Raw genomic sequence first — 144,179 nt, 5'->3', positions numbered from 1 at the left:
CACCAATGAAATGTAGCAGAATACATTCTGTAGAATTTGACCTAAATGTATGAAGAAAAGTTATTTATTTGCAAACTTTTGTAACAGATCTAAGAAAAAAATTCAAAGTCTTTTTTCCTGTATATAATAAAAGCCCCAGTGGTGATTAAATACCAAAAAAAGCTCTATAGTTCTAAAAACAAATTTATTCATTGGCTACAGTGTTCCATGAATGAGTAATTGCCATTCAAAGTGTGACAGTGCAGAACGCTGTAAAATGGCTTAAGGCCCATACACACGGTCTGACTTTTTGCCAACAAACTTCAAAATGAGCACGTTTTCCAAAAAATCCAACCGTGTTCGCTCTGCAAACGGACAAACTTTTCGGCAACAAAAGTCCTACGGTGCAAAGTCCTATCGTGTGTACAGAAATCCATCAGACTTTTGTCCGAAGTGCAAATACGCATGCCCAGAACCAATGTTAAAATCAACCAACAATAGCAGAAGTTGACCAAAGGGTGGCGGTAAAGAGCAGAAAAACCACGTGATGTTGGGAAAGTTTTTAGGAAAGTTTGCAGAAAAGTTTTGCCGTGTGTATGCCAGTGTTTCTCAACCTTTTTCCAGTCGGGGTGCCTTTAAAAAGTATTTTCAGTCTTGAGGCACCCCAGTCCAAGGCTTGGTTCACATTATGGTGTGTCGCAGAACACGCGCAAAATCGCGCTCATTCCTGACACACAGACAAATGCTCTGCTCTTTAGGGGTACCATTTTGGTACCCCCACACATTGGAAACGTGGGGTGCTTTTTCTGCAGTGCATTTTTGTGGGTACTTAAGCCCATTAAAATGAATGGGCTGCCCTACATGCAGCTACACAGATGTGAACCAAGGGCTTGTTCACATGTTATAGGGGCGGTACTACCCCATGGTTGAGATGTTTTTACCACCCCCAACTTCTCCACCTTTAGCTGCAGAGGCAGCAGCTGGGGGTGTTCACATGCTGTGGCTGCAACTGGAGGTATACCGAGGGTGAATGGGGCTGCACTGCAACTACCCCACAACTGTGTGCATTGCATGGTTGCGGTGTAGTGATGCTGCATTTACTGGCTTAAAACAGTTAAAAAGGCAACATAATGCCTCTTTACCCTTTCAAATGCCTCTGAAAAGCGATCTGTGTATGGATTGCTTTTCAGAGGAGCAGCAGTCCTTGCTGCTATCAAACAAGCCCTACAAGAGCCATTCTGATGGTACAGGAAAGTAACATACACACATACATACAGACACATGCTTACACACGCATACACACACACATACATACATATGCACACACACACATATACAGACAGTCACATGTGCACACACACAGACACATGTAAAAAGCCATTTTAAAATTAATCTAGCTTCTAGCTCAGTACCTTTCCACATTCCTCATTCAGCCAGGTACTGCACTCTAGGGGGAAGCAGAGAGCACAGCACACTCCTCTGCACTTTACTTTCACTTTTGAAGCTGACAAAGCTTCTCACAGTTCGGCAGGAGAGCAGGCTCATCTGACAGCCTTCTCTCCACTGACCCCACGGCACACCTGAGAACCACTGGCGGCACACTGGTTGAGAAAGGCTGGTGTATGCTATGGGTGTGCCCGGCCAACTCCCTTCGGACAAAAATCCAAGGAAAAGTTTGTTTGAAGTCCGACTGTGTGTACGAGGCTTTAGTACAGACTTGAAATGTTAAATTAAAATTTGGTTGTAGATTTTTATGCCATTACCATGACCCACCGGCAAAAAATAAATAAAAAAACTGTACCTGTTGTAGAAACAATAGTTCACATTTTGCTTTTTTTCCTTTTGACCTGACTTTGATGCTAACACTCACACTGACAATAAATATACAAAAAATGTTTCTCCTAAAATACCGTAATCCTGACACTTATGCCACGTACACACGATCGGAATTTCCGATAAAAAAAGTCAGACGGAATTTTTTCATTGGATGTTCTGGCCGTTTGTGTGCCCCATCGGTGTTTTATCTTCGGAAATTCTGACGGACTTAGAAAGAGAAAGGAAATTACGTTCATGTGTATGGAACTCCGACTATTTTTCTCGGTACGTCACCACGTTTTTGACGGTCGGAATTTGGTGTGACAGTGCGTATGCAAGACAGCTTGAACGGAATTCCGTTGGAAAAATCAGTAAAAAAATTCAAGTTAGGCTTACCGGTAACTTGTTTTCCAGAAGTCTTTCAGGACTTGAGATATCGTGATCCTCCCACTCCATCAGGAAACACCTTCTTTAAACCTTTTAAAAGGGAGGCCCCTCCTTGCACTCCTCAGTTGTTATAGAGAAAACCTCCGGCTCCGGCTGGAACACATAAACATATACGTTAGTCACAGCACAGTACATTACACACAGTAGGGCGGGTCGTTGCTGTCCTGAAAGATTTCTGGAAAACAAGTTACCGGTAAGCCTAACTTGAATTTTCCCGAGGCGTCTTTCAGGACAGCACCTTGAGAGGACAACAGAGACTTACTACCTTAGGGCGGGACGACAGCTTGTAGGACCTTTCTGCCGAAAGCCTGATCACTGGCCGAGGCAAGGTCCAACCTATAGTGTCGCACGAACGTGTGAAAACTTGACCACGTCGCTGCCCTGCAGATTTGCTCCGGCGTGGCACCAGCTCTTTCTGCCCAGGAAGTTGCGAGAGCTCTGGTTGAATGGGCCCGAATTCCCTCTGGCGGAATCAGGCCTGCCTGTAAATAAGCCTCCCTGATAGCCAGCTTCAGCCACCTAGCTAGTGTCCCCCTAGATGCCTGCTGACCCTTCTTGTTACCCCCAAAAAGGACAAACAAAGAATCCGAACGCCTAAACGGACTTGTTATTTCTAAATAACATAAAAAAAAACGTCTGACATCTAGCATATGAAAAAATAATTATTTTTCCCCCGAAGGGTTGGAACAGAAAGTGGGAAGTACAATGTCCTGTACACGATTAGTGTTAGAAGCCACCTTAGGCAGAAACTTTGGGTCAGTTTTAAGCACTACCCTATCTGAAAATAAACATAAATAAGGCTCCTTCACTGACAGGGCCTGCAACTCGCTGATCCTACGTGCTGAGGTTATAGCGATTAAAAATAAAGTTTTGAAGGTAAGGTTCCTAACTGAGGCTTCCCTTAAGGGTTCAAAAGGCTTACTTGCCAAAGATCTCAGAACCACTGAGAGCCTCCACTTCGGGAAACCCTTTACCCTTGGTGGTCTAGATCTCAATAAAGATCTAAAAAACCTAACCACCAACGGTTCTGTGGCTACAGATCTTTCCAAAAAAACTGTAAGTGCGGATACCTGTACCTTAAGGGTGCTGACAGCTAAACCCTTATCAGCCCCCTCCTGCAAAAATTCCAGGATAGACTTCAACTCGCTAGGGTCCTGACCCGATGAACTACACCAAGAGGAAAAACCTTCCAAACGTTGGTGTAAATGGCTCGGGTTACTTTCTTTCTGCTATTGAGCAAGGTGGAAACCAAGCGGTCAGAAAACCCCTTTCTTTTCAGGATTTCCCCTTCAGAAGCCACGCGGCCAAGGAAAGCCGCGCCACGTCTGGATGAGAAATCGGACCCTGAACTAGAAGATCCTGCCTGAGGGGCAGGTGCCAACAGGGCTTGGTTGACAAGGCTAGGAGCGTTGCGAACCATGCTCTCCTGGGCCAAAACGGGGCGATGAGAATGACCGGAACTCTTTCTCTCTGGACCTTCCTCAGAACTAAGGGAATTAACTGAAACGGGGGGAAGGCAAAGCAGAGGCGAAAATCCCAGGGATGCGACAGAGCATCCACCCCTAGGGACCCATCCTCCCGACTCAGAGAAAAGAATTTCCCTACCTGGGAGTTCTCCCTCGAGGCAAACAAGTCCACCTCTGGGCGACCCAATCTGCTGGAGATTTCTGAAAAGATCTCCGCATTCAGGGACCACTCTGACTCCCGAATCTGGTGTCTGCTTAAAAAGTCCGCCACCGTATTCAAGGACCCCTTTAGGTGTAGGGCCGTCAAGGAGAGCAAATTGTTCTCTACCCAAGCGAGAATCTCTGTAGCAAGGGACAGGAGTGAACTGCTTCTCGTACCCCCCTGCCTGTTTAAGTATGCTACCGTTGTAGCATTGTCCGTCAGAACTTGAACGTGATGACCCCGGATAAAGGGAGCAAACTCCACTAGGGCCAGGGCCACTGTCCTCAACTCCCTCCAATTTGAGGAATGTAGGGCCTCCTCCTTTGACCACCTTCCCTGAGAAAACTTTTCCCCTAAGTGGGCTCCCCACCCCCAGGCGCTGGCATCTGTGGTGAGCCTCAATCCTACTGTGAAGGACCATTCCAGACCCTCTGTAAGCACTTGCTGGTTCTTCCACCAGTAAAGGGATCTCTTTACCCGGGCAGGAACTTTTACCCGGACATCCAGCGAACTGGACTTGTGATCCCACACTCTTAAAAGGAAAGCCTGCAGGGGCCTGAAATGCAATCTCGCCCATTGGACCGCCGGCATGGCTGAGGTCAAAACTCCTAGAGCTGCCATCACCTGTCTGACTGTCAAAGACTGATGTGACTGTAGCAAATGGACAGTGTCCAGGACCTTGGCCGCTTTCTCTGGAGGGAGAAAAATTCTCTGGCACCGAGAATCCACCCGGTATCCCAGGAACCAAATTTCCTGAGAAGGAACTAGGGCTGATTTCTGAAGGTTTAAAATCCAGCCTAGGGATTCCAAGTGGATTCGTGCCCGAGAAAGATCCTCCAGCAACTTCTCCCTTGAGGGGGCAAAGAAGAGGAGGTCGTCCAGGTAGGGGATGACTGCTATTCCCTGTAAACGCAAAGGGGCTAAGGCCCCTTTGCGAGGTGATGACGACAGCCCGAAGGGGAGGGCCCTGTACTGGAAGTGCTGAACAAAACCCCCCATCTCTACCGCTAGTCTGAGAAACTTCTGGGACTGAAAGGAGATAGGTACGTGAAGGTACGCATCTCTCAGGTCTATCGACGCCATGAAACACTCTGGCGTCAGAAGATTCCTGATAGAGAAAATCGAGTCCATTTTGAATTTTCTGTACCTGACACACTTGTTTAACGGTTTTAAGTTCAAGATCAGCCTGAACTTCCCCGTGGGTTTCCTTACTAGGAAGACATGGGAATAGAATCCTCTGCCCTGCTCTGCTAGGGGAACCTGGACCAACACTCCTTGTTGTTGAAGTTCCGCCAGAGAGGACCTTAATGCTACAAACTTTACTGGATCCCTTGGGGCCTGAGTAACCAGAAATCTCCTTGGCGGGGCCTCGGAGAACTCTATAGCGTACCCCTGGGCTAGAGTGGTCAGTATATACTGGTTGCTTGACACCACTGACCACTGCGGAAGGAAATTTTGCAACCTTCCGCCTACCCTCAGGGTCGGGTCATTGTGGCTTACTGGCGGGCGCAGGAGGATTGAAAAGGACTCCCTTTCCCTTACCCTTCTGCGCCGACCAATTCCTGTTTCCTTGCGGTTTCTTCCCCTTATCCTGCTGCTTGAAAGCCCGAAAAAAACGTTTGGGAGGGGGGGGTTCTTATTCTTGACCGGGAAGGCCTTCTTCTTGTCTGCTGTCCTGTCCAGGATACTCTCCAGTTCAGGACTGAAAAGAAGATCACCCGAAAACGGGATTCCACACAGCTTGCTTTTTGAAGCCGTATCTCCTGGCCATGTTTTTAGCCATAAAGCCCTCCTGGCTGAGTTGGTTAAAGCAGCAGATCTAGCGGACATTTTAATCGCCTCAGCAGAGGCGTCTGCCATGTAAGCTACAGCTGCAGCAACGGTAGAGAATGAATCTAAAATGTCCTGTTTTGGGGAATCTGCCTCAATATGAGTTTTAAGCTTGTCTACCCAAAACTCTAAATTGCGAGCCACGCAAGTGGTAGCCATGGCAGGCTTTAGGTTGATCATAATAGACTGCCAGGCTTTTTTAAGGAGAAGGTCCATGCGCTTGTCTATGGGATCCCTAAGGGTACTCATATCCTCGAAAGATAAATCTGTGGACCTAGACACCTGGGAAAAGGATGCGTCGAGTTTAGGAACCTTGTTCCAGACAGCAGATGGATCTTCTCCAAAGGGAAACCGCCTTTTGTGGGATTTAGAAAAAAAGGGCTTTTTCTCTGGATCCTGCCATTCCCGTAGAATAGCTTCGGAAATGACCAAATGAACTGGGAACGTGCGCCCTTTAGGCTCACAGAGACCGGCGTACATCCGGTCATGTAGACTCAGGTCTTTTTTCTCTTCACTCAGACCTAGAGTAGCATAGATGGCCCTGAGGAGACCATCCACCTCCTCCAGGGATAACTTAAATTTTGAGGAGGACCCCATCTCTTCCTCATTCTCTGAGTCCTCACTAGAGAGGGCCTGAGGCTGGCTATCCCTAAGTCCCTCGCTGTCTGAAGGTGCAGAAGCCCACCCAGGTGGCAACGTCTCCTGGGAGGACTGCGAGGTGGAGGGCTGAGTGATGGTGACCGGAGCTAGTGACTCCCTTACAGACTGAAAGGTGGCTAAAAGCTCGTTTTTAACTGAGGAGATCAGTTCCTCTCTAACTGAGGCTGACTCCTTCTGCACTAAGGCTGCAATACATGATTTACACCAGGGTTTCTTCCAACTTTCCCCCATTTTTTCCTTGCAAGAAGGACATCTTCTTTTCTCAGGTTTCACCTACAGAAGAAACAGGGAGAGAAGAAACAAAAAAATAGGGAATCCAGAATGAGACCCGGTCTCAAACAGACAGGACCCCCCCTCACCTAGGTGCACTAGGAAGGAAAAGGTGAACAACCCGTGTCCTGACAGGCCCCCATGCCACTGGGGGGAAATAAAAAATAAGGAGACCGAGAGAGAACCCATAGTAAAAAAGAGGTACCCTCACCCCTAGGGAAAAACAGACTTACATTACTGCTTCCCGCCGAGGTCCTGCTGGTGCCCGTGCCTGTCTCCACCGCTGATGCCTCTGCAGTCTCCATCGCAGAAGGTCAGCGTTCACTCTGTGGCATTCACGGCGCTTCCCGGACTCCATTAGCGCCGCTGCGCCGGACCAGGAAGCGGAAGTAGCCCAGCGTCCGCCCTACTCCTCCCTCCTGGCGCGCCGGAAATGACGTGCCTCTCCGGCGACCAGGCTACGCCAAGATGGCGGCACCCCGCTTTACACGAGACGCCTCCCGGTCGTTGAAGAATGGCTCCACTGAGCACCGGGAGCGTGGGGAGCCCGATTGCCATCACCGCCGCGCGGGTGGTACGGGAGAGTGGACAGTCTCCTGAAAAGAAGAAAAGGTAGGAAAGGAGTCCGTCTTTCAGGAACACCTGAGGTATCAGACCCTTCCCAAAAAAAAAAAAAAAGGTGTCCCCTCCGGAGGAGGAAACACAAAAACTGAGGAGTGCAAGGAGGGGCCTCCCTTTTAAAAGGTTTAAAGAAGGTATTTCCTGATGGAGTGGGAGGATCACGATATCTCAAGGTGCTGTCCTGAAAGACGCCTCGGGAAATTCCGATCGTGTGTACAAGGCATTAGTCTGGCCATAAATGTCTTTTTACGGGCTGATCGTAAAAAAAAGGGTGGATTCCTTAATTACACAAACAAGGTGGATAGAGGAATCCTCCCCGCTGTGCTCTTGTTTTCTGAGATTCGAACTCCTCCACTGTCAGAATAAACTGATCAGCAGCTGCAGACAATTGGCTCCAGCTGCTAACAGAGAAAACGTTTCAAACAATCCCATTGGACAGAAGTCTTGACTTCTGTCAAGTGAAAAGAGGAAAGGTACTGCAGTAGGTTTTCACAATAGTGATCACTGTGATTGGCTAATCACAGTAATTACATGATTGAAAGCTGGCACCCATGACTCCAATTTTTTTTTTTTTACTTTTTTATTTTATTTACACAGACTTCACCTCTAGCAAGGAGAAAATATATTTTCCTCTTCACAAAGAAGAAACCGTACTGCAGTAGGTTTTCATAACAGTGATTACTGTAATTGATTGGTACCCATGTCTCCCATTCGTTACTACGAGACCAGGAGCTGTCGGTGACAGCTTGGTCTAAGTGCTGGGCATACATTACGTTTCTAGCACACACACAGTTACATATATATGTGGTGACCGTTCCCAGGAAGAAAGCCCACTTTCTTGATGCCGAATATGTGTGAAGTGGTTGTAAAAGGAGTTAAATTTTAGAACCAACATTCACTCCCTAGCACAAAATGTCGTACATGAACTAGTTATACATAGTTACATAGTTAGTCAGGTTGAAAAAAGACACAAGTCCATCCAGTTCAACCACAAAAAATAAAAAAACAAATTAAAAAACACAGTAAAATCCTATACACCCAACTCCATACCCACAGTTGATCCAGAGGAAGGCAAAACAACCCCAGCAGAGCATGATCCAATTTGCTACAGCAGGGGAAAAATTCCTTCCTGATCCCCCGAGAGGCAATCGGATTTACCCTGGATCAACTTTACCTACAAATCTTAGTACTCAGTTATATTCTGTACATTTAGGAAAGAATCCAGGCCTTTCTTAAAGCAATCTACTGAGCTGGCCAGAACCACCTCTGGAGGGAGTCTGTTCCACATTTTCACAGCTCTTACTGTGTAAAAACCTTTCCGTATTTGGAGGTGAAATCTCTTTTCCTCTAGACATAAAGAGTGCCCCCTTGTCCTCAGTGTTGACCGTAAAGTGAATAACTCAACACCAAGTTCACTGTATGGACCTATTATATATTTGTACATGTTGATCATATCCCCCCTTCCTCCAGCCTGCTGATGGACATTTTAGGATGCCAACAGCTAGCTGTTGCAGTTGTGCTACTGAATTAATGAACTGCTATAACTAGCTCTGGAGTAAAAAAAAAGTAAAGCCAAAATTTGACTAAAAACTAATAAAGGATTTGAGTGGAAGAGGAGTGGATAAATATCATTCACCCTCCTCAAATCACAGAACTCCTTGCATTCTGAAGTCTTTTTCTGAATAGAGAAGGTGCCCGTACTACAACAACAGGAAATACAGGTCTCAATGCCAGATTTTTGGGCTTTTGGCTCTGACAGGAGACTGTGGGTTGAATAAAAAAAAAGTAATTGAACAAACACTTTAGCACCTCAAGTTGAAACACTTTAATTAGAGGTAATTTATTTTTACTGTGCAAACGTACAGAAATAGTTTTTGGCTATACTTCAGCTTTACTTCTAGTCAGAGTAATGAACTACATGTTTGCAACTTGTCATTGACGTACTACGTAATGAAGCAAACAAGAGGATGACTGCATTGGAGTTGCATTTTAAAAGTGTACAGTAAAACCTTGGTTTGTGAGCAGAATTAGTTCCAGAAACATGCTTGTAATCCAAAGCACTTGTATATCAAAGCATTTTTTTACAGGGTATAAAAGAGACGAGAGGCACCTCTAAGGCTCCATTCACACCTAGGCAGACAAATTCGCGGCGTTTTGTCGCCGCAAATCGCGGTACAAATAGCGGCGTTTTGTACTGCGATTTGCGGCGACAAAACGTCAGTATTGTTCGCCTAGATGTGCCCCAGATTGACCTCCTCTATGGAGATGGTTCCCATCTCCTAGCCGAACGCCGAAAGCCGCCTGAAAAAAAGGTCTGGGACCTTTTTTCAGGCGGCAGGCGTCCGGCGTTCAGCGTGGAGATGTGAACCATCTCCATAGAGGGACATGTGTTTTCATCCCTCTGGCGGCAGCGGCGTAGCACTACAGGCGTAAAAACGCCTAGGTGTGAATGGGGGCTTAGTGTAATAAGTTGCTAAATGTTGTACCTTCATTAACCACTTAAGGATTGCCTCCTGCACATATACGTCAGCAGAATGGCACGGCTGGGCACAAGCACGTACATGTACGTCCTCTTTAAGTGCCCAGTTGTGGGTCGCGGGCACGTGCCCGCGACCCGGTCCGAAGCTCCGTGACCGCGGCACCCGCGGACCCGATCGCCGCTGAAGTCCTCGATTGGTCCCCGGAGCTGAAGAACGTGGAGAGCTGTGTGTAAACACAGCTTCCCAGTTCTTCACTGTGGCGCCGTAATCGATCGTGTGTTCCCTTTTATAGGGAAACAAAATTAATGACGTCACACCTACAGCCACACCCCCCTACAGTTAGAAACACAAATGAGGTCACACTTAACCCCTTCAGCGCCCCCTTGTGGTTAACTCCCAAACTGCAATTGTAATTTTCACAGTAAACAATGCATTTTTAATGCATTTTTTGCTGTGAAAATGACAATGGCCCCAAAAATGTGTCAAAATTGTCCGAAGTGTCCGCCATAATGTCGCAGTCACGAAAATAATGGCTGATCGCCGCCATTAGTAGTAAAAAAAAAAAAAAATTATAAAAATGCAATAAAACTATCCCCTATTTTGTAAACGCTATAAATTTTGCGCAAACCAATCGATAAACGCTTATTGCGATTTTTTTACCAAAAATAGGTAGAAGACTACGTATCGGTCTAAACTGAGAAAAAAAAATGTTTTTATATATTTGTGGGGAATATTTATTATAGCAAAAAGTAAAAAAATATAGAATTGTTTTCAAAATTGTCGCTCTATTTTTGTTTATAGCGCAAAAAATAAAAACCGCAGAGTTGATCAAATACCACCAAAAGAAAGCTCTATTTGTGGGAAAAAAAGGACGCCAATTTTGTTTGGGAGCCACGTCGCGGGTCCTTTAGCTGCCTAAAGGTCCGGGTCTTAAGTGGTTAAATGTAACCATATTACACTTAGAGTCTCCTCTCTTCTTTTTTATACTCAGTTGTGACATGACGCTATTCTTATATCAAAACATCGCTTTTATATCAAGGCAAAAATAATTAAAACATTTTGCTTGTCTTGCAAAATGCTCTCAAACCAATTTACTCTCACACCAAGGTTTTACTGTATATCTATATCATGCCACCATTTTTTTTGTTTTAGGTAAAGAGGAGAAGGATTAGAACTCCTGTAGGGTTTTTATTGCTATCCAGAGCTCTGTTAAAGAGATTTACATTTACTTCCTGTTATGTTGACAACGTTTTCACCATACAAGAAGTAAGGGGCAATCTGTAACAGGGACACCAACAGACATAAAAATTGGACAATGTTTCTACATTTCTCCTACTCTACCGAAGAAGAACATTTTTACTTCTGTCTGTATTGCATTTAGGATAACATATGTCTACCAATTTTTTTCATCATCACTCAGTCTTTTCCTTAACACCTTTATTTGTCTATGTCTTTATGTCACTACCATGCCCATCAATTATAGCCTGTCTGTCCATGCCAATGTGTACATAAACAGTGCAAATACGTCTGCCCATCAGTGGCTATCTATATATGCCCATCTGTTTAAACCTGTAAATAAACAGAGAACAGACAGTTGTGCATGCACTACCTCGGGGCAGCTTCTTGCTCTGTTAACATGTATGCTCACCTCAGCAACTCCTTTAATTTACAAGGGTGGGGTGATGTGAAATATGGGTGTTGGCTTTCCAGAGGGGTATCATTAGCAATCAAGCAGATTTCCTCCTAACAATGGCCAATCCACAAATATTAGGCAACTGCTAGATGAGCCTAAAAATCTCATCTTTAATATCAATGCAAATCACTTTGTCCATCAGTGTCTGCTTTGTGTTGGTTCCTTTGTGGCACTTTATTCATGTTTTTAGCTTTTATGTTAACTGTCCATGTCCTGTGTCAATATGGGTTTATTCATTAATGTCTTAGCATCATTACCTATCAGCTCACAACTATATTCTATGAATCAGCAATGAATCAGTACTAATTAGACTTCATTCACATTTAGCCAGGCTGCGAATCCCAGTGGAAAAAATCTACCTAAAGTGAGGGAAATTTTTTTTTAATCCCTGCAGGTTTTGTACGTTTTCCCACTGACAAAGAAATGACCAGTCTATAATTTTAATGGCAGGTTCATTTTAACATTGAGAGACCGAATAACAAAAATTTCCAGAAAAACTAATTTCAAAAAAGTTATAAATTGATTTACATTTTAATGACTGAAATAAGTATTTGACCTCCTCGCAAAACATGACTTAGTATTTGGTGGCAAACCCTTGTTGGCCATGTGTTTTGGGTAATTGCCATGCTGGAATACCCATCCATTTTCAAAGCCCTGGCTGAGGGAAGGAGGTTCTCACCCAAGATTTAACGATACATGGCCCTGTCCATTGTCCCTTTGATGCAGTGAAGTTGGCCTGTCCTCTTAGTAGAAAAACACAACCAAAGCATAATGTTTTCACCTCCATGTTTGATGGCGGGAATGGTGTTCTTGGGGTCAGCTTTCCACCTCCTCCTCCAAACACGGTGAGTTGAGTTGATGCCAAAGACCAAAATGCTGCTAAAGGACCTTGCCCCTTTTGCGATTCGGAACTGTGTCGCTTTAACAGACAATTGCGCGGTCGTGCGACGTGGCTCCCAAACAAAATTGGCGTCCTTTTTTTCCCCACAAATAGAGCTTTCTTTTGGTGGTATTTGATCACCTCTGCGGTTTTTATTTTTTGCGCTATAAACAAAAATAGAGCGACAATTTTGAAAAAAATGCAATATTTTTTACTTTTTGCTATAATAAATATGCCCCAAAAATATATAAAAAAAAAAATTTTTCCTCAGTTTAGGCCGATACGTATTCTTCTACCTATTTTTGGTTAAGTCATGTTGTAACCTTAAGCGTTTATCGGTTGGTTTGCGCAAAATGTATAGCGTTTACAAAATAGGGGATAGTTTTATTGCATTTTTATAAAAAAAAATTTTTACTACTTATGGCGGCGATCAGCGATTTTTTTCATGACTGCGACATTATGGCGGACACTTTGGACAATTTTGACACATTTTTGGGACCATTGTCATTTTCACAGCAAAAAATGCATTTAAATTGCATTGTTTATTGTGAAAATGACAGTTGCAGTTTGGGAGTTAACCACAGGGGGCGCTGAAGGAGTTTCGTTTCACCTAGTGTGTGTTTACAACTGTAGGGGGGTGTGGCTGTAGGTCTGACGTCATCGATCATGTCTCCCTATCACTTGATCGATGCAGCCGCCACAGTGAAGAACGGGGAAGCCGTGTTTACACACGGCTCTCCCTGTTTTTCAGCTCCGGGGACCGATCGCCGCACTCCAGCGGCGATCGGGTCTGCGGGACCCGCGGTCCCGGTCCCGGAGCTTCGGACCGGGTCGCGGGAGCGCGCCGCGACCCACGGCTGGGTACTAGTACAGGACGTACCTGTACGTACATGTGCCCAGCCGTGCCATTCTGCCGACGTATATGTGCAGGAGGCGGTCCTTAAGTGGTTAAAGGCACAATGTATTTGAGAATATAGTTTTCAATTATTTATTGAGTATAATATGTAAAAATATATAAAAAAAACACATGACATCGCTAAAGAAGCTTAGTAAGAGGGTTATAGTTTGTACTACACTGTAATGATGGTGACAATATTGTAGATATGTTCAAGCATGTCACGTGTTCTTTATATATACATTTTTCACATATTATACTCAATAAATAATTTAAAACTTTAAAAAAATATTCTTAAATACATTGTGCCTTTAAAGTCCACCACAAGGGGATATTTTCTTTTCTCCTCAACTATTGGATGTGACACTAAGTAATGACTACAAGACTTTCACCCAGTTCTCCTCTGAATCATTCAGATGTTCATTAGCAAACTTCAGACAGGCCTATAAATGGTCAAGGTCCCCCTGCTTTTTTGAGCAGGGGGACCTTGAAGGCGCTGCAGGATTTCAGTCCTTCATGGCGTAGTGTGTTACCAATTGTTTTCTTGGTGATTATGGTCCCAGCTAACTTGAGATCATTGACAAGATTTTCCCGTGTAGTTCTGGGCTGATTCCTCACCATTCTCATGATCATTGAAACTTCACGAGGTGAGATCTTGCATTAAGCCCCAGACCAAGGAAGATTGACAGTTGTTTTGTGTTTCTTCTATTTGCGAATAATCGCACCAACTGTTGTCACCCTCTCACTAAGCTGCTTGGCGATGTTGTGTAGGTCTAAAGCCATTGGACAGCTCTTTGGTCTTGGTCATGAGAGATTGGAATCTGACTGATTCCTTCTGTGGACAGGGGTCTTTTATACAGGTAACAAGCTAAGATTAGGAGCACTCTCCCTTTAGGAGAGTGCTCCTAATCTCAGCTCGTTGCCTGTATAGAAGACACCAGGGAGCCAGAAATCTTGCTGACTGATAGGGGATCAAATAGTTATTTCACTCATTAAAGTGCAAATCAATTTATAACTTTTTTGAAATGCGCTTTTCTGGATATTTTTGTTGTTATTCTGTCTCTCACTGTTAAAATAATAAACCTTCTATTAAAATTATAGACTGATCATTTCTTTGTCAGTGGGCAAATGTACAAAATCAGCAGGGGCTGAAATACTTTTTTCCATCACTGTACTCCTGCTGCTGAGATTGATAGCTGTGTGGAGATTCAGGTACCTATGCCTAACTTTGCGGCGGTGTAGCTTAAGGCATTTAAGCTATGCCGCCGTAAGTTAGCTAGGCAAGTACATGATTCACAATGTACTTGCCTGCAATGTTACGGCGGCGTATCCTAAATCGGCGGGCGTAAGGGCGCCTAATTCAAATGTGTTTGAGGGGGGCGTGTTGTATGCTAATGGGGCTTGACCTTACGTTTTTTACGAATTGCGCATGCGCTGGGCGCCTACATTTTCCAGTGTGCATTGCGGCTAAGTACGCCGCACGGGCCTATTGATTTTGACGTGGATGTAAACAACGTAAATCCCAATTCATGGACGACTTACGCAAACAACGTAAAAAATTTGAATTTTGACGCGGGAACGGCGGCCATACTTGACATTACTATTCCAATAGGGCCTAGCTCTAACTTTACGCGGCCTATCACTTACGTAAACGGCGTAAAAGTACTGCGTCGGCCGGGCGTACGTTCGTGAATCGGCGTATCTACTCATTTACATATTCTACGCCGACCGCAATGGAAACGCCACCTAGTGGCCATCCAAAATATTGCAATCTAAGATAGGACGGCGCAAGCCGTCGTATCTTAGATATGTTTAAGCGTATCTCTGTTTCAGCATACGCTTAAACATAAGTCGGCGTAGATTCTGAGTTAGGTCGGCTTATCAACTGATAAGCCGGCCTAACTCTTACTGAATCTACTTAAAAGTGCGTCCAGCTAGGATCACCACCTGTTCACACTGGCTGTGAGCAGACACAAATAGCTGCGGTTACTGACAGTCTGTCATGGCAGTGTACAGGCTCGGTGGCCATTCACATATGGGCATTTCCAAATCACCCCAAATGCAATGCAATTTTACCGTGATTGTCGCACGCCAAAATGCACAGAGTGCAAAATTGCTCCAGAGGAGTGCCAACATTTGGTTCCCGAGCTTCTTTAGAGCTTCCATTGTTATTCAAGAGAAAGGGCTGCTCTATGCGTGACATGCGTTTCCACGTGAAAACATAAGTTCCCGCTACGCATAGTGTTAATGAGGCCTCAATCCCAGCAGTAGGAATCAGTGAATTCTTGCCACTAGGATTCACAGAGTGGCAAAACTGCCATGCAGGTGGAGCCAAACTGTTCATCAATGACAATCAGTCACTGTTAGAATTCTTGATATGCAGTGGACTTACACAGAGAGATTGGCTCGGTCTGCAACCCCATCTGTGCCCCCCCCCCCCCCCCGGCCCCCACGCACCTGTCCTGTCTCTAAATCAGCCCAACTTTGTCACTAAATCTGTCTATCAGCCCCTAGCAGTCTTTCTGTCTGTCTTCCTATGTGAATGCCAATCACTAAAGTTTTTTTTTAATTCAACCAACACTTAAGCATTTGCAACATGTGAATGAAAAAGCGAGAAGAGGAAAAGAAAATGATGGAGCAGTTACAGGTGCTCCTTGGGATTTCTTTGCAGTCCTTGGGGGACAGGCATCAATTTTGCTGTATAGCAAGCTAATGCTAAACAGGAGCAGTGAGGCAGATATATTTGGGCATCTTCATTCTTAAATTATTCATCAGCTGCTCTAAAGTAGCTCTGCGACAGAATAAAACATGCCCCTGACCAATTCTTAATTGTGAATCTGTTTTTCTAAGTGATAAGTCCATCTTCAGTAATAAATCTGTTGCAGACCTTTGTGCAAATACACATAAAAACTGTTGCATACATAGGGGCAGATCCACAAAGATCTGAGCCGGGCGCAGCATATCTAAGATACGCTACGCCGCCGTAACTTATCTTTTTTAAATTGAATCCACAACGAATCCGCGCCATAAGTTACGGCGGCGTAGCGTATCTCTCGTGGCGTAAGGGCGCAGAATTCAAATGGATCTAATGGGGGCGTGTTTTATGTTAATACGTCGTGACCCGACGTAAACAACGTTTTTTTGGAACTGCGCATGCGCCGTCCCTGGGGGTATCCCTGTGCACATGCTCGAAATTAAACCGGAACCCGCCAATGCTTACGACGGTGACGTCATTCTACGCAAATTCCTATTCGCGAACGAATTACGCAAACGACGTAAAAAATTCAAAATTGTACGCGAGAACGACGGCCATACTTAACATTGAGTATGCCTCAGTATAGCAGCTTTAACTATACGCCGGAAAAAGCCGAACGCAAACGACGCAAAAAAAAGTACGTTCGTGGATCGCCGTAAATAGCTAATTTGCATACTTGACGCAGATTTCGACGGGAACGCCACCTAGCGGCCGCCGAAAAATGGCATCTTAGATCCGACGGCGTACGAAGACGTACGCCTGTCGGATCTAGCCGAGATGCCGTCGTATCTTGTTTTGAGGATTCAAAACAAAGATACGACGCGGGAATTTTGAAATTACGCCGGCGTATCAATGGATACACCGGCATAATTTCTTTGTGGATCTGCCCCATAGACTTTACTAACTGACAGCCATCCTAATTTGCTTGATTAAGGCTACTTAAGTCTACTTTCACACTGGGGCGGCAGAGCGTTAGCGCTAAAGTGCCACTCATTTTAGCTGTGCTTTTCGGCAGCTAGTGGGCGCTTTTAACCCCCGCTAGTGGCTGGAGAAAGGGGGTTTAAAGTGCCCATGTTGCGGCGCATCTGAAACGCTTTTCAGGCGCTTTGGAATCGCTGCCCATTCATTTCAATGGGCAGGCCGTTTTGGGAGCACTTTATACAGCATTCCCAAACCGCCCAAAGATGCTGCTTGCAGGACTTTTCCTAACGTTCCGCAAGCGCACCACCCCAGTGTGAAAAATCACACTTAAATGAATGGGAGGCAGTTTTTAGGTGTTATTTAGAGGCTATTTCTAGCTCTAAAATTCGAAAAGCTGAAAACCGCCTCAGTGTGAAAACAGCCTAATATTCCCTCATTGTGCATATATTCCCTCATTGTGCATAATGCATATACAGTTTGTAAAATATTTTAAGATGTATGTATAAGCTAAAACAACGTTTTTAATAGAGTAGGAACGGGGCAGAACCCCATGTCAGGTGTGTTATTGCTGTCTGTGACTCCACTAGGTAGATTAAAGGGGTGGTTCACCCTAAAAACTACTTTTTTTTATTACACTGGCCCCCCACATTACAATACGATTAAGGCTATTATTATTTTTTTGATGCTGTACATACCTTTGTACAGCATATTCACCCGTGGCTTCCGGCTTGCGAGTCCCGCGGGAGTGGGTGTTCCTAACATGTACAAAGGTATGTACAGCATCAAAAAAATAATAATAGCCTTAATCGTATTGTAATGTGGGGGGCCAGTGTAATAAAAAAAAGTAGTTTTTAGGGTGAACCACCCCTTTAACTCCCCTCTCTGTCTTGTTGACAATCGTTATAAAGACCAACAATTATTAGGAATCCAAAATGTTGCAGTTGTCACCTGAACAGGTAGTGATTGGAAATCTTTTAATAGGGACACATGACAAGTGTCTCACTATGTGGAGATTTCTTCTAAGGCCTTGTTCACATGGGATGCATCAATGCCTACCCCATGTAAGGGCTGTGTTTACCCATACAAGCATGCATAGGTTTTCCGTGCATCCCTGTGCAGGCAGTTACATTAATGTCTATTGAGACAAAGTGGCTGCACTGACACGGCTGCGGCTCACCATATTACATCAATATGGGTGTGTACTCCCAAACAGTGTGAGTGTGGGAACATGCACACACACGTATGTCATAATGGCAAACAACAGCTGTGTCCCAATTAACATCAATGGGACTGCTAGCAAGGGGATGCACAGAACATCTGTGAGTAAACATTGATGAACAAGGCCTACCTGAGACAGGTATCAAAACATAAAAATGATAGGGCAAAGAGGAAAGGATAGCCAAAAAGCAAAATGCACACTGTTGTTTGTGGGCCCTACTATGGGTACAAACAACAAAATATATACACATACTATATGTTGTATCACCACAAACACGAGAAGTAGGAACATTTCTTACACGGTTTTTTTTGGTGGTGGTTCATGGTAACGGCAATAAACGTAAAAGAAAAATTGTAAAAAAAAAGATTTTTTTATTTTACTATTTTGGGACAGTTTTCTTTTAATAAAGGAAAAAGCAGGAGATACCCATTGCCCTATATCTTCAAATGGAGGCCCAATTTGTTCTGACAAAAAAACAAAAAAAAACAATGTATACTCCAGTTTTACTAACACAAAGTTAGAAAACTGGGCTCAGGCATTAAGATTTGTCTTACCTTGAGGAATAAAGGGTTAACGAAAGAAAATAAAGTAATGAGGGTCATTAGGGGTTGATTTACTAAAACTTGAGAGTGCAAAATCTGGTGAAGCTGTGCATGGTAGCCAATCAGCTTCTTACTTCAGCTTGTTCAATTAAAAGGAGAAGTATAGCCAAAGCTATTTTGGATCACAGGGGTGCAGTTCATTTTGCACTCCTGTGAACCGGTTTCGGCCGACGTCACAGAGCCAGTCCAGGCTCTGAAAAGATCCCAACCACATGGTCACCGGGTTCTCAAAGACGTTTTCACAGGCATACTATAGACACTCAGCAGGTACAATATTTAAAGGAATTTTTCATTTCGTTTTTTTTTAAATTTAAGCATCATTAACCTCTTGCCGACCGCGCTATAGCAAAAATACTGCTACAGCGCGGTCGAGTTACTGTGACAGGACGTCCCTGGGACGTCCTCGTGCACTTCCGCGTTTGCGCGTCCCCTGGGGCGCGCTCGCGGAAGTGTCCATGCTCGCCGGGTCTAGAAGACCCGGCGCATCACGGATCACGGTAAATTGCCGCTGATAGCGGCCGTTTACCACGTGATCGCTCCGTCAAATGACGGAGCGATCACTTGTAAACAAACCGGCGTCATTTGATGACGCCGGTTCCTCCCTCCCCTCTCTGTACCATTCGGTACAGTGCGAGAGGAGAGGGGGGGGAGCGCGGGGTGTCAGCAGTGCTGTGGCTGAACAACTGCAGTCACAGATCCATCCCAGCTCAGCTATCCCTGCGCAATACTCTGCAAATACCCCATGCTCTTGCAATACCCCATGCTCTGGCAATACCCCATGCTCTGGCAATACCCCATGCTCTGGCAATACCCCATGCTCTGGCAATACCCCATACTCTGGCAATACCCCATACTCTACAATACCTCGATACTCTGCAATACCCTGCGCAATACTCTGCAATACCCCAATACTCTGCAATACCCCAATACCCTGCGCGATACTCCGCAATACCCCAATACTCCGCAATACCCCAATACTCCGCAATACCCCAATACTCTGCATATATAATGTTTTGGGGTTCTATGTAATTGTAAGAATTGGTCTGGGTGTTCCAGAACGCCTGATGGCGCTCCCTGCATGTTGGGCCTCTCTATGTGGCCACGCCGTGTAAAAGTCGCACACATGGGGTATCGCCATACTCAGGAGGAATAGCAGAATGTGTTTTGGGGGTGTAATTCGTGGTAAGCATATGCTGTGTGTGAGAAATAACCTGCGAATATGACAGAAACAAGTTTTTTTTTTTTTTTTTTTTACAGAATTTTCTGTCGTTTTTCTTTTATAGCGCAAAAAATAAAAAAACCCAGAGGTGATCAAATACCACCAAAAGAAAGCTCTATTTGTGTGAAAAAAAGGACAAAAATTTCAAATGGGTACAATGTTGTATGACTGAGTTATTGTCATTTAAATTGTGAGAGCACCGAAAGCTGAAAATTGGTCTGGTTAGGAAGGGGGTTTAAGTGCCCAGTGGTCAAGAGGTTAAAATCACTGCTCCTGAATCTTTAGGTGCAAACTACAGAGCACACGGCCAGTACACACCAAGTAGCTTTAGGTGCAAACTACAGAGGACACAGGCAATAAACCACATACAAATACTGCAGCTAGCACAATCACCTGCCTGCCAGTAAATTAGGAAGAACTGATCTAGCTAAACTATACAGTGTATAAATATATGTACAACACCTGGGATGTATATATATATCCTCTACACACTGTAACATTAACTGACTAGCTTGCCTGCCTGCTCTATCTACCTGCAAAAAATGACACTCTCTCCGTCCTCTCTTAACCACCGCAACACACTACACAAGGCCGACCTGCAAGCGGCCTTTTATAGTGTGGGGCGTGTACTAAACCCCCTGATCCATAATTGGCCAAAGCCACCCTGGCTTTTGGCCAATTATGTCTCGCTGTTTTTTGCAAGCTGTGATTGGCCAAGCACGCGGGTCATAGTGCATGCTTGGCCAATCATCAGCCAGCGATGTCGCAGTGAATTATGGTCTGTGAAACGTAACTCGGCGCGAACGACCCGTTTTGTTTGTATTTTGACGAACGATTGAACATACGATGTTCGAGTCGAACATGAGTTCGACTTGAATACGAAGCTCATCCCTAGTCAGGATCCACCCAGAAGCCTGGACCTGCACCTGGCTTAAGCCTGGTACACATGGACAATAAGTATAAAACAGATAAAAATAAAACCTATGACGCTCACATCCAAAGTTAAAAATGAAATGAAAAGATGAAGGAACACTATCATCATTTGGAAATTACTAAGAATATAACAGAATATGTAAAAGGGAAATCAAGGCCACAAAATCTTGAAATGAAAGACAGGTTGCAAAAGAGAGAAAGATACACCTCCAAAAAAATAAAAAAAATATTCAAATATATTAATAGTAACAATGTAAGGTCTCAGCATGTAGGCCCTTTGCAGGATAATTTAGAGTTGGTGACTGGAGACAAAGAGCTTCTTCAGCTCTACAGTATGCATACAAAGGAAATTGGGGATGCTGAAAGTTCATAATGAGGATAGTATTGACATACGTAGTCTAAAATGAACAGCAATGGCTCAAATTTGATATGTATATAGAGAAAAAAACATGGACTTTTTAGGCACGAATCATTACAATCAAATACATTTTATTTAGGTAGAAAATGTCATGAACATTAATAAAAAAACATAAAACAGATAATATGTAACTTTAGGCTACTGCTATAAATATATGACCCAGACCAATTCTACACACAAACAACCAGCCATTAGGTTGTGGAACTGTAACAATCCAAATCAGAATTGGTCAGCATAGTTTGTATAGGCTCGACATGTTTTGCAATGGCTCGCGTCCTCAGGAGCTTTGATTGATTTGATTGTTTCAAAAATCTTATGCCGCGTACACACGATCATTTTTCAGCATGAAAAAAAGCTTTGTTTTTCAAAAACGTCATTTAAAATGATCGTGTGTGGGCTTCACATAATTTTTCAGGTTCTGAAAAACAACAAAAAAAAATTCGAACATGCTGCATTTTTTAACGTTGTTTTTCGGGTTGTAAAAAATGATCGTGTGTGGGCTAAAACGACGAAAAATACCCGCGCATGCTCAGAAGCAAGTTATAAAACGGGAGCGCTCGTTCTGGTAAAACTACCGTTCATAATGAAGTAAGCACATTCATCACGCTGTAACAGACAAAAAAGCGCAAATCGTCTTTTACTAACACGGAATCAGCTAAAGCAGCCCAAAAGCGAATGGAACTTTCCCTTTAAAGTGTCGTCGTACGTGTTGTACGTCACCACGCTTTGCTATATCATTTTTTTAAAACTATGGTGTGTAGGCAACATCGTTTTAATGATGAAGTTGGCAAAACGTCGTTTTTTAGACATGCTGAAAAACAATGTTTTTTTCATGCTGAAAAATTATCGTGTGTAAGCGGCATTACAAGGCTTCTAAAGAAAAGGGGCTGGAGGACTTCTGGTACAAGAGAAGATATTGGATGTAGCTACCATATGTTGGAATCACAGTTGAGTTGACTGAGCATAAATGGCAGGTGCATCCATCTAACAGATCCCTCCAGACTCAAAAGAGCAGATGCGCCACAACAAAAAATTTGCTACAGGTCCAGTACCCGTTCGCTTGGCCAGATAAAGGCATTTCTTACCTTGGGATTCACCTCACCAGATCGGTTAAACACCTCTTCTCGACTAATTTTAAGCCTCTCCTTGCCAAATTACACTCTGATACTCAATCCATCCTCAAGCATGAACTGTCGTGGTTCGGCAGACTTGCAGCATTCAAAATGCTTAATCTGCCACAAATCCTCTACTTATTCAGGACTCTCCCCATACCCAAGTTCTTCTTTAAATCTCTCCAAACCTTGCTCAATAAATGCATATGGAAGGGGTCCAAACCCAGATGCGCTCACTCTACCCTTATAAAACATAAATCAGCAGGGGGCTCAGGGACATGGGCGTCCGCTCCATAGGGCAAGGGAGGGCGTTCCCCCCCCCCCCTAGAATCAGTAGTAAGACACTGTGACACACATTTAGATTTAGCTGCGGCCGCCTCTCGAACCTGCGCCGCCGATTGTCACTGTCTCTCTCATGTCCGCGGCATATCAAGTCAGTCTGTGACTGTGTTTGTTTACCTTTCGCTCCGCTCCCCGCCCCTTGTTTTCCGGCCAGCCAATCGCTCACTCCCCCTAACATTGCAGTCCAGCCTGGTGCTCGTCCTGGTGGCGTGACGTCACTCACGCCGGGAGGGAATCACGTCGGTGATACTGATGGCTGGGAGGAGCGTAGAGAGCTGTACCAAGAGGAGCCCGCGCGCTGTTGAGGCAAGTCTAACACACAGACAGTCTGTAAAGGTTTTTGTTACCAATCCCCTTATAGCGCTAATTGTTTGCTAATTTTCAGAAGGGACGTCAGTAAAAGCAGGCTGGCTTTGCAGACAGTGCAGTAATGCAACACACATTAGCACACTTTGTATATGTTTGCCATGACATTTTATTAATGGCTCCCCAATGCACTAAAGGGACACACCTGCTGCATGGTAATACACTTTAATTTTTACTATATGAAATTGTGATTGTTATTATTCGATTAGTGAGCCATTTTACAAGTGTGTGTGACACACACACTTGTAAAATGGCTCACTAATCGAATAATAACAATCACAATTTTTTTATAGTTAAAATCAAAGTGTATTACCATGCAGCAGGTGTGTCCCTTTAGTGCATTGGGGAGCCAATAAAAAAATGTCAGTGCTTTTGCTTTGTAAACTTGATATGAATAATTTTCAATAAAAATTATTGGAAAATAAAAAAATGTCATTGCAAACATTAATATGTGCAAAGTGTGCCAATGTGTGTTGCATTACTGCACTGCAAAGCCAGCCTGCTTTTACAGACTTCCCTTCTGAAAATACTAGTTTCTTGGCTGCAAAGCCACCAGAGACAGCCAGACAACTAGCACTTTAAGCAACAAAAACCTTCACATTTTTCTTTGTATATATATATATATACCCTTAAAATGCCAGGAGGGTGCACTGGTCAGTGATCATAGTAACTCATGTATTAATGTCAGTGCAGGACATTTACCCCCCTCCCCCCCGCCGCCATGCTGCATATTAAAAAAATCTTTAGACTGCATTCCGTATGGCATCATGCCATACGGAATGATGCAGTCCAGGGGCGGACTGAAAAATCATGGGGCCCCCGGGCAATAGAAGACTATGGGGCCCCTGGGCTGTAAGATGGCCACCACTCCAGGAGGCAGTGCAGAGGCGGGGCAGCTAAAATCTCGTGATTTACACATCAGAAGCATGTTGGTTTCAGACATATCAGGGACAGATGTAAAAAAAACATAGATTTTTACATACTGTCCCTGGTTTTACTGAGCCTGGCAACCCTGATGGGGCCCCCTAGTGACATGGGGCCCTCGGGCAGTGCCCGAGTGACTCAATGGTCAGTCCGCCCCTGATGCAGTCTGAAGATTATTAACTGTGATGACTGTCTGTGATTTTTTAAATATGCAGCATGGTGGGGGTGGGGGGGGGGGAATGTCCTGCACTGGTTATGGTTACTCATGTATTAATGTCCTGCACAGTGCAGGGTGCAGTGTAATGTAAAGGGGTCCAGGGATGCAGGGTGCTGTGTAATGTTAAGTGGTGCAGGTGCTGTGCAATGTAAAGGGGTCCAGAGGTGCAGGGTGCTGTGTAATGTAAAGGGGTCGAGAGATGCAGGGTGCTGTGTAATGTAAGGGGTCCAGTGGTGCAGGGTGCTGTGTAATGTAAGGGGTCCCGAGGTGCAGTTTGCTGTGTAATGTAAGGGGTCCAGAGGCGCAGGGTGCTGTGTAATGTAAAGGGGTTCAGAGGCGCAGGGTGCTGTATAACGTAAAGGAGTCCAGAGGCACAGGGTGCTGTGTAATGTGAGGGATCACAGTAGTGATAAAGAGATATTGAAAGATGCAGGGGGCACAGTGGGGTGTTTTTACATTTTAACGTTGGGGGCGCTTTTAACCCCCGCTAGCGGTCGAAGAAAGGGTTAAATGCGACTGTGTATCGCCAGTGCCGAAGCGCCCCCCCCCCTGAAAAAAATTCAGCGGACACCCATGCTCAGGGACTATTGATTTTAGAGGTTACTAAACGGCTTCACTGTTGGATCAACTTACAGAATGGTTTCAGCCGTGCCCCACAAAACTGTGGAGCATTGTTGAAACTCTATCACTAATACGTCCGAATCTAAAGTAACCAGTAATTCCCACAAAACTAAAGGCATATCTCTGTTTTATAATATACTGCAACAAAAACTCCACTTTGACAAATCATCCCCCCACGCACATTGGGAAAAAGATCTGGGCCAAAATTACACCAACCACCAATGGCATCGAGCATTGCAATCTATATATAAAGCTACTAAATGCTCCGCGCTCTGGGAACTTACCCAGAAACTGTCCCTCAGATGGTACCTCACTCCAGCGAAACTGGCTTTGTTTGGTCTGAATGTTAACGACACGTGTTGGAGGTGTAATTCAGCCAAAGGTGACTTATTCCACATAATGTGGAAATGCAACTCTCTCAAATTCTATCAGACCTCTCAAACCAGCACATACCCCCCACACCTGACCTAGCGATCCTCAACCTTTCTATAGACTCGATACCTCCTCACGCCAGACATGTGGTTACTCACATCTTATTAGCAGCTAGATTGACTAAATCAAGACTGTGGAAAACAGATAGAGTTCCCTCCATAGATAACACACTAGATTTGGTAAACCTCCATTACGGATATGAAATGACTATGGCGTCTAGCTTGGTTACTTTGGGAAAAATGGTCTGGAGCTGTGAAGTTTCTTTGACATGGTTAATTCTCAGTTAAATAGTCGTGATTTAGCGGCAAGTTAAACCCTATGGCCCGGATTCACATACATCGGCGCATATTTATGCTGGCGTAGCGTATTGAATATACGCTACGCCGACGCAGCGCAGAGAGGCAAGCACAGTATTCACAAAGCACTTGCCTCCCAAATTGCGCTGGGTTTCCTCGGCGTAAGCCGTCGTAGGTGGAAGTGGGCGTGAGCCATGCTAATGAGGCTTCTGGAAGAATGGTCAAATATTCACATAGACACACTCCTAAACCTTGTGGACAGCCTTGTACAGAAGAGTTGATGCTGTTATAGATTCAAAAGGTGGACCAACACAATATTGGACCCAACGGCCCATGACTGGGATGCCAAAAAAGTTCATGTGGGTGTAAGACCTTGTACAGACAAGCAGACATGTCCGATGAAAACGGTCCGTTTTCTCACTGCAGCACATTTTTACTGCTGGTGGTTCTGCAGCCACCTGCATATATGTGAACCGAGTCTTAATAATGGCATGCAATTCCAAGTTGCAGTTTCTAAAGATAGCAAAATACTTTCTTGTATTAAAATAGGTATGATCTCCAGAGAGAGGCATCATTTTTACTAGGGTTGTCCCGATACCACTGTAAGACCGAGTACAAGTACCGATACTTTTTTTCAAGTACTCGCCGATACCGAATACTGATACTTTTTTTTAATCTCATGTGACAGCGGCACATGTGTCAGTAGGTTTTTTTTTTTTGTTTTTTTCTTTAACAATTTCTTGTTTATTTATAATGCTTTCTTTTTTTAAGGGGAGGGGGGGGGGGGTGGACCGTGTCAGTGTGTTTTTTCTTTTCTTTTTTTATTTTCTACAATTTTTTTTATTCTTTTGTTTTTTTATTCTTTATTTTTTTTATTTATTTTTTCAGCCCTGTTAGGGGGCTTTGGTGAGATATCAGGGGTCTTAACAGACCTCTGACATCTTCCCTTTGAGACAGGGAAAGGGACTAGGGACACAGATTCCCCAGTCCCTTTTCTCAGCAGCATCAGCTGCACTGAAAATGAATGGAGTGAAGACAGCGTCTTCTCTTCATTCATAAACTGAAACATTGTAATCACAGGTTACGATGTTTCAGTTATGTGAATGGACATGTGAATGTGAATGGACTCTGTCCATTCGGAGCAGTAAGGAGCCAGATTTACCGGCTCCTAACCCTGCTCTCCATCCTGACAATTCCAGGGGGTGGAGGAGGAGCACGGAAGGGGAGAGAAACACAGAGGGATACACGGAGGGAGGGAGACAGACTGCAGCAAAACGGAGGGGGGCTGGAGGAGGACACGGGACAGTCAGCGGAGATCGTGTGTGGGGGAGTTACAAGCACCGATCACCGCTGATTTTAAAGCAGCGCGGGGGGAAGGGTGTAGAGAGAAGCGGAGAAATTACTTTTAAATCTATACAGCGGTGATCGGTGCTTGTAATTTCCTGACGCACTGATCACCGCCGACAGTACAAGTATCGGGTGAAGCATCGGGAGCATTTGCCCGAGTACTCGGGCAAATGCTTGGTATTGGTACCGATACTAGTATCGGTATCGGGACAACCCTAATTTTTACAAATCATTAGTAAGACCTCATCTTATGCAGTTCAGTTTTGGGCTCTAGTTCACAAAAAGGGAACTGGAGAAAGTGCGGAGAAGGGGTATGGAGAAGTTTAGCTATGAGGAAAGATTAGAGGAACGGAATTTATTCTCTCCTGAGAGGAGGAGATAAAGGGGGATGTTATCAACAGGGCTTTTTTTTAGGGGGAACTTGGGGGAACTCAGTTCCACCACCTCTGGCGCAGACCCTTTGGTGCCTGCCTACCACAATCACTTGTAAACACAGAAGTCTGGTTTCTGTGTTTACAAGAGACAGCTCTGCACTCTGTGTGTAACCCCCCTGAACTCTACACTCTGTATGTAATGCAATCCTGGTATTTAATGCCCCTTTAAGACCCTTCTACTGTTTTTGAAATCTGAACGGGGTCGTGGTTGAGTTCCTGCACCTATTTTCGGAGAAAAAAAGCTCTGGTTATCAACATTTCTAGCTTTCGATTATTTTGCACAGGTGATTTGATCAGTTTCACTGCCTTAGTAATTACCACAGCTGTTTCATCTGAGGGAAATCCTGAAAACATCAGCTGTTGGGGCGCCTTGAGAAACACTGGTCTATATAATCAACTTGTGTTATTCACTTTCAGGTCATTAAAGAGGACAAAGGGGAACTTTAACCTTCATACGGAAAGGCTTTTCAACAATAATCTGTGAAAACACAGAATAGACTCCATTCAGAAATAGTTTGGGCCAACTTAATTGATTGCAATAACACTAAAGTTTGTTGTTTCGGGAAATATATATGCTTTCAGATGATCAGTAGAATGCTGAAACAAATTGGACTATGCTTCATAAGGTTTTTTCCTCCTTCCTCTGAATCAACTGTAGGTATATGGTTCTGTATACAGAGGTTTTACATGTATTTATCAATTGGTTGAGCTAGATTGCATAAACTGTGCTGTGGCTTCCCTCCCCAATATGTAGAAGGTCCAATCACCCCCTCCCCAAATGGGGCACATAGTTCCGATCAGGGATTTTTTTCAAGGGGAACTTGGTGGAACTCTGGCCCAGATGGTTGGGGGGGCTGCTCACCACAATCACTTGTAAACACAGAAGTCTGGTTTCGGTGTTTACAAGTGACAGCTCTGCACTCTGTGTGTAACCCCCTGAACTCTGCACTTTGTATGTAATGCAATCCTGGTATGTAATGCCACTTTAAGGCCCTCCTACTGTTCGTGAAATTTGACTGACCACACCCACTATTTGATGTGATTTGAAGGGTGTGTATGGGGAGGGGTTTTGGGTGGTCGTGGTTGAGTTCCAGCACCTATTGTTTGAGAGAAAATGCCCTGGTTCCGATCAACATGCATTCACATGTTGATTTGTATGCAGGCCCTAGACAAAAAGGGTTCATTGGTTGTTTTGTTGTCTGCCAAAAAGCTCAGTTACTCCATGAATTATTTACCCTGGATCAGTGTCAGGAGGAGGTTGCCAAGCAACCTCTAGGTGGGATCCCAACTTAAAGGACCTCACATCTAGGGTGACCACATTTCTGAACTACCAATTAGGGACACCCTCCCTTCCCAAAAATCAGCTTGTGCTGTAATGAATCACAACACAGTGATTGGACACAAGAGGCGGGATTTATGATTTCTCCAATCACAAGCAGGGGGCTGGGATTGTGCTCCTCCAGACATTCCCGGCCAGGACAAGTACTGTCAGTGAGTAAAGCGGTGATGTGGCGGCCTTTTTTGGGGGCATCAGATTGGCCTGGGTGGTGGCTGTGTGAGTTTAATTCCGGGACACTGTATTGTCCTGGAATGAATGTTCCCAGGACAGACCTGCAAAATGCGGGACTGTCCCGGGCAATCCGGGACACGTGGTCACCCTACTCACATCCCACTACACAAACACAATTTTTGGCTACACCAAAACATTGCTTTAAGGCTTCCCATTCAAATGGCAGCACTAAAGGGCACCACAACACACTACCGTTCAGTGTGGTTTGCTGCAACATCAGTACATTGTCTTTGGGATGTCATTCAAAATGGCACTTTGGAAGACCTTAGTAAACAAAATGCTACCATTTTATAAAATGACCAATCTGAGCAGCAGATGTCCTAAAGAGTTTGGCAGCCCTGGCTGTCCTTTCCCTCCACCAATGCCTAGGTGTACTGGGTAATTGTTTCTGCCATGTGAACATCTCTATTAACCATTGTGGTGTTTGTCAGGATGCATGTGAATCTTAGCTATATGGAGTAGAGTTTAGCGAATGGATTCAATATGAATCTAGTCGAGTCCTACTTCATTTGTATGGTATATGAAGACTACTTATTTTACTGTTCCAGGTATCTGACTATTTCTGATGGTACTTTAGTAACGGGGACACGTTTCTCCGAATTCATTCTTCCAAACTTTTTGTCTGTGTATACCCTGAGCAGGGTGCAGGAGCCTAGTACACACAATCAAAAAATTGGAAGAAAAATACAGCTTTCTAAGCAATCGTACAATAATCTATTGAGAGCTGATCATGACAGTTCATCCGAAATTATCCAACGGGACAAGGATTTTTCTCATAGGATACCAGATTGTATGATTTTCGGTTAATCTGTACAGTTTTCGCCCGAAAAGAAATCGAAAGAGCAAGCCTGCGCATGCTTGGAAATGAAAGAATACATTAAAATACAATACATTACATCACGTCCGAAGTTGTATTCTGTTGTACGAGAATTTTCGTAAGTTTAGTAACCTCTTCAATTCGATGTGAAACTAGTATGCAGAAAAAAACAGACGATCATTCGTCTGATATTCTCATTGTGTGTATGGAGCTTAAAGTGGTTGTAAAGGTTTTTTTTTTTTTTTTTTTTTAAATAACAAACATGTCGTACTTACCTTCACTATGCAGTTAGTTTTGCACAGAATGGCCCCGATCCTGCTGTTCTGGGGTCCCACAGCGGCTCTCGCGGCTCCTCCCCTGGGAAGCTCTCTCCCGAGGGCGTAGGCTTGTGTGCGTGCTCCCGTGTCATACAGTCAGCGTACATAGATGCCGACTGTATGACTCGGCCCCGCCCCCGGTGGCCGCATCATTGGATTTCATTGACAGCAGCGGGAGCCAATGGTGCTGCTATCAATCTATCCAATCAACGCCGAGGCTCTGTAGAGAAGAGGATGCCGGAGGATGTGCAGAGCAGGTGAACGGGCTCATGTAATTAAAACAGGGGGGCTTGGGGGCCCGTGACAGCGAGGTGTTTTTTGACCTTAATGCATAGGGTGCATTAAAGCAGAGGTCCACCTAAAATAAAAATATTAAAAGCCAGCAGCTGCAAATACTGCAGCTACTGACTTATAATAAATGGACACTTACCTGTCCAGGGTGCCCGCGATGTCGGCAGTAGAAGACAAGCTATCTATGCCCGGAAGTGGGTGCAAATACCTGTATCTGCACCCCCCTGAAAGGTGCCAAATGTGACACCAGAGGGGGGAGGGTTCCGAAAAGCAGAAGTTCACTTTTTGTGTGGACCTCCGCTTTAAGGTGAAAAAACACGAACATTTACAACCCCTTTAAGTTGTTTAGTTTTGTACTTTTTGCACCAAGGTCTGCTGAGCCGTTTAGGTTTGGTGTATTGTACCTTTCTGCAAATTGCAATAAAAATAATTTGTTAAAAAAAACAAAGAAAGAAATGCCACTGCAGCATGCAAATTTACTTTGTTAACACATGTTTCCGCAACGCACTGCAGCTTAAGGGCCGATTCAGAACACAAAAACGCACTACAGATCTATTCCGGATGCGTTTCTGCATGCGTGTTTGTAACGTGTTTTTGATGCGTTCGGTGCATTTTTTATGCGTTTCCGGGTGCACTCCAGGTGCTTTTTCACTATACTAGGTACCCGTGCGTTTTTGATGCGTTTTACTGCATTCCAGTAGAGACCAGTGCAAGAAAAATGCAGCATGTTCTACTTTTTTTTCTGGAACTGAAAAGCCCTGGAACTGACTGCACTGGTGTGAACTATGCCATTGGAAACCATTTAACCTACTTTCAATGAGTTTTTGATGCAGAACAAAAAACGCACTCGATTGCATGTGGTGTGAGCTTGCCCTTCAGGTATGAAACCAGCCTAAATGTTACCTGGCAGCATTTCAGCCACACTGCAATTGATTTGTGAAGGGGAATGAGGTTAAATCACCAGGGGAACTGGATTTTGACCTCATGCCCACTGGGCATTTAGCCCCAATGCACTAGATGGTGGTATTTAGCTGCAGGTGGAGGGCACAAGTGCACCTTCCAACTTATACTGTCAGCCAAACTCTATGAGGCCGCGTACACACGGTCGGTCCATAGGATGAGAATGGTCCGAAGGACCGTTCTCATCGGTTAACTGATGAAGCTGCCTGATGGTCTGATGTGCCTACACACCATCGGTTAAATAACCGATCGGGTCAGAACGCGGTGACGTAAAACACAACGAGGTGCTGAAAAAAACTAAGTTCAATGCTTCCAAGCATGCTTCGACTTGATTCTGAGCTTGCATGGATTTTTAACCGATGCTTTTGCGTACTAACCGTCAGTTTTGACCTATCGGTTAGGCGTCCATCGGTTAAATTTTAAAGCAAGTTCTACATTTTTTGACCGAAGGATAACTGACTGATGGGGCCCACACACGATCGGTTTGGTCCGATGAAAAGGTCCTTCAGTCCGTTTTCATCGGTTTTGACCGACCGTGTGTACGCGGCCTGAGAGGCTGACAGCTGCTGGAGCTGGATGGTGCACCTAGCAGTGCCTATGTTTAGGGTAGTATGCACCCAGGAATGAATGCCTGGAATACAGACTGCTTGCGTTCTGAACGTTCGTCCTTGCGAGCGTACTGCACTAAACATAAGTACCACAAATCAGCATTACAGACAGGCAAGTAGCGTTTTCAGAAAGAGGTTGGCAAAGTTATGGCCCGTACACACAATCCGAAAATCGGATGACAGATACTCCGACTTTTTTTGCTTAATAGTCGCAAGTAGAAATTGAATAGGTTACTGAAGTCCTGAAAATTCTCATACAACAGAAAAAAAAATCGGAAGTGATGTCATGTGTTGTAATGTATTTGTATTGTATTTTCAGATGACAACTGTACTGACTAAATGAAAATCGTACCATCTGGTATCGTACGAGGAACATTTTCGTGCTTACCAGATCTAATAATATCGGATGAATTGTCACGATCGGCTCTCAAGCTCTGTACATACGATCCGATCATTATATGATCGCGTCGAAAGCGATATTTTCCATCCGATTTTTCGGATCGTGTGTATGGGCCATAAGTGTCTGTATTTTTTATAATGTATACAACATATGTTACAACTAATGCTGCGTACAGACGGTCGTTTTCTGCGATGTAAAAAAACGAGGTTTTCTGTGAAGTAAAAAACGACGTTTTTGAAACTTCAATTTTCAAAGACGAAGTTGCCTACACACCATTGTTTTTTCACAGTGCTCTAGCAAAGCGAGGTTACGTTCCACCACGTTTTTCCATTGAAGCTCGCTTCATAACTAGCTTCTGGGCATGCGCGGGTGTAAACACGTCGTTTTTTGCTACACACTGTCAATTTCTGTGAAGTAAAAAACGACGTTTTGAAAAACGACACATAAAATTGAAGCATGCTTCAATTTTTTTTGGTCGTTTTTCAGAAGACATAAAACAACGTTTTCTCCCACACACGGTCAATTAAATTGACGTTTTTAAAAACGTCGCTTTTTTACATCGCAGAAAACGACCGTCTGTATGCGGCATAAGAGTTCATATATATAAACCTGACAAAATATCAAACATTCCTGTAAAATATTACATTGAGGAAATCATCAAAACAGGATATATCTCACTAAACTAAACTAGATTTCGTAATTTTTTTTTTTTTGCATTCCTAGCTTTGTTATAAAAATTTGCCCTTTTTGTGATTGATCTAAACAGCAGCGCTGGGGATTTTAATTTTACAAAGTGCAAAAAACAGTGAATAGGCTATAATCTAATGAGGCTAACAGGGCAGGGCTGATCCAGGGGAGTAGAGAGGTGTGACCCAGTGCTAAATCCTTCCCTTTCCTTGATAACACATGAGAGCTGGAAGCACCTGTTCTTTACTGTACTACACCTCTCCCTCTTTCCTTACTTCTCCAGCAGACAGGTGTTGGCAGGTGGGAGAAAACCATGCCTAAACCAACCATTTCTTCACCATACAATGGGCCAAGGTGCCTTCTCACCTGTGTGCTTCTGGCTCTAAACTTCAACCTTCTCCAGGGACAGCAGCTTCATGCTTGCAAAGAGGTAAGATTTTCAAAGAAAATACTTAAGATTAAATTTTGGGTACTTTTGGTTTTCTTTATGGATTACGTCTGTTCCGTAGAATCCTGGTCTAAGACAGATGGGAAAGAGTTAATTAACAAGCCTTGTTCAGAAAGCCTTAGATAAATAAGGGATGCAGAGGGTTGTGCAAGCCCATGGATACCTGACAGCTGTTACAGGTCACATTGTCTTGAGTGTTTTGCAGGCTGTTCTCTGATGATTAATATGTTCATGAGCTACCTAGTGTGGATCCGGTTACTGCTTTCCATGCAGCTCTTTGCAAGCTGAATTTTGATTTAAAAATTGCACATTGAAGTAACCTGCAACAAAATGACAATAAATGTGTGACAAAATAAATAAATAAATTATATAAATAATAATAATAATAATAATAATAATAATAATAATAATAATAATAATAATAATAATAAAAATAAAAAAAAAAAAAAATAGTATCTTGATCAATAGCCAGCAATCCGCACTTATCCTTTTAATTTTATCTAAGGTCAGACTCTGATTGGCTGTTACAGGTTCTTGTGTTTTGCACCTCACCATTGTTTTCACACTACTTTTAATACATGCGTCTACTAAAAACATATAAGTAACAAAAACAAAGTGTGTATCAACAGGTAAAAACAATCAATATAAGGTGCTTTAAAGTGGAGGTTCACCCGAAAAGTTAATTTTTAAAGCGGGAGTTCACCCATTTATTTATTGTTTGATCTTTTCCCCTTAGATGGATGCTCGTTTTGTCTAGGGGAATCGGCTAATTGTTTTAAAATATGAGCCGTACTTACCGTTTTCGAGATGCATCTTCTCCGTCGGCTTCCGGGTATGGGTCTTCGGGAGCGGGCGTTCTTTCTTGATTGACAGTCTTCCGAGAGGCTTCCGACGGTCGCATCCATCGCGTCACTATTAGCCGAAAGAAGCCGAATGTCGGTGCGGCTCTATACTGCGCCTGCGCACCGACGTTCGGCTTCTTTCGGAAAATCGTGACGCGATGGATGCGACCGTCGGAAGCCTCTCGGAAGACTGTCAATCAACATAGGAACGCCTAGTCCCGCAGCCCATACCCGGAAGCGACGGAGAAGATGCATCTCGTAAACGGTAAGTACGGCTCATATTTTAAAACATCTAGCCGATTCCCCTAGACAAAACGAGCATCCATCTAAGGGGAAAAAGTAATATATACGGGTGAACCTCCGCTTTAACATTAGATTGAGGCTCATTTTGTCAGGGGAATCGGGTAGTTTTTTTAAAATCGAAGCAGTACCTACCGTTTTAGAGAGCGATCTTCTCCGCCGCTTCCGGGTATGGGCTGCGGGACTGGGCGTTCCTATTTGATTGACAGTCTTCCGACAGGCTTCCGACGGTCGCATACATCGCGTCACGATTTTCCGAAAGTAGCCGACCGTCGGTGTGCAGGCGCCGTATAGAGCTGCACAGACGTTCGGCTTCTTTCGCTACTCGTGACGCGATGTATGCGACCGTCGGAAGACTGTCAATCAAATAGGAACGCCCAGTCCCGAAGACCATACTCGGAAGCGGCGGAGAAGATCGCTCTCTAAAACGGTAAAAACTGCTTAGATTTTAAAAAAACTACCCGATTCCCCTTGACAAAATGAGCATTAATCTAAGGTTAAAAAAAAAATCGGGTGAACTCCCGCTTTAAGCTATATGTTGATTTATTGGTATGATGCTGTATAATTTTATATTAATTGTGGGTTGTACCTAACGCCGCTCTATGATTGGACAGTTTGAACCTGGAAATCTATCTAGCTGTCTAAGGGCCAGTTCACACCAGACGCAGTTCCGTGTGCTTTTTTTTTTGCACAAAATGCATGCACAGTGTTTTCCATGTATTCCAATGGCTCTAGTTCACTGTACTACACCTCTCCCTCTTTCCTTACTTCTCCAGCAGACAGGTGTTGGCAGGTGGGAGAAAACCATGCTTAAAGCGGGGGTTCACCCTTAGAGGGCACTTTTCCCCCTTCGCTTCTGCTCGTTATTACTAGGGGAATCGGCAATTTATTTAAAAATATGTGCAGTACTTACCCGTTTACGAGACGCATCCTCTCCGTCGCTTCCGGGTATGGGCTTCGGGAATGGGCGGTCCTTCTTGATTGACAGGTTTCCGAGAGGCTTCCGACGGTCGCATCCATCGCGTCACGATTTTCCGAAAGAAGCCGAACGTCGGTGCGCAGGCGCAGTATAGAGCCGCACCGACGTTCGGCTTCTTTCGGCTACGAGTGACGCGATGGATGCGACCGTCGGAAGCCTCTCGGAAGGCTGTCACTCAAGAAGGAACGCCGGCTCCCGAAGACCCATACCCGGAAGCGACGGAAGAAGATGCAGCTCGAAAACGGGTAAGTACTGCACCTATTTTAATATAAATAGCCGATTCCCCTAGACCGAACGAGCAGGAAGCTAAGGGGAGATTTTTTTTTTTTTTTTAAATGGGTGAACTCCCGCTTTAAGCCCTGGTTCACACTGGGTACGATTTGGAACTATTTGAGATGCGATTTGACATGTCAAATCGCATCTCAAATCGGCGGCAATTGTCGGCAATGGCACTGTCCTAATCAGTGCGACGCCGCATCTGCGATTTCAAAAAGTAGTTCCTGTACTACTTTTTGCGATTTCGGGCCGCGATTTACATTAAATTGCGGCCGAAATCGCGGCAAATCGCGGCAAAATCGCAGCCGCGAAATCGCGGTAAAATCACGCATTTTACCGCGATTTTGAATTCGCAGCAGTGTGAACCTAGGCTCAACCAACCATTTCTTCACCATACAATGGGCCAAGGTGCCTTCTCACCTGGGTGCTTCTGGCTTCATGCAGTCAGTTTCTGCACTGGAACTGACCGAAAACTGACTGCATTGTGTGAACTAAGGATGAGCTCTGGCGTGTTCGCATAGTACACGTGCAGAGCCCGCCAGGAAGTGTGCACGGCGCTGCTCTAATCACAGCCAGGGAGACATTGTCCCGATGCTCGGCTGCAGGGATCGTGAAATGTCCCCCCATGGCTGTGATTAGCGCAGCGCCGTGCACACTTCCTGGTGGGCTCTGCACGTGTACTATGCGAATACGCCAAAGCTCATCCTTAGTGTGAACTAGAGCCGTTGGAATACATGGAAAACACGGTGCATGCATTTTTAGTGCAGAAAAAATGCACACAAAACTGTACGGAACTGCGTCTGGTGTGAACTGGCCCTAATAGTCTCCTGAAAAGGCACGCTTGGTGAGATTTGAATCCTGTCTACAACAGGTGGAGCAAAATCCTGTTTTGTGATGCAAACTGAACTTTTTGTTATTACCGGTATTTCTATGGAGCTGTCAATTTATGCAACGTGTATGTGTGTGTATATCTACATTATTTTTTTTTTTTTTTTTTTTATAATAATAAGTGTGTGTGTTGTATATTCACATTCGTTCCTGCCCTCAAGGAGCATAACTTCTGTTCATACATATTCCCTACTAGGACCAATTTACCTACCAGCATGTTTTTGGAATGTGGGTGGAAACGCACACAGGAATAACATGCAAACTATATGTACAGGTAGAAATATTGCAGAATTTGCTGAATAATCAGCAGTAGAAAAAAATAGCAAGCTCTTTATTTTGTGCTCTGAATGTTGCAGAGAATTGTTCAACATGGTTGTACCCAGGCTGGAATTTGTATTGCATTAAAGAGGCACTACAGTTTTACCTTTCCGGCATCTTCTGTTGGGTCACAGTCTCTGGAGGGTCTTTATTGGCTGGCATGCATAGGAGTCAGTCATCCCAGCACACAGGGGCCGTACTGGAGACGTAAGCTGAGCTGCGCATTAGCAGGTCAGTTTAGGTGCTGGAGAACACTACAAACAGGGATGTAGTTGTATTTGTTTGCAGAAGAGACCTTGTATGTCTCTTCTACAATAAAGAGCCTCCTGCTTGCTGTGATAGCAGAACTTTTAGTTCTGCCTTAATCTACATGCACAAGAAATAAGCTACATTTTATCTGTAAACGGCCTTATGCCCAAGCATTGTATTCTTAGTTTTCACATTGAGGTGCTTTTCAGGCATTTTAGTGCTAAAAACAGTGACTGTAAAGCGCCTCTCATGCCTCCCCAGTGTAAGAGCCTGAGTGCTTTCACACTGGGGCGGTGCGCTTGCAGGATGGGGGGGAAAAAAAGTCCTGCAATCAGCATCTTTGGGGCGGTTTGCTCTGCCCATTGAAAGGAATTGGCAAGACTGCCAAAGTGCTAGCGTAGCGCCGCAACACTGACGCTTTTAACTAGGGGTGCAACCGGATCAAAATATCACGGTCGGATCGTTCCTTGGATCAGGAGTCCTGGATCGGATAATTTTTTTCGGATCGGCAAAAAAAAAAAAAAAAATTCTCCCCCACTGTGATATCCACATCCCCCCCCCCCCCCCCCCACTGTAATATCCACATCTCTCCCCAACTGTAATATCCACATCTCCCCCCCCCACTGTAATATCCACATCCCCCCCACTGTAATAATCACATCCTCAGGCAAGACAACCCCCCCTCAGGTAGTACAGAGTCACTTTCTTCAGCTGCTAGTGTGGGTTAAAAGCTAAAATGATGGCAACGCGCTGCTAAAACTATCAGCGCCTTACCGCTAAAGCACCCCCGCCCCAGTGTGAAAGTAGCCTTAAAGTAAACCTGTCACAAGAGGAATATAAGGAATTCCTGCAGAAAATGCTAGTTGCCTGGTTGTTTTGCTGACCCACTGGCTTCAGTATTTTGTGAGTTAGATGAAACAAGTATGCAGATCAGGGGAAGTCAGAGAGTTCTGTTTAAGAAACTGGGCCAGCATATTTGCAAGACAACTAGTATTTTATGTACTTGGCTCAGTAATAAGTTTCCATGTTTCTTGCATGACCGGTTACATTGTAAATATCTAGTTTTTATATCGCAGTAAATAAATTAATGGTGCCCTGCCAGATAAACATATTGAGGCTAATTTTTGTTGACTTGTTTTTGGGGCTGTTCCCCTCATCAGTGCCTTATCACTTTGGAGGTCCCTGACTGGCATGCATTGCCCCCTGACATTTGTACTAAAATGGATGACCTTTCTCATTTATAATAAAATGTATCCAACTTTTTATCTCTTAGGCCCCTTTCACATTGGGGGCGTTTTTTCACGCAGTACACTGCTAAAAATAGCGCTGCTATACCGCATGAAAAATCATGCCCTGTAGTGTTCAATGTGAAAGCCCGAAGGCTTTCACATTGAAGCGGTGCGCTAGCAGGAGCGCTCCAAAAGTCCTGCTAGCCGCATCTTTACCGCGGTATAGGAGCGGTGTGTTCACCGCTCCTATACCGCGCCTTCCCATTGAAATCAATCGGAAAGCGCGGTAATACCGCCCGCAACGCGGGTGGTATTAACCCTTTTCGGCCGCTAGCGGGGGTTAAAACCTCCCCGCTAGCGCCCGAATATCGCGTAAATACGACGGTATAGCCGCGCTACAAATAGCGCGGCTATACCGTCACCGCGGCTGCACGCCTCAATGTGAAAGCAGCCTAAGACATAGCTGCCATCTGTGTCTGGTTGAAGTTTTAGGCCTTGTTCACACAGACGTACTTAACACCTTCTCACCCGGCCTATAGAAGAATGATGAACGAAAAGTGGCTTTGCCATCCTGACTTGAAGTCATATGACATCCTGTCAGAATTTGCAGAACTTGGTAAGAACTTGGTAAGGAAAAAGGTGGTTGAAGGGGTGGAAGGGTAAACAAGTAGATGGGTTCAAGTGCATAATCTCAATTAGGAAACAATCCTGCTTCCAACAAACAGTTCTCGTCGCCACTCTAGCCAGAGTGGGCATTGCTCGCCCCGATAGGTCCCTTTCGCTGGCCCAGCAGCCGGAATGGCGCACGGAATAAAGTACAGTCTCTGCCACAGACCTTCCTTTTATGAGAGGACACTATCGATCCCGAATCCCTTAACACAGGATTCAGCCCCCGGATCTCTCCAGCTTCACTTTTGTAGAACTCAGATCTGACAGGCGATCACCATCAAGCCTCTCAGTACATGGTGCATCCTTCGATTAAGTTTCCAGGCCTTCTCCCAAGATACCAGCCTCTTGCATGGTCCTCTCCAGGATAGGTCCTCCCCTGGCTTCCTTCATCAAGTGGCTTCCTCCCACAGGACAGACAGCACAGGATCACCTTGAAAGGGCAGACCCAGTCTGACTACTGGGCCTACTTAGATAGATCACAACCTCAGACCAACGTGGTCCCGGAGCCAGGATTATAGGAGCACGCACCCCCGGCTAGGCGGGCCACGAGGTGGTGGGACGACAGACCGATGATGGTGCAGCGGCGTCTGTTCCTTAAGTACCCCTCCCCAGCATGCACAGTGGGATGATCACCCCCACTGATTGGCTGCCGAGGGGGACACCCAATACATCCTGACTCTGCTGCTGCTCCCCTTTGGCCTGGAGTGGTAATAACACCCCCAGGCGAACATTGGTGGTTACGCCCAGCACAGCCATGGCTGGAACAGAGGTTAAATTTGGTCAAAATTACACATGTCTGAGTCAACTAACACTCAGACCCCCTCTAAATTTAAAGCAGCGCCTGCCCAACAGAAGCAGACCGCTACATGTATTAAAAAAAAAAAAAAACCCCAATCAATTCCCCAGAGCAGTACAATGTTACTACTATATTGCTCTGGTCACAGAAAACTCCTTTTTTTTTTTTTTCTTATTTTGTACACTGTCACTGGTCAGTGTCCCTGATCACCACCATGGTTATATGACACTGTATTGCACTGGTGACTGTATGTAAAAAAAAAAAAAAAAAAAAAAATCTAATTGTGAAAATGTTTTGTTTTTTATTTATTTTTTTATTTCTTCCTGCCAATTGTACTGTCCCAGTATTTTAGGGCCTCAAGAAATCGGGATTGATCAAATTTCAGATATATACCATAGTTTGTGGACTGTATAACTTTCTTACAGACTAAATAATATACACTGATTTGGGTTATTTTCACCAAAGAAATGTAGCAGAATACATTTTGGGCTAAATTAATAAAGAACATTTATTTGCAAAATAAAACAGAAACAAAGAGAAAACACTTTTTTATTTTTTTAATGTCTTTGGCCGGATTCATAAAGAATTGCGCTCTATTTGCGGAGGCGCAGGGCAACGATTTTGCCCTGCGCCCCCGCAAATATTTTGCGTGCCCTTGATTCACGGAGCAGTAGCTCCGTAAATTGCGAGGGCGCGCCGGCAAAATTGCCCGGCGCAAGCGCGCGCAATGGAAATGAAAAATTGGCGGGAATCATTTTAATTAGGGCGCCTCCCGCGCCGAGCGTATGCCTCCGTCGGGAAACTTTCCCGACGTGCATTGCGGCAAATGACGTCGCAAGGACGTCATTTGTTTCAAAGTGAACGTGAATGGCGTCCAGCGCCATTCACGATTCACTTACGCAAATGACGTAAAATTCGAACGTCACGACGCGGGAACGCCGGTATAGTTTAGCATTGGCTGCCCCTGCTATTAGAAGGGGCAGACTTACGCTAAACACGCCGTACGGAAACAACGTAACTTGCGTACGCAGGGGCGCGCAACATTGTGAATCGGCGTAAGTATGCAATTTGCATACTATACGCTGACCACAATGGGAACGCCCCCTAGCGGTCACGCAAGAATGCAGCCTAAAATCTGCGTGGCATAAGAGCCTTATGCCACGCAGATTTTAGGCTGCAGTCGGCGTAACGAGTTCTCTGAATCAGGAGAACTCGTTACGCCGGCGCAAGTCAGCAATTGCGCTGCGTACTATGGTTACGCAGGCGCAATTGCTTACTGAATCTGGGCCTTTATTTATTTTTTTTGTTAACAAAAAAATATATAAACAAAAAAAAAAATACACTGGCTATTAAATACCACCAAAAAAAGCTCTAGTTGTGTGAACAAAATGATAACAATTTTGTTTGGGTACAGTGTTGCATGACTGCACAATTGTCATTCAAAGTTTGACAGCGCTGAAAATTGTCCTGGGCAGGGAAGGGGTAAAAGTGCCCATTTACTGAAGTGGTTAGGTGTGCACCCATGTGAGGGCTGTGTTTGTCCGCACAGGATGTATTGGTATTTCATGCATCCCTGTGCAGACAGTCCCATTCATGACAGTGGCTGCATGGACACAGCCGCTGCATCCCAACTGACATGAAAGGGACTGTATGCACACTGCCTTCCACGTGTGTATGCTTAAGGATGCCCATGTGAACGAGGCCTAGGGGCCCGTTCAGATATCGGAATGAGTGTTCACACTTGCTGTTGTGAAAGTGTGATCTATACATGTTTCACTCCAATGGGCTGCCCTATGCGCGTTTGACACCCAAAAGAAGCTTCTGCTCCTTTTTGGGAAACAAGCTAAGCGTGATTTTTTATTTTTTTTTAAACCCACTTTGCCACACAACAGTTGCGGTAGAATCTCACAGCGTTTGGAGTGCAAGCATAATATCACACAAATTGGCGTTTTGCATTTTGCAGCGATTTGGAATCACGGGCAGAAACGCGGCAATTCTGCCTGCGATTCCAAATTGCCTAATGTCAATAGGGCCTAACAGAAATACAAGGAGTATTGGAAATATAAAAACATTGATGTCTTTAAAAACAAAGACTGTAGCTGGATATATATCACTCATTTAATTTTTTTTTGGAAGTGTGATTGCCCCAGATACTCTGGGCAGTACTAGGGTTGTTGGTTTGAATGCCAACCACGGCACTACATGCTTGTTTGCATGTTCTTTCTGTGCCTGTGTGGGTTTCCTCCAGGCACTCTGTTCTCCTCCCACTTTAGAAAAAAACATGCTGGTAGGTTAACTGGCTCCTGTCTAAATTGGCCATAATATGTGTATGTGAGTTAGGGACCTTAGATAGTTTGTTAGTGCCTTGAGGGCAAATTTTGAGTGCTATATAAGTACCTGTAATACATATTTATAAATGAAGTGGACATAGACCTCTCTGCTATATGGGCGGCCAAGCATAAACTAACTCCGCTGCCTGTTTACACCCAACTACCCATCAATCCACTCTGCCAAAATGGACGAGGACATGTCTCCCTCAGGGTTTTTTTTTTTTTTTAAGACCTGACTTGATCGATCCCAGAGGTAGGCGTGTGAAAATGGTAAGTTTTCACCTGCCTGTCCATAGGGATGAATGGACCTTATGATCAGGTCCACCTGAAAAACTGACAGGTGGGCCTTTTTGAATGGCCATGTGAAAGGGGCCTAATGGCCCGTACACACAATCCGAATATCGGACGAAAACGGTCGTCCGAGGAAGAATCGTACGATTTTCAGATTGTGTGTACACAGGGCAGCCATTAGGAATTATGGGGCCCCTTACACAGCTTCAGGCATGGGCCCCCTGGAGCAGAGAACTGGGGGGGGGGGGGGTGCTGCCGCCTGAAATTTAAAAGCGGGGGGGCGGCCTTTACAAAAAAATAAAATAAAGAAAAATATATATAAAAAAAAAAGGGGAGGGGGTAGCCTTCCGGGGCCCTGGGGACCTCTTGGCCTTTTAACAAAAAGAAAAAAAAGAAACCTCTTAGCCCTTTAATAAAAAAAATATATATATATATATAAAACTTTTTTTTTTTTATAAAAAAAAAAAAAAAGGGTGGGGGGTTTCCATCTGGGCCCCTTACAGTGTGCTGCTGTACGCCCCTGATGGCGGCCCTGTGTGTATACTACTTTTGGGAGCTCGAGCACAAAACTACAAAACTACTTTTAGATCGGACAAGCACAAAATTTTCTTTGTACGATACCAGACATAACGATTTCGTTTAGTCAGTATATTTGTCATCCAAAAATACAATGCAAATGCATTTTTTTTTTCTCATGTCGTACGTGAATTTTCGTGACTTTATTACTCCTATTCAATTTCTACTTGCGACTATTAAGCGAAAAAAGTCGTACAATATTCGGATCGTGTGTACGGGCCATAAGGGGAATTGAATGGAAACCAATTAGTAGTTACTACCTGTGTGGTAATTGGCCTACCATTCAGAACGTATATAAAGTAGATACAACAGGCTTCATAATATTAGATTATAACTAAAGGTAAAAGAAAAATCTCAAATTTTGAGTTGTCACCGGAACAGGAATAAAGGGGAGATCTTCCAATGGGAGCGCTAGTTCTGGTGACACTGCTTCTTGTTGTAGCCGTGAACAGGCAGCGAAAATAAATCTCCCCAATGGGGCACATACGACATGGGGGGAAAAAAAGGGTTATAACCTTCCCCTACTCTAAATAAAATTTAACAAAAAGTTTCTGTTTTAGTTAAAGCGGATGTTCCGCCCAAAAAAAATATTAAAAGCCAGCAGCTACAAATACTGCAGCTGCTGACTTTTAATATTAGGACACTTACCTGTCCTGGAGTCCAGCGGTGTCCGCAGCAGATGACGAGCGATCGCTCGTCACCCTGCTGCTCCCCCCTCCATCCACGCTGAGGGAACCAGGAAGTGAAGCGCTGCGGCTTCACTGCCCGGTTCCCTACGGCGCATGCGCGAGTCGCGCCGCGCCCGCCGATTGGCTCCCGCTGTGTGCTGGGAGCCGAGTGTTCCCAGCACACAACGGGGGGGCGACGGGATGTGACGCAATGCCCGTCTTTTGTCCGTGAATGCCGGGCCGGAAGTGGGTGCAAATACCTGTCTTTAGACAGGTATCTGCACCCCCCTCCCCCCTGAAAGGTGTCAAATGTGACACCGGAGGGGGGCGGGTTCCGATCAGCGGGACTTCACTTTAGGGTGGAGAACCGCTTTAAATTAGTTAGATAATATAATGGAAGTGACGTTCCGTCAGCTAAGCATATGTTCCACCGCTACCAGGCTTGCTAATCTGACAGATCAGAAGAAGGCGATAGCGGACATCTTGCTACACCCAGCTACGTCTTGAATTTCAGAGTCATTTTAGCAAAGTGTAGAGCGTATATAAATGAAGTGTATTGACATCTGTGATGCAGTTTGGATGTTTAATTTTGAAAGCCTAAAGGTTTAGTGCAGAGCAGTGCGGGGTGTACCAACATGGCCTCTACCACCTTCCTACTGTTGGCGTCCAGCACATCAAAACATCATTACAGACGTCAACATACTTTTGGGGGGGGGGCAACTAACAATCCCTCCCAGCTCGCCGGCAGGCACTTACCCTATCTAGGTGGCGGGCATCAGGCAGGGGCTCTTGTGTCCTCTCCCCCATCACAGCTTCAGTGTTTCTCCTCCCCTATCAGCCAATAGCCATTTGCTTTTGTAACACACCTGGGTGGGCTTGGTTCGCAGTGCTCTGCGCCCCGAGCCATCCCTATTTTGAAGCTTATATTTACATTTTTTCCTGGAATTCTACTGTACTAAATAGATTGGAATCATAGTATTATGTGGAAAATTACTTTGTGTCCAAGTCAGAATACATTAAGATAGAATAAGGTTTGTAGAACAAAGAACAAAGCCCAAATATTGCAAAGTTTCAGGATGTTCAGTTTGTCAAATTAAAGATGTCATAGTGTTTAGTAAGGGCGGATACTGGCCCAGGGCCATGTACTGCACAAATACACAGGTATATTTCCACATGTAAACATTGCACACTATCCCAGTGTTTGGAAGTACTAGGCATTCAGGCACCCTATGAATGGCACCCTAGGGAGTTTAAAGGAATGCAAGGCCTTGCAACCTAAGCTACGAAATGTGGATTTTATGTGATCCACAATCAATAAAACTGAATTGCCCCATAAGACCCCTTTCACACTAAGGCGGTCTTCCGGCTTTTTAGCACTAGAAATAGCCCATGTAAAGCACCTGAAAGCCGCCCCCCATTCATTTTAGTGTGACTTTTCACACTGGGGCGGTGCAGGGGAAAAGTCCTGCAAGCAGAGTCTTTGAAATGAATGGGCAGCACTTCCAAAGTGCCTGAAAAGCGACTTTGGAGGCACCGCAACACAGGCCCATGACGTCACCACAGGGCTTCCTCCTTCTCCGTTTTTAAATGGCACTAAAGCGCCACTAAAATGAGTGGCACTTTACCGCTAAGGGCCGGCGCTCATCGTGTGAAAGGGGTCTAAAAGATGCCAAAAAATAACAAAAACAGTACTTGCTGCAATATTAACGTTCAATCTAGAGATTTCTCCCACAGTGCATTTTTCTACTGCTGGATGTTTTCAGACTAATGGCCAGCATCAACTCGCTTTCTCTGAGGCAAAGTTGTCTTGAACCCACCCCTTGACCGTAAAAAAGGAGAATCCGCACAGTGACAAGCTCATCTGTCACTCTGCTTTTTCTTCTTATCGCCATGCTTCTTGTCAGTACATGCCTCCTTGTACTGGTTCTTTCTTTCAAAATCCAACTCTGCAATACATGGATTGCAAGCGGCTGATTTCAGGTCAAAATCACACACCTACAATACTTTTACAGAAAAAAATACATTTATGCCTCGTTTCCACTGAGCGGATCGGTTCCGTACGGTTCGGTTCGGTACGCTATTTTGGGTGTTCCCATTAGAAAGTGTGCCATAAAACCTAACCGTACCGGACCATTCTGGGTCCTGCTTCAGATGTGGGGCCATAGAAAATGGAACTGTTCCATTAGGGCGGAGATGCAATACATTCCACTGATTGGTGGACTTGCTAGGCATTTTTTCTAAATCCTGTATGGTCCCGACGGTCCGATTTGCAGTGGAAACGCTCACGAGACTAGACCGGTCCTTTCTAAACCATTCCAAATCTACTGACCCGAACCGTTCCGTTCAGTGGAAACAAGGCATTAGTGACACGTTAGTGATTAGAGCTAAATTCACTTGTGCTTTTTTTATTTGACTAGAATTCCAGCCTAATACTAACTATGCCTAAAATGTTCACCTTGTCTACCCTGTGTGTAAAAAAAAAAAAAAAAAAGTGTATACTTACCTATTTTTGTTTTGTTTTGTTCTGGTCACATGATACCCTGTGTCAGTGAAGGGTGGCTGCATGGATAAGGGGGGAGCCCTTGGCAAGAGCTGTGAACTGTGACATCACCCATAGCCCCTCCAAAAACACAGCCATTGTTGACTCTCTGTTTGCTCCCCTGCAGCCACCGCTCGCTTACATAGGGGAGCCGGAGTTTCAGGATCATGTGACTGGACCAAAATGGACGAAAGATAGGTAAATACAGGGCTTTTGTTCTCAAACAATAGGTGCTGGAACTCAACCATGAGCCCCCCAAAACCCCTCCACCCACCCACACACACCCTCCAAATTACATCAAATAGTATGTGTGATCAGTCAAATTTCACAAACAGGAGGGTCTTAAAGGGGCATTAAATACCAAGATTGCATTACATACAGAGTGCAGAGTTCAGGGGGGGTTGCACACAGAGTGCAGAGCTGTCACTTGTAAACATAGAAACCGGACTTCTGTGTTTACAAGTGATTGTGGTGAGCAGGATCCCCCAAGGGTCTGAGCCAGTAGTGGTGGCTGGAATTAAGTGTGGATACAGGTGTTTGTGTTTTGTGTGTGTTGTGTGTTTTTTTTTTTTGTTTGTTTTTTACTATTTACACCAGGGATCCTCAAACTACGGCCCTCCAGCTGTTGTAGAACTACACATCCCATGAGGCATTGTAACACACTGACATTCACAAACATGACTAGGCATGATGGGAATTGTAGTTCCTGAACAACTGGAGGGCCGTAGTTTGAAGATCCATGATTTACCCCATGCAAAAGTTCGACCGGAAGAAAGAGAACAGGTTCTCTATCTAAGGCCTGTCGGACTTCCGAAAAAAAAAAAAGTCAGATGGAGGCTACACACATCCGGACTTTCCTAGAAAAAAAACCTGTCTGACTTTTTTTCTCTGAAAATCCGGCCCTGTGTACGAGGCATAAGTCCCACAATCTTACATCTGACTTCCTGTTGTTAAGGATCTCTATAGACGTTAGCACAACCTGGAAGAAAAGTACACATGACAGCATGCCTGCCGGCTGTGGACCTGCCACGATCTTATCATGTGACGTAAACCCTTTTGTAAACACATATATGCTTGAGAATAAGGTATAAAATTATATGCAGCAAAATTTCCCCAAAAACTGTAATTTATATATCTATACGCTCACCATGTGCATTTTGATAAGACAAGCCAATGTGATTCAGGACTTTATACACTGATGTGACTAGACCAGGAAAGTTGTTGGATTCAAAAGGGTCTATAAAGACATGGATGGGCGAGTTTGGGGTGGAGGAACTTGACTTGCCTGCACGGAGTTCTGACCTCAACCTGATAGAACACCTTTGGGATGAATTAGAGCGGAGACTGCGAGCCAGGCCTTCTTGTCCAAGATCAGTGCCTGACCTCACAAATGCGCTTCTGGAAAAATGGTCAAATAGACACACTCCTAAACCTTGTGGACAGCCTTCTTGGAAGAGTTGAAGCTGTTATAGCTGCAAAGGGTGGACCAACTTCATATTGAACCCTATGGACTGGGATGCCATCAAAACCCATGTGTGTGTAAAGGCAGGTGTCCGAATACTTTTGACAATATAGTTTATGTAAACAACCCCCCCCCCCCCCAATCATCCCAAATTCCACATGACTGTTCTGGAATCAGGACCGTATTCTGGAGTCGAGTGCCAGAACACTTGTTCCTGCACCTGGCTCTAACATCTCGCACAAGCACAAACTGTCTGGCGTGTTGGCATGGGGGACACTATCTGCAACAATCATAGTGCATAAGCCAAAAAGTTCACTCAGTGATTTGTAACAAAGAACAACATAAATGAATCCACCCAAACCTAGCATGATTCTTACGGTGCCCCACCCTCTTCCACTGCATGGCACTGCTGCCTCACCCTACTCCTCCATGGGGCCCCACCTAGAGTACCAATGTCCCATTCTCCCCCTACTGGCAGGGCAATGCACATTACTTTCTTTGGCAGCTTTGCCCTGTTTGTCCATTGTTCATTCTCTAGCACATGCCCCCCCCCCCATCTGCAGTCTATGTTGCTTTCCCCCATTCACCCAGTTCTCCAGGGGTCCCATTCTCCGTTACACTGTTTTCTGGTAGCTCTTACTGTAGTGTTGTTGTAGCTCTCTCCTATCTTTTCACAGCAAGGGCGGATCCAGGAGGAGACTGCAGTCCCGACCAAGTCTCAATCTCTCACATCTGTATAATCCGCAGCCGATCAGCGGCGGTGAGAGAGAGACTCTGGTCATTGCGCTGTGCTGGAGGGAGGAGGTGGGTGGAGCTGCGCTGCTGGCTAGTGTTCCCCCTGCCCTGGTTGCTAACGCCTGTGCCGCTTGGCGTGTAGCAACCAGTGACGTTAGTTACGTTGGAGGCTGAAGCCACTGCTGATGAGGAGGAGAGCCCCAGCAGTTGGAGCAGAGCCTTCTTCGTTCTCCGCCCCGAGTGAAAGTGTTGACTCCACCCACCTCCTGCCTCCATCTTCCCCACAGCACAGCATGGCATGAACAAACACAGGAAGAAGCAGTGACTGTGTGTCACTGTCATCTGGCACTGCAGACAGTACAATGCAATTAATGGATCCTGATCATCTCCATTGCTCCTGCATGGGAGCCCCCACCCCCCCCCCCCCCACCAGAGCACTAAAAAAAAAAAGTGAGTAAAAGGATTAATGAATGTGTAAAATTGCAAAATATTGTGTGCCATACTACCATTATTTATGAAAAACAAATGCTGCCTTTTTAGTTTTGTTCAATCCAAACCCCTTCAGCTCCGGAAAGTTTTACCCCCGTGAACAGGCCATTTTTTGTGATGCGTTACTGTAACTGACTGACAATTGTGTGCTCGTGCAACGCTGTATGTAAGCAAGCAAAATGTATGTCCTTTTTTTCCACTAATACCACTTTAGATAACAAACCGACAATTTTTTTTACTTTTTGCTAAAAAAAAAAACGTCTTCCTCAATTTATGCCAATATGTATTTTGCTACATATTTTTGGTAAAAAAATCCCAATAAATGTATATTGAATGGTTTGCACAAAAGTTAGCGCATCTACAAAATAGGGGATAGATTTATGGTATTTTTATTTATATTTTACTAGTAATGGCGGCCATCAGTAATTTTTTTAGCGGGACTACAACATCATGGCGGACAGATCGGACACCTAACTGACACTTTTTGGGGACCAGTGACACTAATACAGTGATCAGTGCTAAAAAATATGCACTGTCACTGTACTAAAACTGGCTGGGAAGGGTTAACATCAGGGGTGATCAAAGAGTTAACTGTGTCCCTAGGGTGTGCTTGCTAATGGTGTGGGGATGGACTCACTAGATAAACAGAGTGATCCGTGTTCCTGGTTAGCAGGAACACAAGATCACTCTGTTCATCTCTGACAGAACAGCGATCTGCTTGTTTACATCAGCAGACCACTGTTCTATCTTTGTGGGGAGAGATTGCAGATGGCCGGCGGACATCACGTCTGCTGGACCCGCTGATTGGCTCCCCCTCTGGCCAATCAGCACGTGTGCCTTTGCTGGCTATTGCACAATATGGCGTACAGGTACACCTTATTTTCTGGCAGTGCCCCTCCCGAGACTAGACTCTGGATCCGCCCCTGTTTCACAGTAGCTTCTCTTGCATGTATTCCCTCGACTTTCTGCACTTCACATGTAGCCCATGTATGGCACCTGTCAAACACAAGGCTCGCTGGCCGAATCCAGACCGCCAGGCCATTTCATGTGGCCCTCGTACCACTCCTCCAACTGCAGCGCCCCCATCATCTCTGCCCCCACCTTGTCTCGGCAGTTGGCAGCAGAGAGGAGGACAGAACTCCTCCAGATGCTGTGTTTTGCTGTACAGCCACGGTGAAGGTTGTCTCTGCTAACCCCCCCCCATCTTGCACAGATTTACCTTTCATTACTTGAATACCTGTTCAAGCAGCAGGTGAGTGTGGAAACTGAGTCTATCTCACATAGCAAGGCCCCATTCCCACAGATGTCAGCCATTCAGTAAAACAAAATCAGATAAAAAAAAAAAAAAAAATGATTCAGTTTGCATCTGTTTGTACATCCTTCTTCAGTTCAGTTTACTTTGGATTACATCAGTCGTCATCTGTTTTTCTTCTTTTCTATTTTTTTTTTTTTTTTTAGTTGTTGCAGAGGCAATTCATGGCAGCAGTGTGAACACGGCCTAATTGCTGCTGATCTGCAAACCGTAACCCTAAGTTCACACCTATGCGTTTTGTTTTTTTGTGCGTTTTGCAGTTTTACAGAAATGTACAACGGTCCATTTTGTTTTTGGAAAGGGTCTGGGACTTTTTTTCCCTTTTGGGACAGAGATTATGAATAAATAAAAGCGGACCATTTCACGCACCCTATCAGTGCTAAATAGTTTGTCTCAAACTTCCATGTTTGCTGGACAGCTTGGTCTGTTAAAGAAAGTTAAACAGGATCAATAGGGTGGGAACAAGGAGAAATAGGGAAAGGGGGGGGGGGGGGGACTCTAAAAAGAAAATGAATAAAGCCACCACATCTATGACTTGGTAAGCTGTAATATATGAAATGTTTGTTTTTGGGTTAAATACTACTTTAACTTTCTTAGGCCATAAAGTAGTTGTAAAGGCAGAAGGTGTGTGTGTGTGTGTTTTTTTTTTTTTATATTTATATTATTTACATTTGTAGCGCCCCCTTTACTTTCAGTAAGGGCACTACGCTAAAGTTAGTGGGGGAATGAGAGTGATAATTTGCTCTCATTCTGAATTGTGTTAAATTTGGCTGTCGCCAAATCTGCATTGTTCTGTGGGTCAGACTGCATTCTAGGGATGTGGTACCATCCCTGGGCGGCAGGTGACACCAGAGAGGTCCAGGCGGAGTCGCTTTTCCCAGCAGCCAATGAGAGGAGCTGTGCATGCTGGGAGGGAGTATTTCTGTGGCGGAAGCCGTTGTTCTTGGTTCTTCGCGGGTTCCTGGTTCCGGGTGCGGCACCCACCTTTAGGGTGTGCGCATATCGCGGGCCCCACCACTATGGCCTACCTGGCCTGGGGTCGCGCACAAAGCGGAGTTCCTGACTCTGGGCCCTCCTGGCCTGGAGCAACTGATGCCACAAAGGGGCCCCAGTGACTGACTGGGTCCCCCTTCTACTGAGGAGATCCCAGGCTGTGTGCCGTTCGGTGGGGGATCGGCTTGAGGAGAACCCGGAGGCAGGTTGTCCAAAAGGGCTTGAACGAACCATCCGGGATATTGACAGGTACACTTCAACTGTCAACCGGTGACCCTAGCGCAAATTTACTGGGAGGATAAGCTCAACTATTTAGCTCATCCAAGTTCTAGGCCTGTGGCAGAGACCCCACCAGAGCCAGGTCTGTGGCAGAGACCTGCTCCTCCCAGCATCCTTAAATCGACACTTCGGCTGCCAGGCTAGTGGCAGGAGTCTGTCCGGAGGCACTTTACCCACTCTGGCAGGAGTGGCGATGAACTGTACTACTATTACTGAAAGCAGGATTGCTTTCTTCTTCATCCAAGCCTGATACCGCAAAGTTCATTACTTCATCAACCTTTCCTGTCCTACCTCATGTTGATGTTGGTCGTGTTGGGCCGAGAAATAAAGCATTCAGAAAACCTATTTTGCTGATTGGACATTCCTTTACTGCTCTACTCACTACTTTCACCCCTAGACAGCGATTAGAGGTAACTTAATACGCCGATCCCAAATCAACCAGCGGCTCCTGAGGGGGTAGCGCTACACATTATATTCATTAAGATAAAAAAAAAAAACCTGTGTACATCATCCCCCCTAATACTTACCTGAGCACCATCTCTATCCAGGGATGCGCACAAATGCTGTCCTGAACTTTCCCTCCTGATTGGCTGAGACAGCAGCGGCTCCATTGGGTCCCGCTGCTGTTAGTCAGTTGGCTAATCAGGGGAGAGAGGGGTGGAGCTTAACCACGGCTCCGTGTCTGAATGGACACACAGGACCTTGGCTCGGGTGCCCCTCATAGCAAGCCGCTTGCTATGGGGGCACTCGGCAGGAGGGAAGAGCCAGGAGCACAGAAAAGGGACCCCAAAAAAAGGGGGATCTGGTCTGCTCTGTGCAAAACCATTTCACAGAGGAGGTAAGTATAACATGTTTGTTATTTTTAAAGAATAAAAATTCGATTTTAGTATCACTTTACCTTTATTTAGTACATAGACTTGTGTGTTAGGGTCGCTGTCCTGTTGCATATGCCACTTTCTCTTGAGCTTTTATTCACAGATGGATAAACTGAATTTTCTTTTTTTGTTTGAGCAGGCCCAAACCATAATATTGTCGCCACAATATTTCAAAGAATGCATCCGTTGAGCCAAAAAGTTCTCCACATATCATTCTATAAATAGCCTTCTGATTAGAGATGGGCTCGGGTGTATTTGAAAAAACCCACATGCCCGATTTTGCCAGGAAGCCGACACTGCACGCGGCTAATCACAGGCAGTGAGACATTTCCCAGTCTGCAACGGCGCAGATCAGGAAATGTCTCACTGCCTGTAATTAGCCATTTGTCATCGCTCTCTCGCCCCCCCCCCCCCTTTTCCTGCGGACTGCCAGGTTGCATGCTCGGATAAGGGTCTGGTACGGATTTTTGAGGGGAACCTCACACCATTTTTTTTATTCGGCGCAGGGTTCCCCTTAATATACATACCAGACCTAAAGAGCATGGTAATGGAATTTGGGGGGGGGACACCCACATGTATTTTTTTTTTTTTCAATTACTTTTATCTGTATTGCCGGGGCCGGGATCATTATAGCCGCGAGTAGTTTTAAATTACTTTTTTTTCCTTTTAGAAATGTCATTTTGTGCCGAGAATGTTATAATACACACCCCCCAGGTACGAAATGTAAAGGAATATTTCATGTTTTTTGTTTCACTTTAAGCATTATTAAGATCGCTGCTACCGAAAACCTTTTTTTTTTTTGCATTGATACATGTCCCCTGGGGCAGGACCCAGGTCCCCAAACACTTTTTATGACAAAAACTTGCATATCAACCTTTAAAATTGGCACTTTTGATTTTTTCATGTTCGTGTCCCATAGAGTTTAACGTTCGAACCAATTTTTTGCATGTTCTGCTGCGACCCGAACTGGGGGGTGTTTGGCTCATCCCTACTTCTGATGTATCCATGCGGTATTTAGAAAACTGCAGGTTATTTTATTTGATGCAAGTGCTTTCCCTTGCAACCCAGCCATGTACACCAGTCTTTATGTTTCTCCTGATTCAACACTTGTATTCTCCAACATCCCTGGACGTTGGCCTGGAGTTCACTGATAGACACTAAATTACGCTAAGAAATGGACTTTAACCTGTTCACTACCGAGTCATTGCAAAATGACGTCGGCGGGAACCCTCCGTCTCTCAGACTGGACGTCGTATGACATCCTAGCCTTCTCGGGCGGCTAGGGGGCGCGTGCGCCCCCCGACGCAGTGCTCGGGACTGGGTGCGCGTGCCCGGCGGCTGCGATGTCCGCCGGGCACCCGCGATTGCCCACAATCACGGCAGGACCATGGATCTGTGGGTGTAAACACACAGATCCATGTCCTGTCAGCGGTGAGGAGATAGATGTGTGTTTCCAGTACAGAGGAACACACATCGGTCTCCTCCCCTTGTGAGTCCCCTCCCCCTACAGTTAGAACACACTTTAGGGAACATATTAAACCCCTTCAGCGCCCCTAGTGTTAACCCCTTCCCTTCCAGTCACATTTACACAGTAATCAGTGCAGTTTTATAGCACTAATCGCTATGTAAATGGTCCCAAAAACGTGTCAAAAGTGTCCGATGTGTCCGCCGCAATGTCACAGTCACAATAAAAAAAAATCGCAGATTGCCGACATTACTAATAAAAAAATAAAAATGCCCTAATTCTATTCCCTATTTTGTAGATGCTAGAACTTTTGCGCAAACTGATCAAATACGCTTATTGCAATTTTTTTTTTTTTTTTTTTTTTTTGCCAAAAATATGTAGAAGAATACATATCGGTCTAAACTGAGGAAATAATTGTTTTTTTTTTTGTTTTAATTATGATATTTATTAAATCAAAAAGTAAAAGATATTGTTTGTTTTTTTCAAAATTGTCGCTCTTTTGTTTATAGCGCAAAAAAAAAAACCGCAGAGGTGATCAAATACCACCAAAAGAAAGATCTATTTGTGGGAAAAAAAGGGCGTCAATTTTGTTTGGGAGCCACGTTGCAAGACCGCGCAATTTTCATTCAAAGTGCGACAGCGCTGAATACTAAAAATTGGTCTGGGCAGGAAGGGGGTGAAAATGCCCTGTATGGAAGTGGTTAAAAGGCACATGGGTAGTTATTGTAAAAATCTAGGGGTTTTTATTATAGAAGTACACGGCCCAGAATAATGCTCTAATATCACTTCCAAAAACTATAATAACATTAGTACACTCAAATAAGAGAGCCAACAGCGCACAGGAGAGGTTCCTTACAGACCTGTCACCACGCCAACCAGCCCGGCATTAAGAACCTGGTTACGCTACCATCACTGGGCACTACTGTGGACAGATTGTCCCTGCCTAATCCATACACCAGCTCTATATTTGGTGTGTATACCTTGGCGTCTTTAGTGAACAACTCCTGGAAGGAACCTCCTTTTCTGCTTGCCAGCAGGCTGTGGCCCGTTTACTACTTAGCCAGTTAAGGTTGTAGAAATCATAATAAACGGCTATCTGGATTAGATATATTGCCAGTGTGTTGGTATCCAGGCTCGTATTATATTACTTAATACGACCTGTGTATCATGCTCCTGAAGAAGCGTTGCGATACGCGAAACATGTAGAGCAGAGCAAGAAAACCCTTTCGCATATCGGACCCATGTTTAACCCCCCCTGGCGGTATTCCTGAGTCTGGCTCGGGGTAAGATTTCATTACCAAAAGCGGTATCCCCAAGCCAGACTCGGGCTCTCCTCGCAGCAGCCACAGGCAAAGTTACTTACCTTGTCCCTGGATCCTGCGATGCCTCCCCGCTGTGTGAGCGAGCGGCGTCCTAGCTCGATTCACACAGTGTCCCTGTGTGCCGCCGATCTGCCACCAGGTACCCGGCCACCTAGCGGCAAAAAAAAGAAGTGCAGCAATTACAGACTTGGTGTGAAATCAATTGATCCTCAACAATTAGCCAAGATGTACCTGGCAGGTAAATTTAGGAGCAACTCAGCCTAAACACCGGGGGGCAGATCCACAGAGATCTGCACCTGCGCAGCGTATCAGAGATGCGCTACGCCGCCGTACCTTACCTGGCTTTAGTTCGAATCCTTAGACTACGCCGCCGTAACTTACGGCGCAAAATCTTTATCTCTGGCGGCGTAATGGCGCGTAATTCAAATCGGCGATTAGGGGGCGTGTTTCATTTAAATGAAGCGTGTCCCCGCGCCGAATGAACTGCGAATGCGCCGTCCCTAAATTTCCCGCCGTGCATTGCGCTAAATTACGTCGCAAGGACGTCTTTTTTTTTAACATAGACGTGAATTACGTCCATCCTGATTCACGGACAACTTGCGCAAAAAAAAGAAAAATTCAAATGAAACGCGGGAACGACGGCCATACTTAATATGGCAAGTCTAACTATACGCCGCAAAACAGCAGCTTTAACTATACGCCGGAAAAAGCCGACTAGAGACGACGTAAGAGAATGCGACGGCCACGCGTACGTTCGTGGATCGTCGGAAATAGCTAGTTTGCATACCCGTCGCAGAAAACGACGAGAAATCCACCCAGCGCACGCCGAAGTATTGCATCTAAGATCCGAAGGCGTACGAAGCCATACGCCTGTCGGATCTAACCCAGATGCCGTCGTATCTTGGTTTTGGGATTCAAACTAAAGATACGACGCGGGAAATTTGAAAGTACGCCGGCGTATCAGTAGATACGCTGGCGTACTCTCTTTGTGGATCTGCCCCCGGGGTGCTACAAATAAATGAACAAGTTTAATGCATTTCACTTTTTTGTTTAAATGGCCTCTCTTTTTCAAGCTTTAGGACTTGCATGAATAATAGCTAATGCCTTGGGTAATATTTATGAAGATACATTGAAAATTTTAAAGGGTTCAGAAGTACCATTGTATATGTAAATTTCTTGCATTACAAATCCTACTTTTATGAAAAGACACAAGTGGTGAATATCAGCATGCAGAGGTTAAATTTGTGCCTTTTTGTTCCCTAGTATGTTCTTCAAATGTACAAAAGTTGGCATTGTATAAATAATTGCAAGATTGTTAAAATGTAACTAGGTCCCCACCCATCTGTGTGACAGGAAAACGAATAAGCAGGACAAGATTAATATGAATTTAGCCTGGTTGTGTTTCTGCATGCACTTGGTAAACTTGCTTTTCCAGGTGTTTCTTGCAACTTGTTTTGATGCAGGTAATTTTTATTTTTTTTACTTGCAGTTTGTTCTTTTTGATTCATCATTCGGGTTTTTCTGGCTGGATGACCTCAAATTCCTGTTCGTGAGACATTGTACTTTTACAGTGCTCAATAGAATATATTTCAGTTTACCCAAGAGATTTTTGTTAAATGTGATTATTCTAATTATGAGATCTCCTTGCCATAATCTTGAATATAATCCAGTCCATCCAGGAGTATTGAGATCTACCACCCACCTTTTCCAACTTCCTGCTCCTCCTTTAATTTAGAGTAAAAAATCCAACCAGGTGAGTAGGGCAGGAGCAGTGCAGGATTATCAAATGGGCAGAGTAGGCTTCGGTCTATGGGCCCACACTGTTTATGGCCCCCTGCAGAAATGGGTAAAAAAAATTATATTGATTTTGAAAGAAAATTACAATGAAACTTTCTTAAAATGTTTACAAAAGATAGAAGAAAAATGAATCAACTCAAAGAAACAAACTTTACATTAAATACTAAAGAGAAACTACTGTATTAATGTACTGTACCCAATAACAACTAAAAGTACATACCATAGATATTTTGCGCTATAAACAAAAATAGAGCGACATTTTTGAAAATAATGCAATATTTTTTACTTTTTGCTATAATAAATATCCAAAAAAAAAATATATAAAAAAAACACAGGCCGATACATATTCTTCTACATATTTTTGGTAAAAAAAAATCGCAATAAGCGTTTATTGATCGTTTTTTACGCAAAAGTTATAGCAGCTACAAAATAGGGGATATTTATTTTTTGCTAGCAATGGTGGCGATCTGCGTTTTATTTTTTTTATTTTTTTATTATGACTGCGATATTGTGGCGGACACATCGGACACTTTTGACACATTTTTGGGACCATTCACATTTGTACAGCGATCAGTGCTTTAAAAATGCATTGATTGCTGTATAAATATGACTGACAGGGAAGGGGTTAACACTAGGGGGCGATCAAGGGGTTAATGTGTTCCCTAGTGAGTGATTTTTACTGTGGGGGGAGGGGACTGACTGGGGGAGGTGACCGATCGGTGTCCCTATGTACAAGGGACACACAATCGGTCTCCTCTCCCTGACAGAACGTGGATCTCTGTGTTTACACACAGAGATCTACGGTCCTGCTGTTACTGGGCAATCGTGGGTGCCCGGTGGACATAGCTGCCGACGGGCACCCGCATCGGGTTAGCCAGTGACGCGACGGGCACGCGCGCACCCCCTTGTGGCTCGGGAAGGCTTAGACGTCATACGACGTCCTCCCAGAATGAGAGTCTTCGTCCCGCCGTCACATGACGGCGGGCGGTAGACAACTAGTTAAAGTGGCTGTAAACCCTTTACAACCACTTTATGCTATTGGCTTACCTGTAGCTACCCATGGTATCTCCTAAATCTGCACGGATTGGGAGATATCCCCTGTCCCCTGCATGTGCCGATGTCATCAGCACTGAAGCAATGGCACATATATGTGTGTGTGTGTGTGTGTGTGTGTGTGTGTGTGTGTGTGTGTGTGTGTGTGTGTGTGTGTGTGTGTGTGTGTGTGTATATATATATATATATATATATATATATATATATATATATATATATAATTATTTTTAATTATTACTAGTAATGGTGGTGATCAGCAAATTATAGCAGGACTGCGATACTGTGGTGGTGGGTAATTTGGACACTGAATGACACTTTTTGGAGACCAGTTACATTTTTACAGTGATCAGTGCTAAAAATATGCAGTCACTGAACTAATGTCACTGGCTGGAAAAGGGTTAACATCAAGGGTGATCAAAGTGTGTGCATAGCCTGTGTTTCTCTAAACTATGGAAGGTGCTTGTACTAGAGCGGTGATTGCGAACCTTGGCACCCCAGATGTTTTTGAACTACATTTCCCATGATGCTCATCTACACTGCAGAGTGCATGAGCATCATGGGAAATGTAGTTCCAAAACATCTGGGGTGCCAACGTTCGCCATCACTGTACTAGAGGAAACACAGGATCTATGCCTTCCCTACTGACAGAATGGTGATCTACCTTGTTTACATAGGCAGATCCCCATTCTGCCTGTGTACAACCGGTAGGTGATGGCGGACATTGAGTCTGCGGTACCCGCAGCTGGGGTCCCGCCGTGTGTGTTCATCATAGTAGAAGCGAGCCGCCGGCGGCGCTCATGCCCTAATCGGAGGACATGGATCACATATGAGTATATTTACGTGACAGAGCATAGGTCCCGCCCTTTTGCAGTAAAACAGTTATGAGGCAGACTTGAAGTGATTAAAAGCTCCTCTTATTTCAGCTGCCAATTTGTAAAACAAATTCTGTTTCAACCTATGGATGTGTAATGTACAGTCATACTATCGTCCATCTAGTGACCAACATGCACATTACTTAGTTCAATGTAATCCCACTAGAGTGCCCGCACAAGAAACCTCCAGAAACATACAAGGGAGGCCCCAAGGTTTCGATTGCCTAGGGGCCTCCACAGAGTTTAATCCCTCACTGGACGGGAGGTGTGCAGACCCAGGATCTCAAGTGCATTAATATCACAAATGGAGTTCTTCTGAGCTATAAGACATTGCCAAGTGGATTGGTTAATCCAAACCCTTCTCCAACCATATCTAGATCAAAAACCTTAAGGTCCTGGAGTTCCACTTTAAAACAAAGAATGCTGTCTACCAAATGTACTTGTGCTATACTAACCAGCTCAATTATTATTATTATTTTTTTTGTGCTCAGTGTTTGTAAGAATGTGTGTGTGTGATATTATATTATATTATTAAAACTAGAATGTAATACAATTATTAGTTTTAGTATTATAATATAGTTCTTCTTTTTTTTTTTTTATTTTTTTTTTCTTCTACACTCTATATCTATTGTGTCTTTGCTTAACTTGTGAGAAAAATACTGGTTCTGCCTTAAGGTATGCTTTGCATCCTGGATCCGGCTCTCTCTCCTATTTGTTTGTTGTACACTTTACACCTTAATTGTTTTAGTATCTGCTAAAGCAAATAGAAACACAGGGTCCCAAAAGCACACGTTCATTTTCAGAAACATGAACCAAAAAATGTATTTTAGTGTTGTATAATATGTAACCTGTTGTAAAATGTTGTAAAAAAGAAAACATTGCACCTAATAATGTCCCTTTTTTATATATTTTTTTAAAGTTCTCAAGGCAACTTTTTTTTTTTCTCTAGTTTTAGATAGATTAGGGTAGAATTCTACCCTTTTTGTCAAGTTGTGTGTTTTTTTATTTTTTTATTTCTATGACCTTCCCCCAAAGGGGAGATTTACCCCTCCTAGATGTCATGGTCCCCCCGAAAATTTGGTGAAATCCAACATTTTAAAATTGTCACCAAAGCAAGAGTTGAGGCCAGGTTCACACTGGTATGAAACGACAGTCGTACTACTTTGGATCTGACTTCAATGAATAGGGATCCGACTTCGATCCCCGACAAGGCAGGCACTGTGTCTGGTAGGAATCTTGAGGGGGAACTCCACGCCAAATAAACAAAAAAAGGCATAGGTTCCCCCTCTAAGAGCATACCAAGCCCTTGGGTCTGGTATGGATTTTAAGTGGAACACCGCCAAAAAAACAGCATGGGGTCCCCCAAAAATCCATACCAGACCCTTATACGAGCACGCAGCTCAACCGGTCAGGAAAGGGGTGGGGACGACCGAGGGCTCCCCCTCCTGAACCGTACCAGGCCGCATGCCCTCAACATGGGGGGTGGGTGCTTTGTGCCCCCCCCACCCCAAAGCACCTTGTCCCCATGTTGATGAGGACAAGGGCCTCTTTCCGACAACCCTGGCCATTGGTTATCGTAATCTGGGAGCCCCCTTTAATAAGTGGGGGGGGCGCGGATCCCAGAACCCCAACCTATGTGTATTGTACCCCTACCCATTCACCTGGAAAAAAGGGTCAAAAATGTATTGCACTACACAGGTTTTTAAAGTAATTTTATTAGGCAGCTCCAGGGATCTCTTCCAACTACTTCTCCCCTCTCCAGCTCTTCTCCCTCTGTCCGGTGTCTTCTGCCGGGTCTACTCCGCTATCTTCTGCTCTATTGCTCGCTCTTGTCCGGTTTTCCCCATTTGTCTTTTTCCCTCTGCTCTTCTTCCAGATGTTGCCACAACGCTGTCTCCCGCTGTAATGCGTGGTGTGTCAGGGAGAAAGAATAAATGTTTGCTTATTCCCTACCCTAGTGCATCGAGTCAGATTTTAAAGTGCCACCTGTTTCATTCTTTGCAAACCCCATTTTAATTGTCTTCCCTATTCTTCTCATGGTGGCCATTTCTACTAAGGGGAGATGAATTCAGCTCCCTTTATTTCCTGGAACTCTACCTTTGTTTCCTGAAACATGTGACATGAATTCAGCAGAGAGTTTAAAAACAGTAATTTATATAAAAGCGAAAAGGTTTGTTGAACTAATGACTGTTGATGATTTCATATCAGCATGCATAGCTGTATGCTGATGCGATTTCTTTATCGTACACCTCGGGACACGGAGCCTCTCTTCATTACATAGTGGGTTGCATGGTCACCAGAGGTGATTGGACACTGGCGCAACCAATGAAGACAAGTTCCCCTCCATAGAACCCCTCCCATAAGGTAAGTACCTCCGTTTTTTCGCCAGTGTCTAAGGTGTAGGACGCGAGTAGGATGTGCTGATGGAAGCTCTGCCAAAGAAACCCTCTGGGGGTAAAAGAGCTACACTTTCGGGTCCGTCCAAAACGCCTAAAATTTTACGCCAAAACTGGATGGTATCCGGGCCTCGTGCCTGTAATGTCTCTCTTAGGAGGACTGGGCTCTAGGGTCCAGCACTTTTGCTACTATATGCTAAAAGTCCTGACAGAGTATTTTACAAGGCCCAGGAAGAGGCCTCCTTTACGTAGGAACCCATACCCCTGAAGGTTGGCACACATACCCCGCCGTAATGGAGGAAGATTGGTTTTGAAACCTGCGGCGGGGATAAGGTAAGCAGGAAAGAGTCCTAAGCAGTGCCGGGACAAGGTCACCCGGTGCCCAGGGTGAAGATGAAGAAAAACTGCGCCCCCCCGGGAAAAGCTACAGCGATGGGATCTATACTTATGCATCAGTGACAATGCATTAACCCCCTTCCTGCTGCATATTACCAATACCATTGCTAATTAGGCAAACTCCCCTCAGAGACTGCAGACATGATATAAGACAAGAGATGGTCAGAAACTGAGAACATCATACTAAAGATGGTCAGAGACTGCAGACATGATACAAGAGATCAATGCAGTCTCACCAGTGCCCATCAAATGCAGCCTACCATTGTGCCCATAATTGCAGCCTCACTGTGCCCATCAATGCCACCTCACTGTGCCCATCAATGCCACCTCAAGCAGTATAGAGCTTCTTGTCCGTTAGCGGCCTGCTTGATCTGTGTCTCCCACCCTTCATTGAGCATTGCTCTGGGACGTCCCACTATGTAATGAATAGATGCTTTGTGTCCCGTGGTGTACGATAAATACATTTTTATTAACGGCTTACCTGTAAAATCCTTTTCTTGGAGTACACCACGGGACACAAAGGTCCCCCTCCTTCTTATGAGACTCAACCTGCTTTGCTACAAAAACCTGAGGTACTTCCCTTATGGGAGGAGTTATATGGAGGGGAACTTGTCTTCATTGGTTGTACCAGTGTCCAATCACCTCTGGTGACCATACAACCCACTATGTAATCAATAGAGGCTCTGTGTCCCGTGGTGTACTCCAAGAACGTGATTTTACAGGTAAGCAGTTATTAAAAATCCTATTTTTAGTGAAAGGAGATAAAGGTCTGGTTTACGTCTAGGCATGTCCACTTTTGCCTTTGCATATCTGTCTGAAGTAGGTATACCTAATATTCCTACAATAGTCATACCCAATGTTCTTATTGCAGAGCTACCCCCTCAGGAGCCGCTGGTTAGATTGGGACGGCATGATTATGTTACCTCTGTGTTGTGTCTAGGGATAATGAGCAGTAACGAAATGTCCAAACAGCAGGATGTCGTTTTCTGTGCTTTTATACCTTGCCCAATATGGCAAACAGTTAACTCGAAGTAGACAGAGAAAGGTTGGTGAAGGGAGAATTTGCAGATTCAGGCCTATAGATAACGGAAGCAGTCCTGCCTCCAATGGGACTTCAACTCACGTCGCCACCCCAGGCCTCTCACACCGACCTGGCAGCCAGAGTATCACTTAGAACTTCTGAGAAGGAACAAGTCTCTGCCACTGACTTGGCTCTAATGGAATTTGAATTAGGAGTGGACCTCTGCCACAGGCCCTTTACTCAGGAATGAAGATAATAGAGCGAATCCTCTCGGTACATACAATTTTGCCCTCAGGTAGATTTCTTAGTGTGGGGTCACCGACCGACAAGTTGCAGCATACAACTTCCCAGTGTCCGGTCACCCAGATCCCTGATGGATTGTCTAAGCCCTGTTGGATCACCTGCCTCCGGGCTCACCTCAAACCGACTCCCCACTGAACAGCATAACTCGCTTGGGATCTTCCTCATGAAGTGTGGGGACCCAGTAAGTTACTGGGGCCCCTTTGCAGCTTTAGTTGCTCCGAGCCATGAGGGCCCAGAGTCAGGAACTCCACGTAGCACGTGCGCCCCGGCCTGGTAGGCCATCTCGCCGGGGCCTATGATGTGCAGACACCCTAAAGGTGGGTGCCGCACCTGGAACCAGGATCGGGCCAAGACCCCCCAAAATGGCTTCCGCCAAAGAAATACCCTCCCCAGCATGCCCCGCGAGGGAAACACTCCTCTGATTGGCTGCTGGGGAAAGGCGCCTCTGTCTGGACCCCTCTGGCGCCACCTGCTATCCAAAGATGGAAACGTATCTTTGGAACACAGGATGAAACCACAGGACAGCCTAGCCTGACAGAAACCCAATTTAACAAATCCTCATGAATGAGAGCAAAATAACTCTCTCATTCCCCTCTAAATTTAACGTAGCACCTGTACTGAAATTACACAGGCGCTACATTATGTTTTGGTATAATGTAGTCTCTCAGTTGTTTTTGAAGCTGAAAACAATCCTATATCCTTTTTTGTAGAAAGGGCCTAAAAAATGTACAAAATATTCTAATGGGTGTTTGCCTGACAAGAACTTTGTGAAGCAATATTGGTATATTACTATGGGAGGAAAGTGTTCAGATCAGGTGTGTGTGTGTGTGTGTGTGTGTGTGTGTGTGTGTGTGTGTGTGTGTATATGTATGTACATTCCTGTATATGTGACAATTGTTTCATTGTTACTTTACAGTCAGAGTACCACTATGAATACACTGAATGTGACAGCAAAGGCACCAGATGGCGTGTGGCAGTGCCTCATACTCCGGGACTGTGTACAGGACTTCCAGATCCAGTCAAAGGAAAAGAATGCTGTAAGTGCATTTGACTACACCACATGCTTGTAACTTATTTGGTGTTCGTCTTGTGAGTTCTGAAAAAAAAATCCAGTGATTTTTTTTTTTTTTTTTTTTTTTTTTAATGGGCTTTATTGGACATTTAAAATATCTGTTAAATGTGACCTTCTTTTTTTATTTTTATTTTTTTTGTACATGTACAAATGTTTTACTTTTGGGATGTTTAAAATGGGAGTATAGGTGAAATATATAAGAGACCCCCAATTAGTCCAGTTATGCATGCATTAAAAGGTTTGAAATGTTTTTTAAATAGTACACTTGGGGTACTTTTACACTTAGGCGCTTGATGCGCTGGTGGTAAAGCACCGCTATCTTTAGCTGTGTTTTTTACCGTTGTGTTTGCCGCGATTTTCGGATGCTAGCGGGGAGATTTTAACCCCCGCTAGCGGCCGAAAAAGGGTTAGACCCGCCCGCAAAAATGCCGCTTTGCGGGTGGTTTGGAGGCGCTACCCCATTGATTTCAATGGGCAGGGGCGCTATAGGAGTGTTTTTTTAACCGCGCCTCAAAGATGTGGTTGGCAGGACTTTTTTTAGCGTCCCGCCAGCGCAACGCTCCAGTGTGAAAGCCTGGCTTTCACACTGGATAGAAAGGAGCGGCTCTTTCAGGGCGCATTGCAGGCGCTATTTTTAGCACAATAGCGCCTGCAAAGAGCCCAAATCTGTCCTTGTGCTGTCCTTCTTTAATCCCCCAACCCAAAACCACCGAAAGTGAAAGCGGTAGCCCTGCACACGTCATGTTTGACTACATTACACTGTGTAGCGCTTGCTGACGGGAGGAGAGAACATGGACAGGACCCTAAACCTTGACTGTCCAGTCACAGTCCTGACTCCTGTTCAAAAGTACAAAGGTATAAAAGAAGCCAGCACACCCTCCTAGGTAACTTTCTTATTCAGAACTTATGTACATTCTTTGGAGAGTCACTGACACAATTAAGCCTACAAAAAGGCCTTCGTCATGCCTATACCACATGGTCCCTTAAATACCGCTCCCTACACACAGGGGTGAAAGAATTACAATCTTTATATGCATATGTTTATATTAAAACACATACATTATCTTGATAAAATGTAAGATATGCAACATAAGGATACATGGTACAAAAGAGATACACAAAACTGGCCAAACTGAGTTGCATTTTTTTTCTTTTGACATCTTTAATGCATATATAATTCAATTGTGCTTTTAAAGGGGTTGTAAAGACAAGATGTTTTTTAATCTTGATGCATGCTATGCATTAAGATAAAAAGTATTCTCCGTGCAGCAGCCCCTCTAAGCCCTCCCTAATAATTACCAGAGGTCCCTCTCTGTCCAGCGATGTTAACAAATGTCTCAGCCATCCAGATTCTCCTTCCCGATTGGCTGAGACACAGCAGCGGTGCCATTTGCTTCCGCTGCTGTCAAAGTCAGCCAATCAGGGGAAAGAGGGGACGGGGCTCTGTGTCTGGACACAGGGAGCTGAAACTCGGCTCAGGTGCCCCCATAGCGAGCTGCTTGCGGTGGGGGCACTGGACAGGAGGGGGGCATGATCACAAAAGAGGGACCTGAGAAGAGAAGGGTCCTTGGATTTGCACAGAGCAGATAAGTATAACATGCATGTTGTTTTTATAGGGAAAAAAAACACGAGCCTTTACAACCTGTTTACTAACACTAATGCAGGTCATGGATTATGTAATTTTCCATGGTGGAAAGAAAAGAAAATGGCTTTATTTCCCCATGAACACAGTCAGTGTTGATGAGGGGGAATCCCCCCCGCAGTGCTATTGTGTTCTGCTGAAGGGGAGCCTTCCCTGCTGGCAGAACACAATGATTAGTGTTGCTGGTTATAGCTGGTGGCACTAATCATTCAGGAAAAAACAGAGAGGCTGGTTGTACACAAGTCAATTGAAAAATGTACCTGTGTACAACCAGGGTGCCCATGCATGGATCCAAATTTCTCCGGTTCCTACTGAACCTACAAAATTTTGATCAGTCTATGGCTGGCTTTACACTTTAATGATCATACGGGATCAGTAGTATACTGCTGTAGATACTAATTTAATAATAAACTTTATTTTATTTAGTGCCTTTTAAAGGTAGCTTCTCAAAGTGCTTTACAGGGAAAGCGCAATAAATGCACAGGATAACATAAAAGAAACAGGACAATTATGTGAAAAGCTTGTCTAAAGAGAAGTTTTTAGATTTGATTTGAAATTAAGATGACTCTCTGATCTTTGGTAGTAAATTCCAGAGTTTTGGAGCAAAGCAGGAGAAGGCTTTGTCTTTCATAGAGTGTAAGTGAGTAGAGGGGACATACAGAAGAGCAGAGTTTGAGTAGTCGAGGTTACGAGGGGGAAGTAGTTTTGATAAAAGTTGACAGAGAGATAATGGGGTGCCAAGCCATGAAGAGCCTTTTAGGTGAGCAAGGGGATCTTCAAGGGAAACCTGACGGGTAGCCAGTGCAAGAACTCTAAGGATAGGGAGTAATATGATCACTTGTATAAGATCTAGTCAGGATTCTGGCTTAAGTCAATTAATAGCGGATTTAGGTACACTATCGCCCCTATATAGTACAGCGCCATTAGGACTGGGCTTATATAATTGATGGGGGGGGGGGGGTGCGGTGCCAATAAGCATGACTTCCTTCTTGTTGGTTTAATTGAAGGAAATTGTGGGCCATCCAAGTTTTTAATATCACAAATACAGTTAGGAGAGAAGCAGCCAAAGTAGAATCCGGTTTAGTGTAGGATATGCCTAGTGTCCTGTTTATGTGTGACCAAAGAAGACTTGGTTGGTTTACTAAAACTAGAAAGTTACTGGGCTGCACCAACTGTACAGCCCATCAAAAAAACTGTCCCATGCACAGATGGTGGCCAGAGGCCTACACTTCCCACCTTCCTGGCCCTGTATGGTCAACCCCCTCTCCCAAAAGAGTACTCACATTTAGTCCAAGCCCAACTTCCAGGTTTGCACATTGAAACACTTCTCTCCTCTCACCTTCAAGGCATGGCTGTGAAAAGAGGCACTTCTCACACAGAGAGGCCAGATCCTGCAATAAACGTATTTACTATTTTGCAGCAGTAGTTAATACAGAATTCTCCATATGGCATAGGATCGTAGCTGTCCAAATGGAGGTATTGCATTATTTTATCTTTTGGAGGTGCTTGGACCTCCTGGAGGGAATATAGGCTGATTCTCCCTAGTCCCCAGTCAGACCACTAGTTTACAGCTTCTATCTCTCAGGTGAGGAGAACCAAAGTAAACACCAACTCCTCCTTAATGACGCTTGTAAAGATCTGCTCCATTCCTAATCGAGAAATGCCTTTTTTCTTCATGCTGTTCAGTGTGGGGGACCCTTTCACAGCTCTTCCCCTAGATGTTTAAAAATCCCTACAAAAGTAAATAGTGTGTGTGTGTGTGTGTGTGTGTGTGTGTGTGTATATGTATATGTGTATATGTATATATGTATATATGTATATATATATATATATATATATATATATATCTCAATATACAGTAGCTTATTTAAATTTTTGTTATTGCCATTTACCATTTAAACTGTTTCTTTTGTGACCTAGCTTTTTCCTGCTCTGCTGGGCATTACCTGGATATGTCACTACAAGAATGTACATCTTGTACAAAAGGAACATACTCTCTGGGTACTGGTGTGCGTTTTGATGAGTGGACAGAGCTTCCACCTGGTTTCTACAGCGTTTCCGACACTGTGTTTGATTCAACTGGCAATTGCACTACGTGAGTATGGTTGTATTTTGTCTTTTTACATATTTGTCATGCTCATTACCCAGTTATGTCCTTTTTTCTGACTACCATAAGTAGGTAGCTGTAGATTAGTTGCTGGATTTACAAGAGCAAAAAAAGTTAAGCTTGAGTTTGTTTTGCTGTTTAAGATGGAACAACTCTTTCCTACAATTCCACTTATGATTCAGTGCAAGAAAAGTGTCAATAATGGAATGTCTTCCTATCCATATTCGTCAGTATATTTAATTTTCCCCTGCACTGCAGAATCATATTTAAAAGAAGGATGCATTGTTCTGCCCCATAACATTTTTCCTTTCCCTTTTTATGTATATAAAAGAACGTTTCTTTCTGCTAGTAGCAGAACCAGTTTCCAATTGTCATTTTTCCAGGGACTAACTATGTGGAACAAAGAATTTGGATTTGTTAGTATATTTTTCATTCCTAAATGTTTAGACCAGAGAATGAACCATGATACTAGAGACTGCAGTTTTTAGACTGCCACTGTTCTAGAGACTGTAAAACTCTGTAAGATGCATTAAATAAGCCAGAAGTGAGCCTTTACATAAGACATATGTACACATATTGTACTCATTTTTCATCAGTTGGGTAAAAAAACTGCAGTGAAGTACTTGAAGTAAATTGCAAAATCACAGGCCATAGAAGACATATTATTCATATGTAGTATTGCTTTGCTAAACATGTTGAATGTGTTTGCTTGCTTTATCATACATACAATGCCATATTGTGGGGATGAAAATCATGCCTCAAAATGTACCAACACAGATTGCAAATTGTTATGTCACCATCATTGGTAGGTAGGGGTCTACCCCTTGTTAATTGGTATCGGTCACTAGAATTATTGTCTTGGCAATATTGGTTACCCAGAGAAACTGAGAGTGAGTCTACCCAGTGGGGACAAAGACGGCAGTAACAATTTGACTGGTGTTCTTTTCCTTCCCTACTTTATCAACAACAAAAAATTTCTGGCTATAGATGTGCTTATCGAGGGCTAGTTTGTGATAGTTTTGTACATACTCTAATGCCGCGTACACACGATCGGTTCGTCTGATGAAAACGGTCTGAGGGACCGTTTTCATCAGACGAACCGATCATGTGTGGGACCCATTGGTTTGTTATCCATCAGTGAAAAAACAAGGAACTTGTTTTAAAATTATCTGATGGTTAAAAAAACAATAGAAAAAAATGATCGTCTGTGGGCATGTCCATCGGTTAAAAATCCACGCATGCTCAGAATCAAGTCGACGCATGCTTGGAAGCATTGAACTTAATTTTTCTCAGCACGTCGTTGTGTTTTACGTCACCGCGTTCTGACACGATCGGTTTTTTAACTGATGGTGTGTAGGCAAGACTGATGAAAGTCAGCTTCATTGGATATCTGATGAAAAAGTCCATCAGACCGTTTTCATCGGATGAACCGATCGTGTGTACAGGGCATACGACTTGGTTTATATATGTCCAGCCGCAGTTGCATTGCAATTTTTTTTTTTTAAAAGTCCGGTATGGTTTTTGTTCACCGGCTTGGGTACAATTCAGGTGTGAACTTTTACTTCACATCGCACCTGAACCGGACTGAAAAATGTACATTACTTTTTTTTATTTTATTTTTTTAAGCGGATTGCGGCTGGCCTGGACATATGTTAACCAGCTCTATAGAATAGAAAAACGGTTTGGTTCACATCTATTGGATCAAGGTGTTGGTGCGGTCTATGGTGACTACTACTAGATATACCATGATCTGGATAAATGAGAACCTTCAGATATGCAATAAAGAAAATAAAACCTTCTTTCCACAGGAAAATACTAATATATATATGTGTGTGTGTGTGTGTAAATGTATATATATATATATATGTGTATATGTGTGTGTATATATATATATATGTGTGTGTGTGTGTGTGTGTGTGTGTGTGTATATAGAGAGAGAGATCTTTATCATTTCTGCTGAGCCCATTCAGCCAAATGGGTACTCCAACTCCTATAAAGATCAATAGGCATATAACCAGTGAAAGGTGAACACACAATGGCAGTTTAATATGACATTTTGACAAGGCACAAGCTTGTCTTCCTCAGGTTCCTTTAAGAAGACGAGCTTGTACCTCGTCGAAATGTTAAATGAAACCACCATCTTGCATTTACCTTTCAAGACCCATGTTTTCTCACAATAAGTTATACTGCCTCTGGTCCACGCTCCATGTGAATCTCTATATTGACTGTTTAGATCTGACGAAGAAGTGGATGCTTTAAAATGTTATCTCCATGTTCTGATGGGACTCCGAGTGTCAGGGCCGATCCTAGGCAGGGTGCACAGGGTGCTTTGCACCCAGGCGCCTGCAAAGGTGGGGGCTCCGAAGTGCCAGAGTTCCCCCCTCCCTCCTTTCCTGCTTCTCTCCTTGTTTGTGTCCATCCAGAACTAGTGTTCTGAGCATAGGTGTGTGTCTGTTCAGAACTGATGTGTGAGCATAGGGCAGCCCGTCCAGCCTGGCAGTGCTCGGGGGAGGGGCCGCTCCTCTTCCTGACACAAGGGTTCTAGTTTTCAGTGGGTGCTGATGTGCGGGAATGAATTGCTCACACTGGGAGTCTTGGATCTGACACTGTCTCCACCAACTCTAGTTGGAATGCCTCCCCATCCCATCTCTATCTCGGCTGCACAGAGAGAGAACCAAGGTCAGTCACAGTGTTCAGTGTGCTGGCATCCCCAGCATCCCTTTACATGTGCTCTTAGGCTGCCCCTGCTCTAGATGTTTTATGGCATGGTAGATTGCATAGGATACACAGCCCCTGCCCATCTCCTGTACTATATCTGCGGTCTCTGACCATCTCCTGTACCGTGTCTGCAGTCTCTGATCGTCTCCTGTACCAAGTCTGCGGTCTCTGACCGTCTTCTGTATCATGTCTGTAGTCTCTGAACATCTCCTGTATCATGTCTGTAGTATGTCTGGGGGCTCTTTCTAACAGACTCTCTCTCTAACAAATGCCCTCTCTGTGTCCATCAGAGAGGCCCCCCTCCAGGTCTTAATAAAGTACTCTGCTTCTCTTCCTGTATTTTGTTTATTGTTAAGAGATCATGTAAGGATCCCAGGTTAATGAAGATTTCGTAGGGGAGCATATCTGTGGTTGAGTCATTGCCATAGAAACATTTGTAAAGGGGAGGGAGATAGTAAAACGACCACGCCCATGTGGGGGCGCCAGAAATATTTCTGCGCCTGTAACCCTAGGATCGGCCCTGCTGAGTGTGTTCCATGTTGGTTACAAGACAGATGTCCGACCGGTTGTTCCTCTCCTGTTCCCATCTACACAGCACCATCCATCGGGGACCTGCTAAGTTACCACAGTATTGTACTTTTATATGCCTTTGATCTTTTCATAAGTGTGAGTAGCCATTTGGCTGATTTTAATTAAATATACCATTGGTTGCATCTGCTGCACTTAGTTTTTGGTGCACCTTGTTTTTCTCCCATTGTTCTTCCAGAGACTGCTTCGCTCTCAAGGGAGCTTCCACTAATGCTGCATATGTATATTTCCTGGACTTTATACAGCTTTACTTGTTTTATCAGTGTGTTTCAGTCAAGCCCTGTACACACGATCGGATATCTGATGGGATCTAATCCAATGGATTTTTTCGTCGGATATCCAATGAAGCTGACTTTCATCAGTCTTGCCTACACACCATCGGTCAAAAATCCAACCGCGTCCAAACGCGGTGATGTAAAACACTACGGCGTGCTGAGAAAAATGAAGTTCAATGCTTCCGAGCATGCGTCGACTTGATTCTGTGCATGCGTGGATTTTTTGACCGATGGACTTCCACACAGACGGGTAAGTACAGTCCCTCCCGCTTAGGCGGGTTGGTACAGCTGCGCATTCCTGGGCTTCAGGGCTCCTTCTGTTCTCCCTTTCCTGCTCTCTGTCATATTTCCCTCTGCTGTCTATTGCTGCCAGGGTGGACCTGTGGGGGGGGCTGATATTCCCACCAGGGGGCTGTGGGGTGTCTGGCCTGTGTGTTTTTTTTTTCCTGTGGGGGTGTATTTGCTTGGAAGGGCCTCCTCAGTGATGTCACAGCATTTTGCCACCATTTACTCTGCGCCAGCGCCATTTTTTTTGTAGCCTGCTGCTTCCATTAGGAATTCCCATTGGCGGCCATTTTGTTGTGAACGCGCTTTGGCGCAGTTTACTATTGCGGGCGACCATGTTTCTGTAGCCGTTCCTGCTCTGAGGTGTCCGGCGGCCATTTTGGAGGTGATTTTTGCCTCTAGTGCTAAGCTTCTCAGCGCGCAACACAGATCACCTCAGGATGAGAGGTTTCGGGGATGCTATTCAAATCTGTTTTTGGTCCCGAATACGGACGGGGTCCGTCCAATCTTGGGCCTCTAAGCCCTAAATGCCTTTATGAGAGTTAGGTTGTTCCGCAGGGACTCCATTCGTTCGCTTGTAGCTGCGCTCCATCCAAGGGAGTTTCTGGCGCCCTTGGACATCAAGGACACATACTTGCAGACCACACTTTGCGCAGGTCACCAGAGGTTTCTGCGCTTTACGGTAGGGAGGACCACTGTCAGTTGTGGCTCCTCTTTTTGGCCTAGCGTCAGCACCAAGTGTCTTCAAAAGGTGCTCGCACCAATCCTAGCTTTGCTGGGACAGTGAGGCTTGCCATCGTGGGCTACTTAGACGTCTTTCTTCTGAGAGCAGATTCTGGCTCAGAATTAGAGGAGGATGTGTCTATAGCCAGTCAGACCCTCCAAGATTTTGGGTGGGGGTTAAACTTTTAGAAGTCGGTCCTGGTTCCGACTCAGCGTTTGGAGTACCTAGGGTTGATTCTGGACTCCTCGTGGCAAAGTTATTTTCTCCCCTGGAGAAATTGCAGACTCTTCAGTCTGGAGTGTGGCTGTTGGCATCACGCAATCGGTCATATCTCAGTTTTTTGCATGCGAGTCCTGGGCCTGTTGGTTGCCTTATTTGAGGCGGTACCGTATGCCCAGTTCCACATGTGTTTGCAGAGGGAGATACTGTCCAAGTGGCACAAATATCATTTGTCTCTGGATCGCCAGATTCAGGTAAGCCATCTAGTCAGTCTCTGAATTGGTGGCTGAGATCTTTGGCTCTTCGATCGGGGGAGTCGTTTCTTTCCTTCCAGTGGACGGTGATTACGATGGACGCCAGCCTCACGGGTTGAGGGGGGCGTCTGGGGGGTCCAGGCGGCCCGGGGTCGATGGACTCGAGCGGAATCCCATCTACCCGTCAATGTCCTAGAACTCTGGGCGATCGGGCTATGCTTTTCCTCGTGGTCGAGGAGGTTGCAAGGTCGCCTGATCAGGATTCAGCCAGACAACGCCACGGTTGTGGCTTAGGTCTACCATCTGGTAAACTGGCAGGCAAACTACCTGAGTCGCCAGATGCTGGACCAGGGAGACTGGTCTTGGCACTCGGAGGTGTTTTAACTCCCTTGCAGGAGGTGTGGCTCACAGGGCATGGATCTCCTGGCTGCTCGTCTCAACCGCAAGGTGTCGAAGTTCGTGGCCAGGTCTAGTGATCCCTGTACAGTCGCGTCTGACGTGTTGGTGGCCCTGTGGGGTCAGTATCGGCTACTTTATGCCTTTCCTCCATTGTAGTTGATCCCCGGCTGCTCCACAGAGTGGAGGCCCAAAGTATCCCAATGATTCAAATCGCTACAGATTGGCCTTGGCGTCCTTGGTACGCTGATCTCGGGTGCCTGGTGGCGGGTGTACCCTGGCAGTTGCCAATGCGGGAGAACCTTCTCTCTCAAGGTCCCATACTTCATCCTGTTGTACAGTCGCTGGTTTTCACAACGTGGCTATTGGAAGCCAGGTTTTAAGAGACCGGGGTCTGTCCGACTCGATTATCTCAACCATGCTGAGGGCAAGGTAGTCTTCTTCCAGGAGGATCTACCATCGCACCTAGAAGACCTTCATCTCTTTGTGCGAAAAGATGGAGTGCCGTCCACGGACGTACTCGGTGTCCAGGGTCCTGCTGTTTTTACAGCCTGGAGTGGATCGGGAAATTGCCTTAAGCACCGGTTAGGGGCAGATTTCAACCTTGGCTGTGTCTTTTCAGTGGCTTTTCACGGCCCATTCTCTGGTGGGTACCTTCTGTGCAAGGGGTTTCGTCATGACTTTCCTCCTTGAATAGAAATTATATTTTGGTCCCCAAACCAAAAAACAAGAGGTTTGTGGGCAAGTTGGACTATCGCGGTACGGTAGACAGTTATAGAAATGTACGAATAAAAGTAATTATACATTTTATTGACACAGAAGAAAACAATAAATGTAAACAAAAACAACAATACAGTTAATGCAATTTAAAAATGGTGACAATCCAGATGTATCACCCCAGTGGTCAATCCCTAAGGGGGGAGATCACACTGGGGATAGGAGTCGCTATGGGGTGTCTCGACTAGTTTCGCAGCCATTGCTGCTTCATCAGGAGAACAATCAAAAAATAATAAAAATAATAAATGAACAAATGGCAGGTTTGGGGATACAGTCAAGCCTGACATGGTAATGTAATGTAATGTGTGTAAGGGGAAAAGAGGGAGACCGGGACTGAGCTGCTTACCTACAACCCCCATAGTCCGCAGAGGCAGAAGTTTTGGATGAGATCTCCTGTGGCGACCAGGGGGGGCATATGTGTGGATGGACTTGGTATCTAAGAGTATAAAATAATCACAAGTGGGACAATAAATTACCCATAGGTAAAAAAGTGGCAATTATTGAAGTGGAGTGCATAGTTGCATGATAAAACCAGTGGTAAATAAAATGGTGAGAGGAAATGAGATGATGTGAATGGTGAAAGTGCAAGGTGAGAGCGTGAGGGGGGGGGGTACAGAAGTGTAAGAAGTGAGTGGGTGAGGGGGAGGAAGGGAGGGGGGGGGGAAGGAAATAGAGGGGAGGGAGGGGGAAAGGAGAGAGGGGTAGGGAAAGGCCAAGGTAAAAGGGGGGAGGGGGGGTACCTGTAATGGTGAATAACAGAAGTAAGGGGTCCCCGGGACAGGGATCCAGCCAAGGCTGCTGCTGGGACAACATAGTAGTTAGGAAGAAGCAGGAGCACTGCTAATAGCATTAGTGGAACTGTAACGGTCGCCACTGTTTACGATATCCCTTCCATCAACCACGACGGCTTATCTGACACTCGACAATCTAGCAGACACGATCCATTCCATTTCCCAAATAACCGAGACACAAGCTCTAGTTACTGGTTTCAAAATGTATGAACAAACTTTTAATGGTATCTTAGCTTTTTATGCAGTTACATGCATGTTACAGTGACAATGAAACTCTCCACCACCAGCATCACACAATGGGGCTTCAATACACCTTCAGATGGGCTAATTACTAAACATTATCCAGACAGCATGGCTCCGCAAAGCTGTTCTCACCTACTTCATAATACACATTCCTTTACTAAACATAATTGACATTCTAATTCCCTACCCCTGAAAGACATCTGACCTTTAGACTGCTAACTCACAACACCTCTCATCAATAGACTTTTCACACAAAACAGTATTAGCATTGAAGGAGACACTCTTATTGACCGGTTGGGGGTCAGAATGAAATCGCCTGTAATATGTCCAGATCTCCTGCAAAACATTAATTAACAGTAATGTCCCATCTCATGTAATTTATAATTATCATTTCTCAGTCACCCTATGCCCAAAAGGGGAACAGAGTGACCCAAGAGTCATTAGTGACGCTGGCACAGGAGTACCCCCCATCCTTCAAAAGTCTCTGGGTGTCATGGGTCATTCCGTTACAGGAACCAATAATCGCACTACAGTTTCCAGTTGTGGCCAGAGATAACCTAGATAAATGGGGAAAGAGAAGATCAACCCCAGGGTCCGCAGGGAGTGCAAGCTAACAAGGACTTCCCTCCTCTTGACCCACCTCTTCCCCCATGAGTGGTGCTCTCGGTTCTTCAGGAACCTTCCTTTTGTAAACATCAGAGAGATTCCTCTCTTGACACTATCTCTGAAGGTGGCCTTTTTGGTGGCCATTACTTCTGTCAGAAGGGTTTCTGTGTTGGCGGCCTTGCATTGCAATTCGCCGTTCTTGATCCTCCATATGGATAGGGCGTTGGTGCGCCCGCAACCTTACTTTTTTCCTAAGGTGGTTTCGGCCTTTCACCTGAATGAGGACTTTGTACTTTCATCCCTATGTCCTCGGCCGGCGCATCCTAAGGAGGTTGCGCTTCATTCTTTAGGCGTGGTACACGCTTTGCGGGTGTACTTGACTGCTACGGCTCCGTTTCGGAGATCTGACACACTTTTTGTGTCGGTGTTGGGTCCACAAAAGGGGCCTTGTGGTCTCGTCAGCCACCATTTCTCGGTGGATCAGGCAGACCGTCATGCAGGCCTATGCTCTTAGGGGGCGGACACCCCCGTTCCGGTCACGGCACTGGGTTTTCCGACATCAAGCATCTGTCTCGCAGGTGTGTGCAAGGCGGCTACTTGGTCATCCGTTCACACTTTTTCCAACATTTTACAAGGTTAATGTGAGTGCATCTTCTGATGCTTCTTTCGGCCGCAAGGTTTTGCAGGCGGCTGGTTAAGGTTGCAACTCCTTTGTTGAGGAGCTCTGCTTGTTTTTGGGTATAAGAAGAGGTGCTCATCAAACCAGGAACTGTGATATCGGGCACATCCCTTGGTAACATATAACAAAAAAAGGATATACCCCCTGGATGGGACTTTATAAACCAAACACAGTAAAGTATAAAAAAGTTTTTTTTTGGACAAGGTATGCATGTTGGCACTTGGTACAAACGCACTGTGTGCACCTAAGTGCATAAAAACAACAAAGTGCAAATGAACACCAAAGACAATGTGTATGCCAATGAAGGCAGAACATTAACAGAACAATAAACAAACAAAACATAACAAAGCACTCTCCAATGGGCGAAGTGGAGTAGCCTGACGCGTTTCTGGGTTTATTCAAAACCCTCATCAGGGGCCACAGGAGCAAATCAGTGCAGGTAACAGTTCACTGGTGGACTGGGAGTGAATCTCACCCAAGGTCGTTCAGGCTTAGTCCAAAATGGTGTATCAGGGGGAGGATGAAACTAAAGCATCCAACCACCCCTAGCTGCCCGAGAAGTGGAAATTTAAGAGGGCCCAGGGCCTGCTGGTAATTGTCCAGCTACGTAGTGTCCTGCCCAGCTTTCCAAAACTTTCTCTAAGGCGGTACCCCTCGTTGGTCTCAATAGACCGGGAGGGTCTAGAAGCCTGTAGTGGCGTTGTCCCAGTGTGGATGGGTGTCTGCTTGTTTTTGGGGTGAAGTTAAATTGGTTTTACTGATACTGTTCCCACCCCTCGTTTTTGACACTGCTTGGGAACGTCCCACTTGTCAAGATTTAAGGAGCTGTGTCCGTCATGGACGATAAGAGAAAATAGGATTTTTTTGTACTCGCCGTAAAATCCATTTCTCTGTTGTCCATGGACAGACACAGCACTCACCCCTCCTTTTTAGGTTTGTACTGCTTGTTACGAACTGAGGCTGCATACTGCAGGGAGGAGGGTTATGTCTGGAGGGACCGCCCCCTGGGCGGGGCTGTTCAACTCTGTTAAAGTAACATGTATTTAACTATCTAACAACATGTTTCTGCCTAGTCCTCTCTTGTGAACAGGAACATAACCCACTTGTCAAGGAGCTATGTCCATCCATTGACGACAGAGAAAAGGATTTTACGGTGGGTACAAAAAATCCTATTTTTTTTTTCACAGATGGAAAACAAAACGATGGGGCCCACAGACGATCGGTTTGACCGATGAAAACGGTCCATCGGTCTGTTTTCATCAGACAAACTGATCGTGTGTACAGTGCATAACCCTCTTGTACACGATACTGTTTTCGTCTTGTTGTTCTCGGATCTGACAGCAGGAGGCAGGGCAGCTCCATATGGAGGGCGGGGCTGCCAAGTCAACAAGCGGGAGTTTTGACTACTAGGATACAGGGCGGTCCTAGCAACCAATCGCAAGCTTGCAGCTTCCTCAGTCCAGACCTGCTGTGCCTCCCACCCACCACTCTGTCTGTGTAAGGTAAGACCGGAAGGGGGGACGATGTGAAGGGGGAGCAAAGTTCAGATTTGTTCACACGTTTTTCTGCAGGCATTTTTTGGGTAGGGCATCCCCTTCATTTTAATGGGCTACCCTACCCACGACAAATGCAGGAAAATAAGTCCTGACCCCTTTTTTACTGCAGCACTATGTGGTATGGCATGTGCAAAAATGTATGGGGATCCCATCAAGAATTAATGGCAACACTGTGAATCTGCTAAAGTGCAGTGCGTTTCTTTGCGTGTCGGGAATGCATGCTATTTGTGCATGTTTACCAGCCAGAAATGTTGAAAGGGGGGGGGGGGGGCTGTGATGTGAAAGATCTGAGTGAGTCCTCACACAAACATGTGATTTAGACCTCTGCAGGAAGGATATTTTACTGACTGGACCTTCATGAATTTTAATTCAATAACCCTGATATACACAATGGTTAACCCAACTATTTATAATATACAGGCCTATAGTACACCCATCAAGCCATTTTTTGTGGTTGTTTGGTGGCAGGATGCAGCAAATTGTCCAAGGGGAGTCAAGGCCCTTTGGCTGACTTCATACACATGATCTAGTGATGTCCCAATGGCAATCAGTTATAACTATAGGTGTGCGCACAGTCTGTTGGGTGTGCCTGGGCATACCCTAATCACCCCATGTGCATTAGCATTAACCAGGAGCGGCATCAGGTGGGTGGTTGGGGGTGCCAGTGGCCAGTATAAATGCCCCCAATATATTAAAGTCTAGGTTCAACCTCAGGAAAGTGTTACATCCGTATTTAGGATGTACCGTAATATGCTCCCAATCAACTGTCTGCCACCACCAGAGCCCCCTTCCTGTAACGGCAGGTTGTGTTCATGTGTGTGTTTGTGCTTTGGGGTGCACACCCTAAGGCAATTGGCTGAGCACACCTATGGTTATAACCATCATGAATCTTACCTTTCAAACATATCCTGTTATATGTCTTCTGGTAGTGTTAGAAGAAGAGGCCTTATCCCCAGATGTCTTGGCTCCAATTGGCAGACTTCTTTCTTGCCACCTACTCACAATGGATACAGCAAATTTATTAATACACTTTCTAGAGAAAAGTTCAAAATAGAGTCTGTGCCACTAAATTTTGTAAACTCTGGGATCCTTGGTTGTCAGTACCCAATGTCATTAGTTCTCCAGAGGCTTTTTTAGTGTATTCTGGACAGCACCCCTTACTGTCAACTTTAGGTTTGTGCATTACTATAATCCTGGAAGCTCACACTAGGCAATTGTACAATAACTTGTAATGCTTAGTAATTCTCTCTCCTTCCATGAAACTACATTTGCGGAATAGTAGGAAGCACCCAAGGTTTATGTGTGTGGGGTGTTTTTACAAAAAAAACAGTGATAATGATGTATAAGAAGACTGTACAAACATATTCTGATGGATAATCACAATAGTTTATCATGAGATGACTACTGGTATTACTGCATTCCAATTGTGCTTGCTTATCGTCTGTATTTCTTCAGAACTTATAATTTCATTGGTATTGTAAATTTCATTGGTATTGTAATGTGTTGACACAAGATCATACGAATGTTTGTTTTTGATTTTGTGTTGGTAATTTTTATTTGATTTATATTTAAAGGGGTTTTCCACCCATTTTTTAAGTTTATTAAAAGTCAGCAGCTACAAAAAGTGTAGCTGCTGGCTTTTAATAAACTGACACTTACCTGCTCCACGTTCCAGCGACGCGCCGGCCGGGGCTCCGCTCCTCTCCCCCCCTCTCCGGCCGGCGTCTTCATTGTCACTGTGGGCACCCGGCCGTGACAGCTTTCGGCTTCGGGGCCGGGCACCCACTGCGCATGCGCGAGCGGCACTGCACATGCGCGCGCGGCCCGGCACTGTTTGATTGGACAGGCGATCGCCTAGGACCTGTCACGTGTCCTAGGCGATCGCCTACAGGGAGGGGCTGCCAAAAGGCGATATGACGTATCGCCTTTGCAGCCCCTCGGCGGAAGGAGGAAGTGGGACAGGAAGTCCCCTTCTCCTGAAGCCCCCACTCCCCCCCCCCCCCCCCCCCAAAAAAATTACATGCCAAATGTGGCATGTAAGGGGGCGAGGAGTGGGTTAAGCGGAGGTCAATTTTTAGGGTGGAACTCCTCTTTAATGTACAAGAAAAATGCAAATAAACACTTATTTCCCCCCCAAAAATTATGTATTGTGTTTTTAAGATGTTATCATATCTGCACCATGGAAGATCTTCATTTTATGTATGGTCTTCCCTGTGCTTTGCAAAACATATGAACTTTAAAAATGCAATACTGCGCATATAAGTATGTAGCACTACCCCCGGAGGAGCTGCTGGTTTGTTTTGGGTGGCACATTTACCTCATGGCTCTTCCGAATTCCTAGGGGTGAATGGTGCATATAGTAATGGTAAAGAAATGTCCGCAACAAATGTCTTTTCTGTGCTCTTTATTACCCAGCCGGATAAAAACAATGAACCGGTGATAAAAGGATAGAGTTTGGATTCTTCCAAAGGAGAACAGCAGATTCAGGCATAGTATTTGGAACAGTCCTGCTCCCATACGTAACACTTTTCCCTTAGTGGGCTTAGCGTACCCGGACAGGTATCTCTCACTGACCTGGCAGCCGGAGTATCACTCAAACCTTTTGAGGAAAAGTCTCTGCCACAGACCCTCCTTGGAATGAACTTCAGGGAGACACCTCTGCCACGGGCCCTCTCTGATTGCAAATGCGGAGGCAATCCTCCTCGGAAGAATTACCCCTTCTTAACGTCGCCCAGGTACCGACTTAAAGGTGATCAATCCTTCAGTGTCCGGCTACCTTGATCCCCGGGTGGTTTGTCGAAATCCTTTTTGACCGCCAGCCTCTCAATGGCGCTCCTCAGATGGACTCCCCACCGAACAGCTCTACCGCCCGGAACCAGGAACACTGTGTGGCACGAGGGCCCCGGCCAGGTAGGCCATAACGCCGGGGCGCCGTGATGTGGTCACCCTAAAGGTGGGTGCCACACTGGAAGAAGACCCAGAACCAATGGTGTCTGCCCCATAAATACCCTCCCCCAGCATGCACAGCAAGGCTCAACCCTCCTGATTGGCTGCTGGGGAAGAGCACCCAAACCTTGACTCCACTGCTGCCATCTACTGCACTGGGTGGGAAGAACAGCCCAGCACAACAGAATGAGCCCACAACACAGACAAGCTGAGACAGAGACCCAATTTGAACATTTTAACCAGATCAGAGTTTAACTACACTCTTTGATCTCCCTCTAAATAGCACCGGTACTTTGAAGTAACCAGGCGCTACAAGTATGCTCACATAAAATGGTGTATGTTAAAACTCCAGGCTGCTCCTATAGATTTGAACCTTTTTATCCAAATGGGCCTGAGGGCCATATATGACATTTTGGTACTTGTTGTGCAGCCCTCGGCCCCAGCATTCTTTAGTGGGAGTGGACATAATGTATAAAGGTTCCAACAGTAGATCAATAATCTCTACTAGCCTTGTGTGTCAACATTTCCCAACTCTCAATCTCTGCAGCCTGTCTAAACCACATCTGTAGCATCTCTGTAGTCTTTGACTATATAGTATGGCAATCCTCCCTGGTATTTTATCTACTGATAATTATATGCAGCTCTTTGGTAATGTCGGGAGCCACAGTTGAGGCCCCCTAGACCTTGCATATCGACAACCACCTTTATTAGAGTAGCACATCATGGAACAGTGGTGGCTTAACAAGTAGCAGTATTCAGCTTGGTTGGAAAACAAGGTGATTTAATCAACAACAAATGTTTTTTGCTTCACCTCAACATATACATGATTTGTCAATTCTAAAAAGAATCATAAACATTGTGAACCTTGAGTGTCCGTTTTTTTATAAATTGCATGGTTTTCAGCAGATCAGACTATGATTTAGAAAAAATATAAATTGGTGGTTTTCCTGAATTGATCATTTGCTAATGACATTGTGTCTTCCATATATTTTTCTATGTTGACAATTTTTATACTGAGACCATTTCTCTTTAAGTAGACCGTTGTTGGAGAAATTCTCTTTTTTTTTTTTTCGTACTTTCGTGCTAACTGTGTGATAGTGGTTGTAATTTTGTTTTTTCTTTTTCTCTCTCCTTCAGTTTTTTTTTTTTTTTTTTAATTAATTGTATTTATTTATTTATTTATTAGTTTGTTTTTTTTTCTTTAAAATTTTCTGTTGTCTTTAAAATTTTCTGTTGTCTTTATGTTGGGAAACGTATTGATTTCATCAGTACTCTTCATATATTCTTGGTCTGATATATGTCACTTTTGGTTGCTTTCCATTTCTCATTAATGAATTTTATTTAATTTTTATTTTTTTGTCAAGGTCACAGTGGGAAGCCCGTGGTGAATATGTAGCATCAAATACTGATGAATGCTCGGCCACTTTAATGTATTCAATCAACCTGAAACAGGAAGGAACACTTACCTTTGAATATTTATATCCGGACAGTAGCATTGTATTTGAGTTCTTTGTGAGTATGCACCCATGCAAAAAGCAGGCATGCACAATAACCAGCATAGTCATTTCAATAACACTCTTTAACCCCCCCCCCCCTCCCCCTTCAGCTGATTAGAAGAGGTAAGGTGTCCATCCGTTTGGGTACTTTTTAGTAACAATTTGCTTTCTGACTTGTTTTTTTTAATCCATACAATATTTTCTGTGCTAATATATATATAAAAAATGTTGTCAGTGTTGTAACGTCTTACCTGGCTCAAATACAGTAGTATTACTCACTGTGCAGATTCTGGAGTAATGACCTGGGGAGGTCCCCACTGTCTTGTCAACACTTATAGGCTCTCACAAGAGGTTTTGCAATTTGCATAACTCTTTTTAAGAGCCAGCGCACTGCTTGCATCAGGGTTAAGGACTTTTGAGAGTTCTGAGGCAGGGTGCTTTGACATTTTTAAATTAAGTTGCTGTACAGCACTCTGCTGATTTATCACCCCCCTCCCGCCCCCCCCCCCCACTAGCCACTATTTGCCTGGATTAGAAGCACAGAGACCCAGTGGTGATGTCACTGGGTCTAAAATAAGGTATTTGTTGAAAATGGCAAGATTTAAAAAAAATCTAATATTTTATTATTGCCCTGACAAGGATGGGGGGGGGGGGTTAAGGGGCCAGACAAGGCTTCCTTTACCTTAGTGTAGTCCTCCTTCACTTACCTCATCCTTCGAGTTTGCTTTTAAATGTCCTTATTTCTTCTGAGAAATCCTCACTTCCTGTTCTTCTGTCTGTAACTACACACAGTAATTCAAGGCTTTCTCCCTGGTGTGGAGAAAGCCTCTTGAGAGGGGAGGGGGCGAGTAGGCAAGTCAGGACACTCTCTACTTTGCAGATGGAGAAAGGAGCTGTGTGTTAGTGGGCATCCTGACACTCCTGCTCGCCCCCTACCCCCTCAAGAGCCTTTCTCCATACCAGGGAGAAAGCCTTGCATTACTGTGTGTAGTTAGACAGAAGAACAGGAAGTGAGGATTTTTCAGAAGAAATAAGGACATTTAAAAGCAAAATCGAAGGATGAGGTAAGTGAAGGAGGACTGCACTAAGGTAAAGGAAGCTATTTAGGGAAAATATGTTTTTACCTTTTTAAAACCCCTTTTTAAGCAAACTGTTGAAATTCTTAAATTTCTATAGTGTAGTTAAAAAATAAATGGGAGGGAAAATAAAAAGCTGGATATCTGTGCAGGACCCAATAGAGTGTCAGGAACTACCCCCTTTGCTCCTTCTCAATCTGAAGAAAGTGCTCCTAGAAACAATGGGCCAGATCCACAGCCAGGCGGCGTAACTTAACTTTTCCCATTTAAGTTACACCGCCACAAATTTCCCAAGTTAGTGCCCGATCCACAAAGCACTTACCTGGAAATTTGCAGCGGTGTAACTTAAATCCGTCCGGCGCAAGGCGTTCCTAATTTAATGGGGCGAGTCCCATTTAAATTAGGCGCGCTCCCGCGCCGGACGTACTGCGCATGCTCCCGACGTCATTTTCCCGACGTGCATTGCGCAAAATTACGTTACGCCGAGTTTTGTGAATTGCGGCGGGTAAAAAAAGTTGCGTCGGGGGAAAAAAAAAGATACGGCGGCAAAAATAAAAAAATAACAGCGTCGCGGGAAAGAAGGGTCTACTTTTACAAGGTGTAAACAGTTTACACTTTGTAAAAGCAGCCCTAATTTTGCGTTTGCAAACTAATACTTACGGAGAAAAAACGAAGCGTAAAAGCTTTGTGGATCTCCGTAAGTGCTAATTTGCATACCCAAAGCGGCATTTCGACGAGAAATGCTCCCAGCGGCGGCCGAGGTACTGCATCCTAAGATCCGACAGTGTAAGTCCCTTTACACATGTCGGATCTTCTGCCTATCTATTGGAAACTGATTCTGTGGATCAGTTCCAAAGATAGAAACAGGGATACGACGGCGTGTCAGTAGATACGCCGGCGTATCCCTTTTGAGGATCTGGCCCAATGTTTCTGCTTTTGTTTTCAATACAGGTCTGCTATAGTTAGAACAATGTATACATCCTGAGATAGAAGACCTGTTCACACAAACAATGTGTTCCAAGGGAAGTGATGTCCGTGACATCTAATACAATAGATTACAAAATGTGCTGCATTGCATTTACAAAATATGACATGGCACATAGCTCCCAACTGTCTGATTTGGAATAAAGTCCCTCTGTGCCTCTTTCCTCCTCAGTTTGGTTTAAAAAGTGTTTCCAAGTGCTAAACCTATTCATCCAATTTCTAAATTGATGCATTTATACATTTCAAAAGTCGGTAGAAAAGAATAATAGTGGTAAAAAGGCACTTATGGGTTTAACTAATATTTTTTGTTTGATTTCTCCTTTTTAAGGTGGTATAGTAGGGGGCGTGTCCTATGCCTACATCATTTTGTTAATGGGTGTCCCTCGTTCCCATTTCAAAGTATTATATATATATATATATATATATATATATATATATATATATATATATATATATATATCTATTACTTGAAACTTCACAGTACCATTTTATAGGTGTATGTTTTACAGGACCAATTACAATTCTAATAAACATTTTAGTAATTGTTCATTTTGTGTTTTTAGGTTCATAATGATCAATGTCAGCCCAGAGAAGAGGAATCCGGAGGGATGAGGACCACTGAGAATGGCTGGAATGTTCATCTAGTAAATCCTCTATTATGCCTTTGCCTCTATATAGATAACTAAATTGAAAGCCCATCATTCTAATCTAGACCAGTATTTCTAAAGTAGTCTTACTTCTGTCGAGCAAGTTAATCAAGCCTTGCATCAGAGAAAGTGTGTCTTGACCACATATAGACATATGCATAGCAGTAGTAGAGTGATGGCCATCAATTAATGCAGACATTTGGAGTATAGATGATACCCTTAACTGAGTAGTTTATTAAAAGATTGGTTTGGCTAGTTATTAAAGATGTAAGCTTTCAAGCTTATACATTTCAAAAATGTATAAAGCCTGCTAAATGGATCTAATGCATCCCAAAAACTTGCTTCTTAATAACTTAAGTAGGCCAATGAAGGGTATCACTTAAATTCTATTCTTTCAAGCATATGCATACAATTGGGCCCTTTAGATAGAGAGAGATATGTATGTGTGTGTGTGTGTGTATATGTATATATGTGTGTGTGTGTGTGTGTGTATGTATATATATATATATATATATATATATATAACAACAAAAGGACAGGCGCTCCAGTTGAAAACAATTTATACTCAGTTCATGTCATATAAAAACAGCAAACAGAAAAACAAAAATGGCAGCTACTGTAAAGTGGAAGATTGGGAGCCCACTCTGACAGCCTTCAACTTTATTGATTGGAAGAAAGGAAAGTAACACACCTGAGTTGGGATATGTATGTATATATAATATATATCTCTATCTCTTAGACATTTAAAACCAAATTGTCCCAAAGTGCAAAAAAGATATATAGCCTCTCCTAATGAATCTCCAGGTACGCAACAAGCATGCCTGCAAATGTTTTTTGTTTTTTATTCCAAAAAAAAACTGTTGCAACCTTGGCATTATGCACACAAGCAGCGGACCCTAAACTATTTCCAAAGTTGATATAATCAAAGGAAAGAGCTATTTTGTGGATTACATACTGAGCATAGGGCAATTTTTTTATTATTTTATAATTTTTTTTGTTTCACTGGCACTTTGATAGATTCTCATTTGGAAATTGTGGAGATATTGGAGAAAATTGGAGAATAAAGGGGTAGATTCAGGTAGGGAGCGCGTATTTGTGTGCGGGCGTAACGTATCCTATTTACGCTATGCCTCCGCAACTTTGACAGGCAAGTGCAGTATTTACAAAGCAAAGTTGCGGCGGCGTAGCGTAAATAGGCCGACGCTTTTTACGAACGGCGCATGTGCCGTCCGTGAAAGTATCCCAGTGCACATGCTTTCGACGTGAACGTAAATGACGCACAGCCCTATTCGCGAACGACTTGCGCAAACAACGTAATCAACGGAAAATTTGATGATGGCCCGACGTCCGTACTTAACATTGGCTGCGCCTCATATAGCAGGGGTAACTTTACGCCGGAAAAAGCCTAACGTAAACAGTGTATCTGTACTGCGATGGCCGGGCGTACGTTCGTGAATAGGCGTATCTAGCTGATTTACATATTCTAGGCGTAAATCAGCGTACACGCCCCTAGCAGCCAGCGTAAATATGCAGTTAAGATGGCGTAGGAGACTTACGCTGGTCGTATCTTAGACAAATTCTGGCGTATCTGATTCTTTGAATCAGGCGCCAAGATACGACGCCTCACACTCAGATACGACGGCGTATCTGGAGATACGCCGTCGTATCTCCTACCTGAATCTGGCCCAAAGTCTTTATCTTTCAGGACCAAAATTGTGGTGAATGTAGGTTTGATATACTGAAAGCAAATAGGCTGTTTACTTTGCAAGGGCGTTTTCCATTAGCATAGCTTGTGGTGAAAATTCACTGTTCAAAAAATGCCCAATCGCATGTAATGAAAATTAAAAAAAAAATTATAATTTTGCTTGCGCATGTATTGATGATGGAAATCATCCGAGCTTCACCTCATTAGCTAAGCGAAGGCAAAATATAGTTAACATCTTCTTTGTCTGTAGTAAATCAACCACATTCTCTTACAAACTGTATAAGGCACTCAACAGCCAATAAACCCTTGGCTCTACTACAACCAAAATTGTTTTAAAAAAAAAAAGTAATAATTAATTAACTTTTATAGTTAAAAGTACACACAGCATATCCCCCTGAGGGTTCATATCTGTTTGTCACCCTTGGCGTATACAGTACTTGTGGCTGAGACAATAAAACTAATAGGCTTGTTTAGTTTATCCTATTGGAACAAATGAGCTGTGCATCTGTGGTTGTCTCTAACAATTGTATCCAAAAAAACAATTGCAGCGCTAAACCGTATGAGAAAGTGAATTTAGTTAAACCTCAACGTGTCCATAAATCAGAAAATGAACAGTTCTTTTTCTGTGTCGCATTTAAATGTGAATATCCTTCTGCATCCAGTGAACCTTTTGTTATTGTATATCATGTGAACTTTCAATGTATATAGAAACACCCACTGTGTCTTTCCTCCACATTATAGAAATATTGCAAGCTTACCGCAACACAATGCTGTCTAAAGATATAACCGCATAATACGCTTATTTGATTATGTCCTTCAGGATCTCCTTATCTCTATTTCTCTTTCTCTACCATCAGTATTAAAAAAATATGTTCTGCTTCTCTAGTCCACCAGGGGTCAGCACCAGAAACCACCCATTACAAAGAAGATGCTCCTATGTGTACTATAGTATTTAATAGTGAACCACTCTGCATAAACAAGTTTAAAACATTGATAAAAAAAACAACAACCATAAAAGCCAAATAAAGGACGCTGCTTAGTACACTTACATAAGCTAGCCCAGAAAGTAGTGGCGGCAGGACCTCAAGCACTACTGCTCAATGCCTTTTTTGCGGGACTGATTTACCGATAATATAAATATACTGGAGGGAGCTAAAATATGACATAAATGATCAGAAATATATATATATATATATATATATATATATATATATATATATATATATATATAATGTGTGTGTGTGTTTTAAAAATATTTCACATAAAAGGTTATGTGCTATGGAAAATGATTGTACTTAAGGCTGGTAACTAAATATCAAGTTCTAACTAGTATCTATAAAACCATTTATATCCCAGTTCACGTTAAGACCATATGGAGAATATGATTTTAATTCCTATAACCACTTTGTTTCCACCTGACAATTTTGTGCTGATATCCACATATAGGTTACTTAGATAAGACCCCCTCAGACACATACTGTTTTTACTATAAAGAATCAAGAATGCATATGTGCTGTTAAAAAGCATTATGGCCTTACTAATTAAAAAAAATATCTGTCTTCAGGTAAAGCTTACTCAAGGAACTAATGTTCTGTACTGGAAAACTACAGCCTTTTACTTTGGAGTTTCCAGCCCTAAACCAGTCTTATTGAGAAACATTTTCATCACAGGTATTTTTACACTTTTTTGTATTACTTTGTATTTTTTTATTTTAATCTGATAGTATAGGAAAAGCATTGTGTATCTTTTTATAGGTGCAGCATATACGTCAGAATGTTTCCCATGCAAGCCTGGAACATTTGCACCCTCAGACGGAGCACCATCCTGTCAGATCTGCCCAAGAAACACTTACTCAATACGTGGAGCTTCCTCCTGTATACCGTGTGAAGCTGACAAGTACTCTGGTGAGTTGAAATTTGGCTTCTTGCCCAGTTGGGGCCCCTGACATCCACAGCATCTTGGTAAAAAAAACTGATCAAAACCCACCCTTGGAACTAGTTTACAATAGTTTTAGCCATTTGAATTCCGACTCATCATGGATCGCTCTTCAGGGGGCATTTGAGGTGGATTTATGTTGCCTACTCACTGACTGGTTTAACCCTATAATTCAGTTGACTGGGTCATGCTGAGCAGGCTTTACTACCCGCTGATTGCAACGGGGGGAGATCATCTTTGCCATGTCCTGGTGATAGTGGCATGTGTACACCCCTGTTCTGTCTTTGGAGCCTAAGGGGGAGTGGTTGGGGGGGGGGCATTAAATTTGCAGCTCAACCACAGGTGTAAACAGGGACTTGCTGGCTTGAAGACTGGACAATGGAACAATGGCAACAACACATTTTAGGAGGTCACCCTTTGGTCACTAGTGCAGATTCAAGTACGCTAGGTGCATAAATTATATTTCAATACAATTTTTTATTTTTTTTATTTTTTTGTAGATGGTGGGGGTTAACCTCCCTATCAGTTTCTTTTTTCCTGTGTCCTGCTGAGGAGTTTTATTTCACCTTACTGTTCTACAGAAGCAACCAGAAACGAGAGAGAATCTTTCTAAAATGAATGGAATTTCAACCTCTGTTTTCAGAGGAGCAGGTTCCTCCATTTGAAGATTTTCCTTTTACCCTTGGCTCTGGGGCAAAAATTAGTAGAGGGCGCACTAACCTTTGCAAATTACTCAAGTAATGTTTATTTGTATACAAAGAAAAGAGATATACTCACAAAGGAAGAGGGGATCCCCCCTCTAAATGCGTAAGCCATCTGGAATGTTCTCCGGTGTGCTGGATACTATCTTGGTGACCTGGTTGATTTGTGGACTATTTTTTTTTTTTTTTATGTAGGTGCTGTAAGCACGTGAATTTTACTTGGTATCAACCTCTTGCAGTCCTCCGTATAGCAGAGCTCTTAGGAAGGAGGCAAAAACAACACAAAAGTCAGATTTGCTGTAGTGAAAAAAAGCATGTGGGTAGGAGGGTAGAAGGACAGAGAGGAGATTTTCATTGTGCTGCTCCTTATTAACTGCATAGTCACGGGGGAGGGGTGGGGAGGAGATCTGTAGGTAGAATTAAAAATGCAGGAGAACATAAACCGGTCCCATTTTTGGCAGGCAGGACTATGCTATGTAGCAGGTCTGTGTAAGCCCCCTTTCACACTTGTACGACTTCAAAGTCGCGCGATTCGCGGCCGCGATTTCAATGAATGCCTGTGTAAGTGGCATCAAAATCGGACCAAAGTAGTGCAAGGACTACTTTGAAGTAGGCACAACTTAAAGTCGTGCCAATATGAATGGTAGTCATTGAAAATAATGGAGAATGACTTGTCATACGATTTTGCAGTCCAAAAATTGTGAGACAAGTCGTATAAGTGTGAAAGGGGACTAAATCTCAGAACTGGATTGACAGCAATACATATCCTTTGGCTGAAAAAACAGCCCTTCTATACATATTTTGATCTGTGTATTTTTTATTTATCCGTTTGTCTATAGATGAGCTTTACGGTCCAGAACCATTTTCAAAATTTCAGCTAGCAGAAAATTATTTACTAATTTTTTTTTTCTTTCCATTTTTATTTATGTCAAGGGAACTGGTCCACAAGGATTACAAACAAAAGAAATATAACAATAAAAACAGATAATCAGCCATATTGCTCATGCACCTACATGGCTAATTATTTACTAATAACATTGGGGGGGGGGGGGGCAAGAATAATTTTAGTTGTGTGGTCAGCCAACTAATTTGTATGTATTTTAAGGCAAAAATTTTTTTTATATTTATTTATTTTTTTAAACCCTTGCCAAGTTGCTGAAGTGACTATTGTGTAAAGGGAAAAAAAGTTACTTTTTAAATTGTAGTTGTCTGCACATGTCAGTTGCAGAAACCTAGAATCTATGTAACTTTTTTGTTTGCTGTATGCTGTTACAATAGTTGGTGCTGTGCTACAAGACGGGTGCCAGTTTATACACCCACAGCATACACCAAGTGTGAAAGGACTCCAAGGTGCAGGAGGTGCATCCTAGGTCCTTTTTTAATAGGCTGGCTACAAATCTTATTTTATTTTTAATTAACAGTGTTTTTTGTTTTTTTTATACCGGCTATCTTGTGGTTCACCTCTTCTTGATAGAGAAGCAAGATGATAAAGGCAAAGGACCTTTTGGTTAAAAAATTAAATAAATAATAATAATAATCCTTCTGCATGTAATGTTTTATCTCCAGTTCCTGGATCTGGATCTTGTCTTCCTCGCCCACCATGCACAGACAAAGATTATTTCTATACACACACACCATGTGATGCCAATAGAGAGGTAAATTGTAGAAGGTTACTTTACTCCACAATTGAATTTGCAGAAATGGGAAAACTGTTAACCAGTATTGTCTATTTGTGTGTAGACGCAACTCATGTATAAATGGATCGAGCCTAAGATATGCAGTAACAGTTTGGAAGGAGCGAAAAGTCTGCCAGTATCGGGTGTTAAGAAGAAGTGCCCACCATGCAATCCAGGATTCTATGTGACAAATACAAGCTCTTGTGAGCCCTGCCCCAAATATACTTTTTCAAATGGGACCAGTAAGTCCTGCATATTATTTGTAACTAATAAATTAAAAATGTTAAATGACAATGTTCTCTGAACTGGTATGAAATTGATTAACATAATCTCTGTGAATACACAAGGAAAAGGCCCATTCATGTTTTATGCATTGTGATATTGCATGGCAACAGTAGTTATGTTTGCTGTTTTGTGGGGCCATTCCTTTTAAATAGCACCACAATACACCAAGACTATCTAATTAAATACATTGCCACCAACTAACCTGCCTGCCTAATCTAGCTCCATCTATGTCCATCCACAGCCATACACTATATATGGCCGCTATGTAAGCAACCTTATATAGTGTGGGGTGTGGACATGTGCAAGCTAAAATGCTGTTTATTTTCCTTGCATGCCCCCATCGCATCTACAGCGACTGCAATTATTATTTGTAACTAATAAATTAAAAATGTTAAATGACAATGTTCTCTGAACTGGTATGAAATTGATTAACATAATCTCTGTGAATACACAAGGAAAAGGCCCATTCATGTTTTATGCATTGTGATATTGCATGGCAACAGTAGTTATGTTTGCTGTTTTGTGGGGCCATTCCTTTTAAATAGCACCACAATACACCAAGACTGCGCATATGAGTCCCCAGCAGATCACATGCATTGCGTTACAATTTTTGTGGTACCTCAGATTTTTAAGATGGCCCCTTCACAACACCTCTTTACAGAAACGCATGTAATGTGCTGGTATAATGCATTGGGGGGGATATGGTGGCATCCATTTGGAAAGGAACCCTAAGGCGCCTTCCAACAGACGCTGCACTGCAATGATTCCATTATGAAATGGAAGCACAGTATACCAATGCATTGCACAAGCGTTGTCATGTAAAGCACACTAATGCATGTTGTTGCTGCAACAAGATGGTGTAACATGGCCCTCAACGAGCTGCCTTTAAAGGATAACTAAAGGCAAAACTTTTTTTTTTGGACAGTGGAGGGGGGTGAGAACACCTGTCAGTTTTTATTGCTGTATGTGACCCCATTGAGAAGACTTACCCTCTCTCTATTTGTCCTGTTTATCATTATCATTGAAAGTAAAAGAAAATCCCACATTTTTGGTTTCCCCAGAAAAGTAATAAAGAGGAAATCTTCAAATGGGGACACTAGTTCTGGTGGCCTGGGGGTCCCCAAGGAATTCCTTTTCAATTTGCAGGGATTTCCTCTAACTTCCTGTTTGGCTATGGGACAGGGAGTGAAGGGATATCTCTGCAATTGGACACAGATGGTAAGTACAAAAAATCCGACAGGGGTTATAATCCCATGCTCTATCCAAAAAGAAAAAAAAAGTTTTGCCTATAGTTCTATTTTGACTTGCAACATAATGCGTATTAACGCACCGCACAAATGGAATCGAAGCCTTAAAGAAAACCTCTCATAACATAAACATAGAAACTGCTATCTCTGACTTCTCCTATGTGTGTTGCCTGGCTCCTGTTTTGTTTCTCCTATTTAAGTTCTTTGGGTCACTAAACTGGATCAAAGATGCAGATAACGACTTCTGTTTTGCTATTTGCTGATCTGCATACTTGTTCCAGGTCAGTTGCTTTCGATGTTTTAAAATCAGCGGGGCAGTAGCCGTAGAAGGCAGACGCTTGAGATCAGCAGTGGAAACCCCCAATATTTCTTTAATAACAGGTTTATGTTAATGATTGTATAAATACCATTACCGGCTAGTGTCTTGGCACTTTTAAGTGCGTTTTTTTGATTTTTATTCATTTTATTTGTTTTCAGTTTAATTTTTCAGGGATCATTATTTTTCTGGTCTAAGCAGTATTTGGCTTTAAAACATGTAGGTGTTGGTCCACAACATTTAACAATTAAGACTTAAACATTCAACATCAAATTTAAAAGGACTTGTATCCATATATCACATAAAATAATATTTTGTTAGAAATGTATAAATCTAAAAAAAAAGACCATTTTAAAGGGAAATATGGCGCACACATTTTGTGTAGGAGAACTGCATTTCACAATGTCGTAGAGCGTTCCATTTATTTCATTGATACGAAGTATAATTCTAGGTGTAAGCACAATAATGAGGCAGTTGATGACTTCAGTGGAACCAAACCTACAAATAAAAAAAACAAAAGGCTATGCTATGGGGGTTATTTACGAAAGGCAAATCCACTTTGCACTACAAGTGCAAAGTGGATTATATATTGTGGGCCGGATTCAGATAGAATCTATCTATCTTCCGGCGTAACGTAAATCAGATACGTTACGCCGCCGTAACTTTGGGCACAAGTTCCGTATGCAGAAAGAACTTGCGCCCTTAGTTACGGCGGCGTAACGTATGTGTTGCGACGTAAGCCCGCCTAATTCAAATGGGGATGTTGGGGGCGTGTTTTATTTAAATTTCACTTGACCCCACGTTTTTGACGTTTTTTTTCTTTGAACGGTGCATGCGCCGTCCGTAAAATATCCCAGTGTGCATTGCTCCAAAGTACGCCGCAAGGACGTATTTTTTTCGACGTGAACGTAAATGACGTCCAGCCCTATTTGCGAACGACTTACGCAAACGACGTAACATTTTCAAAACTCGGCGCGGGAACGACGTCCATACTTAACATTCGCTACGCCTCATATAGCAGGGGTAACTTTACGCTGGAAAAAGCCTAACGCAAACGACGTAAAAAAAGCGCCGGCCGGATGTACGTTTCTGAATCGGCGTAAATACCTATTTAGCATATTCCTCGCGTAACTATACGAAAGCGTCACCTAGCGGCCAGCGTGAATATGCTGCCTAAGATACGACGGTGTAAGACACTTACACCTGTCGGATCTTAGGGATATCTATGCGTAACTGATTCTCTGAATCAGGCGCAAAGAAACGACGGCCCGCACTCAGGAGATACGGCGTTGTCTAAATCTGGCCCATACTGTATATGTATAATATACTCTGCATATATAGTGTAGACTAGATATTCAGTGTAGACTTTTATGTTCAGTCAGTGTAGTATATACAGTGTATAAGTGGGAACCCTGCACCAAAACTAAACAAAAAACGTGTGGGGGTCTCCCACAAAATCCATACCAGGCCCTTCAGGTCTGGTATAGATTTTAAGATGAACCCTGCGCCAAAATGTTTTTCATCTATATTACAGGGAGCTGACAATACATTACAGCCGTGAGCAATTTTATATGCAATTTATTCCTTTTTAGAAATGTCATTTTGATGCGGTGCTGCAAAACATGAGAAAGATGTGCCACTTTACAGGCAAACTAAGGGGAACCACGATATTTAAAGGAATATTTCATTCGTATTGTTTCACTTTAAGCATTTTTAAAATCGCTGCTCCTGAAAAAATGTTTAAAACTTTTTTTTTTGCATTAATACACGTCCCCTGGGGCAGGACCCGGGTTCTCATATGCTTGCATATAAGCCTTTAAAATTGGCACTTTTGATTTTTCATGTTCCTTAGACTTTAACCGTGTTCGCACAAATTTATTTGCATGTTCTGGTGTGAACCGAACCGGGGGATGTTCAACTCATTTCACTAATGTATGATATATATATTTTGATGATGGGTAAATAGCTGTATAACGCTGAGATCTTACTGTACCTCGAATGTTTGCTATTCTATTTGTCTTGCCCCTAATTCTGTGGTTCTTTCTTATAGCTTGCAATCCCTGCCCAGCTGGTACAGAAGCTATGCTTGGCTATGAGTACAAATGGTGGAATAAACTACCTGACAACATGCAAAGTTTGGTCATGAGCGGGCTAACCTTTGAGTATGAGAATGTGTCAGGTAAATGCCAGTCAACTGCCAGAAAGGTCTGGTTGTGTGTGTGTGTGTGTACATATATTCAGTAGATATGCAAATAAGGGTATAGCCTTTTTTGTGTTTTTCGGTATAGTGTTTAAAGAGGTTAGCTAGATCTATATAGTGTTTTCAATATATGTCAGTGTTTTTTTTTAAACTTTGTAGGTATAATTGTAATTTATACATGTGAATGGGGGCATCCATAATTGCCCATTACACAAACACAGGCGCTAATTTTTGCTTTCGAATGGTTCTACTTCACAGCTCCTTCTCAAAATGCAAGTCTGTATGTTGGTTGAACACAATTCACCTATGTGGCTGAAATTATATCTCAGCCGTTGCTAAAGAGGGACCATAGTCTTTTCCGTTTTTCATTACATTTTTATTTAAAGGGTTTTAAAAACAATTTTGACCTTTTTAAACTTATTGGAGTACACATCCTGAAATGGAGTACAAAATAGAAATCCAGGTGCCAATGCATCAAGGTGATGCTCATGGGGAGAATGTGTAAGCCACTGTTGCAACACACTGGTAAGCCTATCTTTTTGGGTAATGGGGTAAATATTCAACTGCTTCAAAGTGGGGCATGACAGAAGAAGTTTTAGAACCATTGATATAAACACTGTTTTCTTGTGGGAAAAAAAATATGTTGTACTGTACATCCCTTTTTAGGGTCTCGTTCACCTGGGTGTACTTGGGCATACACCTCTGTGAGGGCCGTGTTTTACCTGCAAAGGATGCAGAGGTGTTCTGTACAAACCTGCATGCAGGCAGTCCCATTCATGTCAATTGGAATGCTGTGGCCACCAGTGTTGTCAGTTGCCCCTTTTGAGGGTAACGAGTAATCTACCTGATTACTCTACCCCTCACGGTAACGCTGTCCCCATTCCTTTGGCGGCATTACCGCAATTATATCTACCTGTGTCAGCCGTCGGCCATCCATTATTAAAAAAGCGCGCCTCCTCCTCTGACTGTTCCGTGATAGGCGGAACACCAATTTTCCCAGCAGAGCCTTTGTTTACTGTTCAGCCTATCACGGATGTCTTCTCAGCCTTGGCCTCGGATGAGAGGACATCCGTGATAGGCAGAACACTGAACAGAGGCTCTGCTGGGAAAATTACTGTTCCGCCTATCACGGAACAGCCTGAGGAGGAGGCGCAGCTTTTGAATAATGGATGGCCGCCGTCTGACATCTCTGCAAACAGGAGAAGGTAGGGAGATCGTCGAGGCATGTTTACAGATGGCACAGTGAGGCATGTTTACAGATGGCACAGTGAGGCATGTTTACAGATGGCACAGTGAGGCATGTTTACAGATGGCACAGTGAGGCATGTTTACAGATGGCACAGTGAGGCATGTTTACAGATGGCACAGTGAGGCATGTTACAGATGGCACAGTGAGGCATGTTACAGATGGCACAGTGAGGCATGTTATAGATGGCACAGTGAGGCATGTTATAGATGGCACAGTGAGGCATGTTGTAGAATATAAAAAAAAAAGTCCGTTACTTTGCTGAGTAACTAATTACTTTGTCAATGAAGTAACTGAGTCACTAACGCAATTACTTTTTCGGAGAAGTAATTTGTAACTGTAACTAATTACTTTTAAGTAAGATGAGCAACACTGGTGGCCACACAGCTGCTTCTGCTCCCAATTTGTTGTGTTCAGGGGACATGCACCTGCACCTATGTCTACTCAAAATGGTCTAGTTTTATAATACATCATGACTTGGGATCACTTGTACTATAAGGTTTAATTTTACTAAAGCTAGTCACACACAAGTAGACTTTAAAGTTTGTTTTAAGAAAGTTTGCTCTTTTTTTTTTTTTTTTTTTTTTTTTTTTTTTATTGTTAGTGGAGTCAATTTGACATTTTAACCATAGTGACAAGGAAATTAGAAGGAGCAGGATGGGAAAAAAATTCTCAAAGTTCTAACAGTGAATGTGGTTTTCATTTGGGAAACTCCATTCATTCCAAAATGTATTTGTTTTGTTTTTTTCTCAAACCAAGACGGTTTCATTGAGCATAGAAAGTAAAACATAAATGTTCCAGAGCATAACCATTACACAATCTTCAGGGTATAACACACAAAGAAGTCATTCAAATAAAGGCACTTCTGCATCACTGTACAAAATGTATTTGTTTAACCACTTAAGGACCGCCTCCTGCACATATACGTCGGCAGAATGGCACGGCTGGGCACAAGCACGTACCTGTACCTGAAGAACGGGGAGAGCTGTGTGTAAACTGTGGCGCTGTCATTGATCGTCTGTTCCCTGATATAGGGAAAGGCGATCAATGACGTCCAGCCCCGTCCCGCCCCCTACAGTTAGAAACACATATGAGGTCACACTTAACCCCTTCAGTGCCCCCTAGTGGTTAACTCCCAAACTGCAATTGTAATTTTCACAGTAAACAGTGCATTTTTATAGCATTTTTTGCTGTGAAAATGACAATGGTCCCAAAAATGTGTCAAAATTGTCCGATGTGTCCGCCATAATGTTGCAGTCACGAAAAAAATCGCTGATCGCCGCCATTAGTAGTAAAAAAAAAATATTAATAAAAATGCAATAAAACTATCCCCTATTTTGTAAACACTATAAATTTTGCGCAAACCAATCGATAAACGCTTATTGCGATTTTTTTTTTTTTTTAACAAAAATAGGTAGAAGAATACATATGGGCCTAAACTGTCGCTCTATTTTTGTTAATAGCGCAAAAAATAAAAACCGCAGAGGTGATCAAATACCACCAAAAGAAAGCTCTATTTGTGGGGGAAAAAGGACGCCAATTTTGTTTAAAAGCCACGTCGCACGACCGCGCAATTGTCACTTAAAGCGACGCAGTGCCGAATCGCAAAAACTGGCCAGGTCCTTTACCTGCATTTTGGTCCGGGTCTTAAGTGGTTAAAGGGGTTGTAAAGGAAAAAAATGTTTCCCTAAATAGCTTCCTTTACCTTAGTGAAGTCCTGCTTCACTTACCTCATCCTTCAATTTTGCTTTTAAATGTCCTCATTTCTTCTGAGAAATCCTCACTTCCTGTTCTTCTGTCTGTAACTACACACAGTAATGCAAGGCTTACTCCCTGGTGTGGAGAAAGCCTCTTGAGGGGCGAGCAGGAGGGTCAGGACGCTCTCTACTTTGCAGATAGAGAAAGGAGCTGTGTGTTAGTCAGGGCCGTCTTTAATATGGTTTGGGCCCTGGGCAAACATTTTTTTTGGGCCCCCCTCCAGCTTATTTTGGGCCTGGCTGGTTCACATGTATGTTTTGGCGGTCCTCATTTGTGCAGGTACAGCAGCCCATTGATTTGAATGGGCTGCCATGCCTTTGTTTCCTGCAGAAAAAAGGTGCATTCAGCATTTTAAAAATACAGTTGCCTTGAAATCCATTCTGCTTTTGCACCATACTACTTACCTGCAGTTCTTGCACACACAAACGCACTGTGTTTTTAAAAGCGTGACCTAAACGTCTAAAAATGCAGCAAGTTTGACAGTGCGGGAACTGCAGATAAGTCACAGCAGACAGCAGAATGGACAGACAGTGCTGTATTTCAGTGTTTGATGGGCATGGGCGTGCCGTGTGCGCAGCCTATTACATGAGGCATGCACTTTTCTTTGCAGGAAACGCAGGCATGGCAGCCCATTCAAATGAATGGGCTGCTGTGCCTGCGCAAATGTGGGCCGCCAAAACACATACATGTGAACCAGCCAGGCCCAAAATAAGCCCATCAAGCAGTTAAATACATACAGTAATGCCATGTGCTCTGAGACCTTACTCAGCCTGGACTGCAGGTCTGGTCTGTGATTTAAAGAGTTCCTCTATTTTACACATGGCATGGCGTCCCATGGTGCTAATACAGAATGGACAGACGGTGCTGTGACCCCCATGCCATGCCTTGTGTAAAATAGAGGAACTTTTTAAAACACTGACCAGACCTGCAGTGAATCATCAAATATTATAAAGACGTGGGGCACACTCTACAGAAAACTTCTATTTACAATATAGATTAGCAAACAGTGACATACCTTGAGGAGCAGGACATGAAGAAGTCAGCCTCGGGAAGAGCAAACTGGGGATGTTATAAAATCACATTCTAATTCACTTTTATATACAAGCAGCACCCAGTGGCAGGAAGGGAGAAGTGCATGTCTAAAGGGAAGCCAGGGGTGCTGTACATTTTAAAACACTGGGAAGGGAAGCAGTACTGTCACTGGCTGCGTGCCGCTGATGATTTTCAGCCTGATTTGTGGGCAGCACAGGGGCTTAACGGGCGGCAGGGCCGCCATCAGAAATTATGGGGCCACTTACACAGTTTCAGGCATGGGCCCCCTGGAGCAGAGAACCGGGATGGGGGGGGTGCTGCCGCCTTAAATTGAGAAGCAGGGGGGGGGCTGCCGCAAATGTAGAAACGGTGGGCCCTTTACAAAAAAAGAAATATAGAAAGAAATAAAGAAAAATATATATAAAAAAAGGGGTGTAGCCATCCGGGGGCCCTGGGGACCTCTGGGCCCTTTAATAAAAAGAAAAAAAGAAATAAAAAATATATATAAAACATATATTTTAAAAAGGGGGTTGCCATCTGGGGCCCTGGGGACCTCTGGGCCCTTTAATAATTTTTTTTTAATAAAAATAAATTACAAAAAAAAGGGGGTTGCCATCCGGGACCTCTGGGCCCTTTAATAAAAAATAAAAAAATATATATAAAAAAGAAACATTTATTTAAAAAAAAGGGGGGGGGGTTGCCATCCAGGGCCCTGGGGACCTCTGGGCCCTTTAATAAAAAAATATATATATATATATATAAACACAAATAAAAAAAATAAACATTTATAAAAAAAATAAAGGGTGTTTGCCACCTGGGGACCTCTGAGCCCTTTAATAAAAAATATATATATATATATATATATATATATATATATATATATATATATATATATATATATATATATATATATATATATATATATATATATATATATATAAAAAAAATAAAGAAAAAAAAATAATAATATATAATAATAATATCCCTGGGGACCTCTGGGTCCTTTAATAATAATAATAATATATAAAAGAAATAAAGAAATATATAAAAAAGGTTTTTTTATATTAAAAAAGGGGGTTGTCATCTGGAGCCCTGGGGAACTACGGGCCCCTGGGGACCCCCAGACCTCTAAAAAAAAATTGTCCCTTTAATAAAAAATAAAATAAAAATATATTAAAAAAAAATATTTTTTTAATTTAAAAATAAATAAAAAATAGGGGGTTGCCATCTGGGGCCCTGGGGGCCTCCGGGCCCCTGGGGACCCATAAAAAAAAATTGTCCCTTTAATAAGAAATAAAAATATATTAAAAAAAATATATATATATTTAAAAATAAATAAAAAAAAGGGGGGTTGCCATCTGGGGCCCTGGGGCTTGCCATCTGGGGCCCTGGGGGCCTCCGGGCCCCTGGGGACCCATAAAAAAACCCATAAAAAAAATTGTCCCTTTAATAAGAAATAAAAATATATTAAAAAAAAAAAAAAATTATTTAAAAATAAATAAAAAAAAGGGGGGTTGCCATTTTTTTTTTTTTTTTTTAAAGGGGGTTGCTTTGGGCCCCCATCAGAGACAGGGCCCAGGGCACCTGCCCCATTTGCCCTGCGGTAAAGACGGCCCTGGTGTTAGTGGCCATCCTGACACTCCTGCTCGCCCCTTCCCCCCTCAAGAGGCTCTTTCCACACCAGGGAGAAAGTGTCGCAATACTGTGTTTAGTTACAGACAGAAGAACAGGAAGTGAGGATTTCTCAGAAGAAATAAGGACATTTACACCAAGTAAATTGATACCCAACATGTCGCGCTTCAAAATTGCGTCCGCTTGTGGAATGGCGTTAAACTTTTACCCTTAATCTCCGTAGGCGACGTTTACAAAATTGTACAGGTTGCTTGTTTTGAGTTAGAGGAGGTCTAGGGCTAGAATTATTGCTCTTGCTCTGACGATCGCGGCGATACCTCACGTGTGGTTTGAACACCATTTTCATATGCGGGCGATGCTCATATATGCGTTCGCTTCTGCGCGTGAGCTCATCGTGACGGGGCGCTTTAAGAAAAATGTTTTTTCTTATTTATTTTGCTTTATTTTTTTTAGTTTAACACGGTTTATAAAAAAAATAAAAAATTGGGTCACTTTTATTCCTATTACAAGGAATGTAAACATCCCTTGTAATAGAAAAAAGTATGATCGGTCCTCTTAAATAAGAGCTCTGTGGTCAAAAAGACCTCAGATCTCATATTTGGACTTCATTTTTTTTTTTTATTATTATTATTGCATTTTTATCATTTGAAAAATTTGCAACAAAATATGTCCCTTTTAAGACGTATGGGGGAAAGTGACAATTTGACGTCGCTTCCGCCATGCAGTGATATGGAGATGGGTGGGGGCCATCGTCCCCTCACTCGTCTCCATGCACAGCAAGGAAATGGACCGGATCGCCTCCTCGGATGCCGGTGGCTCCGGTAAGCGGTTGGGGGGGCCCCTCTCCCAGCCACGGATAAAAGTGATCTTGCAGCGCATCTGCTGCAGAGACAACTTTTATCTTGTAGAGGACCGCCCACTGAAGAAGAGGATACAGGGGTTATGGTAGCTAGCTGATGCCATAACGGTATTCCACTTTGAAGACATCACGTATAATGATGGTGGGCGGTCCGGAAGTGGTTGAAGTAGTTGTAAATTCTTAAAAAAAAAAAACATACAAGACAAAGCTCTAATGAGCTAGCTCCTTGTGTATTACTTACCTCAGATCGAAGCCCCTGCAGCCACCCTCGACCCCCCCCCCTCCCCTCCGGCCGCGGACATTTCTCCCGCAGCTTACTTCCGGGTATCGCGGCTCCAGGGCTGTGATTGGCCAGACCCGTGATGACCGCCGGTAACTGCACAGTTAACTGAAGCAACGGCACGATGTGCCATTGCTTCAGTGCACATGTGCCGATCACTTCGGCACATGCAGACATGGGGATATCTCCTTAACCGTGCAGGTTTAGGAGATATTTAAGGTAGCTACAGGTAAGCCTTAATATAGGCTTACCTGTAGCATAAAATTGTTAAAATTGGTTTACAACCACTTTAAAGTGGTTGTAAACCTCAGATATTAAATATGAACAAAGCCATATCCTTCTATAGTGAGTACTTGTCTCAATCCAGAGCACTAAGTGTAATTTTTGTTTTCTGCCTTGTTCCTCTGCTATAGGCATTAGTCATTTCTGCCAAGTTTTCCTGACCCCAAGAGGTAAAAGGTGACGAGAGGGAGCTCTAGCACACAGCCTGAGATTAACTGCCTCATTTCTGTTTCTCTGTGTGCTTTGTGAGGAGGCCTTCCGCCCCAGATTTCTGGAAGCTTCGAAAAGTTGGATAAATTCTGGACTTTGTCTGTAGAGGAGAGAGGGCTGCAGTTAAACGGGTACAACATATGTAGGAGGATTGTTTTTTATCTCTATGTATCACCTGAGGCCAGTCATATCACTGGGTATATGAAAGGGTTTAAAACTACTTTTAAAAGCATTGATTTTTAATGACATTCCTCTTGTCATAGAATATAGACATGAGAATGTTTGGGCGTATGACCACATTTACCTTTTTTATGCAGCCATTTTATAATTCTATCATTCATATTCTCATAGCACCTTTCTGTTTTGTTTCTAATTTTATATTTACCTGTTTTCCAGGGTGGGAAGTTGCTGGAGAATATATTTACACTTCTGCTGCATCTTCAGATAATGATTACATGGTACTTAGATTGAACATACCTAGCTTCAGGTAATAATCCTAGCAGCATTTAAATATAGCAGCCTAATAGTTGATTGACTAAATGTCTAATTGCTTTCCCTTTTTATTACAGCTCTCCCAGCATTGCAACACCTGACAGTAATAATGAAGTGGCCCATATTTCATTTGTGTTTGATCTTAAATGTATTATCAGTTGCCAGCTCTTTTTCATGATGGTAAGTATTGGCATATTTAGCCACAAACTAATGGTATATTATCCTCTTCTTTATTATCTGTATATCATTTTTGGCCTACATTTTTCCTAATTGTAAAAATTGTTTCACAATTAAACTTGTAATACACCGATGAGACAGAATTCACAGAGCATTATGCATTTGCAGCTGCAACTGCATTTAGACACCCATAAATTACTCGACCTGTTTCAATCAGGCTTCCGTCTGGGTCACGGAACAAACGGCGCTGCTCAAAATATGGGATGACGCTCTAGAGGCTGCAGACGAAGGAGAATCTTGTCTCCTGATACTGCTGGACCTAAGCGCGGCTTTTGACACTGTAGACCACGGACTACTACTGGCTAGGCTAGCTGAAGTAGCCGGAGTCGCTGAAGGTGTTTTACCCTGGTTCTCCTCCTTCTTGGAAAACCGATCACAAATAGTGAAACTGGGGTCTTTTACTTCTGAAAAACGTACGGTATCATGCGGAGATCCCTGAGTCCCTCAGGGATCTCCCTTATCGCCCGTATTGTTTAATATCTATCTTCGCCCTCTCTTTGAAATCATCAGTAACCAGAAGTTATTTTACCACTCCTATGCAGACGACACACAACTGTATTTCCGCATCTGCAACAAAAAGGATCATTCGCTTGGACTAGAGAAATGCCTTACTCTAATAGATAACTGGATGACAAACAGTTCTCTTAAACTCAGCGGTTCGAAAACAGAACTTCTCCTGTTTCACGCCAACCGGAAAAATCACCCGCGTCTACATGGACTCTCCCAGCCATTCTGGGTAAAACTATCACCCCTAGAACCAAAGTCAAAAGTCTTGAAGTCATTTTCGATACCTACATGACAATGGATGCACAAATAGGGTCAGTAGTCAGCGGATCCCACCATCTGCTGCGCCTACTACGCAGACTCGCGCCCTTTATCCCGAAAGAGGACATTGCAGTCGTGGTGGGAACAATCATCAATTCCAGACTCGACTACGCAAATGCCCTCTATCTAGGACTCCCCAAATACCAAATCACTCGTCTGCAAGTCGTTCAAAATACGGCCGCTCGACTAGTGACCGGAAAAAAAACATGGGAATCAATCTCACCTTCACTGAGATCCCTTCATTGGTTGCCAGTAAAAGACAGAATCACTTTCAAGGCACTCTGCCTAATACATAAGTGTATTCAAGGCAACGCCCCCCAATATCTATGCGAAAAAATAAAATCATAACCCCAATCGCATTCTGCGATCCACCAATCAAAACCTACTCCAGATACCCAAAGCCAGATACAAGTCCAAAGGAGATCGAAGATTTGCAGTCCAGGGACCTCGCCTGTGGAATGCACTACCAACCACCATCCGACTGGAGTCGGACCACTTGGCCTTCAGGAGAAAGATTTAAAACCCATCTCTTCTGAGGTCAAGGGGTTCCTTACCCATGAAATGGATACAGTGCCCAGAGGCGATTCAGTTCGCATGTGTTGCGCTTTACAAGTTTCTCACTCACTTTCAGACTGTTGCTCTTTAGTGGTAGCTATCTGAGTCTGTTGGACTGCAACCTCTGAACATTACTGCTGTCCCATGTGAATTGTGTAGCCCATGGCCCTGCAGGCACACCAACATGGTGGTTATATGCCAGGCAGTTCTATTAGACATTAAATATAGCAGCCCATATTGAACCGGGGGAACTTCCTCCAGGCTCCTCCTCAGCTGGTGTTCAAAACCTCAATAACATCTGAAATAATTCAGTTATGATTACATGTTTGTTCAAATTGGTGAATTACTATCTGTTACCTTTTTATTTACCTATATAGTTATTTTCATGTAAGTTTTTGCATGATTTGATTTCAGGCTGTAAATTCAGAAATGACCTCACTGGTAGAAAGCTGGACGGGTTCTACGGAAAAACAGTCCTATTCATATCGTTTGGAGAAAAATGCTAATACCACTTTTACATGGGCATTCCAAAGGACAAGTGTTGATTCAGATGGGGTAAGTAATAATAAAGTGTAAGGCCTCGTACACACGACCGAGCTTCTCGGCAAAAACCAGCAAGAAACTCGCTGGGAGATATTTTTTTGCCGAGGAAACCGGTCGTGTGTACATTTTCGTTGAGGAAACTGTCGAGAAACTTGACGAGCCAAAAAGAGAGCATGTTCTCCATTTCCTCGACGGGAATGGAGAAAATTGGCTAGTCGAGTTCCTCGACAGCCTAACAAGGAACTCGACGAGGTAAACGATGTGTTTCGCCCATCGAGTTCCTCGGTCGTGTGTACAAGGCTTAATTCATCGGTAGGTCTTCTTTTGTATATTATACTGTACTGCATTGTTACTACATTATAATACCATGGGTTGTAAATCTGTTGTCAAATTTGTTTACCTTATGTATACATTTAGTTTGCCTTACTTTGCAATGGTAGGCACCTCCCAAGAGCCTGCAGGACAGCTCTGATTCCCTATGGGCACCCCAAAACACATGTTGCAATGCATAGGTTCCTTTGTTGCCACTGTGTTTTGGACATCCAGCTCATACATATTGCAGCCGGCAGATTACAGTGATGAATTTCCTCACTAAGCAATAACACGTTATTAAAGGAGAAAAACCAGAGCAGTGATCACTAAAGCTTTAAAAAAAATGTTTCCCCCTACACATCCACTTTAAGTGAGCTGTAGTATGTCTGAAGTCTCTCAGTCTTCTGTACTATGATGACAGCCGCCATCTCTTCTCCTGCTTCTGCTGATTCCCCCATTGCTCCTCTTCTGCTATAGGGTGGTCAGTAATTATGTAACTCCTGTGCATTATGCATAAGAGTTACTTCATTCCTGATATTCGGCTATATTCTTGTCATCCATTTCAAGTTACTTCTGTTATGTTAGAGTAACACACAGTAACAACAATTATAAAAGTTACAAGGAACAAAAGAAAATGCAAGTCGTTCACAAATTCAATGAATTACACGTCTAAAGGGGTTAATTATTACTGGGTGTAGTTATGTATATCCACATGCTCTAAGCGTCTAAGGAGTCACTGGGGAGTCACACCCTACAAAAATACATAATACCTCTGGAAGAAAGTGCAGATCAATGAGTAGAATTGCTAATTGTGAAAGGCACCAGCTTGCAAGTGTCCTATGATAATTAGTTGGTGAGATCACAAACATAATGGAGATATATATCTCCATAATGTTTGTGATCTCACCAGCTAATTATCATAGGCCATTTTTCTGTCATCCATAAGAATGAGTTTGATCGAAAGTTGGATGTAATATAACAAAGATAACAATTAAAATATTATTGCTTTTCAATGATGTGGTATATTGAAAAAAATTATTATCTACCCAGTATGAAGCTTTTATAGCATATTTTATATCCAGCTGTTAATCGCAATACCTGAAATATAATGCAATCACAGTACATACATGAATTGAATCAAGCATCACATATTAAAACCATTTGATATATAGTATACGATTTCTGTAGTAATGTATGACTACTAAAATTTTGTGTTTATCTATTTAGGGTCGGAAATATACTGCAGATATTGCAAAAATATATTCCATAAATGTTACTAATGCTAAGGATGGTGTTGCATCGTGGTGTCGGCCATGTGCCCAGGACAAGGATTCCCTGTGCATCTCTTGTCCCCCTGGGCATTACATTGACAAGAGGACCAACAAGTGCATCTCATGCCCAACTAACACTTACCTGCAATCAAACTTACCGTTTGGAGATGAAACTTGTACAAAATGTGGGCCTGGAACAAAAAGCAATGATGTAAGAGTAAATACATACATTCTGAAAATGTTGGTCAGTGGAATGTAAAAATTGTATAGAATGCTTATTATAAAGTTTTTCTTCGACAAGGTAACCGTCTGAGAGAGGTTTCTACACATCAGTGTTTTTTTTTTTTTCAGTGTACATTTTTAATATATTAGCCTAAAAAAATGTTATTTATTTTTTCCTTCACATGTATTGATTTAAATATGAAGACTGACCCTGATTCATAACTTCAGTACATTGCATATCACTAGCCTAGAACTAGTACAAAGATCATGAGTTCTAATTTTGCTTACTGCATATTTTTTTTTATGGGTCAGTGAGTTGGAGGCCTGAGACAGCCAGAGAACTAGCGTTTGCAATAATCAGTGTTGCCAACTATCGGTCATTTTCACTGGCAGCAAGGGCTATTTTACACTTGCTTCAAAACATGGTTTCGGACACGCCTTGTTAACCACTTCAGCCCCGGAAGGTTTTACCTCCTTAATGACCAGAGCATTTTTTGCGATTTGGCACTGTGTTGTTTTAACTGACAATTGCAGGGTCGTGTAACGTGGTGGTATTTGATCACCTCTGCCCTTCTTTTTTTTTTTTTTTGCTCTATAAACAAAAAAAGACTGACAATTTTGAAAAAAATATAAAGTTCTTAATTTTTTCTATAATTTTTCTATAATAAATATCCCCAAAAATATATAAAATATATAAAATATATAAAAAAACGAATTTCTTCCTCAGTTTAGACCAATATGAATTCTTCTACATATTTTTGGTAAATAAAAATCGCAATGAGTGTATATTGATTGTTTTGCGCAAAAAGTTATAGCATCTACAAATAGGGAATAGATTTATGCCATTTTTTTTTTTTTATTAGTAATGGCAGTGATCTGTTTTTTTTTTTTTTTTTGTTTTTTTTTTACCTGTACTGAGACATTGCGGCAGACAGATTGACAGATTGGCAATTACACGGTGATCAGAGCTAAAAATAGCCATTGATCCTGTATGTCACTGACAGGGAAGGGGTTAAACACTAGGGGGCAATCAAGGGTTTAAATGTGTTCTAACTGTAGGGGGGATGGGCTACCACTAACTTGACAGAGATCACTGTTCCCGATGACAGGGAACAGAAGATCCCTGTCATGTCACTAGACAGAACAGGCTAATGCCTTGTTTACATTTCCCCCTTCTGCCTCTCCTCACCGCAATCGCGGGCCACCGGCAGACATTAGGACCTGCGGGCACGCTCCCGCAGCATGCGTGCACGCGCCCGCTCTCCGCGGGATGTACGGGTACTCCCTTTTGCGCACCCGTACCATTCTGCGGACGTATAGCGGTGGGCTTGAAGCAGTTAAAGCTCTCTGAATGAAAAGTCAAAGCTCCTGTCACTAAATAAAATGGTTAGCTTACAGTCATGTTTACACTTGCTTTTGCTTGGGGCTTCGAGCAAGCTTTGCCATAGACTTCTATGGAGGATTTGAAGACACTTTGAAGCACCACTGAAGCTACATGGGATATAATGTTTGAAACAAAGCCAAAGCAAATAAAAAGCAGGTGTAAACAGGACTGTATGCTAACCATTTTAATTAAGTGACAGGAGTTTTGACTAGCGCTCTGAGAGCTTTAAAGCCTGCCCGAAGCCTTGTTGAACCTGAAGCAAGTGTAAATGAGCCAGTTAAAAATGTGGCTGAGACGCCTGGATCAGAACTGCACATGCACACACTGTAGAGTGCCTGCTACAGTGTGTTCAGGCAACGCTGGCGGGGGCATGTTTGATGGAGGTGGTGCCTGAGCGTGTTGTGTGATGTCATGGTGCAAAGGGAGCAGAGCAGCTGGTGCCTTGTGTGCGGGTCTGTGGGACAGGAACAAGGCAAGCCGGTAGCAGGACGGTCAGTTGGTGTTTGGACTGTCACTGTGATTTAGGAGGGGACATGCCATGTCGGTGAGGTGTCATTGTCATCTGTGCTGTTGCACACTGCTGTCAGTGTGCCTGCCCATTTAAATTTCTTGCCCGCCTGAGTCCTATCCCTGAGCTACTTACTATATCAAAAATAAAATGAGAAATATGTTTTTTTGCCTTATTATTTACCTTAAATTATATTGCGAATTGCTTATTCTTGTTTGTAGCCTAAATGCTGACATTTCCCATAAAACTGTAATTTTTTAACTTTTGGTAATGCCAAAAACTTGGCTGTGCCAGTAAATTTTGGGTAATGTCAGTAAATTTAAATCTGGTAGGCTTGCAACACATTGTATGGGGCTGTACCCCAACGTCCATGCAAATGTATGCAATGCCCCTGTTTCCTAATCTTAGATATAACTCCACAAAGTGCAGCGCAACCTTTTAACATTTAATATGTGTCATACATTTAACAACATCACAAAAAATGGTGCAAAACCTCATCAGCAAAAAGTGAAAAAAAAAAAAATAATCATAAAGAAAGACAGTCCAACGTCCCAATTGTGTCTCCCCACTTCTACAGGAAAGATACACACTTATTGATTCTAATCTCCATTGACAAATTGTACTCTTCACCACACAATCAAAATTAACTGCACACCTCAATGATTTGACCCCTATCTATGATCATTTTGAGGTCGGCTCAAGCATGTGTCTCTTAGGACAAAACACAGTATATGTCCCCCATTAAGAATCGCCATCCAGCAACTCATTCAATGCCTCCTATCCGACTCCACCCCAAGGAAAAATCCACCCAATTTGCCACAAAAAAACAGAAAAGGACTAAAAGTTCTTAGATTGTAAGCGCTAACGGGCAGGGCCCTCTAATTCCTCTGATACTAAATTGTATTGTAACTGTAATGTCCGCCTTCATTTTGTAAAGCGCTGCACAAACTGTTGGCGCTTTTATTAATCCTGTATAATATTATTATATATTATTATTATGCTGTGTTTTTTTTTTTTCTTTTTACCAGATAACAAAGTAGACATACTTAAAGCGGTGGTTCACCCTAAAAATGACTTTCCCCTATTACACTGCCCCCCCACATTAGAATACGATTATGCCTATAATTTTTTTTTTTGCTGCTGTACATACCTGGGTACAGCTATTCACCCGTGTCCTCCAGGTTGCGAGTCCCGCGGGAGTGGGCGTTCCCAACATGGCGGTGATTGACGTTTTGACAAAAAACCGAGCTCCCCCCGTCGCGATTGGCGAAAGGAGCCGAACGGCGAGTCAGCGCTATACTGCGCCTGCGCATCGCCGTTCGGCTCCTTTCGCCAATCGTGACGCGGCTTGCGCGACGGGGGGGAGCTCGTTTTTTTGTCAAAACGTCAATCACCGCCATGTTAGGAACGCCCACTCCCGCGGGACTCGCAACCCGGAGGACACGGGTGAATAGCTGTACCCAGGTATGTACAGCAGCAAAAAAAAAATTATAGGCATAATCGTATTCTAATGTGGGGGGGCAGTGTAATAGGGGAAAGTCGTTTTTAGGGTGAACCACCGCTTTAAAGGAAGCAACACATGAGTGTTTTAGATGGCACTCAATGCACAGCCAGCATTCCACACTGTACCAGTCTCTCACATGATGACTGCATCAGAATCTGTGGCTCCGCCCCCTGCACGTGTTACACTTGGGATCTGGGCTTCATCAGCAAAAAATCCCGTAATTCTTACAGGCGGCCAAGCCGCAGATGCCAATACTGTCATTACGCTTGGTGATTGGAAGCAAGAAGTGTGCACCTTTCCTTTAAAAGTGGGGGACACAATTGGGAGGTTGGGCTTTCTTTCTTTCTTTCTTTCTTTATTTTTATTTTATTGCTTTTTTATTTTTTGCTGTTGTTTTGCACATATTGAAGGTTTTTAAGGTTGCGCTGCACTTGGTGGTGTAGTGTTGTATATCTTACTGCAGATGTCAACAAGACTTGAATATGCAACCACATAGCTTTTATAGTTTAGCCTTTTGGCCCAGTAAATCAATTCGAATGCATTTAAAAAATCATAACTTTTTTTTTTTTTTACATTGCAAAATACTAAGACACAAGTAATGTCCCTTTTTTAAAATGATGCCTGTTCTCTTATTTTATGCAAGGTTTTTTTCAGTATTTTCTGTTTTATTTATGATGTTTTACATTTTTAGGCACACTCCCTGTGTTTTCATGATTGCAAAATGACTGTATCAGCAGGAAGAACAGAACTGATGTATGACTTTACATTACTTTCAAATGTAACCACATTTATTGGAGCTCCCAGTTTTACCGCCAAAGGACTCAAATACTATCGTCAGTTTAGTATAAGCCTCTGCGGCAACAAGGTTTGTGTGATCTGCTGTAGTAGTGATTTTTTCCTTTTTTAATTAGGTTGCTAAAGGCCATCTCAAAGAATTTAGCTTTGAAAAATGTGCGCACTTTTTTCTTATTCAAAGTTGTCCTCTTACCATACAAGAAATTTAATTTTAGGAACATAACCTATTGTTTGGGAAAAAAATATATATATTTATACTGCCCCATGTCTTAGGTGCCAGGTACTAGTGAAGGTTACAATCTTTATTTTCTATGTGCCACCACCTCACCTAGGGCTATCAGCCATATACAAATTTCTCAGCCAAATATATGCTCAGTTGTCCTAAAAGAAAATGTTTATAACCAACAAACATTAAGAGAAGTTACCGTATATACTCGAGTATAAGCTGAGGTACCTAATTTTATCCCCAAAAAATGGGAAAACGTATTGACTCACGTATAAGCCTAGGGTGAGAATGCAGCAGCTACTGTAAGTGGAAAAGAGGATCAACAATGCCTCACTGTGCCCATTGCAGCAAGTGACAAGTCACCAGTGCTAAAAACATAAAAAATAAAAAAAAGTGGAAGAAAATCGTATGGATGAAACGGTAAAAAACAAACAAGATAGTCCAGCGCTCAATGGGTTATAAAAGCAGAGAGCTTGCAACAGGACACAAAATATGCGGACACTTTATTAGCTATAAATCATAAAACAGCACTCCTGTGAATAAGCAAATAAGGAATGGGGAAGGAATGAAATTAAAAATCTTACGGTGTCACCAATTTAATTTCATTCCTTCCACATTCCTTATTTGCTTGCTCACATGAGTGGTGTTTTATAATTTATAGCTAATAAACCGTCAGCATATTTAATGTCCTGTTGCAAGCTTCCTGCTTTTATAATTCATTGAGCGCTGGACTGGGGATCTTGTTTTTTACTGTGCCCATTGCAGCCTCACTGTGCCATACCTGATGAGCCTGTTATGCATTCAAGTCAGATGGCGGCCATCCATTCCAGTCAGTGTACAAAAGCCGTGCCGCCTCCTCGTTCTCGTCCGTGATAGGGGAACGTCGGTGTTCCAGCTATCGCAGACATCCTCTCGTCCTCGTCCGTGGGACGAGGAAGAGAGGACGTCTGTGATAGGTGGAACACTGAACACAGTCTCTGCTGGGAAATTGAGTGTTCCCCTATCACGGACGAGAACATGGAGGAGGCGCAGCTTTTGTACACTGACTGGGATGGATGGACGCCGTATGAAAAACTGGCTTCTAATGGTGTAAGCTGAACGTGAATTCAGTTTATATCTATAGCATGATACTTGTGCACCAGACTTCCATAGGTGGTAATTTTACTCCATCTGATTAGCAAACAACTGCTCTTCTTTATTAATCATTAGTAGTTCAACAAGGCAACAAAAAATATGTGGTATAAAACCTATGGCCAGAATAGAGGGTAGGCACAGAACTTTTGGGTTGGGATTGTATCTCATTTTGACACCTCCTTTTAAAACAATAACCTACTTGTTCTTTCAGGTTTCCATATATGTGGCTCTACATGCTGCAACTTACACAAATCTTTTTAGACAATACAACATGCCTCTGCAAACTATAATTAAAGTGGGAGGTTCTGAATTGCAACATTTTAGTTTATTGAAATGCTCTGTTTTGCAGTGTTTGACATTTTCAAGTTAGTTTTTTTTTTATTATGCAATTTATCATAAATTTCCAAACCTGAAATTCTGGTTATACAAGGAAAATGTAAAGGCAGAAGGGACCAAGAAAATTGTTTTTTTTTTTTTCTGGTACAGCACATAACCTGATATGAATTTTGCTTATGAAATTTCTTAATCTGAAGATTGTTGGACACTACATATGTTTGTGAGTCACATTGAGAAATGAGGGAAGGTTGAAAAGATTGTCCTAAATTATATTGTACTCTTCTAACATGCTTTAACTAGTGTACAGGTTAAAATGTGGTGACTTAAGATGGCAATAGATGGATCAAAACTGGCCAAATTTTGATCCATCTATGGTGGTTAGCGTTTTGAGAGGGGCCCTCTTGAATGGGACTGTTGGTAAATTTTTGTTTGAACAGCACTGCAGCCAATTGGATGTAGTTCGGTGTATTCTGACAGCAGCAGAGTCCCCACTGTCAGAATGCAATAGCACAGTGGGGAGGTGCTTGCAGGCCCCATCTACCACGCTTGTGCGAATGGAGGAATTCATCATTTATTTTTTGCTCAGCCCACTGGCTGATTGGAAGAACTGAGTCATCTATGGCCAGTTTTAGAGTAGAGCAGAAAAAATATTTTCAAATGAATTGTACATGAAATTTTTTAAACTAGAAGGGTAAACATTTTTTTCTAAGCTGCTCATTGTCCTGTCTTTGCTAAACACCAAATTGTGCTGTGAATCTGATTTATCTTCAGTTTTGAATTTCTAAAATGTTACTGACCATTGGCATTTGGCGATTGAATGACAGAAGGCAGGGTTTATCATTGGGAGGGGGTAGCTCTTCATCATAGGTTAGTAAGAAGTAAAGGCCCTATATTCAGTCTGGGCCAGGGACTTAAAAGTTCTTCAGAGAAACCAGGATCACTGAGAAGACCAATGCAGGCACTTATAGGCACCACACTTTATCACAGTTTTGCGTTCTTTAAATAAAGTGAAGAAAATAATATTTTAGTTGTATTTTTACTCCTGTCCTCGTACCCCCTAATAAGCCATGTTTGCAGGTCAATGGCTTGGTATTTTGGACAGCTATTTTATCTAAGAGAAATTCCCAAAACATGGCCTATTGAGGGTACTTGAGGACAGGGTTGAGAACCACTGACCTAAAACACATCAGATGGTCGTAGACTGGAGCAATTAATTTTTGTCAAGTACAGGTGATGACTGGCATATCTACGGGCACCCTCAGATTTGAAAAAACATTTTACTTGATGGATCTTTAAATTGAAATGTCTAATACTTGGATCCTGACCTGGTCTAATGCATTCAGTTCTGGAGCCTGTTAAATCTGCACACATGAGGGTTTAGCAAAACTCCTTTGGGACTCATTACAAACCATAATTAAAGGCCCAATAACACACACTTGCACAAATAACAAAAGTAAGAGCTGCAGCCTGTATCTTAAATAAATAATTGGCACTCTACTGTGATTTCTTCCATTGGTTTCACATCATTACCATAACTATGTTACAGCAACTATATTGCATTACTGTGTAATGCACATTTTTCAAGAGGTGCACAAAAGGTACAGCAAGCAGGATGCAAAGAATCGAAACTGAACTCAATTGCCCTACCCAATACCTATCATCAGGGAATGGCGGTGCTGAGCTCCGACATCTGCAAGTCGCTCTAGTATCAACCAATATAAATACATCAAGCAGGAGATTTCAAAATATACATGACCAAAGTGAAAAGGTCCAAAGATTCTAATGAAACGACATACCTCCCAACTTTTTGAAATTGGAACGAGAGACACCTATTTGAAAAAGTATGGCATAGGATACACCCCATTAAAATGTGATTTGAAAGGGACTCTAATGTATTCTTCTTTGTGTATTGATCTGTTTACATGTATGAGCCTCATAAACGTTGCATGTCTGCTGCAGCACTAAAAAAACATGTCTTTATAGTTGTATAAAAAAAACAATAAACCAATCAATACCACTTCCACCTAGATCAGGGGTCTACAAGCTTTCTAAGCAAAGTGCCAGTTAACTGTCATTCAGGCTTTAGAGAGGCCAGACTGTGGCCAGTGGGATTAGATAGCACCCTGGCGGCAGTAGGAGTAAACGATGCCCCATTTTAGTGGGAGAAACTTGCCCCATTGTTGGCATTTAGGGAAGGAATAGTGCCTTTATCATTGGTGTCTGTGGGACTAATGATGCCCCATCATTGGTGTCAGTGGATAGAATGGTACCTTAAGGGCCAGATAATGGCAAGCAAAGGGCCACAGTTTGGAGGCTGCTGACCTGGATGCAACTAACATTTTTAGACTGATTTCTCACAACGTATGCTACAGATTCTGTTGACACAGGTTTTCCCATTTTATTATGTGTATGCACATGAAGTAATGTCCTTTTATGTATCATGCTGTAAGTGTGAATTTATTCTTACAGGGTAAGAAACTGGCTACGTGTCTTCAAAATGTATCAGATACTTGGGGATCAGATATCGAGCCTGTGCATTCTGTTGCCTCCTATGTTTGCCAGTCTATGTATGTGCCTTCAGATTCACTTGGTCACAAGACAGTGATGACTACACAACCAGCAAACCTCGCTGATCAGCTCATAGGTTAGTTTGGTGTTAAAGGCTACTATATTAAACTGCTAATGGCTGAATATATGAGGGATAGGAAAATCTGCAGATACACATTCAACATCTCTATCTTCTATTGCCAGGTGTCACAACAGATATCGCTTTTGATAAAATCTCATCTCCAGTGGATCTTTTTCCTGGAGAAAATGTAGCCATAAAAGACATCATATTCTATTACAGGTAAGCGATCCACAATCAAATGTCAAATATATTAAACTGTAAAATGCGGATTAACGAAATGTGAATAGGTAATTTTTATTCCCAAGATCAAAAGATAGAAAAAGTAAACTCCAGTCTAAACCTTCTTTCCTAATTTTTTTTTTTCCAAAAAAATCGCCCATTCAGATGACTGATATGAATTGCTTCCCTTCTATGTGGTGTGTGTGTGTGATTGATTGAGATATATATATATATATATATATATATATATATATATATATATATATATATATATATATATATATATATATATATATATATATATATATATATATATATATATATATATATATAATTTAATTTATTTTTGTTGGGGGGGGGGGGTAATCTAGCAGTAGAGCTAATAAGAATCATTGGCTTCTTTATGGTTTCTTAATAGTGACAGTTCTGCTATATACTACGTTGTAATTTAGTTTATATATAAATAGCAGTGTCATATGCTTAGTGTCAGTGTGTAACATAATGTATTCCGTCTGTTTGCCAATACTGGGAGCTTAACATTAGGTATTTTACAGACTCAAAGGTATGCTTATTTTTCTTTTCTTTTTTTTTTTTTTACACTAATCTCTTCATAATCTTACAGGTCAAAAGAGGTTACACAGTCCTGTATTTCTGGACGGTCTACTACTATCCGGCTTCGCTGTAATCCACAAATTGCTAACATACAAAATATATCTGTGCCAAGGTAGGAAATGTTCTTTACATTTTTATTTACAGTACCCATACAATATGAATTTGAAACTGACTGCACATGGTTCACATTAGCTACTGTAGCTATATAGTTTAAATATTTACAATTTAAATGTAGCACCTGGTTACTTCCAAGTACCGGTGCTTTAGAGGGGGATCAGAGAGTTAGTTGGCTATGATCCATGATAGGTGGCAGCAGTGGAGTTGAGGTTTGGATGCTTTCCTCAGCAGCCTATCAAGGGGGTTTCTCCTCGCTGTGCATGCTGGGGGAGGGTATTTGAGACAGACGCCATTGATCTGGGTTCTTCTTCTTCGACTGCAGCACCCACCTTTAGGGGGACTGCATAACGGCGCCCCGGCAAAATGGCCTTCCAGTTTGCCTTGAAGCTCATGGTCAATACAAAATATATATAGAGAACACAGCTCACTGGCATAGTGCACTCTTTCCTGATATCTGCATGGTACTGAGTTGTGGTCTTGCTGAACTGCTCCTATATCTGCTCTTATGGCTAATGTGTAAGGTAGTGGTAAACCCCAAAGTTCAGTGTTGGGACCCTTACTTTTTAACATTTAACATTTATATAGGTTCTGGGATTAAAAGAACCAGTCTTTGTAGATGACACCAATCTATTCAGTGGAATAATGTCCTTGCATGAGGTCTATAACTTACAAGCCGACCTCAATGCACAGTTTAATTGGGCAATTATGTGGCAGATGAGGTTTAATGTTGATAAATGTAAAGTTTATGCACTTGGGCGCTAAGAATATGCATGCATCATACATACTAGGGGTAGTACAACTGGGGGGATCCATGGTGGAGAACGATCTAAGGGCCAGATTCACGTAGAATTGCGGTTGTGTAACGTAACCCGTTTACGTTACACCGCCGCAAGTTTTCAGTGTAAGTGCCCGATCCACAAAGCACTTACCTGTAAACTTGCGGCGGTGTATCGTAAACGCGTCCGGTGCAAGCCCGCCCAATTCAAATGGGGCGGGGTACCATTTAAATTAGGCGCGCTCCCGCGCCGGACGTACTGCGCATGCTCCGTTCGCAATTTTCCCGACGTGCTTTGCGCGAAATTGTGGCTGCGCGACGTGTTTGTGAATCGCAACGTGCGTAACGTACTTACGCCGGGGAAAAAAAATTCAAAAGCGACGCGGGAACGACGGGCATACTTTAACATGGTGGAGTAATTTTACACCATGTTAATAGCACCCCTAACTTTGCGACGGGAAACTAAGACTTGCGCCGACGTAACGACGGGAAAAACCTTTGTGGATCGCCGTAACTGCTAATTTGCATACCCGACGCTGGAATACGACGCGAACTCCACCCAGCGGCAGCCGAGGTACTGCATCCTAAGATCCGACGGTGTAAGTCAATTACACCTGTCGGATCTTAGGGCTATCTATGCGGAACTGATTCTATGAATCAGCCGCATAGATAGAACAAGAGATACGACGGTGTATCAGGAGATACGCCGTCGTATCTGTTCTGTGAATCTGGCCCTAAGTGTTTTGGTAAATTTTATAAGCTTAATTGCTTGCTTTGGAAACCGCAGTTTGGCATTGCATGCAAAGTCCTTTCTTGTATTAAGTTCATAAAAAAGATATTGGGGAACTGGAGAAAGTGCAGATAAGAGCAACCAAACTGAGAAGAAGCATGGAGGAGCTCAGCTATGAGGAAAGTTTAGAGGAACTAAATTTTATTCTCTGGAGGAGAGGAGATTAAGAGGGATGTATTCAACCTGTATAATACATAAGTGGTCCATATAGTGAACTTGGTGTACAGTTATTCACTTTAAGGTCATGACAGAGAACAAGGGGACACTCTTTACTTCTAGAGGAAAAAAGATTTAATCTTCAAATATGGAAAGGTTTCTTCATGGTAAGAGCTGTGAAAATGTGGAATAAACTCCCTCAAGAGTAGAGTGCTTTAAAAAAGTACTGGATTCTTTGCTAAATGTACATAATACAACTGGATACTAACATTTTATAGGTAAAATTGATCCAGGGAATATCCGATTGCCTCTCGGGGGGGGGGGGGGCTCAGGAAGGGGCTTCATTGCACCATTAGAATAGTGCCCCCCCCCCCCCAAATAACAGCCCAGAAATAATGCCCTGACACACCCCAGACTCAAGAGGCTGCAGGACCATTCACAAAGTTCAGCACCACTCACACATGTATGGGGAAGCTGCTGTGAAGCCACAAGGAGTCCCAGCTGGCATGCCAGTGTCGGTGACCCGAAGACCGACTTGGGAGAGGACAGCACTGGATCCCGGGACATGTAAATTTCCCTATAATAAAGGTCAGCAGTTACAGCATTTGTGGCTGTTGACTTTTTACATTTTTTTACAGACTGAAGAGCATCTTTAATGTGAAGAAATAGCTAATGGATCTGACATAACAACACAAATTTTGTCTTCCAGGCACTGCCCAGAAGGAACTTGTGATGGCTGTGTATTTCATTTTCTGTGGGAGACAGAAAAGGCGTGTCCTCTTTGTACTGTCAATGATTACCATATCATCACAAGTGTCTGTCAGCATGGAATCCAGGTGTGTCATCATAAACTCTTTTGATTATGTAGATTTTTTTTTTTAATTGCCTTTACACAATATTTTTTTTATATGTATTTAGCATTCTCTGATTTGTGAAAGTTAGTTATTCATTACAGATGTTTAAATTGTGTTCCAATTTGTTACAAGCGCATTTGAATCAAACAAACTGCTTGCTGTTATTAACCTGAGCATGGCCACTCTTTGATCTATTCAGAAATCGAGTGTGAAGAAATAACTATACTAAAATGTTATATATATATATATATTATGTTTTCAGTGTCTCCTCAGTATTTGCTTTGCTTTATTTAAATAATAGGTCTGATCTCCTTTTATTAGGAGTAGTATATTCATATGATTGTGAGATTATGTTCAATAGGAATAAAAAGGGTGGGGGTTTAGTGTGACGGTATTGGTATGATATCCCCGTCAAACAGTCCCTTCTTCCCATAACAGAACATCACAGAATCATCCACACATGAGCCAAGGCTGAATGCTGGAACCAGACAGACTTTAATAGTATAACACAGAGCTTATATGTAATTTCCAAAACTGTTACAATGACAAATCTCCGCCCCCCTCACACTGGGGCTTCCATACAGATCATGGGCAGACATTTCGGAGCCGATTCTGAAAACACATTTTCTTTAGATAATGACATCAGTGGAGTTAATTACTAGGTGTAACAGAATACATTATCTAGACAGCCTGACCACAATGAAGCAATCAGAATAATTAACATGATCCCCTTCTAATAACAGTAAACAGTAACCACAGGGCTTCTTCACACAACACACTAGACCATTTACCCTTTGAACTAGGACTGGCTGAGGAAAGGTCATTACCATATCAACAGCCTGTTAGCCGAGGAATGAGTCACACCTGAAATCCTCTAACACACACACACAGCATAACGAGCAGGGAGAATTAAACTGAAGCATCCTTCACAATGGCCCCCCTTTTTCTCCCTGCTCCGGCAACCCGGTTGGACCTTCCCTGGTCCAGTAGGGTTGACGGGTTCAGAGCTTTTAGTCCGAGGTTAACTCCGTTTGGCGTGACTGACCTCCCTTGGCAACTGCTTCAGACTCAGGTATGCCACCGGGTCGTCAGATCACACGCCGGTCAGTCCCCAAGTCTTTGTGCGATCTGCAGAGTCACCAGAAGTCAGAGTGAAGACGGCGAATGGGTCAGTGCGCCGCCGTCTAGGTGTCCCGCTATGGGAGGGGCAGGTTATGGCTCTGAAGTGACAATCACAGGAGATTCATAAAAAAAAAAAGGAAAAGTTATATTTGTTGAAATGCTGTAGCACTGGTGCTCAGAGTTCGGGGGGGGGGGGAAATCAGTGCCCCATAGGGTCAGCCACCCTCTGCAGCCGCCGGTTCTCCTCTTTAAGCTTCTCCAGCTCCATCTCCAGTCCATGGAGCCTGGGGGGGTCAGCCTGCTGTGACCTCAGGTGGTTGTTCTCCTCCTCCATGCGGCTTATGCACTCCTCCAGCTCCATGTACTCACGGATCAGCTCCTGCTTGCTCATGTCCTGCAGGCTCTCCACGTGGTCCTTCATCATCAGGAACTGGGTGGTGGTGTAAGGGGCCACCGGTGGGCCCTTGGCGAACATCTCGGCCCGCATCTGGGACGCCCGCTGCGACTCCCTCTCCTCCAGTCGCTTCTTCTCCTCCCAGGTCAGCTTGTTATACGGCTTCCAGGACCTCTTCTTCTTGGAGGGTGGCCGGCGGTGCCTCTTTCTGCCCAGCTCCCTCCAGGGCCCCTCCGGCTCATGGCTGTCGCCCATGACCAGCTGACAATGGTGTTCCCTGTTGTCCGTAATAACAGATTGTACCATGAGGGCTTCGTAAGGGGTGCCCAATGGTTCTTCCGGACCCAGCTCCTGGAGATCCCAAGCCGAGTCTACACAATGGGCTGCTGCTGGTGGGCGGTACCCAGGTTGAGACCAATTTGACCTGGTGTTGTCATTCAGGGGGCAATTCTGCTTGAAGTGACCCAGCTGTTTGCACCGGAAGCAGCGTTGTTCGTTGTCCTCCTGGCGTGGATAGCGAGGGCTAGATGTCATCGGTCTGTCAGGAGGTTGGTATCTAGCGGCTGGTGGGTGTGAGGGCGCCGTTGGTCGTGGAGGTTGTACCCGTGGTGTGATCTGGTTTGTCTTGCGAGTATCCGCATATGCATCCGCCAATTTCGTGGCCTCTGGTAGAGTCATGGGCCTGCGATCTCTCACCCAGTCTTTGACGTCCATCTGGATGTGATTGTAAAATTGCTCCAGGAGCATTAGTTGCAAAATGTCCTCTGCGGTGGTGGTCTGGCTGCTGTTATCCCTGTCGGCCTCTAACTGGGTTAACTGGCATGCCCATTCCGCGTAAGAGTCTTCCGTGGTTTTGCGTGAGTCCCTGAACTTCTGTCGGTGGGACTCTGGGGTTACTGCATAACGAGCCAGGAGCACTTCTTTAACCCCGGGCGTAGCTATGGATATCCTGATCTGGCACGGTCCGGAAAGCATCAGAAGCTTTGCCTGACAGTTTGCCTGACAATATTGCAACCCACTCTCCTCTAGCTATTCGGTGCAGGTTACATTGTCTCTCAAAATCTGCCAGGTAGTTGGCAATTTCACAGTCCTTTTCATCAAAAGCTTTAAAAGCGCTAAACGGAATCTTCCTTGCGTCTGCTATGCTGTACTCACTGTTTGGAGAATGTGCGGCTGCTTGTTGGACTGCTGCCAGTTTTAACTGTAGCTCTGCGTTTACTAACAGGTCCATCACTTTCAGCACCACATCCGCCGTTGGGTTCGGACCGAACCATGCTAGCTTCTCTCTCATTAGCTTGTTGGCTGGCGATTCCTCTTCCTGAATCACTGGTGTCTCCATCTCTTGTACTGCTGGCGTTGCTGCAATCCCGTCCTCCTGGTCTAGCTCCATTAATTCTGCTATGATGACCCGCTTGGTTTTGTTGCTAGCAATCCTTCCACGAACTTCCAGTAGTTCTTCCAGTGTCTGCTTGGAATCCGGGTGTAAAGGGGAATAGAAGGGAAAATCCCACTGCTGCCAACCAATTGTGATGGTATTGGTATGATATCCCCGTCAAACAGTCCCTTCTTCCCATAACAGAACATCACAGAATCATCCACACATGAGCCAAGGCTGAATGCTGGAACCAGACAGACTTTAATAGTATAACACAGAGCTTATATGTAATTTCCAAAACTGTTACAATGACAAATCTCCGCCCCCCCCTTACACTGGGGCTTCCATACAGATCATGGGCAGACATTTCGGAGCCGATTCTGAAAACACATTTTCTTTAGATAGTGACATCAGTGGAGTTAATTACTAGGTGTAACAGAATACATTATCTAGACAGCCTGACCACAATGAAGCAATCAGAATAATTAACATGAGCCCCTTCTAATAACAGTAAACAGTAACCACAGGGCTTCTTCACACAACACACTAGACCATTTACCCTTTGAACTAGGACTGGCTGAGGAAAGGTCATTACCATATCAACAGCCTGTTAGCCGAGGAATGAGTCACACCTGAAATCCTCTAACACACACACACAGCATAACGAGCAGGGAGAATTAAACTGAAGCATCCTTCACATTTAGCATCCATTCAAAGTTTAACTCCACCTTTTGCACTATGGTACATGTTACACCTACTTTTAGGATGTAACGTGGTGTAACGGCACACCACCCCCAAACTTTTGAAATTTGTGATCTGTAAATTTATGAATTACAAAGCCTGTCTGACCGCAGTAGATGGACCTGTATCTTCTCAATGAAAAATAAGTGCAGTGATCACTGCACTTGTAGTCCATCGACACTTTCTTTGGCTCAGTATCTGAATGTCAGTGCATCAGTATAGACTCAATGCTGAAGGAAGAGTCTGCAGAAACCGAGGCGGAGACCGCCAACACATCCCTGAGGCCAGGAGGGCCCTCAGGTCCATATCAGGCAAAACCGACTCCGCAAAATGGTGTCTGCCCCTTAAGTACCCTCTCCCAGAATGCACAGTGGGTTGACCACGCCCTCTGAGTCACTCACTTCTGAAAAAGGAATACCCAATACATTCAACCTGTTGCATTTCCAACCTTGACCAGTGGTGACAGTGACACCTGTCAAGTGGAAAAATGTGCAACCCAGCTAAACTGAAACAGAACCATAATTTTGAATACAATCTTTCTGAGCCAAACTATTGTTCAGACAACTATAATTTGAACATATAGCACCCACTCATTGGAAGCAGGGTGCTACAATAAGTATCAAGAATTAAGATACAAACTTCATGCAATGTACTCCTCCACGCCAGTGACCTGTTGGAGGAAATGAGGGTCACCTGGGGATTCTGGCAGTGCTGTATCCTGGCCTAATTTTGACTGTCCTTTCATCCTGGACCACAAACTTTCCTCACTATGCTATATGTTTTCTATCTTCTTCGTTCTCTGCATAAAATTATTAAAAACTTGTGCTTAAAGTAGAACTATAGGCAACACTTTATTTATTTATTTTCATTTTTGATAGAGTAAGGCAGGCTTACTCCATCATCCCTGGATTTGAATGACAGCCGAAGGAGCCAATGGCTCCCTCTGCTCTCACTGAATCTGGCTCAAGTAAGTATTTTGGGGGGCTGGGGGGAGCTGCAGGTACTATTATTTTTATTATTATTTTTTAACCACTTGCTGATATACTTCGACACAATGTCACGGGCAGGCAAATTGGCGTACCTGTACGTCCCTATAAATTATCCACCCAGCGGGCGCACCCGCCCCGCCGCATGCCTTATGAGTGCGCCCGCGGGTCACGGGAACTCGATGCTCCCGGCTGGCCCGCGATTGCAGTCAGCATTCCCCTGTTCTGCTTTTGCCAACTGCAAAAATGTGTCAAAAGTGTTCAATGTGTCCGCCATAAAGTCGCAGTCATGATAAAAATCGCAGATCACCGTCATTACTAGTAAAAGAAAAAAAATTATAATAAAAATGCCATAAAACTATCCCTTATTTTGTAGACCCTATAACTTTTGCGCAAGCCAATCAATATACTCTTATTGCGATTTTATTTTTTACCAAAAATATGTAGAAGAATACATATCGGCCTAAACTGAGAAAAAAAAATTGCTTTTTAAAAAATAAACAAAAAATTTGGGATATTTATTATAGCAAAAAGTACAAAATATTGCTTTTTTATTTTTTTAATTGTCACTCTATTTTTGTATATAGCGCAAAAAATAAAAACCACAGAGGTTATCAAATACCACCAAAAGAAAGCTCTATTTTTGGTAAAAAAAGGACGTCAACTTTGTTTGGGAGCCATGTCGCACGACCGCGCAATTGTCGGTTAAAGCGACGCAGTGCCGAATCGCAAAATGTGCTCTGGTCTTTGGCCAGCCAAATGGTCCGGGGCTTAAAGCGGGGATTCACCCAAAAAAAGATTCTAACATTACATTGAGCCAAGTTGTGAGAATGACATTATGCTGTTTTTTTTCATTTCCTTTCCATACATACCGTTGTATCTATATTTTCACTGCGGCTTCCGGGTATGTAATCTGCGGGACTGGGCGTTCCTATTCACATGTTAATTGATTGACATGCTTCCCACCGGCGCATACAGCGCGTCACAAGTTGCCGAAAGAAGCCGAACGTCGGTGCGCAGGCGCCGTATAGAGCCGACTCACAGTCCGGCTTCTTTCGGCAACTCGTGACGTGCTGTATGCGCCGGTGGGAAGCATGTCAAAAAATTAACATGTGAATAGGAACGCCCAGTCCCGCAGATTACATACCCAGAAGCCGCGGTGAAAATATAGATACAACGGTATGTACGGCAAGGAAATAAAAAAAAAAAACAGCATAATGTCATTCTCACAACTCGGCTCAATGTAATGTTAGAATATTTTTTTTGGGTGAACCCCCGCTTCAAGTGGTTAAACCTCGGTGCAGCAAATGCATTAGGTAAAAAAAAAAACCTGAAGCTTTACAACCACTTAGTCCAATATACTGACAGGTCTACATCCCCTTTTTGCCCATTATATGGGTTATGTTTAGCAGATATCCACAGGCATTGGAACAGGAATTCTGTAGTTCTGGGAACTATTTATTCCTGTTTCTTGCATTTCATTGAAGCAAGAGTGTACTACATAATTCGAGATTTTCCTAGCTTGTGACGGAAAATATTGATTATATGAAGACAGGAGGCGAGTATCTTATGCATTATCTTTCTTTAATAATGCCCATAGCAGAAATACAGTAAACATTTATTGTAACTTAAAAGAAAAAATCCAAAGAACTACCCTTCCCAGCAGTCCCTGGGCCAGCTTAGCCCCTCCCAGACCGTAATCTATATAAGGGACTGTCTGAGGTAACCTATTCCTCTTTCTTCATGCGAATTAGTGTAAACAGGAACCGAAAGTCCAATTAGACATCTCCGCGGCTGCCGGGAACCTTCCGACCGGAACACAACATCTGAATCTGGAGGAAACGAAAGGACAAGGCCAACACGGACCAACTTCATCCGGACCAACTTCATCCCAACGGGGACTATAGGAAAACCAAAACCATTCGGAGCCGACCGGTCAGTCGTCTTCAGGAACATGGACCAACGGATTCAGTCAACGGCATCCCGACTCCGGATCTGGAACGTAGTAGGAACCTCCATCTGCGGTGAACTAAACCCATGGATCGAAACGGAACAGCAATCCCGACGGGGTTAGTGAAAACGAACTGCCGGGGCGTACCAGCCTCCGACTTGCAGGGTGTGTGGTTCAACAGTCTAGAACGAGAGAGAGACAACCTCGTGACAGGGTTGGGTCGGGAGGGAAGATACTCGCCTCCTGTCTTCATATAATCAATATTTTCCGTCACAAGCTAGGAAAATCTCGAATTATACCTCAGACAGGAGGCTCATATCTTATGCAAGTTCAAAGCTATAACAATGCATATATAGATGATAACAAATGAAACAACTACAAAATTGATATAGATATGTGTTCCTCCGATCCAAGCAGAATTGGCGGAAAGCAATCGTGGTTACCAGTCCGCCGCTAGCCGTAAATCCTATAGGGAGCCGCCCGGGGTGATGACCTAGGAGCCACCGCTCCTCTGGAGGGGTGGGCGCCCAACGGGGTTACGTAAGACCCTGCCATTTCCATGATTGATCGTACCCCTCTGGCTAGCGTAGCTGAGGAAACCGGAAACTGAGGTTTAGCGTAGGAATGAGGAGTAGGAAGAGATGCGAAGATCGCAGTGGGACCGTGAAGGACTAAGAAATCCGTAGACAACGGAGTACGATGTGCGGGGAAGAACGGGTAGAAAAAAGCGATGAAGTCCCGCCGCTGTCCTACGCACGACGGAAAAACCCAGACTCTCCGAGGCGGGATCCGACGCCTGGAATGGCCAACGTCGTGACACCCGATATGCGTCTGACGGAATCAGACACGAGGGGGCAGTAGTTCAAACGACAATCACCTCCGACAGAGTGAGATTGTCCCCCCAGTCCTGGCGCGTGGTCAGGACCACTGATCACCTCCCAAGAGCGTTGATACCCTGGGTGTGATGGGCGTTAAAACTTAACGCTTACTAAGTCGGTACACCATGGGTTTTTTTTCCCACCGGTAGTAAGTCTACAAGGGATCGGTAGTCCGAGTTCGCAGCGCGGAAGGCGCAGGGGAGCTATAGGACCTCCCGGACTCAAACGAGTCCACCAGGTAGTTGGTCATCTCAGACGAACGCCTTCATGAGGTTAACTTGTCGTTGATCACCAACTAACCCAGAGTCCTCCGGATGATCGAAATGTATATCTAGTCCCAAGGCCTAGATCAAGGCAAGTGGAACCCCCGTTATAAAAGAAAAGGTCGCTGTCCGTGACCGACACCCCGAAAACCCAACCATGCGAAGAGAAGTAGGACGTGCATCGTGAATAGAGGGTGCAGATCCCCGTACAGACTGGGGAGAGAAAGGATTCCATAAGGGAGCAAGGGCCAGGAACACTGACCGGTGCAGTCGTCAGTCGATGGAATTGGGCGGGTAACGAGAATTCCAATCTAACACCATAGCGGAAGTGCCTGGGGTACATTTCGCAGCTGGAACGATGTCGCGTTCCAGGCAGAAATGTCAGAGATCTTGCTAGATCCGTTAGGATTTTGGGTCAAGGACCCCCCAAGCGAAGGTCGTACTGGACCGCGGATACGGTGTCCATACGCAAGAACACACCGTAGGTGGACGTGTGTGGCATTAGAGTCCTGATGGCAAGGCGGTCGTCAGGATTTCCACGTGTGAACGTGCAGCAGAGACTCCGCTGTGGGCCACGCCCCTCCTGTGGACGAGGGACCGCATCGAGTACCCCAACCGAGGTGGTTGGCAACCTATTCCACGATGAATCCGTCGTGGAGTTGCAGGTGGACCTGCCGTGCCGTCTGTCGACCTGACGTAGCCACCACCGTAGTTCAATTATGGCTTCCGTGTCCAGAGTGACGACGTCTGCACAGTGAAGCCCCTGGCAAAGACGTAGGGACTGAGACTCTGAAGGTCTCGATAGTGAAAAGAAGCTGGACAAATGGCCTGGATTAACGCCAGAAACAGGCCGACCAGGCGAGCCAGTCCGCGTAAGGATACCCGTCGTTAGCCCAGCACGATACTGACCTCGTGCAGATGGCGGCCAAGTGGTCATGGGTAGCCGAAGGAGCACTAGGTTGGTGTCCACCAAGAACCCTAAAACTCTACCTCCTGAGATGGGGAGAGGATAGATTCCCCGTGATCTATGGGGGACTGTCCCGGAGGCGTGTTCGTTCGCCAGGCGAGGGGTACGAGCCATTAAGAGTAGGTCGTCCAAGTAGATAATCAACCTCACCCTTTGTGTCGCAGAATGTCGTCACTGTATACGGTAATTACGAGAGATTTCTCAAGTTACTACCGGGCGATAACCTCCCTCCTTTCCTGACCAGGAAGACGTTGTTGGGGAAACCCGGGGGGGGGGGGGGGCGGGTCCGTCTCCACTATCGTTTGGGTGAACCAGAGGCCCTGCAATTCGTTGTCTATTAGGGCGGTGTTCAGGTCTGAAGACTGAGGAAAGAGGGACTAGGTCCATCTCCGGTCCTATAAACCTCATAGACCGGCACTGTACCGTGTTAGACTTTGATGACGTTTGGGCTCATCCGGGATGGAATAGAGCCCTACCGTCTTGGAATATCTTAATCAGCGTGATCCCGACTAGCCTGACCTCGGTGGTCGGACCGGGGTCTGATTCGGCTAGGTGAGACAGCTGGGGAACAAGCCACGTTAAGATTCGAGCGGCGGTGTCCAGTCGGACCCGTAGTGTCCACGCATCCCAGGAGGCGACCGCCCGTTGGGCCCAGCCCCGATTTGGGACAGGTCAGTCGGCTGTTCAGCGGCGTGGCCTGCTCACTAAGGTGTGGGATGATGGTGATAGGTCCCAAAGATCCAAGGCCCTGGTCTGTATGATCCGAAGGACCTCTCTATTCCCAGCTTGGGGGATTTCCCGTGTATGGTGGGATACCCCCAGGGTATGGGGTTCACCTCGGGAGTGTGCACAGCCATAAATGGTAAAGGAAGGGGGTTACGCCCTGAAAATGATTCGGTGAGTTTTTCGACCGATCTCCGGGTCCATTATGTGATATATTGGATCACCTCGGGCGGAGGTGCCCAGTCATCGGAGTGTGGATGGCATATCGCCCCCGGATCTATAATGGCTCTCTACGAGAATCCATAGAGTGTCACCCTGGGAACAGGGTTGGCGTCGTCATAGAGCGCCATGTGCCCACTGCCCTAACACTCATCATCATTCTCATCATCTACAACCTCAGACTCAAGGTGTTAGCCGCCTCCGACTCCGCGGACAACTCTGGAAGAGTCCACGAATGGGTCTGGCTTAGTCCGTCTAACGGATCGCTGCCTCTGCATGTGCATCTCCCCGAGGCTCGGGGGTCGGTCGGAGTCTGGGAGGGCAGTGGGTCGGCAGTCCGGGTAGGGTACTGCCTGGGACATATTATTTACTTCCCCTGTCGGGGGAGTCAAGGGCCACAGAAACGTGGCAGCGTTTTGAAACGCCCAGCCCTTCTCAGGGGCGGTAGACCGTTGCCGGATGGTCCGGGCATATGGTGTGCAGGCGGGGGTAACCGACGCCATGGTCGTAAAGATTGGTCTACCGATCAGTTTTGGCAACTGTGTAACACTGTTGAGATTTGGCCTCCTAGGACTGTGTCCACCCTATCCGGGGTACCGGCATGAACAATGCCATGATATTCATTAAATTGTAGAATCTTTGTACAATTCAATACAATTTTTTATACATATTTGTATAATTTATTTATATAATGAATATATAATTTGTATAATCCATCTATAATTTATTATTTGTAAAATTGAATAATGGATTTAGTTATATATTATAAGTAATAATATATATTAATAATAATATCATTAATAATAAATGTATTTATTCATTAAACCTTAGATAGTTATTTAATACATTATTTATTAGGAGTATGTTGTAGGGAATAAATTCCCCGGAGATAAACATGCTATAATTTCTTTATTTAATTTATTGATTTATTGATCTATCTACATATTGATTATTTATTTATTAGGATAAATAAGGTATATGTTGTAGGGAATAAATTCCCCAGAAATATAATTTGAGTATATATTGAATTATTTATTGTTTATAATTATATTGAATTATTTATTGATTCATTGGAATGAAATATATATATTTATATATATCTGAAAAGATGTACTGCCATCTAGTGGTTGAAAGCATGGTGAAACAGCAGCAGGTTCCTGGCTACGACACCGCTGGGAAGGACATCCTGCGGTGTGAGGGGAGCCTGACGAGATTCTAACTCCAGAGGCGAAGTCTTGCGAGACTACGGCCTCTGGAGTTCTTATTGGCCCGAGGTTGTGAGGGACGGAACGGTCGATGAGAACCGTTCTCCCCCGTCTCGCTCTCGATACCGAGAGAGGCACCGAAAGAGAGGAGAGGAGCGGCGGAGACCCCGCCCCCCCACCTGAGCGCGCGAAGGGGAGCGTGGGGAGGGGGAGGGGGGGACAGTTGCCCAGGCATGGCGCCCGCCGAGGGAGCGAATGAAAAACAGCGCGGATCCCACACGGACGCCGCAGTGCTCCGGCGTCAAAGAAAGGGAAAAAACCCGAGCAAAGAATCAAAGAATTGGAAACAAACGTGGCCTCTCAAACATATCTGCCTGACACCGCTCCAGTGTCAGGCAGACAGAAATAAAGCGCAGAAACGGGGGATAGCAGGGAGAACCCCCAGTATTCCACATCTTCCAAAAACTACAGAACAATCAATTCCGACAAAATACCTGACACCGGGGCATTCGGTATCAGGGAGGAATTCCAGGGAAACTCCCCATGTTCCACAATACCTCAAACATATCAGTCAAGACTGAACAAAATCACGGTATCAGAGACCATATATACAATCAAACAATAAAGGTACATGAAACACCTATCTTGTAAATAATAAAGATACAAGAAGTACCTATCCTGTAAATGATAAAGGTACATGAAATACCTATCTTGTAAATAATAAAGGTACATGAAATACTTATCTTGTGTGCTCTGCCATGAGCAGAAAGAAAGAGGAATAGGTTACCTCAGACAGTCCCTTATATAGATTACGGTCTGGGAGGGGCTACGCTGGCCCAGGGACTGCTGGGAAGGGTAGTTCTTTGGATTTTTTCTTTTAAGTTATAATAAATGTTTACTGTATTTCTGCTATGGGCATTATTAAAGAAAGATAATGCATAAGATATGAGCCTCCTGTCTGAGGTATAATTTAGGTGTATGATTTATCAATTGTGTTGCATTTCCCTCTCTCTTCCTGGATTGGATAATTCAAATGCACTTTTTTTTTTGTCAGAACTTTCTGTGCTTTACCTTGTACCGATGCCATTCTTATTGGATATGTTTGTTGTGTTTTACTTGTAACATTACCTGTCTTCAAGTGCATAGTTGCCAACATTTGTCCAGGGACACTTTGCAGCACAGCTATTAATTAATTACCACACTCACGTGCCCAAAGCTCCACCCACTACGCATAATCTTCACCAGGCGAAGATTATGCGGAGTGGGTGGAGCTTCGGAGAAGTCAGTGTGGTAATTAATTAATAGCTGTGCTGCAAAGTGTCCCTGGAAATTTTTTGAAAATGTTGGCAACTATGCAAGTGGGTTATGGACTTTTATGCTCTCGGTCTCATTTTTGTGATGTTTTGTGCCCCCTAAAGTATTGGAATAAAAAGAATGCAAAAATAAAAAAATATGTATCTGGGTACATTGTTTAAGGCTCTGGGGAAAAATGGATCTAAAAAAGACTAATAAATTAAAGGCTTGGTAACAGATGCGACAGTGAGCACACACTATATAAATGCCCATTAACAACTTTACTATAATGTTTTATTTTTCAGAGGACAACTGCATTGTGGCATACGCCACGGCTGTGTGTCGGTGGTGTGAAGCTTCCAGAATCAACTGTCAGTATTTGTAAGACCGAAGATTTTTGGCTGAAAGTGGGGGTGACTGGTGGTATTTGCTCTGCACTGATACTCACAGCACTTACTGCTTACTTTTGGAGCAAGAATCGAAAGTAAGAATTTGCCGTTAACATTCTTTTTAAATGTTGTTTTTGTTTTTTTGCTACACATACTCTTTAGGGTTTATTCACACCACTGCATTGCAGAAACCTACTTTTACTTATTCATTTTCAATGGTACCCCAGTGCACCACAACACACTGGGCCAGATTCATGTACAATGGTGCAGATTTGCACCGGCGTGGTGCATCATTTTTAGACTACACCGGTCCAGCGCGGAGCGGCAGTTAGGTGATTCAAGAAACTTTTTTGTCTACGATGCCCCAGCAGGGCGGATTTTAGACGGCGTAAGGCGGGGTAAGGCCAAATGGGAGTCACCCTATGCTAATGAAGTGCCGACCGTGGCGCAGGGGTCACGCCGGGGCGCATTTTAGACCGCACATGCTCAGTGACATCCAGGGGTAAATGCCCCAATCTGCACATGCTCAGAACTGCGCCCCGGCGTGAGCCCTGAGCTCTGCCGGCCCACTAGCAACGCCCAGTCCATAAATCAGCCCAGACTTCCGCCCTACAGGTGCAAATGTACTGAAGCTTTTTTTTTCCAAGCTAGGTCGTTTGCATTGTGGTGGGGCAGTTATGGCTGATGAGGAATCCTCAGGTGGGCGGATGACCAATTTCAGCCCAGAGGAGAGGGCTGTAATTATTGAGGGCCTCTCCCAACATGGGGACCGCCTCTATGGGCCACAGAGTGGCTGCCCCTGGCATGTTGGCACACAGATGTGTTGTCCAGCAAGTGTTGTTGCTCAGTTCGTTTGTAACGCTGCTGCTTTAGCTGCTCTCCAGCTGACCTCTGCAAGTTTGGTGCAAAGTTACCCCTGCTTTTATGAGGTGTAACTTGGCGCCGGAAATTTCAGCTCCGCGCACCGGGAGTAGCCTGCGCCGGTCAAGCTTAAGTTGATGAATCGGCCCAAAAACCTCATTTGCATATTTAAAACACAAAAACCATGGACGCGCCAGATCCGACCAGCGTAAATCTGCGCCAACGCCGCGCCGGCGTGGAAAGGTTACACCGAGGCGATGAAGTCTATTTGGAGGCGTAATCTGGTTCTCTGGGTACAGCGCAGCGATCCGCCGGTGCAAATCTGCACTTACGCCACGCAAAAAAAACGGTGTAAGTGCTTCATGAATCTGGCCCACTGTGTCCTGTGCAGAGTGCTGAGGTAAAAATGAAGTCTGCACTGCTTTATGCGAATGTAGGTGCATTGCAGCCCATTTACTGCCTAATGCAGCACGTCACAAAATGCTTCAACACTTGAAAACACATGCATTGCAGCAAGGTGTGGTATAAAATGGCCCCTGCTCTAGCAGTTGCTATAAAAATAACAACAATACTCCAAAATAGAGCCCCTGGCAAATGGCTTGAAATACAAATGTGGAAATTTTTACTTTGCAATTCTCTGCATTCATCCAGTTTTGTGGTCTGAGCTGTCAAGGCAAATACGACAGCCAAATCCTTGATAGTCATTGAAGTAAATATGAATATCAAGTGTCCTTGCCTACCAAGCCAAGCTGGGTTGTGCTTGTAAGTACAGCGGTCCTGCCAGGAATGACAGCCAATGTCTTTTGGTGCGAGAGTTTCCACGGTTTTCTCCATGGAAAGAACTGGGGGTTGGGATATGGTTAAACCCGTGTGATTTTAGTCATGAGCATTATGAAACCTTGCCAGATTTGGGCTAAAATTGTAATAACCAAAATGGGTTTCTCTATCTGAGAATTAATGCTGCTTGTAACTTATTAATCACAGAATTCTGTGATTTGTCCCGTTTCTAAATGCACATTATTTTTCTGGCACAAAGCATGGTAAAGTTATTCACAAATGAAATGGAGGTGTGTGTATGTGTGTGTGTGTGTATGTGTATGTATATATATATATATATATAAAAATTATTTTTAACCACTTGCCGACGTCTATAGACGTCCTCTGCTTTGTGGGGGTATATCTGAATGATGGGTGCATCTACAGGCATCATTCAGATATTGCAGTTTTCGTCCGGCGATTCCCTACACCATAAGAATGATCGCTTGATCGTTCTTATGGGTGGCGAGAGGGGCCCAGCCTCTGCATTCAAAAAAACAGCGCCGCTTCGGCTAGGAAGCAGTGATCCTTTTTTTTTTTTTTTTTTTTTTTTTAGGCTTCCCAGCCTAGAGGTGAGATGTGGGGTCTTATTGACCCCATATCTCACTGTAAAGAGGTCCAATCATGTCATTCTTATTACAAGGGATGTTTACATTCCTTGTAATGGAAATAAAAGTGATCAACATCTCTTTTTTTTTTAAAGTGTCAAAATAAAAAAAGGAAGTAAAATGTTATTTTCTTTTTTGTAAAGTGCCCCTGTCCCCGTGTGCTCGCACGCAGAAGCGAACACATACGTAAGTCCCGCCCACATATGAAAACGGTGTTCAAACCACACATGTGAGGTGTCGCCGCGAACATTAGAGCGAGAGCAATAATTCTAGCCCTAGACCTCCTTTGTAACTCAAAACATGTAACCAGTAAAAAAATTTAAAGCGTCGCCTATGGGGATTTTTAAGTACCAAAGTTTGGCGCCATTCCACGAGCGTGTGCAATTTTGAAGTGTGACATGTTGAGTATCCATTTACTCGAGATAACTTTATCTTTCACATTATGTAACTTCATCTTTCACAAACAAAAAAATTGGGCTAACTAAGCGTTTGAAAAATTGCTGCGCAAATATCGTGCGAGATAAAAAGTTGCAATGATCGCCATTGTATTCTCTAGGGTCTCTGCTAAAAAAAACATATATAATGTTTGGAGGTTCTATGTCATTTTCTAGCAAAAAAAAATTATGATTTTTACATGTAGGAGCGAATTGTCAGAATTGGACTGGTTGGCAAGTGGTTAAATGTGTGTGTGTGTGTGTGTGTTTTGATCCACCACTAAATTAAATGAATAAAATTGGACAAATGGTAAAGAAATAAATTATTTTTAACATCTTAGGCCCCTTGCACACAGGGCTGTCCCGTTGCAGTGCATCCCTTCCTGTGTTTTAGTGCACCAAGGAGTGAGCACTCGGCCAAGAGCTGAATTCTGCACTGAGTGGTATCTGTGCTTAAGGCCATGTGTGTCCAACCCAGGGCATCGAAGACCCACCCCTCATTCAGTCACCCTGGGTTCAAAGAACAAGGTTGCAGAGAACGACACCATATAATGGCGTGGCAGCATTCCCTGCAACATTCAGGACTATAAATATGCACTGATTACTGTATAAATGTGACGGGGTTAAAAATAGGGGGCGAAGAAGGGGTTAAATGTGTAGCCTAGTGAGTGATGGTAACTGTAGGGTCAGGGGACTGACTGGGGAGGTGACCGATCTGTGTCCCTATGTACAAGGGACACAGCATCGGTCGCCTCTCCCTGACAGGACGTGGATCTGTGTGTTTACACACAGAGCTCCATGTCCCTGCTCAGTTACTGGGCAATCGCGGGTGCTCGGCAGCCATCGCGGCCGCCAGGCACGTGCATCGTGTTCACAGTATCGTGTTCCCTATCGGCTTTAAAAGACGAGGACGTCATATGACGTCCTGTCAGAACAACTGAGCTACTATGCCGCCGTCAATTGACGGCGGCTAGTAGATAAGTGGTTAAAGGGGTTGTAAAGGTTTGTTTTTTATTTTCTAAATAGGTTCCTTTTTAAGCTAGTGCATTGTTGGTTCACTTACCTTTTTCCTTCGATTTTCCCTTCTAAATGTTTTTTTTTTTTTTTGTCTGAATTTCTCACTTCCTGTTTCTCTTAAGTAAGTTTTCCCTCCATCTGGCTGGAGGTTAGTCAGCCAGAACAGCTTACTGAGGAGGAACAGGAAGTGAGAAATTCAGACAAAGAAAAAAAACATTTAGAAGGGAAATCTAAGGAAAGGGTAAGTGAACCAACAATGCACTAGCTTAAAGGAACCTATTTAGAAAATAAACCTTTACAACCCCTTTAACATGGACATAGTGTTATAAGGAAGCCTATAATCTCATACATGTTAGAAGGTCCTTCATTTCAAATCTTCTCTTACATTATCATGCAGAGTTTTTTTTTTCTCTTGTTACCTAGCTTGGAGTACAAGTATTCGCGGCTAATGATGAATGCCCCAACAAAGGATGGAGAGCTACCGGCAGCTGACAGCTGTGCCATAATGGAGGGGGAGGATGCCGAGGATGAACTCGTATTCAATAACCGCCATTCCATACTGCGCAAGTTTATGTCACTGTCTAAGAAGGTGCGTGTTTTTTCTATAATCGCTTATAGTCTTTCTACTACTGTCCCTGTCTTTATTTCTCCCCTTCAAGACCCTTGGGTATTTATGATGATTTTTTTTTTTTTCTATTTTAGAGAACATCCGATGGATTCGACTCTGTACCTTTAAAGTCATCAGACGGTTATCATACAGACATGTGATTGAAAGTTTTGACCATTACTGACTTCATTTAACCGCATGCACAGTCCAAACCTGTGTATCCATTGTTGTGTGGCATGTTCATTTTCTGCCAAGGTCTTTTTCTTTCGGTTTGTTTACATGAGGGTGCAACTGAAACCTTCGCAGCAGCCGCATTTGAATCGCACATGCTTTCTGCTGTCAGCCCTGTGTCACTAATTATGTTGATTTTTAGTTAATATTTAATGCTGCCTTTAGTTTACCTTTTCATTAAGGGTACCTGCCATGGGGTATATATGTAGGATGCCATTGTGTGGCTGTCATGTTGATTCACCGGCTTCGGTACTTTGAGTCACTGACCCAGAGCAAGATTAGAGGTAAGGGATTCAGACTTTGCCTTTTACTTAAACAACTTCTGGGTCCGTGGCTCAGAAGTACTGAACCTGGAAATTTCGAATTTTGTGGTCAGCAATGGCAGGGCACATGTTTCTCTAACAAGTGTACTTCATTAGCATTATTCAAATTTGTATATATTTACAAAAAAAAAAAACTGAGCTGTAAGGGTCCTTTCACACTAGCGGACCGTTCGTCCGCTCATTACAAGTCCGTTAACGGACTTGTAATGAATCCCTATGGGAACGCGTCCGTTAGCGGATGGAGCATCCGCGTCAGTCGGATCCGCTTTTCCGAACGGAAGAAACCCTATTTTTCTTCCGTTCGGCGGAGCGGAACTGATGCAGACGGACAGACGGTCCGTCTGCATCAGGTTCCCCATAGGGGACAGCGGAGCAGAGACAGGGCGGTCCCTGCACTGTGTGCGGGGACCGCCCTATCCACCGACAGCTGAGCGGGGATCCCCGCTGAGCCGACGGAGACACACGGAGCGGACCGCGTGAAAGAGCCCTAAAGGTTTATACTTTGCCAAAATTAAAAAACAAAAAAGTTTTTTAATATTTTGAAATAACCTGTATATTATATTTAATTTGTGTAAGGCATGCGCACCTCGTGTAAATAACATCATTGAATGTTTATGTTGTATTTTTTAAGAATCAGTTTGTATGCATAAAGGTGCCTTTAGTGACATTTTATATATAATTTGATGATAAAAGCTTTGTGGTAACTTCTTGAGCAGACTGCTGTGTTCATTGAAGGAATGGATGGTATGGCACGCATGGTTTTATAGAAACGCCCTAAAGCTGACTACTTTTATCCATTTTTACCTAACTTTGGGCCTGTGTTGATGGGATTTTTTTGCAGTGAAACTGCTGTTCTCATCAAACAAGTCAATATGAATGCAAATGCCCAGCCCAAAGCAGTATAAGGCAGCATACAAGGAGGTCTAATGCAGATGAGGTCAAATGCAATGTACTCCAAATGATCTCCGACACATCTCAAACAGATCTCAGTTCAAGTTAAATGTACCTAAAAAGCAATCTGCATTTGTTCGTCGACCCAAGTGCAAAGCTGTAGACACAGGCCCTTCCAATGATTCTTCCATTCACAATTAACCTCACATAGTGAAATTAAAGGGGTTGTAAAGGTTTGTTTTTTATTTTCTAAATGGGTTCCTTTAAGCTAGTGCATTGTTGGTTCACTTACCTTTTTCTTCTATTTCACTTCTAAATGTTTTTTTTCTTTGTCTGAATTTCTCACTTCCTTTTTCTCCTCGGTAAGCTTGCCCCCATCATCCGAGCCGTTCTGGCTGGGGGTTAGTCGGCCAGAACAGCTTACTGAGGAACAGGAAGTGAGAAATTCAGTTTAAAAATATTTTCATATTTGCAGCACAAAAAAAAGGGGGGGGGGGTGGTAGTAAAGCACTGCTTTAATTTAAAATTAGTTTTAACACAAACAAATTGTTTCAGGTCATGCCACAGCTCCCTATTTCAATTTAGGTCAGGACTTTGACTAAGCTTTTACAAAACTTTTCTACTTTTCAGTCATTAGACTTTCATTGTGTGTGTGTGTGTGTGTGTGTGTTTTTTTTTTTTTTTTTTATTTGCCCTCCATGGTCCATCTGTGCTTTGATTTTAACTGATGCAACATATGCATTCAGTGTTTTCTGATATAGAGTACAATTCCTTGCAAGGCATCCAGACCCTGGGGTAGCAATCATCCTACAAAATGATCACAAATTAACTGCCGGTATGATTTTCTTAATGTGCAATGATGTATTTGCTTTATACTAAAATGTTCTCGCATCTCATTTTATAATATTCCTCAAAAAGCCTTGGTGAATATTCATGTGCTTTCAAGGAAATTAGAGACAATTTTCTTTCTTATGGTTAACTTTTGGTTCTGCCTTCTCTCCCATAAGATCACCATTTGCCAAATTTCTTTGTTATCATTTGCAGTACATGAACACTTGCATTTACATGAAACTTCCTCCTTATAAAGCTACAACATATTCGCAAATAATACAAAATGATAGAATAAATATAGGTACCCTGTGCTACTCAACACCACTATATCAAAACAAAAAAAAACAACAAGAAAGCAACTACCACCTACAACTTGTTATCACCAGATAGTCTAATGCACAGGTGTCAAACGCAAGGAGCGCAGGCCAAATGCGGCCCTCCAGGCCATTTCCTGTGGCCCTCGCACCTCTCCTGCAGCTGCCGGAGAGCTCCAGACCCCTAATTTCTGCTTTCAAGTAGGGCTGTGGAAATTAACTATGAATTAATCGATTAATCTTAAATTTTTTTGATCGATCAAAATTATTTTGATTGGTACTCGCCTCTCTGCCGGCTTCCAGGCCTTCAGGGAGTTCCGTCGGAGATCCGGTGACATCATGGACACCGGCGGGGCTTGCTGTGTCCATCTGAAGGGCTCCTTTTTGCTGTGCCTTCATATCTGCATGCCGGCGGGACCTTAGTATCTGCCACACGCAAGGGCTGTTACACTTCCCTATCAACCTGGGATTCTACAGCCATCCACTGGGAGTTGTGATAGTTCCCTTCACGGGACATCTACGTGCCAACGGACTGATGTTGACCTCTCCTCATCTGGATTCAGCAGTGGCATTGTTGTACACATTTTTATACCAGTATCATACTTAGCTACATGTTTTTATGACTGCTTTTGCTACCGTTTGGTATTACTTGCACCATTTTTACAGTTTATGTAGCTACATCGATTTGATCTCCAGTGCGATATTTATTTGGTTGCCTACTTGAAGACTATAAAAGTTTTAATGCTATTCCCATCGAGCGCTGCCTTTGTGTGTTTTTTGTATCCTGCTATCCATTTTTCCAGTGGTTGGTAGCTGCACTGGGAATCGGCCTGCAAGGAGGAGATCAGCGAAAAGTAGTTGGATCTGTATGTGCTTAATTAATTAATCGAAATCAATCAATTAAAAAAAAAATCGATTAATCGAACACAAACATTTTGATCAGTAACAGCCCTACTTTCAAGCAATGCATCCAGCTTCTTCCCAGCAGCAGCATAAGGAAAGGGGGTGCACTGTGAAGTAAGGGAGAGTGGGGGACTCAACTTCTGATGGTGGGGTGGCTTTTGACATCTAATGTAAGGGGAGGGGATGCACTGGTCATCTAATCTTACAAATACAACCAGCCCTTTTGAGAACAATCAAAATGCTGATGCGGCCCACGATGAAATTGAGTTTGACACCCCTGGTCTAATGCAATATATTATATCTAGTGTAGAGGAAGTGCTTTACCATTGGATACATAAAAAAAAAAAAAAAAAAAGATGGCGATACACAAAATAATAAAAATTGGCTCATGCTATACAAAACTCATATGCTACAACCAGTAGCATGAATGTACAGTTGAAAAATGAATTCTACGAAAGTAAAACAAAAGTAATTTTTCTAATTAAAGTATATTTAAAGCCAAAACTGTTTTTGTTGTTTTTGAGTAAAGAATTGTTGTTACCCATACTAAATTATTTTTATTATTTTTTTACTGTCTGTGTCCCATTTAGCAGCTTTCCATCCACTTTCTGTCATAGACACAACAGAGAGTGAGATGAAACCCCTCCAAACCGAATGGAAATCCCTTATAATGCCCCGTACACACCATGGGCCATATTCTCCAAGAATCTCCGCCTGCTTCGCTTAGGGCACTTACACTCCGCTGTCCCAACATACTGGAGCAGGTGTTGTATTCCCCAACCACTTGCTCCATAAGTTGGGACAGCGGAGTGTAAGTGTCCCGGCGTAGCCTGGCGGATCTCCAAGGGGGCGGCTTCTATTCAAATGAAGCGCGCCCCCGATGCAAAAGAACTGGGCATGCGCCGGGCTGCAAAAAGCCCAGTGCGCATGCTCCAGTTCTCGGCGGAAAACGTCAATGACGCCGACGTGTGCGTCATTGACGTAAAGTCGTATTCAAGAACGACTTACGTAAACGACGTATCCGACGAAAAAACACGACGGGGACCCGACGCCATCCGTAACATGGCCTACGCGAGACTTGCGGAAACTTACCCCTCATATAGCAGGGGTAAGTTTCCGCTTACGCAAACGACGTTAGCGACGGTTACGCGACGCGAACTCGTTCGGGAATCGGCGTAGAAGGATCATTTGCATATGCAAATGACTCCTTCACGTAAATGCCATCTAGCGGCGGCCGGCGTCATTGCATTTAAGATCCGCCAGTGTAAGATGGCGGATCTTAAGTGTATCTATGCAAAAATGATTCTGAGAATCAGGAGCATAGATACACTGGCCTAAAAAGGGAGTTACGATGGAGTATCTGACTTACTCCATCGTAACTTCTCTGAGAATATGGCCCCATCACTTTATGTGATGAAAAAAAACGACATTTTCTGTGAAGTAAAAAATGACGTTTTTGAAACTTCAATTTTCAAAGACGAAGTTGCCTACACACCATCGTTTTTCTCACAATGTTCTAGCAAAGCGAGGTTACGTTCTCACCACTTTTTCCATTGAAGCTTGCTTCATAAGTAGCTTCTGGGCATGCGCGGGTGAAAAAACGTCGTTTTAAACGATGTTTTTTACTACACACGGTCAATTTCTGTGAAGTAAAAGTTGACGTTTTGAAAAACGACACATAAAATTGAAGCATGCTTCAATTTTTTTTGGTCGTTTTTTTGGAAGACATAAAACAACGTTTTCCCCCACACACGGTCAATTAAAGTGACGTTTTTAAAAACGTCATTTTTTTTCATCACATAAAGTGATGGTGTGTACGGGGCATTAGGCTGGAATCGCACCTATGCATTTTTGGTGCATTTTGCACTACAGATTATGTTCCATAGGAAACCATGTAACATGGACTGTAGTGCAAATCTGCAAAATACATAGGTGTGAATCCAGCCTTAGACAGTTGCCATCCGATGGTCATCAGAGAAGTATTTCCAGTTTCTGTGCTGTTCTCCTTATAGTTATTTGTACATTGCATTCTTAATTTTTATTTCTCCATGTTTGTTTTCATGCATTTCTTTCACTGCTGCCATCTGCTGGCCAGAATTTGCATGCCACACACATCTCTGTTTTGGTTAGTAAAGTTTTTTGTATTCGGAGGCGTGGACTCTTGCTGGGCAGGTCTCTTCACCGGGGGCAGCCATTTCAGTTTTCTCCTCATGGCTGTGTGACTAGACACTCCACATTTTTGGGCTCGAGAAGGCATCAGTTTTTGACCGCAGAAGTCAGCAGTAGTTAGCAGCAGCTCAGCAGCCACAGCAGCTAGCCTCAGGACATATTCTAACAAGTCAGCATTGATACCACTACTACAGAACAGTATTGTATCACTGTTTGTTGTCTTATCTGGATTGAATAAACCCACGCTGATTTCTCTAATCGCCTTTCAGGACAACCTTGGAGAGAGCGCAGCTCCGCCTCTTCATTAGGAAACACATGCTAATCCTTTAAAACCCTCCTCTTCCACCATGGCTTCAGTTATTGTGTTTCCTCCGCCATGGTGGAAGTGCAGGCATGTGGACCTGAGGAGCTGCACTCTCTCCAAGGGAGGGGTAAGTGTACCTGTGTTTTCTGCTTGGTGTGCAGAGGCCATCCCAGCCCTTCCTAGTGAGGAAAGGAGCTCCGGAGTCTCCAGCTTCTCCCTGCTCAGTGGAGTGAAGGCTCTGCAGGGAAGCTGCGCTGGGTGCCCGGGATCCGCAAGGTATGGTTCGGGTGACCGGGCGGCGTTTTACCGTGGTTACGTTTTTTTTAATTTGCCGCATGTCGGTCCCGGGTCCTGTCGGGCGGGTGACGTCACGGATCAGCAGCGCGGCTTCCTGTAGAGGCGGGGCAGTGCGTGGTCCACGCTGTCTGGAACACAGAAGTCAGGGGTCAGGCCTGTTGAGCGGCGTCTTCCGGGTTCCGGCCATCTGTGATGACGTCAGGACCCGGGAAAATTTAAAAAGCCACACAGTCCCAGCTGCTTCTCTGTTCAGCATGGAAGAGGGATCTGCAGCGATGGCGGATACAGGCGCCGTGGACGCCGCTCCAGTCCAGGTAAGAGGGGCACAGTTGGGCCTTTTATTCTTTACCTCATGGACTTTATGTGGGTTTTTGTATTTGTTCCTCCATTGGGAGCCTGTACTGCAGGGACAGAGTTAACTTTTCTCGGTCCCTGTCAGTTTTCACTTATGGTGGTGTTTGGTCTGTACCTTCCTTGTTGGTGGCGGTCTTATTTAAAAAAAATTTTTTTTTTTTCTAAAGTCTTTTCCTTTCTGTGTGTTTTATTTTAGGGAAAAGCAAAATTTAAAAAACCACCACCTAGTAGGAAGTGTCCTTCTTGCAAGAACCCCCTTAGGGATTCCTGGCAGAAACCAATGTGCAGAAGCTATCAGTGATCTGGTTGAAGAAGAAACATCTCAACAATACAAAGAACTGTTCTCTTCTGTACAGGAACTTAAAAGTTCTTTGGGCTCAGTTAAGCATTTACTGGTGACAAAACCAGTGGTTCATACTGAAGTTCAGCAATCACCACCTAGCCCTAAAGCTTCCTCCTCTAGATCAGAGAGGGCGGATTCAGGGGATGAAGGGACAAGTACTCTTCGCTAGGGATGAGCTCCGCGTTCGATTCGAACGTATGTTCGACTCGAACATCGGTCGTTCGATCGTTCGTCGAAACTCGAACAAAACGGGTCGTTCGCGCCAAATTCGAGTGACGCAAAACGTCCCATAATTCACTGGGGCGTTGAGCGCTGATGATTGGCCAAGCATGCTGTATGTCCCGCATGCTTGGCCAATCACAGCGCTCAAAAAACGAAGAGCCATAATTGGCCAAAGCCAGGGTGGCTTTGGCCAATTATGGCTCAGGGGGATTAGTACACGCCCCCCACTATAAAAGGCAGCCTGCACGGCTGCCTAGTGTAGTGTGTTGGCGGTTCTAGAGAAGATCAGTCAGTCAGACAGAGAGAGATAGAGAGATAGAGACACAGTGTCTTAACCAGATAGATAGATAGATAGATAGATAGATAGATAGATAGATAGATAGAGTAGGAAGTGTAGTCAGTATAGTTAAAAGTACAGTTTGTAGAGAATATATTCACATCCTTAGGCGTTGTCAATATATTTATAAACTGTACAGCTCAGCTAGTTTATCTATCAGGCAGGAGATTGTTCTACATGCAGCGCTCTAACGTGTTGTATTGCCTGCATTAGGGATTTACTTTAAATATAATTATTCTGTGTTATTTAACGTGTGCTAGTTAATTGCACACACAGACGCATTACCTGTTACTGCACGTGTGCAATTTATTTGCACAGAAGCGCAGTCGCTGTTAATGCAACTGGGCTATTGAATTGCACAGAAACGCAGTCGCTATTACTGCGTGCGTGCTGTTTAATAGCAACTAAAGGCAGTTGGTGTCACTGCGTGCGTGCTGTTAAATCGCATTTGACCGCAGTCGCTATTACTGCGTGCGTGCTGTTTAATAGCAACTAAAGGCAGTTGGTGTCACTGCGTGCGTGCTGTTAAATCGCATTTGACCGCAGTCGCTATTACTGCGTGCGTGCTGTTTAATAGCAACTAAAGGCAGTTGGTGTCACTGCGTGCGTGCTGTTAAATCGCATTTGACCGCAGTCGCTATTACTGCGTGCGTGCT

The 144,179-nt window shown here is 43.7% G+C and overlaps 1 protein-coding gene across 1 annotated transcript; it reads left to right on the top strand.

Moving 5' to 3' along the window:
* Window positions 1-33,249: 33,249 nt before the first annotated feature.
* Window positions 33,250-136,679, top strand: ELAPOR1 (endosome-lysosome associated apoptosis and autophagy regulator 1). The gene is made up of 22 exons (XM_040337755.1): window positions 33,250-33,476; window positions 64,131-64,251; window positions 67,849-68,023; window positions 82,457-82,604; window positions 85,212-85,292; window positions 88,565-88,670; window positions 88,755-88,904; window positions 91,203-91,291; window positions 91,377-91,554; window positions 95,211-95,339; window positions 103,056-103,146; window positions 103,229-103,331; window positions 105,183-105,323; window positions 106,851-107,105; window positions 111,204-111,377; window positions 115,473-115,647; window positions 115,755-115,851; window positions 116,474-116,575; window positions 119,011-119,137; window positions 131,578-131,756; window positions 135,821-135,986; window positions 136,100-136,679. The coding sequence occupies exons 1-22, from the start codon at window positions 33,360-33,362 to the stop codon at window positions 136,163-136,165; spliced, it is 2,970 nt and encodes a 989-aa protein (XP_040193689.1). The 5' UTR covers window positions 33,250-33,359; the 3' UTR covers window positions 136,166-136,679.
* Window positions 136,680-144,179: the final 7,500 nt, after the last annotated feature.

The sequence above is a fragment of the Rana temporaria genome, chromosome 2 (genome assembly GCF_905171775.1).
Source record: "Rana temporaria chromosome 2, aRanTem1.1, whole genome shotgun sequence".
Classification (NCBI taxonomy): domain Eukaryota; kingdom Metazoa; phylum Chordata; class Amphibia; order Anura; family Ranidae; genus Rana; species Rana temporaria.
The sequence above is the reverse complement of the archived record's forward strand: the minus strand, read 5'-3'. Positions and strand labels throughout refer to the sequence as shown.

Bases quoted from the DNA above. Each gene is read 5' to 3' on its own strand.
- ELAPOR1 (XM_040337755.1), top strand. From the start codon at position 33,360: ATGCCTAAACCAACCATTTCTTCACCATACAATGGGCCAAGGTGCCTT. The intron at 91,292-91,376 runs GTAAATTGTAGA...ATTTGTGTGTAG, and splicing joins CATGTGATGCCAATAGAGAG to ACGCAACTCATGTATAAATG. The intron at 115,648-115,754 runs GTTAGTTTGGTG...TTCTATTGCCAG, and splicing joins CCTCGCTGATCAGCTCATAG to GTGTCACAACAGATATCGCT.